Genomic DNA, 141,549 nt, shown 5'->3' with positions numbered 1-141,549 from the left:
TTGTCTGCACCATTAGCCACGTGTTTCTGGATACCAGGAGGAACGTTCCAGAGACCCCCACAAAAGGCCTCTTCTTGCTGAGACTGGCTCTTTATTGCCTTTAATCTGGCAAACCTCAGGACAAACCTTTCCCCAAGGCCTTGTGGGATGGAAACGGGGAAGACAAAGCCCTGGGTTTACAGCCCTGGCCTCCTGGGATGGACTAGATTTGGGAGGCCCAGGGAGAGAAGAGAAGACATGGTGGTGAGCACAGAGGGCGGCGTCCGGGGAGCATGCAGGGCAGGTCTGCAGTCAGGCATGGGGTGATGATGCAGCTTGAGCAGCAGTGGGGACAGAGGTAGGGAATCTGAGGACAGGTTGGGTCTGATCTGAGGGCGGTGGGAAGCCACCTGAAGTTCTTGAGCGAGGAAGTTACCTGGAACTTGAGATCCAGAAACGACCTTAGTCCCCTTGGGCCCATCAGAGTTCTTCACTTACAAGTAACGGAAGTTAAGACCAGGCGCGGTGGCTCAAGCCTGTAATCCCAGCACTTTGGGAGGCCGAGACGGGTGGATCACGAGGTCAGGAGATCGAGACCATCCTGGCTAACACGGTGAAACCCCGTCTCTACTAAAAAATATAAAAAACTAGACGGGCGAGTTGGCGGCGCCTGTGGTCCCAGCTACTCGGGAGGCTGAGGCAGGAGAATGGTGTGAACCCGGGAGGCGGAGCTTGCAGTGAGCCAAGATGGTGCCGCTGCTCTCCAGCCTGGGCGACAGAGCGCGACTCCGTCTCAAAAAAAAAAAAGTAACGGAAGTTGACCCTGGCCGACTCGAGCCAACAAAGAAGGTACTGAGAGCACTTGGAGCCCTTGCAGGGGTGAGGGAGATGCTGCAGGACCAGGGTCTGAAGAGAGCAGAGCGAGAGCAGGGCCCCCGGGAGGCATGAGGGCCGGAGTGTGACTTCTGCTTTCTGTGTTCTCTGCCTCCAGATTGTGCTCCGGGGAGCGAGCACCGAGGGACCAAGGGGAGTTTTGTGTGCCCCTCCCAGCCAGGCCAGGGAAGGCTCACTGATATTTCATCAAGACTGTGGGTGATTATAAGGGATGAGTCCCCAAGGAGATGTCTGTGGTCCCAGCAAATGTGGTTAGGATGTGGGGCAGGCAGAATGGGGAGTGCTCACTCCAGTCCTCATCCTCACCCCAGAGAGGGAAGTGGTTTGCTCAAGGACACAGGTGAGTCAGTGGCCAAACGGTGCCAAGTGGCCAGCTCACCAGTGACTCAGGCCTCTGTCTTCCTCTGCCAGTGGGTTGTGGGATGAGTTGAGGACAGTTTGATGAAAACAAAACTTTTGGGGATGTATAAGGTACTGAGAGCAGGTGGGACCGGACAGAAGGAAGAATGGCTCCGGGGCATGACCGTGGGCTCTGCAGTGGTGTAGACGGGTTCCAACCCCAGCATGGCCACTTGCTCTGGTGGTGTGGGACTTCACACAGGTTGCAGAACCTCTTTGATCCTCTCTCTAACAACCCTGAGGGGCATGGTAACTGTAAACGGCCATCGTGAGCATCAGAAAGGATGACGTATGTCGTGCCTGGCACGCAGTCAGGCCCGATAGGTGTGAGCTCCTTTTGGGTCCCCGCCACAGGAAGCCGGAGGAGCTGGAAGTAGCTCCAGAGTGAAGTCATGAGCACTGGATTCAATTCCTGGCAGCTTCGCTGAAATTCGGCTCCAACCTGTCCTGGCTCCCAGACCACCAGCAGCTGTGCCACACAGTGTCTATGACCTGACACACACTCATCTGCCATCGCCAGCATCACGTCAGCACCATGGTGTCCTTGCTATCTTGAGGGGCCTCCCATCTGTCCCTCCTACTCAATGGGAGCCCCTCGAGCTCAGAGATCACCTGTGGTCACTTTGTGCCACCAGCACCCAGCAAGGGACCCAGCATCACCAATGCCGGGTGGATGACGGATGAAGATGATGCAGTGAATGTCCCACTGCAGAAGAGCCCTGGCAAGCTCCAGTGCCAACCTCCTCTGTGCCCACAGAGGGGAGTGACTGAGCTGCCTTAAGCCTGATGTGGGATTCCCTAGTGCCTGGGGTTTCCAGCTGCCCCCAGTCCTGTTTGCACCAAAGGAGTGAGCATAGGATTGCACAGGAGCCAACACCTGCTCGGCACCTCGGTCTTTCTCTCACAAGAGGAAAAGGGAGTAAGGAGAAGGCTTTGGAGTCCCATGAGTCTGGGTTCTCGGGGCACCACCTGCCCTTGAGGGTTCTGCAGAACAGGCTCACTAGCCCAGTGCACATCACTCTGCCACTCTCAAGAGTGTCCAGGGCTTACCACATCCGCCTTGAGATGCTGGGGATTTCCCAGTGAGATTTGCTGCCACACGGAAAATTCCCTCTGCTCTTACAAGAACAGGCTCACTGATAATGTTTGATTGAGGGGGCTTTTCCTGTTTTCAAAAAAATGCCCGTTTACTGTTAGATATTTGGAAACTACAGAAAAACACCATGAGGAGAGTACGAATTGCCTTTCAAAGAGAAAGAAATTTCCTGCCCTGTCTCTGGGTGTGCAGACGCGTGCAGATACACAGGCTCCCACGAGCTCAGCTCGTGCACACACAGGCCCAGGAAGCCGGGGTGGCCTGGGTGGCTGTCTCGCTTCTTGCTTCCCTTTAACTCAACGTTGGATCCTGAACACGCCCTCACACTCCTCGCCTGCGGTGAAGGCCTCTGCCTCCGTGTTTTTATTGGTTTCAGAGTCAGCACATCCATGTGCTGCCCCCAGACAAGAAAAACAACAGAGTAACAGCCGGTTACAGAGTGCCGGAAGTTCTCAGAGTCCTGCGCCTTCTCGTGCAATCCCCTCAGCAGCCCTGGGAGAGATGGTGGCTATTATCCCTGCCTTACAGGGGAGGAAACTGAGGCACAGAGAGGTTCCGGTGGCGCAGGGGCGGGGCCTGGGCCTGTGGGCACCATGTGTGTCACCTCCCCGTGTGACCCGTCTGTCCCTTTCTAAGGTACAGAAGCCCAGAAGTTCAGACTTGATAGCACCTGTGCCATGTTTCTAGGCTGCCGAACAAAACAGCACCAGAGCGGCTTCAAACAGCAGACACGTGTTCTGGGGGCCGGAAGTCTGGGATCCGCTGCCAGGTGGGTTGGTTCATTGCGGAGGCCTTCGAGAAAATCCATTTCATGCCTCTCCCAGCCTCTGGCGGCCCCAGGCGTTGCCCGGCTTGTGGCCGCATCCCTGCACTCCACCTGTGGGTTCCCTGGGCCTCCCCCGTGCGGGCCTGCTCCTCTTCTCTGAGCATCTTCCCCAGGTGGGCCCTGGACTCAGGGACACTGGCCACTGGATTTAGGGCTCACTTGGACAATTCAGCACGATCTCATCTCAAGATCCTTAAATTAATTGTGCTAAGAGCTTTTTCCAAAGGTGGTGACATTTGGGCCCCCATTCATTCAAAGTCCCCTGGCGTTTAGAGTGGTGTCTGTATAGCTGAGCTTCTCAGAGCACCAGGAGGTCTAACCCAGGCACTTCCTTGGGCTCTGAGGTCATGAGTTCCTTCATGCATTTAGCACTGAGCCAAGTTGATGGTGTGCAAGGCTGTGGGGACAAAGGGACAAAACATGGACCCTGCCTGCATGGGTTGACAGCCCTAGACATGGAGTGGCCAGTGTGGTGAGTCCCAGCCCAGAAGAGTGAGTCTGTGATGGACACTACACTGGGGTTCACCCCCAGGCCCCTAGAGCTGATACGGGCAGGGCACATAGGCCATGAACCACAGGAGGCGTGGGGAAGTGCCTCCACATCCAAACCACCCACTTCCCTGCCCCTGCCCTGCCAAGGCACCAGGAGAGCCACTTTCCTCCCCTCCTGGGCTGTGGGTCCCTTGGGGAAGTGTCACTGATTAAAGCATGAGGCAACGGGCTTCTGCGACCTCATGGCTGTCCCTACTGCCCTGACCCCGGCCTGCGGAGAAGCCCAGGGCAGAAGCACCGGCATTCCTGTCTAGCACCCGGCTCCTGTTAACATGGATGTCCACCTGTCATTCCGATTCTTCCCCTCGATGACCCTGTTCACACCCTAGGGTGCAACCCCTTTCTCTGGAAGGCTTTGGGTTTCTTATGCGCATTGCTCCCCTTTCGCAAGCCCCCAGCCTGGCAAGGGATAGTATCAGGGTCCACCTTGGGGGACTGATAGGGTTAGGCTTTTTGTTCCCACCCAAATCTCATCTTGAATTGTAATCCCCATAATTTGTATAATCCCCACATGTCACGGGAGAGACCAGGTGGAAGAGGTTGGATCATGGGGGTGGTTCCCCCCATGCTGTTCTCGTGATATTGAGTGAGTTCTCGTGAGATCTGATGGTTTTATAAGGGGCTCTTCCCCCCTTTGCTCAGCACCTCCTCCTGCTGCCTTATGAAGAAGTTGCCTTTATTCTCCTTCACCTTCTGCCATTACTGTAAGTTTCCTGAGGCCCTCCCAACCCATGCTGAACTGTGAGTCAATTAAACCTCTTTCTTTATAAATTACGCAGTCTCGGACAGTTCTTTATAGCAGCATGAAAACGTACTAATACGGGGACCTAAAATGTTCTGTTGTACCCTTCCCATAGGGCAGGAGCTAAATGCCACCCACCTCTGCATGACCCAGGAAGCCTGCTCAGGTGACTTGAGAGGGCAAAGCTTCAAGGTGACTTTCTGTCCCTTTCTGCACAGAAGCAGCTGCTGCTTGCACAGTTTAAAATAGACAGTCTCTGCCTTAACATATCTCAGGCTCCATTCCTGACCTGGGAGAGCAGGTGTGGTCCCTGCCCTCCTGGAGTCTGGCAGTGAAGAGGCGAGTTAACCCGCCGTTGTGAATTGTCCTGCTGACAGCCCACACCACACAGGCCATGTGCTGGAGTGGGGGAAGGAGAATGTCTCTGGAGAGCCTGTGCTGGGGCTCCAACAGACCTGGAGGGTCAGGAAGTGAGGTGTCACCTGAGGCCTGGAAGGAGACCCAGCATAGCCAGTCAGGGAGCAGTTAGTAGGCTCATGATGGGGACAGCAAGTGCAAAGGTCCTGTGGTTGGGGGGCTGTGGCAGATTCTAGGAATGGGGGTGGAGGCAGAGAGGAGAACAGGGCCTGGTCAGACGGAGCCTCATAAGCCCTGTGGTGGAGTTTCGAGCTTATAGAAGTCACAGAGAATCCTTGATGGGATTTAAGAGTAAAAGGAGTGGGGCCAGGTGCATATCCAAAGAAATTCCTGGGAGGCGTGGGGGGAATGGGACCTGAGGCATTTAACAAAGGAAAGGCCTGGTGCTGCTTGGAGGCACTGGGGAGGGAGCGTTCAGGGCTATTCTCCAGGTTGGACTCTGGGTGCCTAGGCGGGTGGAGGTGCGCAGTCATGGTGGGGGCCGGGGGACTCCTCGCTCCCAGATCCTGGTCAGCACCGCCTTGGCCTGGCTGCCTGGTGATGACGCTGCTCTGCATGACTGTCCCCAATGTTGTTTTCCCCAGGGCAGTTGGCTTGCACTTCCTGTCCTATTTACTTGGGGGTGGAGCTGAGCGTGTCCCCGGCAGTGGGGGCACCAGGGTCTGCAGGACGCGGGGCTGGAGTTGGTCCTTGCAACCCCAGGTCGGCAGCAAAGAGCAATAACGACTTCCAGAAGGGCTGCTGGAGATTCCTCGAACGTCTAGAGAGCAAACCGTGGCCCAGCGGTTTCCTGTGATCGCTGCTCCCTTAGGACTTTTCCCAGCTGCTTGCAGGATTGGCCACATCCGGACTCCACCAGGGCCTTGACCGCACCCACGTCTCCTGTGTCTCCCAGGACTAAGGCAACAGCCTCGCTGAGGTCCTCTGACCCTCCCCTGCTCTGTTAAAGCCCCTCGAGGCTTCGCATCTCTAGAGGAAGAACTTAAACTCCATGACCTCGCTTCCTGGGGCACCCCCTCCCTGGCCTGCCCGCCATGGCCACTTGCTGTTCCTCACCCTAGCCGGGCACACGACCACCCCAGGGTGTCCCCATCGAGGGTCCTTCTTCTCCCCGGACAGCCCTGTGCTGTCTCTCTATTCTCTGTTCAACGTCACCTTCTCAGCAAAGCCGTCCCAGACCTCCCTTTTAGAACACCCCCCTACTCACTCTACTTGCTTCCTTGAGGACGGCAGCTGCCCCACCCTCCCCACGGGAACTCCGCCTTGTCCCCAGGCTGCCAGGACTTGCTGGGCATTCCTGACACAGACACAGCCACCCCTTCTGGAACGTATTCCGTCCTCCCCTTGTGTTCCCCACCTTCCTTTTGGCCTGCCCCTCATGCCTTTCCTTCCAGGAATATTTACTTTTCCAGCCTAATCTTCCCTTCCAGGGGTGGGGTAAGAGCAGGACTCTGTGGCTAATGGGATAATACACCTGTGTGGACTCCTCCCACCCCCTCCACATCCAAACCACCCACTTCCCTGCCCCCGCCCTGCCAAGGCACCAGGAGAGCCACTTTCCTCCCCTCCCCATGTGTTGAAGCGGAGTCTTCTTTAGCCAAAAAGTGGTGGGGGCAGGTGTCTCAATCAGCAGAGGCTCACAAGCCAAAGTGTGAGGACATGCCCAGGGAAAACACAAACACATGTCCCAGGGGCATCTGTGACCTGCACTTTCCAAAGGTTTGGGAACTCAGTATTTAAGGGGAAGGGAGCACTTAAGGAGAGGGAAGGCAGGAGGGGTAGACAGTGAGGCAGATGCTGACACTCTTGTGAGACTGAGTAAATGTACATTTGATGTAAGATAAGGTGAACGAGTAAAGAGAAGGGGGAGAGGGGACAGTCAGCCGTGCATCTGGCTGGGGACAGGCGGGGAGGTGACTTCTGATCTTGTCCTTCTTCTGTACGGGGGAAGATATGCTTGCAATCGATAGGCTGAACGGCGGCCTCCTCAAGATACGTCCACATCCCAGGACCTGTGGGCGTGACCTCATTTGGAAAAGGATCTTTGCAGATGTGATTGTGTATCTTGAGATGAGACTGTGATTTCGGGCCCCAACATTACTAAGTTAAAGGGAGAAGTCCAGCTGGGAACTGCTTGGGGCCAACCTGCCTCCCATTCTGTTCAAAGTCACCTCTCTGCTGACTGAGATAAATGCAGATCTGATTCCTCCTTTGGAGAGGCTGATCAGAAACTCAAAAGAATGCAGTCATTTGTCTCCTAGCCACCTACAACCTGGAAGCCTCCTCCCCATTTGGAGTCTTCCCGCCTTTCCAGACTGAGCCAATATTCATCTTGCAGATGTTCATCGATGTCTTGTGTTTCCCTAAAATATATAAAACCAAACTGCGCTCTGACCACCTTGGGCACATGTCGTCAGGACCTCCTGAAGCTGTGTCATGGGTGTGCATCCTTAACCTTGGCAAAGTAAACTTTCTAAAGTAACTGAGACCTGCCTCAGATTTTCGGGATGATCTGGTGAACTCTAAATCCTATGGCAAGTGTTCTCATGAGAGACAGAAGAGAAGGCACCAACACAGGGGGAGGAGGAGGCCACACACGGAGATGGATGCAGGGAGTGGAGCTGCATGGCCACAGCCAAGAGACGTCTGGGACTACCAGGAGCCGGGAGAGGCAGGAAGGAGCCAGCCCTGCCATACCTTGATTTCTGACTCCTGGCTTCCTGAGCTGTGAGAGGATGGTGTTTTTAACTATCTCTCACACCCCCTCTTGGGGTGAGCTGCTTGGGAACCCAGGGTGTGGAAGGGGAGGCCAGGTGAAGAGCCCGGAAAGGGCCCAGAGAGGGGACCTCAGAGCTTCCACGACGACATGGAGGTTGCGACTCCATAGACAGGTCCTTCGACCTCAGGTTCACCGCATCGCACTTTCCTTACCTGTAAAATGGGTGAATGGCGCCCTCTTTGGCTGTTTTGAGGATTTGGTAGCCTGCTGTAAACCAAACTAAAATTCAAAGGTTCCCCCAACAATCTGAATGGACTTCCTCCTCGGCCAGGGTGATCTAAAGTTTAACCTGAAAGACTGCTTCAGGCCATGACAGGAAGTGGGGGTCGAATGCGCCTCATTGTACCCTCCCTGAACTGCTCCTGAGATCAGCGCTTGAGAGATTTTGCAGACCCTGCACTTGATGGATCAGCCGGCACCACCCAGATCAATAAACTGGATCCTCTGATCTTGTGGTCCCCACCCAGGAACTGACTCAGCACAACAAGACAGCTTCCGCTCCCGATGATTTCACCCCTGAGCAGTCAGCGCTCCTGGTTCACTGGCTTCCCCCTCACCGAGTTATCCTTAAAAACTGCTCCCTGAATGCTCAGGGAGACTGATCTGAGTCACACAACTCCGGTCTCCCGCACAGCCGGCCCTGCATGAAATACACTTTCTCTTGTGATTCCCGTCTTGATGAATCAGCTCTGTCTAGGCAGCAGGCAAGGTGAACCCCTTGGGCGGTTACACTGAAAGCCTCTACCTTCCTCACCTGTGAAATGGGCTTGTGCCTTTTCTTGGGCTGAGACGGCCAATGAGGTGGCATTGAGGCCAGTGTCTGGCTCAGGGCCTAGCAGAGCCTGCAGGCTCTCAGAGCAGGAAAGTCTCATTCCCACGAGATCAGGAGGAGGACAAGGAAAAGCAGGGACTGCCTCTGGGAGCAGCGGGACCTGCTGTGTGAGCTCTCTTGTCCTCTGGCTGCATGGCCCCTGGAGGTGTCTGGACATGCCATGGTTTAGACAGGCTCCCTGGAGGCAGCTGCATGCCTGGTGCTGCAGACAGGGTAAGCCCCACACATGGAAATGAGGGTGGAGGGCGCATCTGGACACGTACCCTGGGGCTGTCTGGGGTGGGCCCAACAAGGCTTGGTGTTTATCTTCTGTCTCCCACAGGCAGTGGTTGCTGGGGTCGGCTGCTGCCTCCTCCAGAGCAGATTGTTCCACACTCGGGAACGTCTTGTGCGGAGTGATGCTATGCGTCAACTCACGGGGGCTCGGGGGGGTCCAGGTAGCTGCTGGTGCGACATTATTTCTGGGTGCCTGAGAGGTGTTTCTGGAAGGGATTAGCCTTAGAATGAGGAAACTGAGGAAAGAAGACGGCCCTCCCCAGTGTGGGTGGCATCATCCCATCTACTCTGGGTCCAGATGGAGCAAGGCAGCGGAGGAGGGAGGCGCTGGTTCTCTGCCTCCCGGAGTTGAGACGTGCACACCTCCTGCCCGTGGTCCTTGGCACCTGGTGCTCCCAGTTCTCAGGTTGCGGGATTGATTGAGTCATACAACCCGCTTTCCTGGGTCTCCAGGGTGCAGACGGCAGATTTCGGGCCTTCTTGGTCTCTATAACTGCGGGAACCAATTCCCGTAAAAATCTCTCTCCATCCTCTCTCCCCTCTCCCCTCTCTCTCTGTCGTATTGGTTCCGTTTCTCTGGAGAACCCTGACTCAGACCTCTGGGGAGGCAGCTGTGTCCTGGTTGGAAGCTTGGAGTCGACCAAGATGAGAGTGTTTACACCATGAAAATTGGCAGGAGTTATAGCAGGGCCTTTCACAGTTCCTTTCCTTACCGGCCCCCCGGCACAGGAGGAAAGGCAGGTGACTCACCTGTGCCCAGCACCTTCTTTTCCTCCCAAGAGAAACTGCTCTTTTCACATAGGGCCCCAGGCTTCCCCTCTCAGAACCCCACATTACACCTGCTCTTTTCTGACGCGTGCCATCCAGCGGACACATCTTGCGCACTGCTGACTGGCGGGCCCAGGGAGTGGTCGCATCTCCTGAGTCTCTGTGTGTTGGGGGGGAGACTTGGCAGCTTCTGCTAATACATGAGCAGCTTGTACCTCCTTTTTCCCATGACCATGCCAAAGGGTGGCTGCCTGAACCCCACAGCTGGCAGGCATCAGGGCTGGACAGAGAAGGCAGAACCCATGACCTACTGGCTCTCTGTCCTGCCCCCAGAGCCCAAACACAGTGTTTGTTGATTGGGAAAACACGCAGGGCTGAATGAAAGCACCTTGCAGGCCCTCCCTGCCTAAGCTTCTTTGCTTCTGGGCCTGCTGCCTTCCAGGAAGTGTCCCCAGACACTGTTTCCTGGAACCTGGAGGACACGGCCTCTCACTGAAGAGCTCCTGGTTCTGGAATCGGCACCACCCAGAAGGTGGCAGGATTCTGGGCCCGTCGGCAGCAGCGGTCTTGCTCTGGGATGGTTTGCCTTGTGAGGCAGAAAGCCCTCGGCCACCTCTGTGTGTGGGGGTGGGAGGCCGGGGTCAGGGGGGTGCATGGAGTTTTCAGATCACAGCCCAGCCCTTGTCAGTGGCTGCCCCGGAACCTGACAGTGACCTTAGCTTCCGTGAGCAGTGAGCCAGGGGCTCTGCAGCCTCCCTGCTGTGGCCTCCTCCTTGGCCTCGCTTGTCCCTGCCCCACCTGCTGCCAACACTTTGCTGTGACAGTGATAAAGGCTGCCAAGTTGGGACAACCTGCACGGAGGCTGAGGCCAGAAGTTGAGGCCCAGGGTCTAGGAGTGGGTTCTATCTGCCCTGTTCCTGGGGCTGAGCCTGGCTGGACACCCCCTCCCACCCCGCTGCACGTTTCTCTGCCAGCTGTCTTCACTGGGGACCCTGGTTGGCGGTTTCAGCCTTTTGGCCTGAGCTTTCTGGGAGGTAGCATGAGTTTGGCCCCATTTTCTGCTCTGTCTCTTGCATTCCCTTCCCCCTTCTGCCTTCCGCCATGGGATGACCATTCACCAGACGCCAGTGCCATGCTCTTAGACTTCGCAACCTCTGGAACCAAATAAACTTCTGCTCTTTATAAGTCATTCAGGCTGCAGTATTTATTCTGCTATAGCTGCAGAAAGTGGATGAAGACAGCAAGCCTGTTTGAAGAAATTAACTTCCCCATTATTGCCCGATTTATTTGGAGGAATGACATGTTCCCAAGTCTAATGTCACCTTCCCTGTTGACTAGCATGGGAAAAACATTTCTTTTTCTATTCCTGTTTTTCATGGCAAGGGGAAGAACCCTGACATTCTGTGAAGGCACGTTCCAGAGATTTCTACAGTAGGGAAATTTCATGCCTTAAGTTTTGTCCGTAAATTGGGTTAACCTCCTTTCAAGGTACAGCCTCTCATTCCTAATAAGCAAGGGAATCGGTGAGAACTGTGGGCTGTGGGCCTGGATCTTCCATTTTCATAGAGCGAGATGTATTTTGAGCTGGACTGGCAGAGACTGGGAGCTGCTCCTTCGTTGCCTGGCCCTTCTTCTTTCTTTCTGACAGAATCCTGATTTTATGCTGCCCCACTGTCAACCTGGAAAGCAGAAACCCATTCAGGGATTTCAAGCAGGTGGGATTTAGTCCAGTGCAGTGGTCAGAGCATTTGGAAGGGCTGCAGGAGCGAGAGGAAACACAAGGAATGCTCCAACATCAGAGGCTGCTGAGGCAGCGGGGCTGACCCCGAGTCTGGGGTTGCTGGTGGAGATGATGTCAAGCCCAGTTCAGGGGTTACTGAAAAGCTGCTGCCTTGGCCAGCTGCAGCCACTATCAGGGACATTGCTGCTGCCATTGCAGGCATCTAGAGACATCGTGAAGAACTGGAAACAGCAGGAGAGTTCCCCTGTCTCCTCCTTCCCCGCCCACATCTCCTACTGCAGGACCCTAACTGGAGGCAGCTGGCCTGGGAGGCTGAGGAGTGCAGATTCTGATCATTTATGGCAGGAATGAGGCTGAGAGCAAAACAGCAAGTGACCAGCCCAGTGGTGATGCACTCGCTTAAGAGACAGCGTCCTCATCTTCCCTTGTCACCCAGAATGGTCAAAGAGATGTAATGGGAGTCACTGAATATGGCTACTGGGAAATCTTCAAAGGATCACAGGCTGTTTGTTTTTGTTTGTTTGTTTGAGACTGAGTCTCACTCTGTTGCCCAGGCTAGAGTGCAGTGGCAGGATCTCAGCTCACTGCAACCTCCACCTCCTGGGTTCAAGTGATTCTCATGCCTCTGCCTCCCAAGTAGCTGGGATTACAGGCATGCACCACCACGCCCAGTTAATTTTTATATTTTTAGTAGAGACGGGGTTTGGCTGTGTTGGCTAGGCTGGTCCCAAACTCCCGGCCTCAGTTGGTCTGCCTGCCTTGGCCTCCCAAAGCGCTGGGATTAGAGGCCACTGGGATTATGAGCTACTGTGCCCAGCCATTGACAGGCTATTTGTATATATCCTTTCCTTCTGCCTTCCCTTTCCTTCTGCTTTCTGCCTGGAACTTGGAATGTGATGGCTGGAGGTCTAGCAGCTGTATTGTGGCAGGAGGTGATCTTGAAGATGTAAGCTATTCTTTAAGTACAGTGGAACAGAAGGATGGAGCCTGAGTCTCTGATGATCATGGAGCTGCCAACTAGTCCTGGATTTCTTCCCTCTGGACTCCCATATGCAAGAGACAAAACTCTCTATCTTATTTGGGTTTTCTCTTCATATGCAGCAGAGCCAAATCCTGATTGGTGTGTTGATTTTAGCTGTTACCTTACAGGACTGACATGCAAGTACCCCCTGCATAAGATGGGGGTAAGAAATGTCTATTCAGTCTGTTTGTTGGAAGGATTGCACCATGGGTGGCCAACCATGGCCTAGGACCTGACTTAAGAATGCCAGTTGCCCTTGGAAGGGAGTGGGAGTGTGCATCCTGGGAAGCTATCTCCTGATTGGGAATGAAGAATGAGACTTTTGGTGTGGCTTCTGGGCTCACGTTAATTATTGTGAATTAATGTTGGGGTTTCCAAGGAAGCAGCTCAGGCCTGGAATGGGGCATGGTGGTGCTAAGACAGCCCCTGGTCCCGAGTTCAGTGTGGTGGCCCACATGAGTGGGTGATTGCAATGCAGTAGGAGAAGGGACAGTGAAGGCTGTGGGTTTACTCCTACTCACACCCTCAGCTGGCTGGACCGCAGGGCCCGTTTCCTGGGGGTGTGGCTCTAATCGGCTGCACTTCTTTCCAGATGCTTCCCAGCCTGCCCTCCGCGTCTTCACTGCTTTATCTCAGCTGCCCATGACTTAAGTCCCACTCATGCCCACAACTCTCCTGGAGTTTTCTCCCTGCCAAGGACATCCCCATCCTCCCGACTATCCAACTCAAACCCTCAGAGGCATCTGTGGCTTCTCTTGCTCCGTCCTCTTGCTTCTCAGTCCAGCTGCAGGTCCTGTCCCTCTTCTTGGACATCAGCCTTTGCTTAGATACCTCCAGGAATGGGAAACTCACTTACTGGTAAAGTAATTCATTCCTTCATTCTAATAGCCTTAAATTTCTTCCTCTTAACCTCAGGTCTTTGCGCATGCCATTCCCTCAGCTGGAGCGCTCTCCCAACTCCACCCCAGCCTCTGCTCTCCACTGCCTCTGACTCTCCGCCAGGCCTCACCTCTAGGGAACCATTGCAGACCCTTCCTCAATCTGGGGCACGTGCTCCCCCTGGGTCCTGACAGCCTCAGGCCTGTGGGCAGTAAGGTCTCTCTGGGCATGGTGCCTTTAAATGACCCAAGGAGGGGACTTCTCACCCTCCTGCCTGGTGCCAGGTATGCAGGGACCCCAGATGATAGTTGGAGTTTTGGCAGGTGCTTCTAGGCTGCTGGTTGAGGAGCTTGCCCAGCCTCTATTGCCTCACACATGCCAGCATCGCTGCTGTGGGTAACCTGAGGCTGGCGACTGCACTGCATCTGCTTCTATGTCCCCAGGCCCAGCAGGTGCCAGCCCAGAGCTGATGCTGAGTACACATCTGTTGAGTGAATGCAAGGGTGACCCCGGTCCTTGTCCTAATAACTCATCTGTGGCCTCCATAGTTCTCTTCCAGCATGGGCTCTGCTTCCCACATGTAAAAGGGGCATGTGCCATCTCCCAGGGTGGTTGTGAGTCCTAAATGAGAAAATAGTCTGGGGGGCCTCAGTTTCCCCATTGGTAAAATGAGCGACGGCATCTGCCATCTCCAAGTGCACATGAGCTATAGCATCAAGAATTGTAGGGCTGGGCCTGACCTAGATTCTGGAGCTGCAGGGCCAGGGATGAGCCCCAAAGGCCAGAGCCCCACGCCAGGCTGCCCCTGCAGCCAGAGCTGCCACCTCAGCATTGGTGCCCAGCACAGACCAGCTGTTTCCTGCATCAGCCACCCCGCCTGGGAGGTCTCCAGCTCTTGAAAGGTGGGAAGAGAGCTCTGGGGACCTTGCCAGGCAGCCAGCGTGGTCTTGGGGCTGCAGGTGCCTGGAAGGGAGGGTGCAGGATAGCATCTTCATCAGCAGATCCCAGGGGCCAGGTTCCCTGGAACTGCATCCCCTCTGATCCTGGCTCCTGGCCCTGGAGCTCTGGCAGGCTGGCTAGGCCAACGGCGTCAGCGGCAGCTTTTCCTGTTCCTGATGTGGCTGTGAAGGGGAGGGGCAGCCGGAGAGAAATACTGAGAGTTCTTTTTTTTTTTTTTGATGGAATCTCACTCGGTTGCCCAGGCTGGACTGTAGTGGTGCCATCTCAGCTCACTAACCTTCGCCTCCCGGGTTCAAGCGATTACCCTGCCTCAGCCTCCTGAGTAGCCAAGATTATAGGTGACCACCACCATGCCTGGCTAATTTTTCTATTTTTAGTAGAGACGGGGTTTCCCCATGTTTGCCAGGCTGGTCTCAAACTCCTGATCTCAGGTGATCCACCTGCCTCAGCCTCCATAAGTACTGCGATTACAGGTATGAACCACTGGGCCCGGCTGGCAGTTCTGACTAGTTCTACAAATAATGACTAGAGGACTAAAAGCTTGGGCAAGTGCTCAAAGTACCATTAGGATGGCAATGCTCAGGACGCCACCTGGCAGGGAGCGAGGGCTGCAAGAGTGAGCGAGGGCTGCAAGAGTGAGCCATGACTGTGGCAGGAGGAATTCCAAGGTGGCCCCAAGATCCTGCGCCCTAGTGTACCATCCAGTATAATCCAGGGGATGTGGGCCCACCGTGAATCTGCGGGGATTTTGCGGCTGTGACTAGGTTATCTCCTGGTACTGTGGACTTTAAGAAAGGGGGATTATCCTGGGTGGGCCTGGCTAATCTTCGGAGGCTTCAAACCAACCGGGCTCCTCCAGGAGGGAGGGACTTTACAGGAGGGACCGGTCTTGCTGCTCTGAAGATGGGGCTCCACCTGGCAGGGACCTGGGCGGGAATTCTAGCTGCCGAGAGCAAGCCCTGTCAGCAGCCCTGGGAGACCAAATTCCACCGAACCTGAGAGCTTGGAGGAAGCCCCCGCGTTTCGGATAAGATCACAACCCAGCGGACACCATCACTGCAGCCTTGTGAGTTGCTGAGTACCTAGCTGAGCCCTGCCCGGACTTTTGCCCTGCAGAAATGAATACATGGATGTGGGCTGAAGCGGATCATTCCTTACACAGCATAGGAAACTAACACCTAAGGAAAAGGGGTGGCCTCTGACTCCTTCCTCTGGCCTTCCACGTCCTCGCTGGCGCCCCATCCCTTCTGTCTGGTGCTATCTGCTCTTGTGCGAGGCCTTCTCCTGCTCCTGGTGCCCACCCATAAAGCCCCATGCATCCTGCCAGGCTGTGTTCAACCAGGCCTGGAGGAGCCTTCCCTGACCCCAGCGACCCCCAGGGCACTGCCGATTCCTGGGCCAGCCTGACTCCAGCATGGGTTCTGCCTTGAAGGGTCCTCCTCCTCCACAGTGTGTGTTGAATGAATGGATTTTAAACTACAATTGACCCTTGAACAACATGGGTTTGAACAGTGTGGGTCCACTTATACATGGATTTTCACCCACCTCCGCCACCCCTGAGCCAGCAAGATCAGCCCTCTTCCTCTTCTTCCTCAGCCCGCTCACGGTGAAGACGATAAAGATGAAGACCTTCATGGCGGCCGGTGTCCACGGTGAGTACATCTCTTCTTCCTTATGATTTTCTTCATGTTTTCGCTAAAGGTAGATTGTCAGATTCTTCCTTCATTGTTAGAACACAGCATATATTTGTGTTCAGTGACTGTTGATGTTATCAGTAAGGCTTCTGGCCTACAGTAGGCTCTTAGTGAAGTTTTGGGGGTGCCAGCCGGGCACGGTGGCTCACACCTGTAATCCCATCACTTTGGGAGGCCAAGGCGGATGGATCACTTAAGGTCAGGAGTTCAAGACCAGCCTGACCAACATGGCAAAATCCTGTCTCTACTAAAAAATCCAAAAATTCACTGGGAGTGGTTGTGCGCACCTGTACTCCCAGCTACTTGGGAGGCTGAGGCAGGAGAATCACTTGAACCCGGGAGGCTGAGGTTGCAGTGAGCCGAGATCGGGCCACTGCACTCCAACCTGGGCAACAGAGTGAGACTCTGTCTCAAAAACAAAAACAAAAACAAAGGCCGGGCGCGGTGGCTCAAGCCTGTAATCCCAGCACTTTGGGAGGCCGAGGCGGGTGGATCACGAGGTCAGGAGATCGAGACTATCCTGGCTAACATGGTGAAACCCCGTCTCTACTAAAAATACAAAAAACTAGCCGGGCGTGGTGGCGGGCGCCTGTAGTCTCAGCTACTTGGGAGGCTGAGGCGGGAGAATGGCGTGAACCCGGGAGGCGGAGCTTGCAGTGAGCCGAGATCACGCCACTGCACTTCAGCCTGGGAGACACAGCGAGACTCCGTCTCAAAAAAAAAAACACAAAAAAACAAAACAAAACAAAAAACAACAAAAACAAAACAAAAACAAAAACAAAAAAACAAAAACAAAAACAAAAACAAAAACAAAACAAAAACACACACATACAAAGTTTTGAGGGAGTCAAAAGTCATACACAGATTTTTGGCTGCCCAGGAGGTTGGTGCTCCTAACCCCACATTATTCAAGGGCCAACTATAATTCCTAAGGATTGCTCTGGTGCTTGGAGGCCCTGGGTTCCCCTGGGGCAGGCCTGCACCCAGGAGGGAGGCTGCTGGGACTGGCCACCTGGGACTGTCTCCCTCCTCTCCAGTGTCTCTTGGCAAGGGGGGACTGGCAGGGCCTGCCTTGGGCGCTCCAGCCGTGCCACCAGCCTGCACAGGAAATCATTTCAAGCTGTTCTTTAAGACTGAAAATACCTAAGAGGGCTGATACGTATTTTTCCACGAGTTCTCCGGGGGTAACTAAACAGAAAATTGTTTTGAAAACAGCATTTTTAAAACATGGCATAGGGATGTCATAAAGAAGGGATATCAAAGAAGTAAAAATAAATATACACAAAATTAGAGGAAAAAAAAAGATCAATGGGGGCCCATGACCAGAGAGATGGACGCTGATCTTTTGATGAACATCATTTCAGGGTCTTCTCTGGGCACATGAAGGTCACCCCCCTCCACACACACACATATCTCCACACTACAAACCCTCCTGTGCCCAGATGTGGACGCATAGCGAGATCATATGATATGTCATGTATAATCTCCTGTGTTATTTTTTAAATCACCTCCATAAGCCTAGGCAGATTCTTGTGCCCATGAATGTGGAGGTGGCTTGTGGATCTCACAGCTCCTGGTGTTTCCTTGTGCAGGGAATCCACTCTCCAGGTGTGTGTTATATAAACACTGCCAACCTCTGCGCATGCAAAGCATTGGACTCCTATGCTAGGCTCCTCGGCGTTAAATGTCTGGATGAACAGCTGTCAGACTTTATAGGCACTCAATAAATGATTGTGGAACGGATTTAGAATTGTCTGTGCCTAAGGATAAGCCTGTTTTTAACATCGATGCCCAGACGGCCCCTCCCTGCCAGCAAGGTGAGTGAAAATCCTGTGTCCATTTTTCCCATCACCGTTGGGAGACAATTTTACCGACCTCATGGTGAAGGGCTCTGTCTCTTCTTTCCCTATCTTTAAGGACTAGGACATGGGGACCCCCCCCTTTTTGTTTTTTTTTTTGAGACAGTTTTACTTTTGTTGCCCAGGCTGGAGTGCAGTGGTGTGATCTCATCTCACTGCAACCTCTGCCTCCTGGGTTCAAGCTATTCTCCTGCCTCAGCCTCCTGAGGAGCTGGGATTACAGGCACCCACCACCACGCCTGGCTAATTCTGTGTTTTTAGTAGAGATGGGGTTTCACCACGGTGGTCAGGCTGGTCTCAAACTCCTGACCTCAGGTGATCCGCCCGCCTCGGCCTCCCAAAGTGCTGGGATGACAGATGTGAGCCACTGCACCTGTCCGGGACCACCTTTCACACAGTTTTGCTGTGGCCCATCTATGTACAGTATTTACGTGTTTTTGTTTTTGTTTTGTTGTTGCTGGTGAATTTCCTGTTCATTTACTTTGTCAGTTTTCTGTTGGGTATTTTTTTCCTCTTATAAAAACAAACAAACAAACCTGGAGAGTTCTTCTTGTGTGACTGGTCCCGAGGCCTGGAGGGGAGGAGGGGCGTGAGCATTTTGTGCAGAAAGTCCGAGGGCAGTGTGACCTGAGCATCCAATGAGGGCGTCCTCGGGTTCCTCACTGTGGCGGGAGGCCTGGCCAGCAGGTCCTGTGAAGAAGTGGAAAGTGGGTTCTGGGAGGGAATTTTTAGTGAAAGGAAGAAGGTTCTCAGACTGCCAACCCTTCATGGCATGTGGAAAGAGAGGTTACTTACCCGAAAGCCAACACCATCACAAGGCAGCCAAAATGGGCAGGGGCCATTGGCAGCCTCAATTTTCTCATCTGTGAAGTGGGTGCTGTGAGCCTGCTTCCCTGCCACATTCGGGCTCAGGTCCTTGGCATCCTCTCCTCGGGACAAGTGGGGCAGCCCTTCCTCAGCTCTGGGCCCCCTGTGCTCCTCCCACCCAGCTTCCGCTCAGCAGAGGACCCTTTAAAGCATCTGCCCCCGCCGGCCCGCTGCTTTGGGAATCCAGCTCCAACAAGAGACTTCGAGCCGCCCCCAGCCCACCAGGGCAATGTTTGGCACCCATGCCGCTCCCTCTGCCAGGGTCACTCCTCCGGCCTGCTCCCAGCTCCCACCCCAGCCCAGAGCTCTTGGCACAGGCCCCTCCCACTGAGAGCTCGCCCTGATGCTCAAAGCTGGGCTGGGGGCCTCCCATCTGCCCCTCCTGAACCCTCACCTCCCTGTGCCCGGGTCTGTCTCTCTGTGCGCCCCGGAGGCCACTCTTCCTTGATCACTGCTGTGACCCACCACCTGCCTGAGACCCTGGGAGCTGGCTCAAGTGTGATTGGGGGGCACTGATTAAGCAGGTTATGGGCAGTGCCACCTGGCCATCAGCTCGCCCACCCTGTCGCCGGGACTGGCTTCCTGGCTTGGCACAGAGTTTGGCTGGCTTTCCCACCGAGAGGCGGCAGTGATGAAGAATGGCCCAGGGACAGTGCTGGGGCTCATGGAAGGGCAATGAGGGTCAGCTGGGCCCTCTGCTTCCTGGCCTTCCACAGAGCCACGGGTCACCTTCTCTGCCTCAGCCTCAGCTGTGCTCCAAGGAAGGGGGTGAAGTTTCCCAATGTCCCACGTTTCCAGGGTGGGAGTTGGGATCTGGGGGCAGTAGAGAGGCAGGGGCGCCATGCTGGGGATGCACTGTTAGAATGGCCATAGTGGCAGCTGCCGTACACTCTTGCCCTCCCTCCCCCAGCCCCACCCAGGCCTGCCTTGTCCCTGACTCACCCAGGCCTGTCTGGGAAGTCCGACCAGAGCCACCATGCAGAATTCAATCATCCTGAGTGTGGAGCCAGGCCCAGCCCTCACTGGCCACAGCTCGGCCCCCATTTCCCTGGCCAGCGCCCAGCCACAGGGCGGGTGAGAATCCTTGGCATCTTGGCATAGGTTTGTTGGTTCCAGAGTCGGGCTGTGCCGGGGGGTTGTGCTGCTTCCCCCATTTTGCAGACAGGGATGCTGAGGCTCAGTGAGGGTGAGGACTCCCCCGGGTTGCAGAGCCTGCCCAAAGCTGGGTCTTCTGGCTCCAAGTCGGGAGCACACTGCACACCTTCATGCCGTGGGACAGGCCTTGAAGCTCTCCATGAAGGTGTACATTGCACCCCTCGTCGACCAGCAGAGAACCAAGCCTCAGGGATGAGCTCCCGGACAGGTGAGTTTGGGTGGAAAGAGAGGAAGGAGAGACTGATGTAGTTCAGGGATATCTCTGGTGCCGTGGATGGCAGGGCCCCCAGAAATGCCGGTTCAGCCTCAGCAGGAAGGGGTGCCAGCCAACCACGGGATCACCCAAATTGGAGACCCGCACTGCTCTGTCTCTCCCCAGCTGTAGGTTCCCGCAGCAGGGCCCTGGGTGAAGCGGTCACCATCCTGCATGTTTCGGGGCAGCAACATTCCCAGGCACCTGCTCACTTCCTGGGATCGAGGGAAGACCGAGGCACAGACCCCGGCCTCAAGAAGCGCGCGGGGAGATAGGCAGGCAAACAGGCACCCAGTGAGGGGCAGTGGTGATCCTGACGAGCTGTGCGTCCAGCTGACTCTAATGGGCATTGGGAGGGTCGGTCTTAGCTGTCAGCTTGGTTAGGTGACGAGCCCAGGTATCCAGTCGAACATGAATCCAGGTGTTGCTCTGAAGGTATTTGTGATTGTGATTAAAGTCCATAATCAGCTGCCTTTAAAGGAAGTTGTCCTAGATCACCCGGGTGGGCCTGATCCAGCCAGCTGAAAGGCCTAAGAGTGGAATCAATCCTGGGGGTAGCAGCTGCAGCCCATCTGAATTTCCAGCCAGCCCTGCTGATGACACGCCCCCACAGACTTTGGACTCACCTAACTGGCTCCATGATCCGCTAAGCCAATTCCTTGCGATAAATCCCTTATGATAAACCTCCTACTGGCTCTGCTCCTCTGGTTGAACCCTGACTGATACTATTGTCTTAATCCAGCCAGGAGAACTAGGCTTCTTCAACGATTCTTTCATTCCACGATTATTTGTTGAGCACCTACTATGTGCAGTCTCTGGAAGGGCTCAGAGTCTAGCAGAGACCACACAGTTAAAATCTTTATCCTTGCCTCCAAACGGGGAGGCTCATGATCAAACAAGCCCAGAGGTCAAGGGTGGATCAGGTGCCATTGCACTGTATTTGAAGAGGTGAGGTCGTCTCTAGCCTTATCTAGGGAGTCTCTCTGAGGGCACAGGTGTCAGACAGGCTGGAGTTATTCAGGCAGGCCCTCCGCAAACCCTTTCACCCTTTCGCTGTCTCTGAGCCTCAGCACCCCTCCCCACCATCTGAATAGATGGCACCTGAGCCGTGCTTGTAGCTGCTTAGTTTCTGTCTGTGCCAGGGGCTGAGAGGCAGCCTCCCTCCCTCGCTCCCATGGACAAGCGTCCATCCTGGCCTGGGTTTGACTTTGTGGCATCAGATGGAGGACAATACACGGCAAAGGATTACCTCTGGAAACGGATCTGATTTAGGGTCTCGTCTTTCCTACTGGCCTACTGGCTGCAGGGCCGTGTGGGGCCTCAACACCGTCAGCAGCTTAAGACAGGCCATTTGTATACCCCTCCTCCATGCCTCAGGGTCCCCAGACTTGGCCTTGCAGAGGCCACAGCTGTGGGGAGGGTTGGGGCCTGGACAGTGTTGTGCTGGTAAATGTGGAACAACCAGCCCTGCAGGACAGAAGCCTTGGTTTAAAATGTTTGTCACTTCCACAATGTGAATACTTCCACCGCAGCCCATGTCCAGTTACCAACGCGGGGTACTGCGTGTGGAGCTGGAGAGAGGTAAGTCAATAGCTTCTCCACCAGGCCGGGCTTCTCTCAGGCTCGAGGCTGGAGGTGAGTGAGCTCCCCCTGGGAAGGGGCTGGGCTGCCGCGGGAGGAGCTGTCTGGGGCAAAGAGGGGCCCACTGAGCCCAGGACCGTGCAGCCAGCCTGGCTCGCTGGCTCAGCCGGGAAGATTTCCCTAAGAGTCACCACTCTGTGCAGAACTCTTAGCAAATGTTTGTTGAGTGATGCATGATGGATGTGAAGACATTGACTTACATCTTGCTCTGACCTCTGAGTCGGTCTGTTTGGTGTGAAAGAACCAGCTTTTCTGCTCTGTTTGCTGGAAGCATCTGAACACCTCCTGGGGCCTCCTGCTCTCACCCTCCTCCCCTTCTCTGGGAATGTCCTCAGGGAAGGCCTCTGGGCTTGGCGTTTCACACAGCCTCTTGCCCACCTAACCTCAGGCGTTCTTGCAACAGCCCGTGGAGGTAAACAGCCGTGTGTCTCAGCTCCACCACTGACCACAGGCAGGGCCTTGGGTTAGGTGTTCATCCTCCCTCACCATTAGTCTCCTCTTTTTAAAAATAGAGGCAGTAACAATATCTGCTGCATAGGCTTGGTGAGATGACTTCATGGGGTAACATATGAAAGCTCCTAGGCTGGATGCGGTGGCTCACGCCTGTAATCCCAACACTTTGGGAGGCCAAAGCGGGCGGATCATAAGGTCAGGAGTTCGAGACCAGCCTGACCAACATGACAAAACCCTGTCTCTCCTAAAAATAGAAAAATTAGCCAGGCATGGGGGCAGGCACCTGTAATCCCAGCTACTTGGGAGGCCGAGGCAGGAGAATTTCTTGAACCCGGGAGGCGGAGCTTGCAGTGAGCTGAGATTGCACCACTGCACTCCAGCCTAGGCAACAGAGCGAGACTCCGTCTGAAAACAAAACAAAACAACAAAACAAAAAAACACCTAGCATGGGGCTGGGACACGGTGAGGACGATTAAATGTGCGTATCACCCTCGTTATTATTGCATATCATCATCACCAGCAGCACCAGCAGCACCGTCATGACCACCATCAGCACTACCACCACCACCACCATGTCAGCACTGCCACCCGCATCATCGTTGCTACTGTCCTTGTAAGCCAAGAAGTATCTGAGACAAGTCTCGATCAATTTAGAAGTTTATTTTGCCAGGGTTAAGGACATGCTCAGAAGAAAAGAACACAGATTCACAACAACAGACTGTGGCCTGCGCCATTCTCCAAAAATGATTTTGAGGGCTTCAGTATTTAAGGGCTTCAGCAGGCTGGAGGGGAAAAGGGGAGGGTGTGGTTGCATTAGTGAATCCTTGTGTTGCAAGAGAAAAGCAGCAGGTATGGAAATAGCCAATTAGGTATTTGTCTTGTGCTCATAGAGTTGCTATCTGTGTAAATAACTTTTTATCTGTAGCTCTCTGTCTGCTTAGGAACAAAAGGAAAGGCAACTTCTTGCATGGCTTTCAGCCTAATGTTCTTCCTGTTGACATAGTGAATTATGCTCCCAAGATTTTATTTTCCTTTCACTTTTCTCCTCCCACTCCCATTGAAAACAAACCTTTCAAAGAAAGCATCTTAGAAGAAAAGTGAGTCTCTGGTCTTGGGTTTTGTCTGATCTCTCTCGTGGCTAGAATGGTTTATTCTGAGATGGCTTAGGTCCCGGTGGTTAAGGAAGCTCACTTTTAGTAGGTTGTGTAGTCTCGAGTCTCACAAAGAAAAATAGGGGAGGAAAAGAGAAAAAAAAAATGGGAGGAATAACCAAAAAAAAAAAAAAAAAAAAAAAAGGAAAACGATTCTGGAAAACTGACATAGGCCCTATCCCTCTGAAGTCCATACATCAGTCAGTGTGCAGGGATGAAAGTAGCTTATGTATTGATATATAAATATGTCGCTGTTATTTTCTTCCAAAGTTTGTCTAGCTTCAGTTCGCAGGGCTTAAAGAAAGGCACAGCTTTAATTTTTTTGTGATTCTAAATCAGGAGAAAATGGAAAAGAAAACAATGAAAAGAAATAAAAAAATTGAAAATATTATTTTGGAGACTTGTAGTCAGGAAAAATTTTAGGATTCAGACCAAATTGTAGAAAAATAATAAAAATTGAAAAATCCTGGACAAGGCTACAATCTAATAACAAGTCTACTATAGTTTTTCTTGAAACATAATTTTTCTCTTTCCAATTCCCCAATGTTGTTGAAGACAAAATCATAGTAGGACCAATTTATTTGTAAAATTACATTTTAGTTTTATTATAGTTAGCTTGATTATTTGCATAAAGTGCAGCAAGAATTATCTGCCATATAGGCTTTAAAAAATTTTTGCTTGGCTGGAAGGTTTTTCCTAAGGAATCTAAGATTAGACCTTTCCAAAAGGCTCGAGCCCAGCCAAGGATTTATCTGTGCCTGCAGATACCTGTATGAATTGGGTGACTTCTCTTTTCAAGGTCCCAAGAAAATCTGGGGATCCTGGGCCTGTCAGAAAGTGACATTCTTACTCTCCACAGGTCAGGACCTTGTAAAGGCCAAGGTATGAGGTCAATTTTTCCAAGGGGCTTTTATTGGCTCTACAGGTCAGCTTCATTTTCTCAAGGCAATCTGAAGATGTCATTCTAAGCAAAGCCTTGGTAAAATAACCAGTGTCTCCAATTATGTCCTGCGATAAGATAAAACAAATTCTGATTGAACCTTATGCAAATAACTATATTGCCATAGATTAAGAATACTGACAGATAGTTTTCAAATTTTGGAGAAATTAAGTAGAGAGAAAGGAATTATGTTTTAAATTTTGCTCATAAAAGTTTACCTTACTCAATTGTTGAAAGGTGTCAATAGCTTAAAAGAAGAAAAACAAAGTAAAAATAATCAACGAATGTTTTAAACAAAGAGTCATGAAAGATTATTTCAGGCCAGGCACAGTGGCTCACATCTGTAATCCAAGCACTTTGAGAGGCTGAAGCAGGCGGATCACCTGAGGTTGAGAGTTCCAGAACAGCCTGACCAACATGGTGAAACCCCATCTCTACAAAGAATACAAAAAAAATAAAAAAAAAATTAGCTGGGTGTGGTGGTGGGTGCTTTAATCCCAGCTACTTGGGAGACTGAGGCAGAAGAATCACTTGAACCCAGGAGGTTGCAGTGAGCTATTGTGCCACTGAACTCTTGCCTGGGTGACAGAGCGAGACGCCGTGTAAAAAATAAGTAAATAAAAAATTATTTCAGGCCAGGCATGGTGGCTCATGCCAGTAATTCCAGCACTTTGAGAGGCTGAGGTGGGCAGATCATGAGGTCAGGAGTTCAAGACCAGCCTGGCCAACATAGTGAAACCCTGCCTCTACTAAAAATACAAAAATTAGATGGGCGTGGTGGCACATGCCTGTAATCCCAGCTCCTTGGGAGGCTGAGGCAGGAGAACTACTTGAACCTGGGAGGTGGAGGTTGCAGTGAGGCAAGACTGCACCATTGCACTCCAGCCTGGGCAACAGAGGGAGACTCCATCTCAAAAAGAAAAAAAGATTATTTCAATCTGCTGTTAGTTCAGTCCATGGAATTAACTCCTGTTCTGCTCGATACTGGGTCAGCAAACTTTATGAATACATCAGCTGTCCATGAGAACCCTGGAAGTTTTTATCTCTATTCCAATGGCACAATCTTTAAAGTTATCAGAGTACTTCTTGGAATTCTATAGCTGATTATAAACCATGCTATGAAAGGATTAAAGTAAAATAATTGGATGTCAGAAGTCTTAGAACAGCCATAGTTAAAGACACAATTGACAAGGAAATTTGGTTATTTCTATGGCATACAACAATTTAACATAATCATAATTGCTACTGATAACATATATTAAGATATACCAGAGGCCGGGCGCAGTGGCTCACGCCTGTAATCCCAGCACTTTGGGAGGCCAAGGCAGGCGGATCACGAGGTCAGGAGATCCAGACCATCCTGGCTAACACGGTGAAACCCCGTCTCTACTAAAAATACAAAAAACTAGCCAGGCGCGGTGGTGGGCGCCTGTAGTCCCAGCTACTCGGAAGGCTGAGGCAGGAGAATGGCGTGAACCCGGGAGGCGGAGCTTGCAGTGAGCCGAGATCGCGCCACTGCACTCCAGCCTGGGTGACTGAGTGAAACTTTGTCTCAAAAAAAAAAAAAAAAAAAGATATACCAGAATCACAGGAATCTGGTACAATTTTGGAACACATACTAATAGCACATATATATATATATATATATATATATATATATATATATATATATATAAAATCCAAAGAAAGTTAAATACCGTTTCATATTCAACAATGCTTCCTGTATGATTTTAACATACCAAATAAGCTGTATATGTCTCGTTTGAACTTCAGGGACCTAATATCAAAATAATGAATGAGGTCCAAAAGACTGAATTAATCATTTAATTCTGGAAAGCTTGTCAAACAGCAAAGGTTTAAAACTCTTGATGTCACAAAACAGGGTCACAGGTCATTGTATCATTCATTTATTTAGACAAAGTGCTGACTCAAGTGTTTATTTTATTTTATTTATTTATTTATTTTTTTGAGACAGAGTCTCGCTCTGTCGCCCAGGCTGGAGTGCAGTGGCCGGATCTCAGCTCACTGCAAGCTCCGCCTCCCGGGTTCACGCCATTCTCCTGCCTCAGCCTCCTGGGTAGCTGGGACTACAGGCGCCCGCCACCTCGCCCGGCTAGTTTTTTTTTTGTGTTTTTCAGTAGAGACGGGGTTTCACCGTGTTAGCCAGGATGGTCTCAATCTCGTGACCTCGTGATCCACCCGTCTCGGCCTCCCAAAGTGCTGGGATTACAGGCTTGAGGCACCACGCCCGGCCCTCAAATATTTTTTTTTAAAGGCAAAAACTTTTACTCTTTGAGAGGAGGCTTACTTTCCCAAACAATACGACCTAATGAAGACAGCATGAGGTCAATAAAATTTGTCTCTCTCTTTCTCTCCTGGACCCCCCTCCTTTTTTTTTTTTTTTTTTTTTTTTTTTTTTTTTTTTTTTTTTTCTTTTTTGGTGTTGCTGTTGTTTTCTCAAAGGACAGTTACACACAAATCTGGTTCAGAAGACAGAAAAACAAATTTCACCTCTACATGAATATGTCATTTATCCTGCCAAATTTAATCAAATAAACAAATCTTTTCTTTATCTTGACCATTAAGATATACTTTCTATAAGCCTTTTTATAATCTTTTATAATTTTTTTTTACTTTTACAATTTATTTAAAAAATGAATCCCCAGTATTTATACAATTATTATTATTATTGAAGAGTGGGCTAATGCTCCCAGAAACCTTGCTAATCTGACACGGAGGCCCAGATACTGGTCTTATATCAGTGTGCTTTTGATGTTCATGTTTAATTTGTAGAGAAACTGAACTAAATTTTGTCTCTCAAAATTTGTCTTTACAATCTCATGCACCCACCTCTTCCATGATAGTCCCTTGGCCTTGAGAGGTTGAACGGTTTTAATTTCTGGCCCTGTGTCTCAAAAATGCAGCTTATTTTGATTATCATCTTCTCCTGGGTCTGAAGACGAGACTTTAACTGCTGTCAGTGTTTAAGATTTAGCAGGTCTTGGTGTCCTTTTGGACCCAGCCATCAAATCCTTATAACTTAACAGCACAAGGACTTGAGAAGCAATACAAGGCCGGGCGCAGTGGCTCACGCCTGTAATCCCAGCATTTTGGGAAGCTCACGCTGTAATCCCAGCATTTGGGTGGATCACCTGAGGTCAGCAGTTCGAGACCAGCCTGACCAGCATAGTGAAACCCCATCTCTACTAAAAATACAAAATTAGCCAGGCGTGGTGGCACACGCCTGTAATCCCAGTTACTTGGGAGGCTGAGGCAGCAGAATTGCTTGAACCTGGAAGGTGGAAGTTGCAGTGAGCTGAGATTGTGCCATTGCACTCCAGTCTGGGCAACAAGAGCAAAACTCTGTCTCAAAATAAATAAGCAATACAGAAAGTTACATGGATATAATAATTTTTTAAAATCTCAGTAAGCAAATAAAAAACTTAATAATGATGACATAGGAATTATTTCAACAAAACATAAAATATGGCCAGGAGCAGTGGCTCATGCCTATAATCCCAGCGCTTTGGGAAGCCAAGGCTGGCAGACCACTTGAGCCCAGGAGTTTGAGGCCAGCCTGGCCAACATGTCAAAACTCCATTATCTACAAAGAGTACAAAAATTAGCTGGGTATTGTGGCATGTGCCTGTCATGCCATCTACTTGGGAGGCTGAGGTGGGAGGATCATTTGAACCAAGGAGGTGGAGGTTGCAGTGAGTCATGATTGCAGCACTGTACTCCAGCCTAGGTAACAGAGAAACAAACCCCAAAACATAAAATATGTTTGTTATGCTAGTTACCAGAAACCAAAACAAAAACAAAAACCCCGCCTTCTGCAGTGTGATTTTTTTCCCCTACGGGAAATCCAGTTAGATGACCTTGCAAGTCAAAACTAACGAAAATGGTACTTGAACTAATTAGACAAAGGAAGAGGGTGTCCTGGGTCGTAAGTGAAGGTGTTGGGTTTCATAGAACAATTTAGACATATTAGGAACAGCAAAGAGTACAGAATATTAGAAGAAAATACCCTTTAGGGCCGGGCGCTGTGGCTCACACCTGTAATCCCAGCACTTTGGGAGGCTGAGGTGGGCCGATTGTATCACAAGGTCAGGATATCAAGACCATCCTGGCCAACATGGTGAAACCCTGTCTCTATTAAAAATACAAAAATTAGCTGGGCATGATAGCCCACGCCTATAATCCCAGCTACTTGGGAGGCTAAGGCGGGAGAATCGCTTGAACCAGGGAGTCGGAGGTTGCAGTGAGCCAAGATCGCCCCACTGCACTCCAGCCTGGCAACAGAGTGAGACTTTGTCTCAAAAAAAAAAAAAAAAAAAAAAAGAAAGAAAGAAAGAAAGACAATTACCTTTAGACCTTTAAGATAAAAATCTTTAGCATCAGATCACAACAATAGTTAGAATCTGAGGAAAAAAGTGAGAGGAGTTGAGAAAAAAGTTGAAGGGGAGAGATTATCTCAGACCTTCTCAAATGGGAGAGAAAGCTGAAAATAGCATGTCAATGAAGAGTCAAACTCTGTAAAATATTTAAAGAGGTGTATTGTGAGCCAGATGTGAGGATCATGACCCTTCACACAGCCCCAGCAGGCACTGAGAACACCTGCCTGAAGTGGCTGGCTTACAGTCTGATTTTATGCATTTTAGGGTGTCAGTCGAAGAAAATGACGAGACAAGTCTCAATCATTTTAGGAGATTTATTTGCTGACCTTAAGGATGTGCCTGGGAGACACGTCTATGCCTTTCTCTGAAGATGATTTTGAGGGCTCCAAATTTAAAGGAGAAAGGGTGGGATATTGAGAAGCACACAGTTTTCACATTTAAAAAAGGGGCAAAGGGAAAACACGGGAAATGTGCATTTTACATAAGAGAACACTGACAAAAGCAGTAGGGGAGCAATCAGATATGCATTTGGTCTGGCAGTGGCAGGGGGTTGGGCAGGATGACTACACCTGTAAAGATAAGCTATCAATTTGCATTGCCATGATGAAGTTTTAACAGCTCACCAGGAATTTACTTCTGGGCCAAATATAGGGGAGGCAGGTAGCTTTTCATCTTGTAGCCATCTTATTCAGAAACCAAATGATGGAGGCAGGTTTGCATGACCCACTTCCCAGCTTGACTCTACCCTTTGGCTAAATGAGCTTGGGGATCCCAAAATTTAATTTCCTTTCACAGGGGGAACTGAAGTTACAGGCAGATGTCAGTCAATACATAGAAGGTATACATTGGCTCAGTCTGGAAAGGCAGGAGCTCTGCAAGTGGGGGCTTCCAGACCCTAGGTGGATTCAGAGATTTTCTGATTGGCAATTGGTTTAAACAGTTGGGATTATGATTTAAAGACCAAGAATCAATAGAAAGGATTGTCTGGGTTACGCTAAGGGATTGTGGAGACCAAGGTATTTTTATGGTGCAGATGAAGCCTCCAGGTAACAGGCTTCAGAGCTCTGATCAGACATAAAAAGGTGCCAGACTCTTAGCTAATTCTCTCCTGGATCAGGGAAAAGATCTGGGAAGGGAGGGGATTCTCTGCAGGTTGCAGATTTTCTCCACCAGAGACAGCTTTGTAGGGCCATTTCAAAATATGTCAAAGGAATGTATTTTGTGGCAAAATACTCCAGTTTCTTCCAGGGCCTGCTATTTCTCATGTGATGCTAGGCTGGCGTCAGGTTGGAATTTGGTGTCTTATTGCTACAAAGAGTCCGTTCTGTCCTTCTTAAGTCTCTGTTTTACTGTTAATGCTGGTTAGCAGTGCTTGAATTCCAAAGGGAGGAGAGTATAATGAAGCATGTCCAACACGCTTTTCATCATGGCCTATGCTAGTTTTTCAGGTTTCGCTGGAATGCCCTTCACTGACTAGGGGTCGGGGGTCCATCAGCTGGAGGATTAGAATTTTATTTTTGGTTTATGAGCAACATGCAATAAAAGTTGAACTTTTGGGTTAAAAATTAAAATCTCTTGCAATTTTATTAATAATAAGTAAATACTTTAGGAAAAATTTGTTCTAACCAATTCTTTAGTGTATTAGTGCATTCTTTTACTTTTTGAGACAGAGTTTTGCTCTTGGCATCCAGGCTGGAGTGCAGTGGTGTGATCTCAGCTCACTGTAACCTCTGCCTCCCAGGTTCAAGCAGTTCTCCTGCCTCAGCCTCCTGAGTAGCTGGGATTACAGGTGCCTGCCACCACACTCGGCTAATTTTTGTATTTTCAGTAGAGATGAGGTTTCACCACATTGGCCAGGCTGCATTAGTGCATTTTTAATATCAAGGCCCAATCTTTAGAAAGACTATTATACATAATCTCCTTTTAATTATAGGCAATTTAATCACATAAAGTTTATGTATATATGTACATACACACACACACATATATAAATTCTCTTTTTATAAACCTTATTAGGACTTGCACAAACCATTTATGATATGCTTGAACTTCCTGCTTTGTCCTAAACATTCTTTTTCTTAAAAAAACAATCATTTTATTTCAGGACAAAAATGTATCATACAAGAGTTTTTTCTCACATAAAATTATTTTTCTTTTAATCTTTCTTGCCAAAAATGCCTCCTTATATGTATAACTGTCTTTACATCTCTCTTATTTACTGGTTCTTTTTACTTCATTTCATAAATAACCTTTGAATTAGACAAAAATTATTTTCCTTTTAATAACACATTTTTTCAAAAAATGTTTTTGTAATATATTTTTTAAACTAATGAATATTTAATATGACTTTAGACTCTTAATTATATGTAAATTTATTTATAAGTTTTTTTTTTTTGAGACCCAGTCTCACCCTGTTGCCCAGGCTGGAGTGCAGTGGCACATTCTTGGCTCACTGCAACCTCTTCCTCCCTGGTTCAAGTGATTCTCCTGCCTCAGTCTCCCAAGTAGCTGGATTACAGGCATGCACCACCATGCCTAATTTTTTGCATTTTTAGTAAACATGGGGTTTCACCATGTTGGTCAGGCTGGTCTTGAACTCCTGCTCTCAGGTGATCCACCCACCTTGGCCTCCCAAAGTGCTGGGATTATAGGCGTGAGCCACCGCACCCAGCTTATTTATAGTTATTTATTCTATTACATTTACCTAATTAGTTATTATTTTTATTTATATTTTGTATTTTAATTTTATTATTTTTTATTTTTTAATTTTTTTTCAAGATGGAATTTCGCTCTGTCACCCAGGCTGGAGTGCAGTGGCATGATCTCAGCTCACTGCAAGCTCCGCCTCCTGGGTTCATGCCATTCTCCTGCCTCAGTCTCCTGAGTAGCTAGGACTGCAGGCACCCGCCACCACGCCTGGCTAATTTTTTTGTAGTTTTTCAGTAGAGACGGAGTTTCACCATGTTAACCAGGATGGTCTCGATCTCCTGACCTTGTGATATGCCTGCCTCGGCCTCCCAAAGTGCTGGGATTACAGGCGTGAGCCACCGTATTTTTATTTTTAATAGTTTACTTAGATTTCTTATGAAAACTGGGATAGTCATTATTTAAAGTTATTCTCCTGTTTTAACCATTTTTATAGCCTGTGAATATCAGGCATTTACTTAAGTGAGAACCTTAAGGTTAAATAAATGGGATTTTTGCCAATAACTCAGGATTTAGCTGTTTTCATTTAATAAACAATATTAAATACTCCACTTATCAACAAGTATTCAAGGGTCATTTGACTTCAGGCTGGATTTATAATTTTATAACCTTCATGCTAAACCTTGACACCTTATAATATCTAGCAGAGATAAATATAAAATTGTTTGATCAATAAATTTAAACATTAAGGTATGCTGATAATTATGAAGACATCTCTAATTTTATTTTACTAATAATTTTAAAGCCAGCTTATTTATAAAAGGTTTACTTAAGTCACATTAACTTGAAAAGCATTAGGGCTTATTACTTAATTTATGAGTACTTTTATTTTTAAGCCAATTTGGTAACTTGTGATCATAGCACACGTACACACATGTAAACACATTTAAGCATATGCATACATATATACAAAGATCGTGCAGCTTTTACTTCAGAACTCTAGCCATGAGATATCAATACAAACTCACGAGTATGCAAAAAAACAAAACAAAACAAAACAAACCAGATGCCAACTGGTTTTTATCTCAACACCAGTAGAAAGTTAATAGCAGACTTAAAGCAGGTAGAAAATAAAATAGAGAAATAGGCAGAGAACTTAGGCACCCTATAGTTGCAGGTCCAACTTTGAGCTCTGAATTTTTCTTGATGAAATTTGCCTATCAGTTTAAAATCTGCACAAGAACAGACCATCATATGTAACCAGCTGGAGTACTAGAAAACCTGGCATGTTTTTGGCTTTCCCATTTTTTTTTTAAACTTAATTATCCTCATGCTTTCTTAGGATATGAAAGAAAGCTGCAACAAATTAAAAAAATTATCTTTTGTGGAGACAGGGTTTCACCATGTTGTCCAGGCTGGTCTTGAACTCTTGACCTCAAATGATCCAACTGCCTTGGCCTCCCAAAGTGCTGGGATAACAGGTGTGATCCACCATGCCCAGCCCTACAACAACAAATTTGAGAGAATTTCTTAAATTGTTGTTTGATTCTGTAGGAGTAATGTCACCTGGGGTGCCCACATAGGAGGGACCCCTTTAACCACAGCATTTACCATGACCTGGGTAATAGGCATATTCTATGGGTGCATATCCTGGTCATCATAAAGCCAGTCGTAAATGGCTTGCAGCTTGCATACGAAGCATATCAGTTGCTTCATCTGGGGTGCTCCAGTTGGCATTTATAGCAAGAGTTGGGCAGTCCCCTTCTCAGGGTAATCAGACTCTATGGTGGTTTTCATCCAGTCTTCCAGGCCGGCCGTTCCCTCAGGCATAACCTCCTGTGCAGCTGGATCACATATACTGATCAGGGAGTGTTCAGGAGTGAGCTGTGGGTCCTGCATCAACCCAAACGTGCCCTTTCATTCTGTAGCATTTAAAATTAAAGATACTGTCCATGAAGTAGTTACTCTCACAACCATTTTAGTAAAAGTTGTGCAGGAAGCTGATGACACCAATCTGTAAAATGGAACAGTTCCTTGACACCACACCCTCTGGGTTTCAGAGTTAGTTGGTTTTTCCCTTTCTCCACACGGACTGTCTTCTTGGTGCCCACAGGTCTCAGAGGTACTTTCTGCTGCCCTGGCTTAATTTTTCCTTTTGTGGATAGCTTTGAGGCTGGTGATCTGAGTCCAGACAGACCACATCTGAGTTTGGTCCAGCCTCAAGGCTCCCCACCCCAGGCCCAACATTTCATTTGACCTCCAGTTTAGCTGTTACAGATAACAGTAACCAAGGGGCTGAGTATGTTGCTTTATGCATCCAGTGAACCAACTCAACAGTGTGACCCATCTCCAAATTCCACTGGTGACTTTGGCCTTCAGTGACTGAGGCAGCCCAGCTGCAGCTCCATAACCATGGGACTCTTAGTAAGCACCTGCTGTATGCTTAGCTGCAGCTCCATAACATGGGACACTTAGTAAGTACCTCCTGTATGCTTAGCTGCAGCTCCATACCATAGGGCACTTAGTAAGCACCTGCTGTATGCTTAGCTGCAGCTCCATAGCATGGGACACTTAGTAAACACTTGCTGTATGCTTAGCCTGGGCTGCTTCCAACTTGTTTTATCTCCTCCTGCCACCCCCGACAATCTAAGCAGATGGCTCCTGTTGTCGTGAAGAAGAGGAAACTGAGATGCAGAGAGATGAAGTGACTTGTCCAAGGTCATGCAGTGACCCAGTGTCTGAGCCAGGATTGGGACCACTTTGCCAGATGCTGGCTAGAGAAGATGGTGCTCTGCCTCCCATAGGCACCCCTGAGTCACCAGCCACAGTGCAGAGTGTAATTAGGCCTGACTCACAGTCATTATACGGGTTTTAATTATCCACCACCTCGTCCTGGTGTCCTCTTTGGGCCAGTTATGGAGGTCATGGGACAGGCCTTCTGGCTGGGGTGTCTCCTTGTATCTGTCTGGCAAAGAATTGAAAAAATGTGGGGGACACGCCCAACAGTGGCTGAAGCAGAAATAATGGGTGCTGTGCACAGTGACACGGAGACCTTGAGTTCTCTCCAAGAAACTTAACTGCAATTCAGCAACTGGAATTCCCAGTTTGGCCACCAGCATGGAGGGTGGGCAGGGCCCACCTAATGACTGCCTGGATTTCAGCTGGCGCCAGAGGGCAGGGTCCAGGGCTTGGAGTCCAACAGTGGGGGTGGTTCAGGCTCCTTTCAGCTCTGTGGCCCCAGACCAGCCCTCTGGTCTCTCTGTGGGCAAGTTTCTCCAGTTGAGAGGGAAAATACCTGCCTCATTGTTTGGGTGCTTATCAGATGGGCTTAAGCAGGTGAAATGTCCAGTGCTCTCTAAGAGCTGTTTACAATGTTTGCCTTGCATCTTCATCTGGTCATTGCATGTAAGCTGTGGTGAGTAGATGCGGCTCACAGGAACTGGGCAGGTGGAGTCCACACCTCACAGGGTTGCTGGGAAGATGGAGGAGGTGACGCATGGGAAGACCTCCCCATAAGTGTTGGCTGCTCCCAATATAATGAGAATGATTCCTGGTGGAGGTCATAACTGTGTTACCATTACCTGCGATGTCTGGAAACATTTTTGCCAAAGGTGGCACTGCCTGTGCCCGGGTTGTGTGTCCTGTCCAGACCAGGTGTGTGATGGGCTCCTTCCAGACTCCTCAGAGGTGCATTTCACAGGTTCATATCACAAGGCCCATTTGGACCCTACCTTGTAGGACAAGCCCTGGTTTTATCCGTCTTGTCTTCAGACCTACAACCAACATTTCCTGAATGAACAAATGAACAACTGGACTGTTTATTTAAAATTTTATTCCCGTGAAGACTAAACTCAGGTTGAAGTTTTCCTGGGAAGCTTCACACATCCTCCCCCCAACCTCTTTCTTCACATTTTCAACCGATTTTCTTTTCTTTTCTTTCTTTTTTTCTTCATTTTTGAGCCACAGTCTCGCTCTGTCTCCCAGGCTGGAGTGCAGAGGTGCAATCATAGCTCACTGCAACCTTGAACTCTTGGGCTCAAGTGATCCTCCCGCCTTCCAGAGTAGCTGGGACCACAGGTGTGTGCCACCTAGGTCCACTGTCCAGCTTCTTCCCTGGAACCACAATGCAGGCGGTTTCTGCTCTGACAGGGCCTGCCATGTCCTTGGTGGAGGAGGCACACCTTGCGGGGACCCACAGCCTCAGCCCCAAGCAAGCAGTCGGCCGTTGTGGCCATGGAGGGCCCCTCTGTCTCTTGATACCTACTTAAAGACACACCGTGGGTTCCCTTACCTTCCACCGAGTGAGAATCCTAACTGTTCTCATGGTAAATGTCACACCTACTGTGCCTAGGGGTCCATAACAGACAGGAGAAGGTTCTTCCCACACTAAAGATAAGAAGATGGCAGAAAGATGGTCACCTTCCCTGCCCGAGGCCACTCACATCCAGGAGGCAGCGGAGGAGGGGAAGAGGGGAGGGATTTGAACCCAGGGGAGAGCCTATCTCTTAGGCTGTTCTGACCACCCAGTGAGAGCTAAAGGCCTCTCCTCTGTGGCCTGCTCCACCTTACCTGCACCCCTCTCTCCAGGCCCCTGCTGCACCCTGGGTGTGGAGGCAGCCACCAACCTCCCAGTTCCTGGCTCAGCCCTGGCACATAAGAGGAGAAAGCGCTGGCGGAATAAGTGGGTGAAGTGATGCCCACGGGTCTCCTTTGTCCTGGCTGCAGCCCCTCTGTGAGGGCACCGCAGGTGGCACCGTCTGAGCATCGGCGTTTCCGGGTGACCACCGTGGGGGTGGTTGTGACACTCATGCCTCTTTTATGTATTAAAAAATGTTTTTTGGGGGCCAGGTGCAGTGGCTCACGCCTGTAATCCCAGCACTTTGGGAGGACAAGGCGGGTGGATCACCTGAGATCAGGAGTTCAAGACCAGCCTGACCAACATGGCAAAACCCCATCTCTACTAAAAATACAAAAATTGGCCAGGCGTGGTGGTGCATGTGTATAAGCCCAGCTACTCAGGAGGCTGAGGCAGGAGAATTGCTTGAACCCAGGAGGCGGAGGTTGCAGTGAGCCAAGATCATGCCACTGCACTCCAGCCTGGGTGAAAGAGACAGGGTCTAGCTCAGTCGCACAGGCTGGAGTGCAGTGGTGTGATCTCGGCTCACTGCGGCCTCTACCTCCTGGGCTCAAGTGATCCTCCCACCTCACTCCCCTGAGTAGCTGGGACCACAGCTGTGCACCACCATGCCTGGCTAAGTTCTATATTTTTTTCTGGAGATGGAGTTTCATCATGTTGCCCAGGCTGGTCTCAAATTGCTGGGCCCAAGTGATCCACCCGCCTCAGCCTCCCAAAGTGCTGGGATTGCAGGCGTGAGCCACTGTGCCCAGCAACTCATGCCCCTTTTAATCCTCATACCAACCCTGTGGGGAAGCTCCTGAGTTCCCATGCTGTAGATGAGGAAACTGAGGCTCAGGGAGGATGAGGCCATACTGCTCAGAAGAGAAAGTATAGAATCTGAACCCAGGCCCGAATGTCTCCTCAGCCGGAACCCTTTTCCTTCCTAGTGCCGGAGCTTTCTTCCAAGTATCGGGAGACGCTCTCACCTTGGCTGCGGATTCTTTCCATCCCGATGTCTTCCATCTGACTGAGGCTGGGGCCTCCCTCCTCAGCCTCCTGTTGCAGGAGGCTTGCCAGGGTGGCCCACCCCTGGGTCAGAGCAGCCCGAGGGGCCTGGCTGGCTCCCTGTACTGGGGCTGCCTCCGGGAACAAGTTTCCAGAGTTGCAGGTGCTTCAGGAGGAGAGGAGGCCAGGTGAGTGGCCCAGCATGATGCCCGGGCTGCGGGGTTGTCTCTGAGGATAAAGGGACCCCGTGCAGGTGGTCAGGCAGGCAGGGTTCCAGGCTGTTTGGTGATCTTCAGTTGAGACTCGAGGACCATCCCCCACCAACCCCTTCCTCCTCTGGAGGTTCTTCACACAGGGCGGGGCCAGTGCAGAGCTGGTCCTTCCCAGCTAAGAGCTTCTTAACAGCAGGAGTTCAGGCTGTACTAACCAAGACCCCAAAGGCCTCCAGGGCTGCCAGACTGAAAGATTGGGACACAGCCCCTGCCAGGAGCCTTTGCTGACATCCCACAACCTCTGGGACGAATCCCAACTCACTTCACCTGACATTCCAGGTTTTTTAGGAGTTGCCCTGGCCATAGTCCATAACCTTGAACTTTGCTTCCCACCGACCCCTTCCTCCTCCTTACCATCTGATTGTCTCTTACTCATCCCTTCTTGTCGAACTCTGCTGTCCTTCAAAATTCTCTTGCTCAGGCTGGGTCAGGTGCCACCCGAGGGTCCCCCAGAGTCCGGAGCCTCCCCCTGCTCCAGCCTCAGTCATACCTGGGGGAGTCATGCCCAGTTTCTGACCTGCCCTCGGCCCCCGGCCCATGAACTTCCAGAAGACAGGGACAGATCTGCCTTGCCCTGGAGTCACAGGTCCCGGCTCCAAGGCACTGAGGGACTCTTCCGTGTTTCATTGAGGAATGAGCGGGAATGTGTTGCTGCTGAGGGCGTGTGTGATTTCTATGTGTGTGGATAATATTGCCAGCTATAATACTTTCCTACCTCTCTGCTATTCTAAGGAATTCCATGCTCGTGATCTCTCTCTCTCTCTCCCTCCCTCCCTCCCTCCCTCCCTCCCTCCTTTTCTCTCTCTCACTCTTCCCCCCTCCACTGTCCCTCCCTTCTCCTGGGAAGATAATTTCTACTGGGATTTTACAAAACTAAGATGCTCCAAGGCAGGAAAACAAAAATTAAATCCAGTAATGATGGTGAGGCCTCCAAATGGAGCGCTTGACCTAGGCTCTTCTTCCTGAGTGATTTTCTGCTTTTCGAAATGCTCTCACAGAAAATGTAAAAGTGACAGGAAAGTGTAAAGACACAGAGAAACAACCAACCACTCCTAGCTCCATCAGCCGTTGTCGACTGTGACTGGCAGCCTGGCATCAGCTTCCGGTGCTTCCGCGCCTTGTTTAGAGAGTCAAGGTCCCAGAGTTCTCAGTGGTTTCCACTAAACAGTCCACAGTGGGATTTGTCCTTGGGACATCTGCTTTTCTCTCTTTCTTTCTCATTCCTTCCTTCCTCCCTTCCTTCCTCCCTTCCTCCCTTCCTCCCTCCCTCCCTCCCTCCCTTCCTTCCTTCCTTCCTTCCTTCTTTCTTTCCCTCCTTCCCTCCCTCTCTCTCCCTCCCTCCCTCCCTCTCTCTTTCTCCTTCTCTCCCTCCCCCCTCCCTCCTCCCTTCCCTTCCTTTCCCTCCCTCCTTCCTCCCCTCTCCTCCCCTCCCCTCTCCTCCCCTCCCCTCTCCTCTCCTCTCCTCTCCTCTCCTCTCCTCTCCTCTCCTCTCCTCTCCTCTCCTTTCCTTTCCTTTCGTTTTCTTTCTTAGATGGAATCTTGCTCTGTCACCCAGGCTGGAATACAGTGGCACAATCTCAGCTCACTGCAACTTCCGCCTCCCCGGTTCAAGCGATTCTCCTGTCTCAGCCTCCTGAGTAACTGAGACTACAGGTGCACACCACCATGCCCGGCTAATTTTTGTACTTTTTTTTTTTTTTTTTTTTTAGTAGTAGAGACAGGGTTTCACCATGTTGGTGAGGCTGGTCTCAAACTCCTGATCCACCTGCCTTGGCCTCCCAAAGTGCTGGGATTACAGGCACGAGCCACTGTGCCCGGCCGGCACCTGCTTTTTAATGGTGGTGCAGTGCTATGCTCTAAGGGAATAGAATCACGCACTTGCCGCCTTCCTGTTGTTGGGAGTTTCATTCATTTCCCTGTCTTTCCGTCTTCCTCCTTTCCCTTTTCTGCCTGTCTATGAGCAATCATTTTTGTTAATATGCCAGATTGTTCCTTCCAGATGCTTTCCTGCAGTCGGGGCTTGATAGCAGTGGGCTCCCCCAGTCCCTCCAAGACTTCTAAGTGACCATGTGTGTGCAGGTCTGGGGAGTGGTGGAGGTGTCAGGTGGCTTCAGAAGGAGACTTTGGTGTAGCCACTCACAGCAGCTCTGTCACCTCTCAATGACTCCACGGGGAGACGATTCCACTTGCAGGGGAGCAGAGAGCATCTCTTCTGAGACATGAGCACAGGGAAGCTTTGCCAGCCTGTATTATGGAAAGGCAGGCCATTCACTCATCTGCAAGGATGTACTGGGTACCCAGCATGTACAAGAGAACGTGCTGGACACAGCAGACTATACGGATCACACAAGGCTTGATTCCTTCACTTTGTTGAGCAGAGAGAAGATGTGGACAAAGTCAGATCTGATCAACACAACCACCCTGGCCCCCCAAGAGAAATAACAAGCTTATTTTGTGAGACAAGTGAATTGTATCGATTACATCATGTTGGAGTGCTGTCACTAATGACGACTTCATTTCCACAGATATACACCGACAGCTTGTTACATGCAACTGGGGAGGAAAAATGAGAAAGAAGGGAAAAGAATAATGGCTAACTGAGCTCATTTGATTTTATTTGAACTTATTTTAGTACTAAGCTTATTTCTTTTATTGAATGTAACCTTATTTAATTCTTACTGCACCCCTCGAAGATGGGTCTTCCTGCCCCTGTTTTTCAGATGAGGTAACAATTAAGCCATTTGCGTTAATTAAGCAGCAGAGGCATCTCAGCCTCTGCACTTCATCTCAGCCCAGCACTTCTACTGGGGCTGAGATGAAAATCTCGGCAGGTGTTCTGAGGAGGTGTGGCTCTCCCTGGCTGACAGGGGAAGGCTTAGCAGAGCTTTGTCTTAGAGGAGGAGTAGATGAGAAGGAAAGTGCAGAAAGGGCATTCAGGCCAAGTCAGCGACACAGACAAAGTCAGGTCGTGTGGGTTAAGTGCATGGGTGATGAGTAATGGAGATGTGGCTAAATGCTGTGTGCGTGTGTGTGCGCGCATGCGTGTGCCTGCCTGTGTGTGTGTGTGTGTGTGTCTTTGTGTGTGTGAGTGACAGCAACAGCAAAGGGCCCAGCATGAGTGGTGGAGACCAGATTTAGGTAGACTTGGAGGGGTCACTAAGGAATTTCATAGGCAATGGGGAACCATTAACTATCACTAGGCAGGGGAGGAGCCTTTGGGAACCAATCCTGAACTTCATCGTTGCAATGCGTATCTCAGCAAGAATGGGCAGGATGGCATAGTCAGGAGTACTGCCTTATGTTTTAAAGAAGTGGTGAAAATATTTAATATTTTAATATACTTTTTCTTTTTGGAAGATAAATGGATTAGGTCCAGCATTTCACCCTACAGAGGATTTAAATTTTTCATCAGGAATGAGATTTGAGTGTAAGAAGATTAAATGATAGTATACTGAGAAGACCACAGGGTTCAAAACCACCCCCTACAACCCAGGGAAGGGGGGCAGCCAGGCTGGCAAGATCTGAGGCCAGGAGTGCTGGGGCTTTGGGGAGAGCGGCAAACAGAACAGACCTAGACCTATCAAGGTGCTCCCACCAGAGTCCAGAGATCTCACCGCACACATTTTCTCATTCATGCTGGTGCCCAGTACATCCTTGCAGATGAGCGAATGGCCTGCCTTTCATAATACAGGCTGGTGGCGCTTCCCCACACTCATGTCTCAGAAGAGATGCTCTCTGCTCCCCTGCAAGTGGAATTGTCTCCCTTTGGAGTAGCTGAGGGATAACAGAGGCTTCGGTGAGTGGCTAGACCAGTCTCCCCATGAAGTCACCTGGCACCTCCACTGCTCCCCAGAGCTGCACACGGTCACTCAGAAGCCTTGGAGGGGTTGGGGGAGGCCCCTGCTGTCAAGCCGCCACCATCACAGTCACTTTGTCCAAGCTATTCCCCTGCAACCTTGCCTGACCTGCAGAAGCTTCAGAGTGGCCCACTCTTCCTGGGCATGTCAGGAAAACTTTGACATGGCTGCTCTGGCTTCAGGCAAGGTCTAATTTGGTGAAAATTGAAAGCAGTTTGGTGGGGGTGCCAGGGAGAAATGGGGAGAGAGAAAGCCACTGCATTTGATGGATGGCAATGGCTTGGAGCTGGTGTGATGGCCTCTGGATGACAAGGACATTGGAGTTAGAGCCAGAAGGACTGAGGTATGAATCTCGGCACTCCTGGTTTGCAGTTATGGGGACTTGGCACAGACACTTGAATGAAACTTCTTTTGCACAGCTATAAGATGGGCCCCTTAATAAAGGCTGACTTTGTTCTGATCCTTCACTGCCTGTTGGGATGTTCTCAGCATTTTGTGCATGTTGGCCAATTTAACCCTAACAGCAACCACCACAGGCAGATGCTATTGCTAGCTATTAATATCCCCACCTGACAGATGAGAATCTGACAGTGAGGCCCAAGGGGTTTGAGTAATGTGCCCAAGGCACACAGCCGGGGGTGCTGCAGGAGGCCAGTTGTGTACTTGTGGCTTTTCCCCTGGCCACTTTGCAGCACTGGTACAAGAGAGGCCCACGGGTGAACCCCCACCCCACAGCCACCCTTTGTCCCTCAGAAAGGGCTGGCAGAGCCTGCAGGTGAGGGTGGGTGTGGGGAGGGGTGGGCAATGGTCTGCCCTTCATTTCTGTCATGTTGTGGCTGCCACTGGGGAGAAAATGTCAAAAAGCTTCCTGGAAGAAGCAGCTTCCAGGAGCCTTCACCATATCCTTGTCCTGCCAACTGGCCACGAATGGACTGGAAGACTCCCACCGGGTGAGAAGGCTCAGAAGCCATCACAGGGGATGGCAGAGGTGGGAGGGGTACGCACCTCGCACCGCGGGGCTCCAGGAGCCAGACGAAGGACAGGCATTTCTGTACGGCACCCCGTTCTGGGTGGGTCCTCTCAAGGGGCCCCCTTCTTTGTCTCTCCCTCTGTTGCTTTTCTCTGCTCTTCCCTCTTCCCCCCACTTCCTCTTCTCCTCTTTGCTTTTTCTCCTTCCTCTCTCTCCTTCCCCCATGCCTCTCTCAACCTTGTTTCCACTTCTTGTCGCCCTTCTTGCTTCAACAAACGTCAATGCAGTCACAATTCCTGGGCTGAGGCTGGGGGATGGGAGGGAAGTCCTGAGGGCAACTCCCGCCCCCGCCCCGCCCCCGCCCCGTCACTCCCTCTGCCCCGCCTGCACAGCTTCTCACCACTTCATTCCTGCCCCCACCGCCCCTACCGCCCCTATAAGCCACCAGGTCGCTCCAGTTTGGTGCCAGAGCCTGGGGGCAGAGGCGTGGTGAGGGCTGTGCAGCCTAGGATCCACCTAGTGGCTCTCGCTGGCGTCTCAACTGCGCATGAACCAGCGCTGGAAGGCTCGGCTGGAGGTGTGACCAGGGCAGGGACAGACCTGGCCCAGAGCAGAAGAGCCCAGAGTCCCATCCTGCCACGCTACAAGGAGGGAAGAAGGAAAGATACAGTGTCAGCAAAGAGACCTCCCTCGCTCCTACGCCCCGCGCCCCCAAGCCTCGCTTCAGCCTCAGGACAGTCCTGCCGGGACGGTGAGCGCATTCAGCACCCTGGACAGCACCGCGGTTGCGCTGCCTCCAGGGCGGCCCCGGGCTGCTCCCGCTCGGAAGAGCAACGCCCTCCGCCCGGGTATCCCGGACAGCGCACTTGCCGCAGCTTTCCTCGCGCCGCTCTGGGCCTTGCTGGCCGGGTCTGCACCTCCCAGAAGCTGTGGGCGTGCCGCTCAGCCACTCCATCGCCGCACTTTCTCAGGCCCGCGCCAGAAGAAGAGCCATGAGAACCTCAGGGTGCCTGCAGAGACGCTAGCGCCATGGGCCTCGGCGAGACCCTGCTGGCGGGGCTGCTGGTGATGGTGCTGGCTGTGGCGCTGCTATCCAACGCACTGGTGCTGCTTTGTTGCGCCTACAGCTCTAAGCTCCGCACTCGCGCCTCGGGCGTCCTCCTGGTGAATCTGTCGCTGGGCCACCTGCTGCTGGCCGCGCTGGACATGCCCTTCACGCTGCTTGGTGTGATGCGCGGGCGGCCACCGTCGGCGCCCGGCGCGTGCCAAGCCATCGGCTTCCTGGACACCTTCCTGGCGTCCAACGCGGCGCTGAGCGTGGCGGCGCTCAGCGCAGACCAGTGGCTGGCCGTTGGCTTCCCGCTGCGCTACGCTGGACGCCTGCGACCGCGCGATGCCGGCCTGCTGCTGGGCTGTGCCTGGGGACAGTCGCTGGTCTTCTCGGTCGCTGCTCTTGGTTGCTCGTGGCTCGGCTACAGCAGCGCCTTCGCGTCCTGCTCGCTGCGCCTGCCACCCGAGCCTGAGCGCCCGCGCTTCGCAGCCTTCACCGCCACACTCCATGCCATGGGCTTCGCGCTGCCGCTGGCGGTGCTCTGCCTCACCTCGCTCCGGGTGCACCGGGTGGCGCGCAGCCACTGCCAGCGCATGGATATCGTTACCATGAAGGCGCTCATGCTGCTTGCCGACCTGCACCCCAGGTATTGGCCCAGTGCATGCCGACCGGCTCAGGCCAGGGACTCAGGTGCTCCCTGGGAAGTTGGCTCGAGTAGCCTGTGGGCATCATCACCTTTACTCCGCCCAGAGTTCACCAGCCATAGCACTGCCCCTGCATGCTGCTCGCGGGGGTTTCCAGTTGGTTCATTGGTGCAGACACCGTGGGGGCCTCTGCCTCCTGGGATATGTGCTCACAGAGCACAGGGAACTTTGCGCAGAGCGGTGGGGTGTGCATCTCCGGGAGGGGTTCCGCGGGCTCTGCTGTGGACGGCCAGACACACCCCTTCTATGGAGTAGCTGTGGGTCTGAGGCATCTGCTTGTTTCTGCCTGCTGCTGACCCAGTACCCTTGCATGGCCCTGGGCTTCACGTCTTGAGCACGGTCCATCCCCCATCCTTTCTGCTCACTAGTTGGCAGGATTTGTCTCCTGAATCTCTAGCTAGTGTTGCCATTGTTCCAAATTACCTCCCGTAGGGTGTTCCCCTTTTGCCCTCGGCCCCCCACAGAACCCCCAAGAGGCTCTCCTCCCAGGGTGGGCAGACCAGGTAACTTCTCCCTCCCTGAGGGCCCCAGCCTTGCCCCTCCATCAGCAGGCCTGCCTCAGTTCCCTCTGTGTGGAGAAGGATGAGCCGGAGGGAAAGGAGGAGGAGCTGGCCCTTCTTTCCAGTCTTCCTTTATTTCACCTACAAAAAAGCAAGCCTACCTCATTTCATTGTTCTTTCTCTCTCCCCCATCCCTCTGTCCTCTTGAGGTTCCAGGCTAAACATCCTGAAACCCTCCTGTCTGCCCTCACTTCGGCCCCTGGGCTCTGGGCCTGGGCTCTGTCCCCACCCTGCCATCATCCCGACCACTGTCCTTTGTCCCCACAGTGTGCGGCAGCGCTGCCTCATCCAGCAGAAGCGGCGCCGCCACCGGGCCACCAGGAAGATTGGCATCTCTATTGCGAGCTTCCTCATCTGCTTTGCCCCGTATGTCGTGACCAGGTGGGTCCCGAGTCCGGCTCCTGTCGTGGGAACAGCTGGGAGGGCTTGGCCTCAGTTGAGTAGGACTCTGAGGTCTCCCAGCCAGGTATTGGGAGGGTGGCCATCACCACAGGACCCTCCTCCACACCTGACAGGCTGGGGGCTGTGCTGGCAGCTCCTGGGAAAGACCCTTGGAGAGAGCTGGCACTGGCCCCCATCCTGTCCTAGAAATGAGGAGACTCGCCTTGTCCAGGCACAGGCAGATATGGGGTCTGTGAATCAGCACCTGGCTCTTTAAACCGAGGAAGCTTTCAAAATCAGGCAACCTGGGACTAACCCAGACCTTAGACTCCACATCTCCTGGGTGTGGAGTCGGGAATCTGGGTAGAAGCTCCCGCTGGAGCCTCAGGGCGATAACGCTGCCAGGTGAGTGTTCTTTTTGCTCCTCTCTTTCCTGGAGACCTTGGCCTGAGTGCTTGTCAGGTCAGAATTACCTGGAGTCACAGGTAATTTGGGAAAGATTGTGGGTAAAGGTTCTGCTGGTACCATTGTCCCAGTGCGGTGCTGAGGGGCAGGGGAGTCTGCAGTCTCTGCCTCCGGGGTTCCTGGGTCACCCACTTGGCCACTTGGTCACTACCTTAGCTCCACTCAAGCAAATGTGTGCACCCTGCCTTGCTGGAAGGCAACATGGTTAGAGGGAGGCACGTTGTTCGTTAGAGAGGGTGACTGCTTGCTATCATGTTTTGCCTTTCTTGGAAGCTCCATGGAATTTTTGGCCAGGCCTCTGCAGCACTCAGGCTGGCTGGGAGGTCTCCACCCTACGTGTTGAGCCACCGCAGGAGGCTGCCCTGAAGGAAGAAGCTCCTGGGAGGGGTCCGTGGCCCTCATCCTCAAGGGGCCCAGGTCCCCACCCCAGGGGAGGGAGCCAGCAGAGAGTATGGTACCAGGATTCTGGCTCTGTTTGTGTAGGGTCCTCCCGGGGTTGCTATCTAATGCCTCACAAGGTCTGCCGGTCTGTCCAGGATGCCCGCCTGTCTTTCCAGGTCACTGGGGTGCTTAGGTATGTTGTGTGTGTGGGGGGCAACAATTGTGTCCCAGGAACCTGGGAGGTCCCAGAGTGCCCATGATGAGTGGCACCAGCTCTGTCCTGCCTACTAGGCTCCCTCTGAGCTCTTTGGAATCAGCACTTGGGACAGGAGCTCTTGGCCACCGATCCCATCTGGCTTAGGGACAGACAGCCAGGTTTCTTGTGGATCACAGGCACCCTCCTTGCTCACATAAAACCTGGCAAAGGCCTCCGGTTCTTAGGAAACTTCATGGGCACAAGTGTGGATGGAGAAACTGTGGCGTCCTTCTCTTGGGAACTAGCTATTTATCTGATTATTGTGCTTGTGTGTATGTGTGCCCATGTGCCTGCTCATGCATGCAGGTGTATGTTGGGAGGTTTCATGTGTGTATTCATACATGCACATGTATGCACATACATGTAGAAGGTGAGTGCTAACATTTCCGGAGCTCCAGCATTTCGTTTTGAAATTTTAAGTGAATGATGAGTGAGACCGGCTCACTCAGCCATGATATTATGTTGATTAATGGGTGTAACCATTATTTTCCCGCATGTGTACAAGGCCCTGACCGTGTGTGTAAGCATGCATAGCGATGAGCGTGCACGCAAGTGTTAAAAGGAAGAATCCCAAACAAAGTCATGAAGCCTGCCTTTGCAGCATTGTTTCCACAATGCTGTTACCAACTCTGGGATCTGGGCAGCTCAGGCTTTCTTCTCCGTGAAAAACGTGGGTACAATATAGCATTAATGAGGATACATATTTCTTCACGCACTCGCTAAACATTTAATGAGCACCTACTCTGTGCTGGGCTTTGTGCCTGGTCCTGCAGTTACAAAATCAAATGGAACACAGGCTCCTCTTGGTTCTGATGGCGGAAGATGCAGGTCAGCAAGACCAGGCAGGTGTTTCAGTGGGGGAGGGGCCTTGGGGGATGGAGCCTGGGAGCAGCACAGCTGGATCAGAGTTTGGAGGGTTTGCCTGACAGGCGCCTCTCACATCATAGGAATGAACCGAATCAGAACCTCACTCCGTTATTGCCCTGAGGCTCCAGCCGGAGCTTCCACCCAGTGTGTGGACGAGGTTCTAATGCAGTTGGCTTAACCCACAGGGAGTCAGAGATCCAGGAGCATGTTGTCCCTGCTGCCCCTTAGAAGGTAGTGCACTCGTTCCAATTGTTCTGCAATTGCTAAAAATATTTCAGAGCTCTTCTCCTGGGAATTGTTTTCAGAACTGGGATGCATTGTTAGACTCTTCTGTGGACATCTTGAAGGTGAATTTAATCTGCTTAGAAATAACTCAAAGTCACCTTGAGCCAGTTCATGTGGATAAAGTAGGTAAAGGAGATGCAGAATATAGGATTTTTCTTTTGTTTCTTGGTTGTCACTCTTGAGTTTTACTGACTTAATCCATGGTGCAGATGAAGTCCCTGGGGTGTGCATGAGACCAGGAGGCTGGGGATACAGAGCCTCCCTTGTGGAGTCTGTGGTCTACTGTGGGGGTCCGGGGAGGGCAGATGGATACGGTCACCAGGTGCTGAGCATCAGTGGACATGTGAGCGAGCCCCCTTCTCCGCAGGGTTGTGGCTGGTTGGAATGCTGGTGGTTGACACACGACTTCTGGTCCCAGTGTGACTCCAGACACAGCCTCAGCTGGGTGTTTCTATGACTTCCACCTGCACCGTGGCTTAACTAGGGGATAGACACTCTGCCATGTGTGGCTTTCTTACTCACCTGCAGCTCAGTCCCCTAGTGACTGAAAGAAATGCCATGCTTCTCAGATCCTTCGATAGGACCCTCCTTCCCACTTGCCTGATGGTTGGCTGTGAGCAGTCTCCAGTCCATGCCTGATGGTGGGCTTCGTGGACGTGGGGGTGACAGTGTACCTGATGTGCATATGCTGGCCGGTGGCAAAGTCCTTTGCGGACTGTCGCTTACTGTAACTGGATTCTCACCTCAGCCTGGGGTAGGTGATTAGGGCCATGACTGCCTTGGATCTGTGTCCCTGCTCTGATTTTTGGATTCTGGATGCCTCTCCTCTGGCCACACCCCTCAGTTCTCCCTGTCCTCACATTGTGGCCCTGCTTCTCAGCTTGAGGTGGCTGCCTGCCTGCTTGCCCGCCTCCTCATCCCCACCCCGCTGGACTGGGTGCCCTGGAGGGAGGGAGTCAGTCTGATCCTTGCTGCACCCCAGCAGCTGCTGTGTTTGTGGGTGGTTAGCAGGTGGTCTCCAAACTAATGAGTGACCCAACCAAACTTGTAAATCACAGGGCTGCAGTCCTTCTGAGTGGGGGGTGGGACATTCTGGGACAGAAATTCACCGCCTGGGGGGTCATCAGGCTGATGGGGAAAGCCCTGGCTTTTGGGGGCCTTGGTTCAAAGCCAGGACCTGGGAAGCGGAACGGCTGCCACTGGTCAGCACATGCACTTGTGACAGCTGTCAGAAGCCTTGTCCTGACTCTGTGGCCCCTAGCCCAGGCTGTACTGAGAGCGAAGGGGTCCATCCAAGTCCCCAGAGGCCCAGCCCCCTGCTGCTTTCCCCCACGCAGAGCCCAGTCCCTTCCACTCTGAATTGTAGTCTGATTTCAGAAAAGCACTGGGCTCAGACTCAGAATGTGGGACTGAGCCTTTCCTCTGGGAGTTGTATGCCTGATGGTCCTAGAGACGCCATCAAGCCTCTCTGAGTGATGCTTCGAGAGGGTGGGTAGGGAAGCACCCTGCGTGGTGCATGGTGCCCGAGGACATCCCGTGAGTGACTGCGATTCATGTGGGTGAGGTGGTCACGCTTGCTCAGGGTCTGTTCTGCAGCCCAGGTTGACACCTGTTACTCCAGCCTGGTTATTAGTGTTGTTCCGATTTGTTCTCAACATTGCCCAGGTTTGGGAGATGAATGCCAGTCTGGTTGGGGGCTCCCAGTGCTCACATTTGGGGTGTCTCGGTCTGCAGCATGGTAGTGGTAATGGCTCCCTCGGTGGCTGGTTCTGTGTGCAGGCGTCCGTGGCAGGTGTGCACGCAGGTGGGTGGACTGAGCTGAGAGTGAGGATGGTGGGAGAAGGCCTGGGTGACGGTGGCGGTGCTGCCAACTACTGAGTACCTGCTGTATGCAGGCTGATGTCGGCTTGCTCCGCAGCCCCAGGACCCGGCCTTGTAATCCCGTTTTAGGAAGAGGAGACCGAGGCTCAGGGTGCTGGCGCAGAGCCCCCTGGCTAGTGAGCGTCAGGGCTGCGGTGTGACTTGTCCTGACTCTGTGGCCCCCACCTCAGGCTGTGCTGCCGCTGGCCAGAAGCCTCGTCCTGGAGCATGAGTGTGTGGTGGGTGCTGTCACTGTGGCTGAGTCAGCTGCTCCACTTCCCCAACAGGCTGGCGGAGCTCGCGCCCTTCGTCACCGTGAACGCCCACTGGGGCATCCTCAGCAAGTGCCTGGCCTACAGCAAGGCGGCGGCCGACCCGTTCACGTACTCTCTGCTCCGCCGGTCGTTCCGCCAAGTCCTGGCCCGCATGGCGCGCCGGCTGCTGAAGAGAACCCCGCGCCCGGCGTCCACCCACAACAGCTCCCTGGACCTGGCCAGCATGGTGCAGCAGGTGCTGAAGAGAACCCCGCACCCGGCGTCCACCCACAACAGCTCCCTGGACGCAGAGAATGATTCCTGCCTGCAGCAGACACACTGAGGGCCTGGCAGGGCTCCTCCGCCCCACCTTCTAAGAAACCCTGTGGAAAGGGCACTGGCCCTGCCACAGAAACGCCACTGGGGAACCCCCAGACACCGGCGGCTTGACTTTGAGCTGAGGCTGAAGTACAGGAGGAAGAGAAGAGGGCCAGATGTGGGTGTGGACAGCAGGAGCAGGGGAGGAGAGCTCCAGGCTCGGCCACCTGGCTGCTGGTCGGCCCGGGACAGCGGTTCTTACTTTCTGAGCCGCAGCTTCCTCGCCCTTGTTCTGGGGTCGTGGCGATGCTTGCAGATGGTGGGTAGGGAAGCGTCTTGTGTGGCACGTGGTACCCGTGGGCGTCCTATGAGTGACTGCTGTTCATGTGGGTGAGGTGGTCACGCTTGCTCAGAGTCTCTTCTGCAGCCCCGGTGGACACCTGTTACTCCCACCTGGTTATTAGCATTGTTCTGATTTGTTCTCAGCATTGCCCAGGTTTGGGAGATAAATGCGGGGACAGAGTCTGGTTGGGGGTTCCCAGAGCTCACATCTGATAGTCTGTGGTCAGGGCCCGGCAGGCACAGGCGGTCCCTGGGACGTGCCCATCTCTGGAAGCCTAGAGGTCCCCAGCTCCAGGCCTGTCCTCTGTGACTGCCTGTGTGGGCAAGCAGATGGAGCCTGTCTCCTGCCTCCTTTTCCGTGGTTTGCCAGGGCTTTGGCATCTTGACTGGGGAGGATGTGGAGTCTGTGTGCTCAGAGCCTTTTCTGGTGACGATATCATCAGAGCACATGACCTCTGCTTCCTGCCCCTGAAGGCTACCTCTGGGCCTCTGGATCCTAGACTTGAGATGGTCAAGAGATTGAAGTAGTAGCCAGGGCCCAGGTGTCCAGAGAGGGTGGCCCAGGATGGGGAGGGCCCTTGTTCCCCAGCAGCAGTGCTGGGGGAGCCAAGAGAAGGTGGAGTGTCCCTGAGTAGCCGTGTGTATTACCCCCAGTTTAGTAATCACAGGGTGCCATTCCTCGGTGGGGGCACCCACCATCAATGACATTGAATGTCCCCATGGGACAGTGTTGAGGACTTTTGTGCACATCTGTCCTATTTCACAGCTCAGGGAAAGAATAGTACACAGTGCACATGGGCCCCCAGTGGAGAGGTGTGTGTATAAATGAGTGAGCGAGTGAATGAATGGACACGATTCTCTCTTCAGCTTCTGTCATTGCTGTTTTCTTCAAGGCCCAGAGCCATCCCCTGCAGAGGTAGGGTGGACTGCAAGACCTCAGGCCCCTGCCTCATGGGACTCTCTGATGGGCTTCACCCGTGGGCTCTTGCAGGCGTGGAGCCTGTATCATGACACCCTACACCCAAGGCCAGCAATGCAGGGAGAGCGTGGACATCAAATTATTTCCTTCCAGAGGCCGAATTCTTCAAAGACACATGCGGCTGTCACTTGCTCTTGGCATTAACAGTGCAGAACCCAGCTGAGGTGGCTTCACAGAGTCTTTTCCAAAAAACAGGTGTTATTATTGTACTTTAAAACAACTTTTTGAGACAGGGTCTGACTCTGTTGCCTAGGCTAGAGTGCAGTGGTGCAGTCTCAGCTCACTGCAACCTCCGCCTCCCATGCTCAAGCCATCCTCCCACCTCAGCCTCCTGAGTAGCTGGGACCACAGGCATGGGCCACTATTCCTGGATAATTTTTGTATTTTTTTTTTTGTAGAGATGGAGGTCTCACTTTGTTGCCCAGGCTGGTCTTGAATTCCTGAGCTTAAGTGATCCGCCCACCTCAGCCTCCCAAAGTGCTGGGCTTACAGGCATGAGCCACTGCGCCCAGCCAAAACCAGGTGTTATTTGCTGACTTGCCAATGCCTTCCTCAAAAGGATAAATTTAAAAATGTTTGTAAATCATGAAGTGTAATTCAAATAAAACAAATTATTGTTTGGAATAATAGCAACTAACCATTAAACAGTTAAAAACATTAAAACACAGACCTGGCCAGTTCAATTGAACCCAGGGGTTCCAGGCAGGAGGTGGGGCAGGTGGGCGTCAGGCCCTGGTTCGCAGAGGGCACGTGAACTCGAGACCCTGCTGCACCCCGGTGCCCCTGTGCTTACAAGGGAGGGCACTCGCACAACAGAAGCAGGTTGGTCCCTGCTGTCTAAAGCTCCAGAGCCCAGGCTGTGAGCTCCTTGGCTGAGCCCTCTCCTGTCCCTGGGAGCTCCCCAGGTGCAAGGAGCCTGGCAGCCGGCGGGGCCTACCCTCCGTGTTATTGCGTCTCCGCCAGGCTAAAATGCTTTGTCACTGCTTTAGTGCCACTCAAGGAAACGCGTGCACCCTGCCCTGCTGGAAGGCACCACGGTTAGAGGGAGGCACGCTGTTTATTAGAGACGGGGACTGCTTGCTGTCATGTTTCGCCTTCCTCGGAAGCTCCATGGGATGTTCTGGAACAGGCATCTTAAGGCATTTCCTCCGCCCTTCTCCGTCAGCCCATGTGGCTCCCACGCTGGGCTGTCCCTTGCTTTAGGCATGGGGCCTTTTTTTTTTTTTTTTTGTAATTTGAAAGATACTTTTCATGTGCACTTAAATGTGTTGCAGAATGATGCTGGGTCTCACGAATGCTATGAATCAATAAACATCTTATTCAGAGGGTGTCTCATTTCCATGGAAAGGGGGGAATTCTGCCTCGCATTAGCCACCATTCAATTACCAGGAGAGCAGAGCTTTCTAGATGCCTGGGCTTGCATGCAATCCCTTGCTGGGCTTCCAAGACCTCCAGGCTAGGCCCTGCGCCCTGTGTGCGGCCGAGTGAGGGAGGCTTCTCCTGTTGTTTTCACGGTGGAGCTACAAGCTTGGGAGGCTTTCCCATGGGTGGGCGGGAAGCAGAGAGCCATGGAGGCTGTGAGGCTGGCAGGCAACTTGAAGGACATAACTGCTCATTTATTTTATTTGGGGGACCAGGAGTTTTTTATTGATTCCATCTGTCAGAGGGCTGCAGCATTCCATGACGGGTGAGGCAGAGGGAGGCCCTATGGGAGCCCAGAGTGACAGTCCTCTCACTCAGCTTGCCTTCTTGTCCTTTTGAGACCATGATCTCGTTCACCCCAGCCTGCCTCCTGCTCACACGGGGTGCAAACCTGGGCCAGAAGGGGTTCTTAGCCAGGAGCCCTCTCTCCATCCCCTCTGCGCTTGCTGACCCTCACCCTCCTCCTGCCTCACCTGGACACCCATCCATGGCCAAGCCTCCAGAGCCCTTCCTGGTCCCTGGCGAAGCAGCCCCTCCTCTCACCCACCCTCCACCAAGCAGAGCGAGCTCCTGGAAATGCAGCCAAGAGCAGGTTGTGCTCCTGCCAGAGCCTGTGGTCTCTGCTCCTGAGCCTGGCATTGCTGGCCCTTTCTGTTCTCTGTCCCCACTGCTCCTCACTCCTATCCACACGGTCTTGGGCTAAAGTGCTGGGTGCTCTAGTCTACTGGCCCCTCCCTGGGGAGCCTGCATCCTTTCTGGGCCTTCTCTTAGTACTTCCTCCTCCTCTGCTTAGCCAAGTCCTTCCACCTGACCGAGGCTGACACAACCCTCCCTCTTCAGGCTCTCACAGCCCCAGCACCCCTCTCAAGGGTCCAGCCGTGGGGTGGGTAGGAGAGGCGTCAGATCCACTTTTATCGCCCGCACCCGCTGCGCAGCAAGTGCTGAGGATGCCGGCACGCACGCATCATGTCCAGCTGTGGAGCTGGCTTCCAACCACTGATGGACTCCTCCCGGCTGCCATGCTGCCCCCACCCCATCCTCATGAGCCCCAAGGTGAGCACGTCGCTGTTTCTCAGTGGAGAGCTCCCAGCCTGGAGGAGGCCAGGCCACCGGCTCAAGATCCTGTGAACAGTGAGTCCGTGCTCTTTTGACGACACGAACTGGCTTCTCTCCTAGAAGCTTGTCCTGCAGGGCAGCCCCATGGGCCGGCCAGGGCAGTCAGAGGTGCTTCCGGAAGGACCCAGCCAAGTCCAGGCAGACAGGGCGGCGTTGAGCACCAGACGCCCCAGATCCCCGGGGGTGTTGAAATGGGCATCTTCAAGCAGATGACCCGCAGGAAGCAGCACCTGCTGGGTGCCAGCGATGATTTGGGCCACTGTGAGTACTGTCTCCATTACACCAGCCTCTGGGCAAAGGGGCTTGTCCTAAGTCTCAGGGCTGAGTGGCAGCTGGCTCCGGGGCCTGGTACTGGTGCACTGGCATAGCTGGTAAAGGATCCATGAAGTACATGGCTCCTAAAGGTCCAGCCGCCCAGCAAAGCCCCCTCCCCGGCATCCACACCGGGGACAAGGGTTAGCAGGTGGGGACATGCCTTCACTTTCCTCACCTGACAGGCCCTGGTCAGCTGGGGTCAGGGCTACAGCCAGAGCCCCTCCACCTGCAGATGCAGACTGTGCCCGGGACCAGGGGTTTTAGGCAGGATCAGCAGGGAATCTGCGGATCAGCTCCACAGTGCGCTCAGGTGGTAGATGGGGAAACTGAGTCCCAAGGAGGGGCAGGGAGACCTTTGGAGGGGGCGGAGCACCCCACCCAGGGCAGGCATGGCCTTTATCTGCTGTCCTGCCCCTCCTCCTCCCCCAGCGGCATCCTCCCTCTGGCTTCTGGCGCTGCCCACTGTAACCCGACTCCGGCATTTGCGTTTGGGGCGCCCTCCCTGCGCCGGGGGCGGGAGCCTAGCAAGCGCAGATCCCCGGCCCGCGCGGCCCGAGTGCCACATCACTGCGCCGGCCGTCCAAGGCCCGCCGCCCCACCATGCCGCCCCCGCCGCCGCTGCTGCTCCTCACAGTCCTGGTCTTCGCCGCTGCCCGGCCGGGGTGCGAGTTTGAGCGGAACCCCGCCGGTAAGGCCGTCCCCTGCCCCCACCCTCCACCCTCCACCCTGCAACCTCCGGGGAGTGTGACCCGTCGCTTCCCAGGGGCCCGGGAACTTTCTTCCAGTAGGTTAGGCGCCTATGGCCCCCGCGAGAACGTCTCCAAAGTGGGCAGCATGTGACCTGGGACTGGTAGGGTAACCTCTCCCCTGGACGGGGACACCAGGGAGCCTCTCTACGGCCTCCAGGCCGGGACCCCAGGCAGCAGAGGGTCACCATGCCTGGGCCAGGGGCGAGATCTTTCTCCTGTCGGTACAGCAGCAGGGGCGCCCTGCTGGTGGGTCCGAGGGAGCAGGTGCCAGGACTTTGCAGAGTGAGAGGCCATCCAAGGTCCCCGGGTCCTTCCAGGAAGGGGGCGGTCTCTCTGGGCTATGGCAAACTCTCGACCCCTCCCTCCCAGCTAGAGCTGTGATGTGGACAGCAAGTCTCCGGAAGTGGCCCTGAGGGCTGGGAGGGGGCGTGGGCCCCCTGGAGGGATCTGGGGCCGGGAGAAGGGAGGGATGCAGGGACCCTCTGGGAGGTGTGTGCCTGCACGACCTCACCCAAGGGATGTGCAGCGGGGGTGAGGAGCAGGTAGGTAGAGGCTGGGGGCTGGATCCTGGGCTCCCACCTGGCCTCACAGCCTCTCCAGGTATGGGGGTGCATCTAGCAAACCGTGCTCAGGACTCTCATCAGGAACAGACATCTGGGCTCCTCAGGAGTGGGGCCCTGTGTGGGTTCAAGGGTGCAGGGTGTCATATTCTCAATCGCTTGTTGTGTGGGGTTTGTGGATACCTGAGAACTGCCTGAGCCCTGCGAGTGGATGTGCCAGGACCACCATACCCCACCCTGGGGCATGATGTCGATGCTTTTCCTTTCCGTCCTGTTATGCCTGGATTTGCCCCCCACCTCTACTCCTCGCCTTACCTCAGCTCTTTTCTACCCCCTGGGTGTGTGCTCATGCACGTGTGCGGGTGGGGTGCTCTGGAGCTTGTGCCGTGTCGTGGGTGGGCCTCCCCTCAGCCCCTGAGAGCCCAGACAGTATCTAGAATCATAGGCTTGTTGGAGACCACAGCCCCCTCCTCCAGGAAGCTCTCCTGACCTGCCCTTTCCCAGGAAGAAGCGTAGCCTCCTCCTCTGCAGGCAGGCAGCACAGACCACCCTGACCTCACCCAGCAGGATGCACAGATCGCCCTGTCCTCACCCAGCAGGATGCACGGGCTGATCTCTGTCCCTGGCAGGTGCTGAGCACAGCCATGGCATCGGCAAGTGTTTCTAGGAGGAATCACATCCTCTAGTCCAGTCTCCCGTCTTACAGATAAGCGTGGAAGTCAAGGACCTTTCCAGCCCACAGGCAGAAGTGGGCAGAGCCGGTCAGCTGCAGTGCAGGCCCCCACACCCCAGGCTGCCATGTCCCTGTCTCGCCATCTGGGTCTTGCTCCGAGCAAGCCTGGTGCTCTCTCCCCTCTGCCTCACCCTTTCCTGGTGGAGGATTCCCTGTCCTTACCAGAGCCTGGGGGCGGAAGGGATTTTCGTGTCCTAGGGTCTGGGATTCAGATTCTGACCCCTTGACTCTGCTGTGTGACCTGGGCAGATGGCCTGACCTCTCTGACCTCATTCAGGTCTCATCCCTGACCCAGGCACAGCCACTGGTCAGTTCAGGATGGGAAAGCCAGCCGGGATCTCACTCCCCTGCTGAAGAAATGCTGCCACCTCGTGGTTAAAAGGCTTAGAACCATTTCAAAAGCAGCTTTCAGACCAGCGCCGTCCAACAGAAACACAAAGCCATTCACACACAGAATTTTATATTTTCTAGTAGCCACACTAAAGAGGTAACAGAAACAGGTGAAATTGATTTTAGTAACAAATTCTATTTGATCCAATATGTCCAAAAAATTCCAGTATATTGGCGTTCATATAAAAATTATTAATGAAACATTTACACTGTTTTTAGTACTACGTCTGAAATTTGGTGTGCATTTTACACATCGCACACATTGGTTTGAACTTGCCACATGTGAAGGGCTCAGTGGCCACGTGTGGCTCGTGGCTGCTGTACTGGAGAGTATGGCTTGAGAGCCTTCTAGGGGCACAGGCTTTCACCCCGCTGTGCATTTGCAAGTCTGCAGGGGGATCCAGGGGTGTCAGTGCCCCACAGTGGTTGGGGTGGGGAAGCAATGGTGAATAGTCTAACCACCCACAGTCTCGCTGGCTTTGCTCTGTGGCTGCCAGGGCAGGCGGGGCCTAGGAAGGCAGAGAGTGGGCTTTGGGTCAGCAGGCCTGCCCCCATGCAATAAGTGGCAAAACTAGAGGTCTATGGAGGCCAAGCCAGCTGGCAAAGGCCCAGCCACATCATGGGACTAGCTGTGTGGTCTTGGGACAGTTGCAGCCCCTGAGGGCTCCTCCCAGACCATCCTGACTCTCTTGTGGCCACAGCAGCACCCACTGGGGCTTGGTGATTGTTGGGGGAAGAATTGTATCTTCCAGAAGAGACATACTGATGATGTAATCCCTGGCACCTGTGAATGGGAGCTTACTTGGAAACAGGGCCTTTGTGGATGAAATCTGATTCAGATGAGGCCACGAGGGATTAGGGCAGGCCCTAAGCCAATAACTGGTATCCCTAGAAGAAGAGGGAGAATTTGGGCAGAGACAGAAACAGGGACAAATTTCACACATGACAACAGAGGCAGGGACCGGAGTGCTGTGGCCACGAACCAAGGAGCACCTGGGGCCACAAGGAGCCAGGGGGGCGGGAGGGTTCTTCCCTTAGAGCCTTCAGAGGGAGTGCGGCCCTGCAGACCCCTGACTGCAGACTTCCAGCCTCCAGCACTCTGAACTGTTGTTGCTTCTTCCTTTTTTTGAGACAGAGTCTGTCACCCAGGCTGGAGTGCAGTAGTGCAATCTCTGCTCACTGTAACCTCCCTCTCCCAGGTCCAAGTGAGATGGAGCTCATCTCACTTAGCCTGCCTCAGCCTCCTGAGTAGCTGGGACTACAGGTGTGCGCCACCGTGCCCAACTAATTTTTGTATTTTTAGTAGAGACAGGGTTGCTGTGTTGGCCAGGCTGGTCTTGAACTCCTGACCTCGTGATCCGCCTGCCTCAGCCTCCCAAAGTGCTGGGATTACGGGTGTGAGCAACCACACCCAGCTGTTGTTGCTTTAACTCAAGCATGGTGGGCACTTTGCTGGGGCAGCCCTGGCAAACAAACCCACCCCTCTCTGTGCCTTGCACATGGCGAGCAGTGGAAGCCAGGGCAACCCAGCTGGCAGATGCTCTTCCTGCCCCTTGGGAAACCCCAATGGGGCTGCATGGCTGGTTGGGGGGTCACAGCAGACAGTCCTGCTCCTGCCCACCGTGCGCCCCGAGCCTCTGTGTGTTGAGCATTCACTGGGCACCTCACCCTGCTGTCGTAATAATCTTGATGGATCCTCCAACAGCCCTATGAGGTAGGCGTGATCATTATCCCAATTTACACATGAGGAAACTGAGGCACGGGCAGTGGTTCATCCTGGAGCCTTAGTGCCGTCATCTGTGAACAAGGGAGACTCGAAGCCACAGGAAGCCAGAGGGATTGCCTGTCCAGTCCCTGTGTGATGGTCCAGTCACTCGTGTGGGCTCTTGGTGGCTTTAGAGGAGCAGGTGCAGGGATGGACACCTCACCTTGCAGCTCCCTGAGGCCAGCAGAAGCCCCAGGGTCAAGTCAAAGTTAGTTCTTCCACTCGCTCACGCCTGCTGAGTGAATAGACAAAGTTCCAGGTTCACCCAGGCTCGCCAGCTCAGGGCCAGGCCAAGCTCAGTGCCAGCCGGGCACCATCAGAGCCCTGTGATGGGTACCCAGGGAGTGGGGACAAGGGCACTGGGCTGAGATCACCTTGATCCTTGAGCTCACTGTGCTGCAGCATCTGCCTCGGTTCAAACTCAGTGCAGGATGAGACCGTGGGTCAGCTGAGTGCAAACCCTGCTGCCAGAGTGGCCCTGTCAGCGGCCGGCTTTGCATACCAGTGCTCACTCAGGGCCCTGCACGGGATGGGTGCTCACACGGGGCCCTGTGTGGATGCAAGCCTTTCATCTGTTCTTCCCAATATCACCCAGTTGTCTTTAGCCACACAGACAGGCGGGTGAGAGCACAGTGTTCCAAGCGGAATCCCGGACCAGCTTTTTTTTCGTTCCTTTTTTCCTAAAGTTCAAGCTGTCATGCCTCCTTTATGCTGCAGATTGGTGGAGTCTGGGGATGCTCTGGACCATGAAGGCCTGGGAGTCACGTGAGGGTGCCAGGGAGGGTGCCCGGAGAGCCTCATGCCCACAGGCCCATGACAGCCGTCCAGGGGGACTCAAGCTCCTCTGTGCTCATCCCAGTGCACGTTGTGGGCATCCGTGGGCATGGATGGGCGGGCACAGGCGGGTGGTCACACTGCAGCCCCCTCTCTCCAGTTAGGGCCGCTTCAGTCCCAGATGCTTTAGGAAACCAGTGCTCTTGCCTGTTGCTCTCCCATACTTAGCAAAGCACGGGCTCCTGCAGCTCGTCTCCGGGTTGTTCTGAAACCGTTGCAGGAATGATGCACACTGTGGCTGACGGAGACTGTTCCCCCCGGCAGATCTTGTGCTGGGCTCGGACCATGGGTCATCTCATCTCACGGCATCCCTGCAAAGTGATTATAATGAACCCATGTGAAATGGGGGACATTGAGACACAAAAGAGCCACTTGCCTGGGGCCCCCTGCTGTGATGTGGTGGGGCGGGGGGGGGGTGCGGGCTGGGCATATTCCCTGTCCTCCACAACCCTTGTGGTTCATGGTCCATGTTCCCTGCCAGCTTGGACAGGGAGGAAGGGCGAACCCAAGGACAGCCGCATCTTCCCCAGGGCCTCCTGCACATGCCTGTTCCATACCCCGAGGCAGCCGCGTCTTCCCCAGGGCCTCCTGCACACGCCTGTTCCACACCCGGAGAGCACCGCGTGGACCTCTCTTGTCGTCTGTTGTGAGGATGGACACGGAAACTCCCCTAGGAGTGCCTGGAGGCGGACGGGTGCCCTAAACGTTACCATCCCACAAGAGCTTTGTGAGCTGAATGGTGTAGGGATCCGGGACTATGGTTGCCCAGTCCTCAGTGGGGAAACCGAGTCCCAAGTGGTTCCCTAGAGTGGGAGCTGCCTGGCCACAGAGCAGCCCAGGTCTCTCTGACCATTTGGAGAGTTGCCATGTGCTCAGCCAAGCTTTCACAGCCCCCAGATCCTAGGGTGAGCTCCAAAAAGCGGCCTGCACCCTCCCAGCCTCCAGGTTCTGTCCCCGGTTTTGACTGGAGGTGCAGAGTCACAGCCAGGCCTTTTCCTCTGCTCCAGCCTGCTTGCCCCCTCTCCTTGGCCCCCTGCACCCACTCTACATGTCCTGCCTGTGAGTCACGTCCCCTTCTCCAGGGTCCTGCTGCTCCCACCGCCCAGCCTGCCCCCACTCTGGCCAGGTGGTCTCCGACATGGGCCCGTCCCAGCACTAGCCAGGATTCCCCTCCTCGAATGCGTTCTCCCCGCTTGAAGCGCACAGAGCCTTGGGTCCCGCTTCATACAGGGCACTTAGCGGCCGGCATTACTTAGGGTTGGCTATGTTTGGCCTTCCCAGAGGCCTTACTGTTGGGTTCATGTGTCTGGGCTTCGGAAAGGGCCCTTGAAACCCCACGACTGCCAGGATAGTTTTGTATGTTGGTCCTTTTTTCTTGAAAGAGGGCCCTTGACGCAGGAAACGGGGAGAGGCCACACCCTGGCGGTGTCCTTGGGGGCACGGAGCCTGCATGGCTGACTCTGGGAGGGGCCTGGGTCTGAGTACGGCAGTACCTGCTGGTGAGGGGTCCAGAGGCTAACTATTAAAACTTCTGGAATCTTCTGAGGACTCAGCGGCTTATGGTGGGAAGCTTGAGGTTGGCTACGGTGGAGGTGCTTGTGCCACGGCACTCACAGATGCCACCTCAGGGCTCTTCTGTCCTGGACATCAGGCTTGCAGGCACTGTGGCCTGGGCTTCGAGCCAGATGGATGCCACTGACCCCCACTGCTGTCCAACTGTCTGTCCTTAGGCAGGTCATGTGACCTCTCAGACGCAGCCTTCGCACCTGGGAAATGGGGGAGACTGCAGCATCTGCCTCAGGGGCTGCTGTGAAGACTCCATGAGAAGGAGCTGGCGGAGGGTGGCCCAGGCTGGTCCCCGCCTGCACTCAGGGCCCTGGGCGTGTGTTGCCCGGTGAGTGACGGACGGCGAGGCAGGTCCCTAACAGTGCCATGTCTCTCTTTCCAGGTGAATGCCACAGGCCGCCGGCTGCAGAGAGCGGTACAGTACCGGGACCTCCCTGGCTTCTGTTCTGTAGGAGGGCTGCGGCCCCCACACTGTCAGAGCACTTTAGGCAGCTGAGCCTGTGATTTCAGAAGTGGGTAATGGATAACACAGCCCATCAATCAAACCAGAACCCCCTCGTAAACAGCCAGAGAAAAATTAGACACAACAAAAAAAGACCAGCCAGGAAAAGGTGCACCGGCTTCCCACTGGGCTTTGCCCACCACAGCCCCTGCAGAGATGTTCTCTCCATCCCTCCCCATGCCTGCCTGCCCCCGTCCCCACTCCAGTCCCCGCTGCAGTCACACATCCTGAATTTGGATCTTGTCCACATGCATTTCATGGTCACTGGCTCTGTGCCGGGCCCCTGCTGAGCCTGGGGTTCGGTGAGTCACCTCCCCCGCCGGGCCCCGATTTCCTCCTTGTGATAGGAGAAATGCCAAATGAATCTTGTGAGATGGCTTCAAAAGTGGCATGGGATCCAACCAATGTGGAGTGCTCAGGTCAGGGCTGAGGACCGGGCTCGTTCCCTGAAAGGGGCGAACATTTCATCGTCGCCTCCTGACAGATTTGGGCATCTGGTGTATTCTAAGTGGAGGCTTTTAAAAAATCAGAAAAAAAAAAATTCTGGGTACAAAGTCAATGACATATGTAACATGTCTATTTTATATTTTATTTATTTTATTTGTTTTTATTTTTAGAGATGGAGGTCTTGCTATGTTACCCAGGCTGGTCTCAAACTCCTGGCTTCAAGCGATCCTCCCATCTTGGCCTCCCAAAGTGCTGGGATTACAGGTGTGAGCTACCTTGCCCGGCTGTAAAATGTGGTGAGCAGGGCAATGTGAGGCAGAAATCCTGTCCTTTCTAGACTTTGACATGAGAAGTGGCAAAATGTCACGACTTGTCCCATGCAATGCCACATCTGGAAAGTCCAGCTGAGGAAAAGAGGAGAAGGCCGTCTGGGGCTGTGAGCCTGGAGCCAGCGGCTGCAGGGACACAGTCTGCTCCCGAGGGGCTGGAGGGCCCTGCTAGGCCAAGGAGGGCCTTAGAGATGGGGCATTTGGAGCTAAACAAACAGCTGTGATGAGGAAGCAGGAAGGTGCCCAGCGACAGTGAGGACCCTACCCCCCGCCTGGGCTTAAGGCATCCCTGCGAGCTGCAGAGCAGAGATGAGCCCGGCTGAGCCGCGTCTGTCATTATCCGCTTCTCATCCAAGTCCTGAGGCCCACCTGACCCATTAGGGTCCCCAAAGACACAAGACGCCTAAAGCAGGGTGCGTCTTTTGGGTCGTCTTTGTGCTGCGGCTGTGCCTCCCGGGTGGTTTGTGCCCGTCCCTGCCTAACGCAGCATCGGCTGGCTGCCTTCACGGGCCCTTGTGTGGCACAGCTGCTTTGCAGATGGAGATGCTGAGGCTCAGGGCAGCCTCTGCTGCAGCTCGCTTGCTAGTGGCTAGTTGAATCTGGTTGGTCTTGGGCGCCTTCTCTGGTCTCTCACAGTCTCTGATTCCTGCACAGTAACTGTTGTCCTGGTCCTCCCCTACCAGACTATGGGTGCCCCTTCCCTGCAGGCCCTGGCCCTGCGTGGGGTCCCCTTCGTAAATGTCTGACGTGTGACGGTCAGGGCCATTGCAGGAGGGACTGACATGCCGACCCTGCCTCCCCAGTCACCTGCGTGGACCTGCAGCTCAGGACCTGCAGCGATGCCGCCTACAACCATACCACCTTCCCCACCCTGCTACAGCACCGGTCGTGGGAGGTGGTGGAGGCCAGCTCCGAGTACATCCTGCTGAGCGTTCTACACCAGCTCCTGGAGGGCCAGTGCAACCCAGACCTGCGGCTGCTGGGCTGTGCTGTGCTGGCCCCCCGGTGTGAGGGCGGCCGGGTGCGCAGACCCTGCCGGCACATCTGCGAGGGCCTGCGGGAGGCCTGCCAGCCCGCCTTCGACGCCATCGACATGGCCTGGCCCTACTTTCTCGACTGCCACCTCTACTTCACGAGTGAGGATGAGGGCTGCTACGACCCACTGGAGAAGCTTCGGGGTAAGGGAAGGCGGCGGGGGCTATCCATGTGTTCACAGGGTCCAGGTGGTCATGGAGGACCAAGAGCCACACTGGAAGGAACTTGAAGTCTTTTCCATCAATGGCGACAGTGCAGGCATTGGTAGAGGGCGGGGCTGCTCCCCAGGGCAGCACGTTCCCCACAAAGGGATGCCAGGCAGGGTTGGGGACTCAGTGCAGATGGAGGATCCTCTCGCCACCTAGGGCCCCCCAGCAGAAGCCTCCAGCCCTTAGGGGCAGGCTGGGGTGGAAGGGTGCTGAGTCCAAGTGGTGGCAGTGCCCCTGCCCAGGGTGCAATCAGGAGGCCTCATGTCAGGGAGCCTGGGCTCAGAGTGCAGGGCTGGCCCCGGGGGTCCAGTTCTTGGCCACAGACCCTCCAGAACAGCAGTACTTACCCCTGGTCGAGGGTGGGCAGGACATTTACTTCCCCCGGGAGACCTGGCGGGCAAAGCTTCATGATTGCCCATTGCTGGGCCTGGAAGATCACACAGAGGGTTTGGCCTGGAGTGACTCCTCCAGCAGGTCTGTGCTCAAGGACGGAGAGGAGCTGTGGAGAAAGGCTTTGGTGTCTCTTGCAGATAAAACAGTGGAGGGGGAGTGGGCAAGCCTGGGCCACCATGGGCCACTTGTCTCTGAGGTGTGCAAGGCTGTCCCAGAGGGCCACTTGGCGGTGGGGCTGGTGGGGGCCCTGCATGGAGCCCCCTATGTCTGTTGTCTCACGAGTCGGTGTCCACCAGAGACCTTGCATGGTCCGCAGCAGCCTTGGCCCGTTAGACCTTCCTGTGTGAAAGAAATGTTCTATTCTGTGCTGTCCAAGACGGTCACCACTGGCCGCATGTGGTCCCCAAGGCTTGGGATGTGGCTCTTGCCACTGAGGCCTGGACATGGGCATCTCATCACATTTGAATGAGTCTGAACATGCCTTTGAAGAGCCCAGGGCCAGTGTGTGCCACTTTCAGCTGCGCAGGGCAGCGTCCGCTCGTGGTTGGATTCACAGGATCTGACTGCGGGCGCCACACATGTGCTGGCTCATGCGAGTCTCACGGCAGCCTTGCTCCATGGAAGAGGAAGCAGAGCCTCGGAAAGGGTGACAGCGGTGGGGTCCTTAGCTGGAGTGGCCCAAGCCCATTGCAGATGGAGGGATGGATTTGGCCATTCATCAAACAGCTACTGAGCACCCACTGTACATATGGCTGTGTGCTGGGACATTGAGGAGTGCAGGAGAAGGAAAGCAGACACACACCTGGGCCAGGCTGCAGCAAGCCCTGGGTTGTGGGCTGTGTCAGGCGCTCAGGGCTGATCCTGGCATGTCTTGCATCCTCTGGTTCCCAGTCTGAGAAGGGCGGACTCTGTCCACCCTGGGCTTCCATGCAGATGTGGTGGCAGGGTGCCCTTTGCCAGCAGGTGGGAGCCGTCTGTCTGCAGAGCTCAGTCCCTGCAGAGGCGGTGGAGGTGCCTGTGGGAGGCCAGGGAGGCGAGGAAGGAAGCCAAGCCCACAGCCCTGGGAAAGCCCAAGGAGTCAGTTTGGGATTATTTTGGGCATCTCTGCCGCCAAATTGCCGGCTTCCTCTGCTAGTCTCTCCCCTGGAGAACCGTTTTGAGCAGAAGCAAAACCACAGGGTGAGGAGAAACTTAGAGAAGCACATTAACTCTTTGTGGACCCAGGAACAGCCTGCGGCACCTGCGTCCTGCTCCTGTGGGCCTGGCTGCTGCAAAGCCCCTGGCGGGATGCAGGGAGTTGAGGGTCACCAGGGTGGTCTTCGGGATGCCTCTATTCTAGTGGATGACAGGATGGTGGGGAAGCTCGTGCATATGTGACATAGAGACATTCGTATTCTGGATCCAGAACCACTCCCTCTTCCCCCCACCCCCTTTTTTCTTCCTCCCCGACGTCCTTCCCAGAACCTCCCTTTCTGTTTCCTTCCCGGGCTGGTGCTCACTGCTGTGCTGGTGAGGCTGTAACAGAAACACTGGGAAGCCTTACAGCAGCCGGAGGGGGCACCACAAGGCGGCTTCCTGTTTCCACCATTGGCCAAGCAAATGGAGCAGAATACTGAGCTGCCCGAGTGCCGCTGTCCTGGAAAACACACCCAGGAGAAGCCCCTCTGCACACCCAGCAGGGGTTTGCCCTGGGGGGTCCAGGACCCCATAGATCTCTTTTCCTTTCTGTTGTCCCGCTCTGTATTTTAGGAACTTCCCACAGTGGCCCCACAGTACGTGTATTCAGTCACATTATTCGGTCAGGAACCATGACGCTGTGCTGTGTACCTACCTCGGGTGCCATTTGGCTTGGATATCGCTGTAGGCACTGCAGAGGGAACTCGAATTAAAGACAGAGGTGTCCAAGCATGGCTGTCATGCAGAGGGGGCTAAGGGTGCCGTGCGTGGTCAGTGTTCCCAGGCAGCGGTAGGAAGCCTCGGGGCCTGACACTGACCGAGCCCCCCCACTGCTCCCCCAGGAGGCCTGGAGGCTGACGAGGCGCTGCCCTCGGGGCTGCCGCCCACCTTCATCCGCTTCAGCCACCACTCCTACGCCCAGATGGTACGTGTGCTGAGGCGGACGGCCTTCCGCTGCGCCCACGTGGCCAGGACCTACAGCATCGGGCGCAGCTTCGACGGCAGGGAGCTGCTGGTCATCGAGTTCTCCAGCCGCCCTGGCCAGCACGAGCTGAGTGAGTGCCCTTGGGAGGGCCTGGCCTGGCCCCGCTTCGGGAAAGGGCTCGGGCTGCTCCACTTTGGGGCGCACAAGTTGGCTGGGTGTTTGGGGTCTGGGCACAGCTGGGGGCCTCAGGGAGCTGCTTGGTGCAGGCCACGTCCCACTGGGCATGTGCAACCACTGTATGTATAAAGGAGAATTTCTCCAGATATCCACCTTACTTCAAAATTTAGGGTGGCAGACTAGGTTATTTGATAATAATGGAGACACTGATCCAGTGGCCGAAAAGACATAAAACAAACAAGAAATTTTATTTTATTTTTTAGAGACAGAGTTTCGCTCTTGTTGCCCAGGCTGGAGTGCAGTGGCGCGATCTCGGCTCACTGCAACCTCTGCCTTCTGGGTTCAAGTAATTCTCCTGCCTCAGCCTCCTGAGTAGCTGGGACTCCAGGTACGGGCCACCACACCAGGCCAATTTTTGTATTTTTAGTAGAGATGGGATTTCACCATGTTGGCCAGGCTGGTCTTGAACTCCTGACCTCAAGTGATCCACCCACCTCGGCCTCCCAAAGTGCTGGGATTATAGACGTGAGCCACTGTGCCTGGCCAAACAATAACTTTTAGACAGAAAAGATGATGTTGGGATGTGGGCTTGCAGGGAGATAGTAAGGTTGTCTGGGAGTCACCTGGGAGGCTGGAGGGAGGAGGGCACCATTCTGGCATGTCACAGGCATAAGTCAGGGAGGAGCAAAACAAAGGCTATAGGAGTGCCGGGCCCTTCTGCACTTAGGCGTCTGTGGCCATGCGCTGCATTTTTGCCATTTGAAGACCTTGTCCTGGCACACTGGACCCCAGGCAGGTCTGTACAACCCTTGTCCCTGGGCACCGGCCTCTCCTTTTCCAAACCGCTCCAGGAGTGTGACACCACAGAATGCTACGAATAAAGAGATTTTTCTATTTTAAAAATCCAAGTCCGTTTTCATTCCATCAGGCTTTGGATCCTGTTCTGAAGCGGGAGCGGGCAGCATGGAAAATGCTAGGCATTTCTGTTCCTTCAGGGGGTCTTCCTGCAGGGCAAATTAGGAAATCAAATTTTATTGCTGTTGTGATTTGCTACCCTAAGTTGCAAAGAGTCACTCAGGCTGGTGGTGTCTAAGAATCTAGGATGTTCTAGCAAACACCCAGACCTTCTGGATGGGTGGCCTCTCTTTCCTGCATGTGGAGGTCCCCCTCTCCCAGAGCACTGAGGACATTCAGGGTTGGAGTCCAGGGCTTCCTAGGGGTCAGTGAGTCTGAGTCCTGCCTGGGCCTCAGCCCCCAGCCACACCTGTCTCACGAGCACATTACTCAAACAGAATCGATTATTTTAGAAGCAGCCTCCATTTGACCCTTCGTCCCCAGCAGTTACTGAAAAATGTACCTGCTCTTTGTTTGTGGACTCAGGGGCCTTTTCAGGGCTGGCAGCCTCAGCCAGTCTTCATCCTACTGGCCTGGGCAGCATGGACACCATGAACCCAAGGGCTCTATCTCTTACCAGGGACCAGTGGCCACCTGGCCACACCCTGGCCCCCAAGGCTCACTATGTTCCCCCTTCAACTGTAACATGCTCTGGGCAGGAGGCAGAGGCTCTCCCTACAGCACTGGAATTTGAGGGCAAGAGGTGCCCCTGTGCAGAAGGCCAAGGGAGGTGACCAGCGCAGAAAGCTCCCAGGTCATTTACACCCCGACATGTGGCATCTGAGGAATGTGGGTGTTTCCTCTCATCCCTGGACATCCCTGGGCCACACACAGCTGGGGAGGGAGACGTCCTTTTCCAGGGGAGCAATGCGAGGCTTAGAGAGAAGTGACTTGCCTGTAGTCACACAACTAGTAAGGCCATGGGACCTGGTCCACTCTTCTTCCTATAGTCCATTCATCCATCCATCCATCCATCCATCCATCCATCCATCCATCCATCCATTTATGCATCCGTCCCTGAATCCATCCACCCATCCATCCATTTATTCATTCAGCCATTACACATCCATCCATCATCCACCCATTCACTCATACATCCATGCATCCATCCACTCATCATCCATCCATCCATCCATGTATTTATTCAGCCATTTCACATCCATCTATTCATCTATTCATTCATGCATCAATTTATCCATTATTTCATCCAGCCATTATTCACTCATCCATCCATCACTGATTTATCCATCTATCCATTCATCCATCATCGATATATCTATCCATCCAGCCATCCATCCATCATCTATTCATCCATTCATCCATCCATTTATGCATCTGTCCATTCATCCATCCATCCATTTATTCATTCAGCTATTACACATCCATCCATCATCCACCCATTCATTCATACATCCATGCATCTATCCACTCATCATCCATCCATCCATTTATTTATTCAGCCATTTCACATACATCCATTCATCTATTCATTCATGCATCAACTTAGCCATTATTTCATCCAGCCATTACTCATCCATCCATCCATCATTGATCTATCCATCTATCCATTCATCCATCATTGATCTATCCATCTATCCATCCATCCATCATTGATATATCTATCCATCCACCCATCCATCCATCATCTATTCATCCATCCATCCATCCAGTCATTATTAATCTATCCATCCATCCATCATTGATATATCTATCCATCCATCCATCCATCCATCCATCCATCATTGATTCATCCATTCATCCATCCATCCATCCATCCATCCATCCATCCATCACCCATCCATCCATTCACCCATCCATTCATCCACTCAAGGGCCAACCACCTTCCCAGCTAAGCACCAATGTATACCTTGATTTATTACACAAACATGAAGAGAGACCATCAATGAAATTTGCATGGATCAATGATAACATATATTATTCATATTCGTGAGTTATGCTAACTAATAATTATGGCTAGGTGTAAAAAACGAGCTTAACAAAAGTGATGACCTTGATGAGACCTCATTATATACAGAGATTCCTGAGTTAAAACAAGTGTGAATTGGTCCCAGCCCATCTGGTCATCCTTGCTGAGTGGGGGGCCTCATGCCTTTGGGGACCCCAGGCTTTGAGATGATGCCCCAAGTCTCTGTATTTGTCCCCAGTGGAGCCCGAGGTGAAGCTCATTGGCAACATTCACGGCAACGAGGTGGCAGGCCGGGAGATGCTCATCTACCTAGCCCAGTACCTGTGCTCTGAGTACCTGCTGGGCAACCCCCGCATCCAGCGCCTGCTCAACACCACCCGCATCCACCTGCTGCCCTCCATGAACCCCGACGGCTACGAGGTGGCAGCCGCCGAGGTGAGCGCCCAGATGCCTGGATCCTGTGGGCCACCACCCGAACCACCCCCTCGTTCATTCATGTACAAGTAGTTTATCTTAGCAGTGCTTAGCTCCCGCCTCTCTAGGACAGGAGCATTCAGTAGATATGGACACTGGAAAACCCCTGCTTCAGGGGCTGGTGAGAGGGAAGCCACTGAGAATTCTAGGTGTATTAAAAAGGTGATGCGTGTGATAGAGGAAAATGGTGGATAGGGAGTGGATGGTGCCTGTGTGCGTCAGCGGTGGCCAGGGGAGCTCTCGGGGAGGTGGGTAACAAGCAGAGCAGGTCACTGGGGGGGGTGTCCCACTCAGGGGGAGCAGCCAGGAAGGGCCCCAAGACTATGGCATCAGCAAGGAACCCCAGGGAGGGAGCCCCAGGGTAGAGAGGAGGTCAAGGGTCAGGCGCACCCCCCAGCTCATCACATAAAGCCGCGAAAAACGAAGCCCCTGGCCTTGACCCTCAGCCCAGTGTGAGACCCATCTGGAAGGAGGAGGGTGGGGTGTGCTGACCCCACCCAGTCGGGGGTTGGCCGTGTTTTCAGGGTGCCGGCTACAATGGGTGGACGAGCGGGAGGCAGAACGCGCAGAACCTGGATCTGAACCGAAATTTCCCGGACCTGACCTCGGAGTACTACCGGCTGGCGGAGACCCGCGGCGCACGCAGCGACCACATCCCCATCCCCCAGCACTACTGGTGGGGTAAGGTAGGAGCCGCCGCTGCCCATGCCTGTCACCACCAAAGGCATCCAAGGGTCCCTGGTTATTCCAGGCTCTCCGGAGTTGTCCTTCCCCGGGGAAAAGGAGAGCCTGGTGCTCCCTCCCTGCCTCAGTTACCTGTCAGTGAAATGGGAACACCTCCTTGCTGGGGTGTTGGTGAGATTGCAGAGATTCATGTTGGAAATGCCGAGATCCCCGCAGGGGCCCAGTGATGGGGGCCAAGTCCAGCTGGAGCATCGGTGTAGAGACCGGTCGTTAATGGTCTGCACCATTGGAGCCCAGAGGGCTGCAGAAGCCCGGGGCATGGCTAGGGGCCGGCAGGGAAACCCAGACCTGAGGGCGGCCTCCTCTGTCCTGGGCAGGTGGCCCCGGAGACGAAGGCAATCATGAAGTGGATGCAGACCATACCCTTCGTGCTCTCCGCCAGCCTTCATGGGGGCGACCTGGTGGTGTCCTACCCCTTCGACTTCTCCAAGCACCCCCAGGAGGAGAAGATGTTTTCTCCCACGCCCGATGAGAAGGTGAGAGGGCTGCGGGGTGTGTGAAGGGGAGGGAGACGGTGTGCGCGGTCCCCTTGGAGCTGGTGCCCCTCCAGTCCTGAGCTCAGTGAGGACAAAGCTCCTAGGAAACTCCGCTCAGAGCCCGTCAGCACCACCCGCTCTAGGCCCAGCTCTGCAGAGAAGCCCCCTCCTCCTGGAAATCTGCGATCTCAGGAGCCGTCGCTCCCCTGGTCTCCCCAAGGCTGGCTGCACTGCCTTTCACATGTCCCTATCTGGGAGCCCCTGGGGTGGGGGCCCTGGCTCAGTGCCGCTGTTGCTCTGAGCTGCGCCCTGCACCTGGAGGGGTCCCCAGTGCGTTCCACCGCAGGGGGTGCGTTTCCGGGAAGCGCCGGCAGAGGGCAGTGCTGCAGCGCGCATGGTGCCCGCCCGTCCTGCTTCCGGGGGTCCTGCTTGCTTCTCTCGCGCTGGGCTCCTCCGGATGGGGAAGGAGTTCTGGTCCCACCGTCCACTGGGCCCTTAGGTGAGGCCCTCCCTTTTCTGGGCCTCGGTTTCTCCTACTGTTCGTAGAGCAGCCAGCGATGAGACCCGTGATGATGCTGGGACCCTCCCCACCCACCCTAACCTTGGGACGACTTGCAGGGGGAGGGCGTGGACTTGGTCCCTTCCCACGCTGTGGATGAAAAAACGGAGGCTGAGGGAGGGGTTGTGATCTGAGGTGGGCCCCAGTCTCCAGCTTCCAGCCCCCAGCTGCGGATCCTGGAGCTTAGCTGCCTGCACTGCCCCTCACTAGGGGGCACTGCCCACTCCACCGGAGGCCGGGCCTGCCCTCCACCTGGTCCCTTGATGGCCCAGAGTCACTCCCCAGGCCTCCCGTGGAGAGCCAGGCCTGCCCTCCACCTCCTTCGGGCACTTTCCCTTGGTGTTTGGGGGAAGGGACAGGGAGAGAGGGACTGGCCCTGGGTGGGCAAGTGCCAGGTGCCAGGCCCCGATAGTGGCATTCACATGTCGTTTGTTCTCCTTTCTGAGGCCACCTGGCTGGGCACATAGCTGGGCCCGCGGTTGGCACTCAGATATCAACCCTGCCTCACCCGGCCCCTCCCTGTCCTGGGGCCATCATTGGAAATGCAATGGTACTGGTCCCTGCGCTGGGGGTCCTCAGCCTAGGGTGGGAGATGGAGCCTGAAACTGGCAAGGAGAAGATTGCCAGGGCTGCAGGAGGGCTGTGAGTGCGCATGTGTGCATGGATGCCTGTGTGTGCGTGTGCGTGCATGTGCACACCTGCATGTGTCACAGGGGGAACCCCCAGCCTAGTCTGGGACTTCAGGAGGGCTTCCCTGAGGCGGTGGTTTCCCAAAAGGACCCCACAGATGAGGTGGAGATTTCCAGCTGCGGGGCAGGGAGGGGAACTGGAGGCACAGGCCTGGTGCAGAGACCCAGGGGAGCCCCAGGGAGCCGGGTGCAGGGAATGCTGTGGCCCAGCGGGAATGGGGAGAGCAAGCTGAGCACCCTGCGGACCAGGGGCAGTGACAGCAACACCTGGGCTACTGGCACATTTGTCCTGCATTCTCCCACCCATTCACGCCTTCACTGGTTTATCATTCACTAACTCACTCCCTCACTCACCCATTCACTCACTCCCTCACTCGCTCATTCACTCACCCATTCAGTCACTCACCCATTCACTCACTGACTCACCCATTCATTCATGCACTCACTCCCTCCCTCACTCCCTCACTCATTCATTCACCCATTCAATCACTCACTCACCACCCATTCACTCACTCACTCATTCATTCACCCATTCACTCACTCATTCATTCACCCATTCACTCACTCATTCACTCACCCATTCACTCACTCACTCCCTCACTCGCTCATTCACTCACCCATTCACTCACATTCACTCACCCATTCACTCACTCATTCACTCACCCATTCACTCACTTGCTCACACTCATTCACTCACTCACACTCACTCATTCACTCACTCACTCACTCACTCACTCATTCACTCAACCACTCATTCATTCACTCATTCACTCACTCAACCACTCATTCAACCACTCACTCAACCACTCACTCACTCATTCACCCATTCGCTCACTCATTCCCTCACTCATTCACTCATCCATTCACTCATTCATTTACTCACCCACTCACTCATTCACTCCCTCATTCACTCACTCATTCACTCACTCACTCACCCATTCACTCACTCATTTTCTCATTAACTCACCCATTCACTCACTCATCCATTCTCTCACTCCGTCACTCACTCATTCACTCACCCATTCACTCACGCATTCACTCACTCCCTCACTCATTCACTTACTTATTCACTCACTCATTCACTCATTAACCCACTCATTCACTCACTCCCTCACTCACTCCCTCACTCATTCCCTCACTCATTTACTCATTCACTCATTCATTCATTCACTCATTCACTCATTCACTTACTCATTCACTCATTCATTCATTCATTCAGTCACTCACCTATTCACTTATTAACTCACTCATTTACTCATCACTCACTCATTCTCTTATTCATTCACTCATTCACACACTCATTTTCTCATTCATTCATTCACTCATTCTGTCACTCATTCACTCATTCATTCAGTCATTCACTCATGCACTCATTTACTCACTTATTTACTCACTCATTCACTCACTCATTTACTCATCACTCATTCACTCATTTACTCATCGCTCACTCATTTGCTCATCGCTCACTCATTCTCTCATTCATTCACTCACACAGTCATTCACTCACTCTTATTCTTTCACTCATTTGTTTATTCCCACACTCCCTCCCTCACTCATTCATTCATTGACGCTTGCAGGCAGTGCACACCAAGGGTGCAAGGGGTGAGGTGTCTGGTTCTCTGCTTGGACCTCTGCAAGTGCCCCCAGGGGTGACTGGGTGGCCTCCACTTCTGGCCTGGCCTTGCGCCCCTATGCTCTTGGGGGCAATGGCTGGGTAGGGCAGGTATCCCCCTCTGCACAGGCCCAGTGTCTCTCAGCCTTAGAACCAGATGTGAGAAGATGTCCCCAGGGGGAATGTTCACCCCAAAGAGTCCCATCAGAGCCAGAGAAAATGAGACTGTTCCCAAGCCATCAGTCATCGGGCAGTGATCATACAGTCCTGCAGCCAGCAGTGATCTCTGGAAACCAGGGTCCCAGGAGGGGCCTGGGGTTGGCTGAGGAGCATGAGATGGGCTGGCTGGGGTATGCCAAGGTACGCTTTCGCCAAACTTCCATGGTGCCCTACAGACGAGAGCCAGCGCCTGGGGGCAGTGTTCAAGGCCCTGCAGGCTGGCCATGGCTGCTTCTCACCGCTCCACACCTGCCCCTCTGCCCAAATCCTGCTCACACTCTATCCTGCCTGCCAAGCCCTTTTTGGCTCTGCCTATGATCACTGTGGGAATCAGCATAGCCAGTTTCCCAAGGGCTTCCTAGGGGCAGGAGCTGGGTGGGCTGGGTTTCCCATGGTCCTCAGCCTGTGTTCCTGTGTCCCCATTCAGTCGAGGCTTCCCCGCTCCTACCTGGTTTCATTTATCTGTGTGTCTTCCTTGCCCATGTGTGCCCAGCCTCTGGACCGACAGCTCTTCTGATGTCCTTGTCCTGCACCTGCCCTCCCAGGTCAGGCCTGTCTTAGCCAGACCTCAGCTCCGGCACCCCAGGGTTTTGGGGACTGGTGGTCGGCAGCCACCCTCCATGCCTTAGCCCTAGAGACTGACTAGTGATGGGAGGGAGGCCCCAGGCAAGGGTGGGGAGGAGGGACTGTAGGGCAGGAGGCCTTGTGGGGAGAAAGGGTGACATGGTGGGCAGATAGAATGTAGCAGGCGTGTCCTGGGCAGATGGACCCTTTGTTGGGCGTGATTCGTTCTTGATGGGAAAGTCCAGTGAGGCTTCCCGCTATAAGGCGGGGCAGGCAACTCCCGAGCTGATGCTGGTCCCACCCACAGGTGCAGGGGCTGCTGGTAGGATAGTGGTCCATGGTCCGCTACCCTGGAACCATAGGGCCTGAGTGGGGTTGTGTTTGGGCCCTTGGTTTGTATCTGTGGGACTGAGTCCAGATGGCACAGCCTCACTTCTGAGGAGCTGAACCCATTCCCTGCCTCCCCCAAATCCCATGTCTGGGAGTCCGAGTCGCATGACTCCCACCAGGGAGAGATCTTCACTCTGACCTGGAGCACTCACTCATTCACTCATTCGCTCACTCACTCAGTCAGTCACTCACTCACTTATTCACTCATTCACTCAGTCACTCACTCCTTCACTCACTTATTCAGTCACTCACTCATTCACTCATTCATTCACTCATTCACTCACTCACTCATTCACTTATTCACTCAGTCATTCACTCACTGTTTCACCTGCTCATTCACTCACTCATTCACTCATTTACTCATTTATTCACTCATTCACTTACTCACTCATTCACTCACTCATTCACTCACTCATTCACTCACTCATTCACTCAACCACTCACTCATTCACTCATTCACTCACTCATTCACTCAACCACTCATTCACTCAACCACTCACTCATTCACTCATTCACTCACTCATTCAATCATTCGCTCAGTCACTCATGCATTCACTCACTTATTCACTCACTGTTCACTCACTTATTCACTCATTCACTTACTCAGTCACTCATTCACTCACTCATTCACTCACTCACTCACTCATTCACTCATTCACTCAACCACTCACTCATTCACTCATTCACTCATTCACTCACTCACTCACTCAACCACTCATTCACTCAACCACTCATTCACTCATTCACTCACTCATTCAATCATTCGCTCAGTCACTCATTCATTCACTCACTTATTCACTCACTCTTCACTCACTTATTCACTCACCCATTCACTCACTCATTCACTCACTCATTCACTCACTCGTTCATTCATTCACTTACCCATTCATTCACTCACTCTCTCATTCACTCACTTATTTACTCACTCAGTCACTCATTCCTTCACCCACTCACTCATTCACTCATTCACTCACTCACTCACTCACTCACTCACTCACTCACTCTCTCACTGGGCCCGGCCCGTCCACCCTCCAGTGTCCTCCACTCCTCCTCAGCACAGACTTGTCCTCCATGGTGGGGCCCTGATGAGCCCATGCAGGGGGAGCCCTTCGCCTGCCTGACCCACCAAGAGCCTCTGCCCAGGGTCAGCTTGGGACTTACAGATGGCCGAGAACCCCCACAAAGGAGGACCTGTGGATTCTGCCTGGGGGATGAGCACAATGTGGGGAAGCTCTGGGCCGGGAAGGGAGGCCTGTGGGGAGGGACCCAGGATCCCAGCCACACATCCAAACATGTCAGGGGTGGCAGGTCCTATGAGCTGCGTTCTATCCTTCTACCGACTGCAGTAGAAGCTGGAGGGTGGGGTGATCAGGGAGGGGCTTCCCACAGGCTGAGTCCCAGCCTCTGATGGTGCTGGTCAGCCTGGAGTTGGAGCGGGATGGGGAATGAATCTATTATTATTCTTAGAAGAAGTTCGCTTTGGAGATGAAGTGGGGGAAATACAGCCCACCCCAGCCTTCATTGCGCCAACAGCCCAGGCTTTATAAACTGTCAGGCCAACCTACACATACCCTGTGGACACCATGCTTGTGTGTAACCTCAGGAGAGAAAGGCCTCACTACCCGGCCAGGTGGGCAGAGGCTCAGCGATTACCCCAGATACCCAGGGGACCTGGCCCTGAAGTCCAGCAGTGCCAGACTGCCTGTGACCCACCTCCAGGCCTTCACATACACTGTGTCCTCTGCGGGACACCGTTCCCCTCTCCTATCTCCGATCCCCTCCCTGACCCCAGCTCGCAGGACGTCCTGCAGGGGACCCTTTCCTCATCGGAGCCAGGTCTCTTTTCCAGATGTTCAAGCTGCTGTCCAGAGCCTATGCTGACGTCCACCCCATGATGATGGACAGGTCGGAGAACAGGTGTGGAGGCAACTTCCTGAAGAGGGGGAGCATCATCAATGGGGCGGACTGGTACAGCTTCACAGGAGGTGCGACTTCTGCGGGGAGGGGCTGGGGTGGGAGTCGGGGAGTGCAGAGGCTGGATGGGGCGGGGCTGGGGAGGGTGGGGGTGTGGAGGCTGGGTGGGGTGGGGGCAGGGCCTAACTCCAAGGTCTGCTGCTGGGATCCAGTTGGAGACCCTGGAAAACAGGGCGGTGCCTCGCCTGATGGAGAGGAGGCTGGCTTGAGTTTTGGTTTCTGTCTTGATGAAAAGCTGTTGTGTGACTGCTGTGGAGGCCCCAGGCCCGCGGCTTCCGTAGTTTATTTATGAACACTTACATTTGACGGTTCTACCCATGACCAAGCCTTTTGTGACTTTTAGGGAAGTGGAGCTGCCAGATGAAACGCTGGACTTCCAGTTAAACTGGAATTCCCGAGACAGTGAGGAATTGTTTTTAGGACAATATAAGGACGTTCCAATGCATGGGATACGCTTACGAGAACCCGCATGGGGTGGACTCATACTACAATTGTATCTGTGGTTCCTCTGGAGCCTGACTTTCAGCGTGTGCATTTTTATCTGCTAAATTTGCCCTGGGGGAGGCTGCACGAGAGCAATATAATGGGCACATGCCACTGTGTGTCCTGAGGGGCACCCGCCAGACTAGGCACACACGCTCTGGGCCCTGCCTGCACCCCTCCTTGCCAGCACAACACAGATGAGAGCACTGGGCTCAGCTGAGAGAAGGACTTGCTGGAGGCCCAGGGCCACAGGTGGCAGAGCTGGGACCCATGTGGCATCCCTTCTGCCCCTTCCTCCCATGCAGGCGGGCAGAGAAGGTGGCACTTCTTGCACACTCTGAAGCCACCTTCACAGCCTGGTCTGAAAACCTTTCTCTCCTGCTCAATGATTGGCACCTGTGATCTTTCCCTGGTGCGGAGCAGCCTCTTTCCCTTCCAGAACCCAGACAGAGGGCCCTGAACCCCGGTCATAGCCCTGTGACTGGGGTCTGCAACAGACACCCAGGAGCTGAGCTGGGAGAGGCCCCTCTCTGTCCCCCTTTTTTTTTTTTTGAGATGAAGTCTCACTCTATCACCCAGGCTGGAGTGCAGTGGCGCGATCTCGGCTCACTGCAATCTCTGCCTCCTGGGTTCAAGCGATTCTCCTGCCTCAGCCTCCCGAGTAGCTGGGATTATAGGTGTGCACCACCACACCCAGCTAATTTTTGTATTTTTAGCAGAGACGGGGTTTCACCATGTTGGCCAGGATGGTCTCGATCTCCTGACCTCCTGATCATCCCGCCTCGGCCTCCCAGAGTGCTGGGATTATAAGCGTGAGCCACTGTGCGTGGCCTCTGTCCCCTCTTGCACCTGACACGGCCCTGGGAAAGCATGAGGCCAGGGACCAGAGCTAGCTGGACCACAGGGACAGTGACTGTGGCTACACTGGGATCTGGGCAGGGACTGTCAACAGCAGCTGCAGGGTCTGCGGCTCAGGAGCCTTGAACTTCGGAAGGGCTCCCTGCGACTCCCTGTGGGTGCCATCGCCCTAGGCCTGCCTTGGAGATGGTCATGGCTTCTGCTGAACAAGAAACTCCAAAAGCAGGTGGCACAGAGGGCAGAAGCGGGTGCAACCGGGGTAGGCCCAACTTGCTCTGAGGCCTTCTCGGCTGGCCAGGTGGCTAGTTGTCCACCCTAGCCCGGGCCTGTGGTCTCTCTGGGAGATGGAGCTAATAGGATCGCCCTCCTAGACTCTTGTCAGGACAGCGTCTGGGTCAATGGACATTGTCACCATGGGGCCTCCAGGCCAGCAGCTGGGATGGCAGGGGCCTGTGTGGCTGCCTCGTGCTGTGGGCTTCTCTGTTAGAAACCGATTCATCCCCGACCTCACCAGAGACAGCACGGGGGTGGGGAAGCCTGTGAACTTTGCCGCCAAGCTGCCTGGGCTCAAGATGCCTCTCTGCCCCTTCCTGTAATATCCCAGGCCTCCATCTGCACATCTGCGAAGTGGGGATCATATGGCCCACCTCACAGTTGTTCAGCCCCTCAGCCGTAGGAGGGGCATCTGTTGCCAAGCACCTGCTGCACTCACCTGCCTGCTGGGTGCTCGGCCAATGCCCCCGACCTCCCGGCTGTCTCTGTGCCACAGGCATGTCCGACTTCAACTATCTGCACACCAACTGCTTTGAGATCACAGTGGAGCTGGGCTGTGTGAAGTTCCCCCCCGAGGAGGCCCTGTACACGCTCTGGCAGCACAACAAGGAGTCACTCCTGAATTTCGTGGAGATGGTGAGTTCTGACGGTCTCCAGGCTCTGGCCCAGCTGGGGCCTGGGTGGGGTGGGTCAGATTCGGGCCCCCAGGGCGGCCCCAGCAGCTCACTGCCCCTGCATGCTCACTGCATGCTCCTCTCGCCGCCACTTGTTTGGGGTTCACTGTCCACCATGTGCAACTTGAGATGCAGCAGCCGGCGCTCCTCTGCGTGCCCTGTGGGTGCTGGGGCGGCAGTGCCATGTGTTGGAGTCCCTGTAGCAAGGGTGTCACGATCTAAAGCAGCACAGTTAAACAAGGGAGCACGGGCCTGGGCAGCCCGGTGAGGCGTCTGACCCAGCCTCGGAGGCCGGGGGGCTTCCTGGAGGCGGCCGCACGGCTTCATCTTGAAGAAGGGTAGGAGACATCAAACCACAGGACAGGGAGAGCTGGCAGCAGAGGGGAGCATACTAGAACCCCATGGGGCCTTTGAAACCCTCGAGGGCCGCTGGGGCTGTGGTAAGGACTGGAGCCGTGGGATGGGGCTGTGGTGAGGACTCGAGTGGTGGGATGGGGCTGTGGTGAGGACTGGGGCTGTGGTGAGGACTGGAGCCGTGGGATGGGGCTGTGGTGAGGACTGGAGCCGTGGGATGGGGCTGTGGTGAGGACTGGAGCCGTGGGATGGGGCTGTGGTGAGGACTGGAGCCGTGGGATGGGGCTGTGGTGAGGACTGGAGCCGTGGGATGGGGCTGTGGTGAGGACTGGAGCCGTGGGATGGGGCTGTGGTGAGGACTGGAGCCGTGGGATGGGGCTGTGGTGAGGACTGGAGCCGTGGGATGGGGCTGTGGTGAGGACTGGAGCCGTGGGATGGGGCTGTGGTGAGGACTGGAGCCGTGGGATGGGGCTGTGGTGGGGACTGGAGCCGTGGGATGGGGCTGTGGTGGGGACTGGAGTCGTGGGATGGGGCTGTGGTGAGGACTGGAGCCATGGGATGGGGCGGGCACTGCGCTCCAGGAGGCGCGGGAGTGAGGGCTCTGGGCAGTAGGGTAGCTGTGTGGCTCAGGCAGGGCTTTGGGGCCTCAGAGGGGAGGGTACAGGCAGGGAGTGGCTGGCAGAGGCTGGGGGCAGGGCACGGCGGCCTAAGGGGTGACTACTATCGTGAGGCTGAGGTCACCCAGAAGCAGGCAGGTGGGAGGTGAGTAGGGATGGCTGAGAACGTGTCTAAATGCCCCCCTCGCTGCCCCAGAGAGCCAAGGTCTCCCTAGCACTCAGTGTCAGAGCGGGGACCCTGTGCCCGTGTCTGCTCCCCTTGCAGCACAGCTCACACCGAGGGTGCTGGGGACCCCAAGAAGGACCCGGGATGTCACACGGAAGAGAGCCTGGGTTCTGAAGACACTTCTGCTATTTTTTTCCCAAGCATTTTCAAGAATCACATGAATTGCATATGAGCACAGATGCCCAGTGAGAAGCAGACCTCAGAAGGAGGGTTGAGCTGCAGCAGCAAGGAGGGGTGAGGGCACAGCACCATACAGTTGGCGCCCACCCACACAGGGCGGCCGGTTTTGACACCAGGCCGGGCGGCAGATGGGGCCATCCCATTTTGTAGATGGAGTTGAGGTTCTGGCCTGGAGTCTCTGGGCCACACACAGGCTCACGCTCCAGGCTCCCAGTGTCTGTGAGACAGCTAGAGGAGGAGACAGAGGGTCAGAGAGTCACATGGCCTGTCTGGTGTCACCCAGATCTGCTTGTTCCCAAGCCTTCTGTCCATGAGCCCCCTCCTTTCTAGAAAAATCAGGAACCTGCCTCCAAGTAAGAATTGAGCGAACTCCTTAGGGCAGCAGCCGCCGAGGAAGGAAATGAACAAAGACCCAAACAAAGTCATAATGGAACATTCTTCCATTTGAGTTTCTTTCTGATGGCTGTGCCACAGCGTTGTGCCACCTGCAGTGAGTCTCACTCTTCTATAAGCTCTCGTGCCAGGCCTGTGCACACTGCATTTTGCAGCTGTCTGGTGAACATGAGGTTGAAGGAGCCTCGAATATGGCTGGCATTGCTCCTGGATATTACACGTGAAGTCTTGGGATATGAAGATTTACAGCAAGCCTGGACCTTGGAAGGCCGGGCGGTTTGCTGGCTGGCGGAGAGCTGGGTGCGGCCTCTTGATAAGGATCAAGTCTGTCATGGCCAATTGAGGCTTTTTTCATAGTGATCCTGGCCAGGCCTCGGGTGGGAGTCTACATAACCCAGGGCTCGGGGAGGGGCGGCATGGCAGCTCTGCTTCCCCGCCAGAGAACTGCATGTGCCCCGTGTTTCGTGAAGGTGACCCTTGGGCCCAAGAGCAGGGACAGAAAAAAATCCATCCAGTGCAGGCCGATGTTGAGTGAGGGCCTCCTGTAGGACACCCTCCTGGGAGAGCTCCTGCTCTCAGGTGGGGCTGGGGGAGGCAGAAGTGAGGGCTGGCAGAGAGGAAGCCTGGGGCTGTGGGACCCTGGGGTAGGCCCCCAGTGTGGCTGGTCATCAGGGAGGGCTTCCTGGAGGAGGAGGAGTGTGATCTATGTTTTGAAGGGAGGGAAGGAATTGTCCCGGTGAGGGGCTGGTGAGGATATTCTAAGCAGAGAGGGCTCAGATGCTGTCTGGGGGTGAGGAGGATCCACGGGGCGGGGTGGCTGAGGGGCACAGTGGCTTCTCAAGCCATCCAGTTTCTCCCCATCACCTCTCACGCAGGAAAGCCTTACTTTTTATGCTCTCCCTCCGGCTAAATGCGAGTCCACGAGACATCGTTTCAGGAGTGCAATGCGATTAAGCAGTGAAGTGTGGACAAGAGCATCCAGGGTGGGGGTCACAAGCCCCAGAGGGCAGCGGGCAGTGGCCGTCACTCCCTCTCCACCGTGTCAGGAGGGCTGGGACCCCGTGATGTGCTCATCAGGATTCCATGTGCTCTGGCTTCCCCAAATTCCTGCGGCCCAGAGACAAGTGATAGCATGTGCTTGGTGGAGCTGGACTGGGTGCCCACCCCCTGTTTAAGTCACCCGCGCCACTGAGGGCTGGGCGCGAGCCTGGAACGGCAGTTAGGAGCCGCGGGGTCTGAGCTCGCCGGCGGCGTGTCAGGCGAGTTGGTTTCCTCGTGGGTCACTGTGGGGGTCAGCCACAGTGGGATTAGAGTTCACGCGCTGGTTGCTAAAATCTTAGGTCCTGCAGAAGCCAGAGCTGCTTTGGCCTCAGGAACATTTTACAGCTGAGGAAACTGAGGCACCCAGAAGCAAAGGTTTGTCTGAAGTGAGGAGTCACTGGGGCGGAGCTGGTTCTCTGGCCCAGAGAAAAACCGGCCCCTCTCAGGCTCATGTCCCTGGGCCAGGGAAGGAGGACGCTCCTGTTGCCAGGGCTGGGTCCTGACCCTGTGGGCCCAGGCCCTTTGCTTCTGTGGACTCCTCCCTCCATAGGAAGTATTTAAAATTGCACTTTTATGACTGTCGATGTAAAGATGAATATATAGGAAAACAGTCTCTCCAAACTGAAAAGTTTTGCTTTTATCCTGATTTTAAGAGGAGCAAGCTCATTTTCACAGTTTCCGGAAGCACAGCAGGGCCTGGCTGGGAGCCCTTTCCCTGGGGAACCTGTTGCTGCTGAGCCCCGCACAGGGCGTGGGCACGGGGCAGCCTTGCTGGACTGACTCCTCTCCCCACGGGCATCCTGGTCCCGCTCAGCATGACCTTCAGCATCCTTGGACCCCAAGCTGTTTTCTGCTGACTACAGCAGGGGCCCTGTGGTGTCCTGTCATTGATTGTTCTAGAAGAAATGCGGACGGGATCAGGCAGCTCTGGGAGGGGCTTCCCACGGTGAAAACGTTGGCGCTGTGGGCATGCAGGGAGCTTGTGTGCTGAGGATCAGTTCGTGCCAAGGCCAGGCGAGCGGTACCAAGGCAGGGCGTGTTATCCTCATGTATGATGAAGAAACCGCGCTGCTCTAGCCAGGGTCCAGGCACTCAGCCCTCGTCCTCTCCGACGCCCACGCTGCCTTCAGGAGCCTCAGCTCAGAGGGAACCAGTGAGTCCCGTTGTGGCTGGGAAGGCAGGGAAGGAAGGCCGATCCGTCGGAAGAGTGGCAGGAAAGGGCTCTCTGCTCAATGCCCGTTGAGATGGAGTCAGCCTGGCCTCGGGCAAGATGCAGGGTCATCCAAAAGCCCGGAACATGCTCAGGTCAATTGCCAGGGAGGAAACTGAGGCTCAGAGAGGGGAGTGACTGACTGATTAAAGATGGCAGAGCGAGGGCTGGCGGAGTGGGGCTCTGTGGGGTGGTTCCCCCGAGATACTGAGCTCTGAGGAGCATGTGGGGAAGCAGCTGACGGCCTCCATGCTCACTGGGAGAGCTCACGCCATCTCTGTGGTCTCTCCTTGGTCTCTTTAGGTGCACCGGGGCATCAAAGGTGTGGTGATGGACAAATTCGGCAAGCCCGTCAAAAACGCCCGGATCTTAGTCAAAGGCATTCGCCACGACATCACCACAGGTGAGCACGTCCCTGGCGGTTCCCTGGGGCCCACGTCTGCCAAGGGAATGCCACACAGTGGCAGCCGGCATCCTCACGCACTCACAGTGTGCCCAGCCCTTGGCAGGATGCTCCATTCCTTCCCAGGCTGGCTGGGTCGGGGAGGGTGGGCAGGAAGCAGGGTCTGCGCCTGCTGCAGGCTGCGTCTCCTTGCAGCCTTTGGTGAGGGAAGAGCTTGTCCGGCCATGGCTACTGAATGACGGGTGGATGCGTGCTCTGTATTCCTACGAAAATGCCTCCTTCTCCAAGAGTGCTGGGGAGAGCTGACTCCACCCATAAACCTATTGGTTTCGATCCCAAAGCTCATACCCCATTGACAAGCCGGGGTGTCCAGCCCCGTGCAGGCTCTGGCTGCCCTTAAAGGGATTTCACAGCTGATGAAAAATGACAGTATGCTGTGATGTGTGTTACCTGCCAGAGATGTGGTCCAGAGAAGAGCAGGACTTTTGCTAACTGTGGTTGGGTATGGGGGATGGGAGTGGTCATCGAAGGTTTCAGAGAAGAGGGGGTGCCTAAGCAGGGTTTTGAGGACAGAGAAAAGAGGTGGGAAGGACATTCCAGGCTCACACAGAGGCAAGTGCACATTTGGCGTCTGCCAACCTCTCCCTACTCACACCCATCACCCATCACCCTGCGGCTGGGTCTGCAGTCCTCCTGAGAATCATTTGTAATCTATTTGTCCATAGCCCCTGATGGCGACTACTGGAGATTGCTGCCCCCAGGTACCCACATTGTCATTGCCCAAGCCCCTGGCTACACCAAGGTCATCAAGAAAGTCATCCTCCCCGCCCGGATGAAGAGGGCTGGCCGTGTCGACTTCATTCTGCAGCCTCTGGGGGTGGGACCCAGGAACTTTCTTCACGGGCTGCGGAGGACTGGGCCCCACGACCCGCTGGGAGGTGCCAGCTCTTTGGGGGAGGCCACGGAGCCCGACCCACTCCGGGCACGCAGGCAGCCCTCGGCCGACGGGAGCAAGCCCTGGTGGTGGTCCTACTTCACGTCGCTGAGCACGCACAGGCCACGCTGGCTGCTCAAGTACTAGCCGCAGCCCCAGCACCTGCCCGGATGTGGAGACCCAGGCCCATCTCCGCGTCCCGGGCTCCTGGCTCTTGATTTTGTCTGCCACGGACATCCCACAAAGCCGCTGCCGTTTTATTAAATTGTTTATATCCACTTTCCACTGGAATGAGAGGCTGTGTGTAAGGCGCTTTCCAGGGAAGGCTGGGGACTGACCCTTGTTGCCTGAGGACAGCTGTGGCCTGGGCCCCGTGGGGCAACCCCAGGCACCTATCCTGCTGCCCACAGGTCCCGATTGCAGGCCTGAGACTCCAGCCCATCTGTGCTGGGCCAGGTGGACTAGCTGGCTTTTCTCAGACCACCAGGCCTTGAACTGACTTCAAATGGGAAACTGAGGTGGGCCAAGGGCGTGAGCCTCTGTAGGAGCTGAGCTCTGGATCCTGCAGCTGAAGCTCATGTGTCCTGGAGTGCAGAGGAGAAGCGGGGGCGCTGAATGGGAGGATGGGGGTGGGCAGCAGGTGACCCCAAGGTAGGGTCAAGACCTCGAGGGCAGGAGAGCTGACCAGAGCCTGGGGCCTCATGGCATGGTGGAGGGGACCACACTCAGGCTCACAGGCTTCCAGGGGGGCCTGGCTCCATGGGGGTGGATATTCCTGGGTCCTCCCTCATCCCGATCATGCTACTTGGGTCCAGGGACCCTCTCCTGTCCCCTCTCTCACCATCCAGAAAGTCTGTCAGCCCCAGGATCTTCCAGGAAGGGGTCCCATAGCCTGAACAGAGAATGCGGCAGAGAAGGTGCCTGAGCCGGTCAGGGCTGCGTCAAAAAGCAGCAGAGACCTGGCGCTTCAACAGCACAAGTGTGTCCTCCCGCAGCCCTGGGGGCTGACGTCAGAGCCCTGTCGGCAGGGCAGGCTCCTGGCGCCACTCCCCGGCTCGTTGGCGGTCATCCTTCACCCCTCTTCCCATCATCGTCCCACTACGTGTGTCTCTGTCCACATTTCCTCTTCTTATACTGGGCTAGGGCCTAATATAAGACCCTAGTGACCCTCATTTTAATTTAGTTACCTTTACAAAGATGCTACCTCCAAATAAGATCACACTGAGGACGTGGGGTTAGGACTTCAGCAGATGAATTTTGTGGGAGGGACATGGTTCAGCCCCTAGGAGAGGGTAACATCTGCCACGCAATGGCTCCTCACGTGCTCCCGGCTGTGCCCATCAGCTATCCTAGTTCCAGAGCTCCAGGCCCGGGCAGGCCCCTCCGTGGAAATGGGCATCTACTCTGAGCAGTGCCTCGACCTCAACTGAATGACAGCATGGTCCCCGCCAGCACCCTCAGCCTCATTCCATTGCCTCCTGGCAGCTATGCCCTGACACGAAGGCCTCAGGGTTCCCAGCTGAAGCCTGGAGGAGCAGGCACACCCCTGGCGCTGGGCGGTGTGCTCTGAGGGGAAGGCACGGGGAGGGCTCAGGCAGCCTACAGCCCTCAAGTCTTGCACTGGCACAGCAGAGCTTGGTTTGCTGAGCAAGGCACGGGTAATGATCTGGAGTGTTTGGGGAACATCTCACAGCCTCCCGAGCCCCTGCACCCTACATTCACCCATGCGCCTAGTGACTTGAAGGTCTACATTTATTTGGTTCCACTGCATACAGGGCACCATGCAGGGGTCCTCTGAAACCCCAGGAGGCCTATGGAGCAGACCTCTGCTTCCTGCTTTGCTGACATGGGTGTGGAGACAGCGGGCACGAGTTGCCCAGGACTCAGGGTGTGCAGGTGGCCGTTCAGTCTCAGTGCCCCCGTGGGGCACCGGCACGAGGCCTTCCCTGCACTTCATTCTGTCCCACCCATTCACATTGTCTAGGGAAAAGCCTAATCAGTGGGTGTGTGGGGTGGGAGGACTCATTCCAGAGCCCAGTTCATGTCAGGGGCCAAGGACCAGGTCCCCATCATAGAAACTGGGATGAGGAGTTGGTCAGGGAGCCTTGGGGAAGGCTGTGCAGGAGGGCCGTGGCAAGAGTGGGAGCTGGGGAGGGGGAGACGAGGAGATGGCGTTCTCTCCACACACCACCCCAGATCCAGCCAGTGGGGACCGTTCGGCACTTCCATGTCCTTTTTTGTTTGTTTTGAGACAGAGTCTCACTCTATCGCCCAGGCTGGAGTGCAGTGGCACGATCTAGGTTCACTGCAACCTCCACCTCCTGAGTTCAAGTGATTCTCGTGCCTCAGCCTCCCAAGTAGCTGGGATTACCGGTGCCTGCCACTACGCCGGCTGATTTTTGTATTTTTTTAAGTACAAATGGGGTTTCAACATGTTGGCTAGGCTGGTCTTGAACCCCTGACCTCAGGCGATCCACCCACCTCGGCCTCCCAAAATGCTGGGATTACAGGAGTGAGCCACCACGCCTGGCTCTGTGTCCTGTTGCTAGAATCTGCGCAGTCCGTAGTGACATCCTTGCCTCTGGCAGGACGCCCTGGCAGGGCCCTGCTGCCCCCTCTCACTTTCCGCAGTCCCCTGGTTTCCAGTGTGAAAGCTGTCAGAATCAAAATGGAGACACTGTGTTAAAAAACAAAGCAAACCAGAACCCCAACCAATAAAGCTGGGAACAACCCTGATGGTATTCCCCATGAATCGATCACAGAAGACGGCAAACAGCACACTCGTGAGCAAAGTCCATGACAACCTCACACCAAAAACACTTCTGCGAGGACACCTGCCCAGCCTCAGACTGTTACCACCCGTGTTATCGATTCCTGTGGCAAGGATAATTATCCCAAAACAATGATGTGATTCTCCCCACTTTCCCATGAAAGCCTCTGTGCTTGTACCTCCCTGAATACGCACAGCAGACTCCAGCATACGTATTTCCACTGCAGTGCCCGACTCCTGAGCGAACCTCATTTTCATTTGGAGAGCCTCTCTGGCAGTGGTTCGGGTGGACGCTAGTGTGGATGCGGCATCGGGAAAACGGAGCCGTACACCAGGGCTGCCTATTGCTCTAGGCGTGCTCACCGCTTCCAGGCCTGTCCGTGGACAGAGCTAGATATCCAATTGTTTTTAAAGGGAAAACACATAAGGCCGGGAGTGGTGGCTCATGCCTGTAATCCCAGCACTTTGGGAGGCTGAGGCCGGTGGATCACCTGAGGTCAGGAGTTCAAGACCAGCCCGGCCAACATGGTGAAACCCCGTCTCTACTAAAAATGCAAAAAAAAAAAAAAAAAAAAAAAGAAAAAAGAAAAAAAGAAAAAAAAATTAGCTAGGCATGGTGGCAGGCTAATTTGGAGGCTGAGGCAGAAGAATTGCTTGAACCCGGGAGGCAGGGGTTGCAGTGAGCTGAGATTGTGCCATTGGACCACAGCCTGGGCAACAGAGCAAGACTCCATCTCAAAAACAGAAACAAAAATAAAAAACACAGAGGGTTCATGTTGCTACTTCCAATTCCAAACCAGAATGACCTTCTCCTGTGTAGAGAATTCCAGATTCAGGGCAAAGCAGGGGAGGGACAGAGTAGAAAGTCACACAACTGTGCCTGCTTTATCCGAAGCACACAGGATAGTCACACAGCCCAGGGCCAGCCCGTACCCACAGTGCAATCACTGCAAACAGCTCCAGTTGTTTCTTCAAGTTCCTTTCGTTCTGGGATATAACCCACTAGGGCTACATATAAGCTCTGATGATTGACTTTTAATATTCCTAGCAGCTGAGAAGACCAAGGTGCCATGGAGAGCCACAGCCCCTCCAGAAACCACGCCTGGCCAGGAGGCCATGTGTCTAGAGCTGAGACCCCGAGGAGTGGGTCCCCAGGGGACTGGTCTCAGGGAGAGGTGCTGCCTCTTAAAACACAACAATGGACAGACAGGTGATACGTTCAACAGTAGCATGAACAATTTCTGGAACTAGAAATCATTATTTGTAAAAGAAAAACCCATTTATGAGTTGAATCAGAGGAGCGACTCCTGTCTCTGAGTTCTAAATTCATGTTGGGGAGGAACAAATGGAGGAATTACCTGACTGAAATATAAAGCAAAAATACCGCCTTGAGGAAGTTATGAGGGAAAAGAGATTTTGAGAACAGATCCAGTAGCCCCATATGCAAATAACAGGGAAATAAAATCTAATAGAAAAAAGACCTGGCACGATGGCTCACGCCTGTAATCCCTACACTTTGGGAGGCCGAGGCAGGCAGATCACTTGAGGTCAGGAGTTCGAGACCAGCCTGGCTAATATGGAGAAACTCCATCTCTACTAAAAAAATACAAAAAATTAGCTGGGTGTGGTGGCAGGCACCTGTAATCCCAGCTATACTCAGGATGCTGAGGCAGGAGAATTGCTTGAACCCAGTAGGCAGAGGTTGCAGTGAGCCGAGATTGTGCCACTGCACTCCACCCTGGGTGACAGAGCGAGACCCTGTCTCCAAAATAAATAAACAAACAAATAAAAGAAGACCGATGGATGTTTACAAAGCGTTCAGAGGAAAGGGCTCTGCCCTGACACTCTATACCCCAGCATGAATACCACTACTAACAATAAATGATATAATAATAGCTGATACCCTTGGACTGTTTTCCCTATCCAGGCACAACTTAAATGTTGTCTGAACTTGTTCAACTTGTTTCCTCTCCTTAAGGAGAGACACATTAGAATTATCCCCATCTCACAGGCACGGACAGGTCAAGTGACTTGTGCACCATCACACAGCCAGGGTTAGAAACCAGAAAACCTGCCTTTGGGCTGGGACTGTGTTCTCTGTCACTCTCTCACTGCCTCTTCAGATAGAATTCGTGGGTCACAGAGAAAGAAAGCCATGTCCAGATTGGCAAGGATAAAGGCAAGGCGACCCCCGGACCCTCCTCTGAGCAGACAAGCATGGACTTAGCACAGGGCCAGCAGGAGGAAGAGGAAGCAGGGGCTGCCCAGCTCCCTGAGAGATTCAAGGCCACGTGAGAGCCCCGGGAAAGTGAGGTTTGAATGTGGAATGAGGAGCATGCGATCGAGAGGCATCCCACGGCCGACCTCCCGGGCCTGGGGGTGTAAGTGGCCGGAAGCCCCCGGGGGGCTCTGGCATGATGGGGGAGAAGGGACTCCCAGTTGCTGGTGGAGGTGGTGTTTGGGTTCCTGTCCTGCAGGACTGGGAGTCTGACGCTGAGGATGGAAGGGAACAGCGCCGCCTGGTGGCACGGGAGCGCCGGGACCACGCCGGGACCCTGAGCAGGGGAGAGCCCTCGGGGTAAACCAGGAGAGAAGCCTGAGCCCGCTGCAAACCCAGGGAACTGCAAAAAGACCATCCCACTGGGCTGAAAACACGTTGCACGCGTTTTAAAGAAGCGTGATTATGGGCCAGTGATAAACAAGGCTTCAAATAAAGTGGTGCCGGCCGGGTGCGGTGGTTCACGCCTGTAATCCCAGCACTCTGGGAGGCCGAGGCTGGTGGATCACGAGGTCAGGAGTTCGAGACCAGCCTGGTCAGCTTGGAGAACCCATGTCTCTACCAAAAATACAAAAATTAGCTGGGCGTGGTGGTGCCTGTAATCCCAACTACTTGGGAGGCTGAGGCAGGAGAATTGCTTGAACCCGGGAGGCAGAGGTTGCAGTGAGCCGAGATCATGCCACTGCACTCCACCTTGGCAACAGAGCGAGACTCTGTCAAAAAAAAAAAAAAAAAAAAAAAGTGCCAAGCAGCCACAGGCCGGACAGCAAGGCACGCTTTAGTACAGAGGAGGCGAGGTGAAGAGCAAAGCATGAAGTGGGAAAGACATTGTGAATAAGTAGTGAGTAAGATAAAAAATAAATCTGTATTATACATGAATCAATTCAGCAGCTAACTCTATAAAAGCCAAGTTATTTAGAAATATAAGAACTTAATAAAAGCAGGATCCCAGATGGTCCCATGCTAGGTACCATCTTCAGAATCAGACCAATTTAATAGATGACAAATAAATAAATTATATTTTAGAGAATTGAGCCACATAACCAGTAAACTTGATTTAATAAATGTGTAAAACATCCCCTGCTTCACATAGAGATTATACAGTTTGTCAAAGACCCATTGATCATTTATAAACATTGATGATGTTTGTAGTTGCACAGAAAACCATAAGAAAGTTGAAAAGGTCGATTTTTTTTTTCTAGTTGTATTCTAGAAAAATTAGAAATAATAAATTTTTGCTCCTCTCCCCCCAGAAACTCTCAGTATATGGAAAGTAAGTGCTCTCCGAGTACCTAGGCTTCATCATGCTGCTGGTCCACAATCTCAGGGGGTGCCCTCCTCCACATGGTCCCAACTGGCTTACTGTCACACCTGTATCCCAGCAGACAGACATGGAGGGCGCCATCACTTCTGCTCATACCCTATTGGCCAGACATAGTCACATGGCCACAGCTGACTCAGGGGATGCTGGGAGATGCACCTTTTATCCTGGGTGAATGTGGACCCAGTAAACACCAAGGGTGTTGTCACTACAGGGAGAGGGGAGAGGAGATTTGGGAAAGGAATCACTCTGTATGACATTCTTGGAATTAAAAGAGAATGAAAGCTGGAATTAGAAACTATTCTGACAGCCACGAAAAGGGAAGCTCCTCAGTGAGAAACAAGAAAGCCTTAAATACATTCGGTATTGAAGAAGAAAGACTGTAAGAAAGGAATCGATCTATCACTTTAAGAAAGTATTAGAGGCAGGGAGCGGTGGCTCACGCCTGTAATCTTAGCACTTGGAGAGGCTGAGGTAGGCGGATCACTTGAGGTCAGGAGTTTGAGACCAGCCTGGCCAACATGGTGAAACCCCATCTCTACCAAAAATACAAAAATTAGCTGGGCGTGATGGCGGGTGCCTGTAATCCCAGCTACTTGGGAGGCTGGGACACGAGAATCTCTTGAACCCCGGAGGTGGAGGTTGCAGTGAGCCAAGATCATGCCACTGTACTCCAGCCTGGGCAACAAAGCGAGACTCAGTCTCAAAAAAAAAAAAAAAAAGAGAAAGTATTAGAAAAAGAGATGAAAATGACAAAACAAATAGAAAGCAAACGGCAAACGAAAATGGTAGAAAATACTCAGAAGCCCCTGAATTGGTTCTTTAAAGACACAACAAAACAGACACATCTGTCATGAACCTGATTAAGAAATAAAGAAAGCAAAAGAGACACAATGAAAACCAAGAAAAGAGTTGTGACTAAAACATGGGAAGAGATTTAAAATATATTTTTTAAAAAACTTCATAGAACTCTTTATATAACTCTTCACTAAAGTTGAACACCAAGAAAAAAAGAGACGACTTCCTAGAAAAATATGAATTAAATATGTAACATATACTAAAATATAAATAGAAGTGGGTAAAATTGACCTAAGATGAAGTAGATGATGTGAACAGCTCGTGTACCATAGAAGAGGTGAGAATGTGGCCGCCCGGGCTGGGGTGTGTGTGACTGTGATGGGGACGCAGTTTTTAGGGGGATGACGAAAAAGTTCTGAAGTTAGAGAGTGGTGAAGGTTGTACAAATGTAAAATACAAAAACCCAAAGAATAGCACTTTAAAATGGTGAATACTAAGTTACGTGAATTTTATCTCAATTTATAAAAAGGAGTCAGGGAGAAGGCTCTGTGAAGAGACCAGGACAGAGTCTCCAGAGAGGAGGAAGTGAAACCAGGCAACAGTGTTGGTGGGAGTGTTTAGGGCGAGGGGATTTGAGAGAGCACGCGTGTGGGGTCTGGTGTGCACCCAGGGCTTCCCATCGTCCCCATCACCGGGTGCTCGGCTTGGCTCACGGGTGCTTGGCTTGCCTTGTCTGAGGTCCCTGCTGACCTGTAAGGCTGTGCGGGAGGGAGCAGCGAGCCGTGTCCTTCTGACCCCCTCTGCATCCAGGTCCGAGCAGAGAGCTGGCCACCCTGATGCTCACTGGGCAGAGAAGAGACGACGAATGAAATGAATGAATAAATGAACAAGCAACAGGATGAAAACTGGAAATGGGCCGTTGACGTTGCTGGTGTGGATGTCACAGAGACTTGTCAAAGGCGTCTCTGGGGCATGGTGGAGGGTGGACTGAGCCATCTGCGAGGGAAACAGGGTACCGGCCCTCACTGGGGTGTGGGGGAGGCCAAGGGAGGGTGCTTATCTTCTGGAAGGGGGGTCAAAACGATTCTAAATCACGCGTGCTGTCAGCCCGAAGTCTGAGTTGGGAAAGGGAGGTGGGGGGTGGGGGTAAGGGGGTGGGAAGGGGTGGGCCTCAGCGCCTGCAGGGGCTCCGGGCCATGGGGGCTGGAGCAGCAGAAAGGAAGGTGAAATGGGTGTGGTGACTGGAGGCTGGAAGTGGAGACCCTGGCCACCTCCTGGCCTCTGTTTTCTCTGAGCAGCAAGAAAATAGCTGTTCTCAGAGAGTGAGGGGAGATGGGAGAGTGAGGGAGGTGGTGGGAGAGTGAGGGAGGTGGTGGGAGAGTGAGGGAGGTGGTGGGAGAGTGAGGGAGGTGGTGGGCGAGTGAGGGAGGTGGTGGGAGAGTGAGGGAGGTGGTGGGCGAGTGAGGGGAGATGGGAGAGTGAGGGAGGTGGTGGGAGAGTGAGGGAGGTGGTGGGAGAGTGAGGGAGGTGGGAGAGTGAGGGAGGTGGGAGAGTGAGGGGAGGTGGGAGAGTGAGGGAGGTGGTGGGAGAGTGAGGGGAGGTGGGAGAGTGAGGGAGGTGGTGGGAGAGTGAGGGAGGTGGTGGGAGAGTGAGGGGAGATGGGAGAGTGAGGGAGGTGGTGGGAGAGTGAGGGAGGTGGTGGGAGAGTGAGGGAGGTGGGAGAGTGAGGGAGGTGGGAGAGTGAGGGGAGGTGGGAGAGTGAGGGAGGTGGTGGGAGAGTGAGGGGAGGTGGGAGAGTGAGGGAGGTGGTGGGAGAGTGAGGGAGGTGGTGGGAGAGTGAGGGAGGTGGGAGAGTGAGGGAGGTGGTGGGAGAGTGAGGGAGGTGGTGGGAGAGTGAGGGGAGGTGGTGGGAGAGTGAGGGAGGTGGTGGGAGAGTGAGGGAGGTGGTGGGAGAGTGAGGGAGGTGGTGGGAGAGTGAGGGAGGTGGTGGGAGAGTGAGGGAGGTGGTGGGAGAGTGAGGGAGGTGGTGGGAGAGTGAGGGAGGTGGTGGGAGAGTGAGGGAGGTGGTGGGAGAGTGAGGGAGGTGGGAGAGTGAGGGGAGGTGGTGGGAGAGTGAGGGAGGTGGTGGGAGAGTGAGGGAGGTGGTGGGAGAGTGAGGGAGGTGGTGGGAGAGTGAGGGAGGTGGTGGGAGAGTGAGGGAGGTGGTGGGAGAGTGAGGGAGGTGGTGGGAGAGTGAGGGGAGGTGGTGGGGGAGTGAGGGGAGATGGGAGAGTGAGGGAGGTGGTGGGAGAGTGAGGGAGGTGGTGGGTGAGTGAGGGAGGTGGTGGGAGAGTGAGGGAGGTGGTGGGAGAGTGAGGGAGGTGGTGGGAGAGTGAGGGAGGTGGTGGGAGAGTGAGGGAGGTGGTGGGCGAGTGAGGGAGGTGGTGGGCGAGTGAGGGGAGATGGGAGAGTGAGGGAGGTGGTGGGAGAGTGAGGGAGGTGGTGGGAGAGTGAGGGAGGTGGTGGGAGAGTGAGGGAGGTGGTGGGCGAGTGAGGGAGGTGGTGGGCGAGTGAGGGGAGATGGGAGAGTGAGGGAGGTGGTGGGAGAGTGAGGGAGGTGGTGGGTGAGTGAGGGAGGTGGTGGGAGAGTGAGGGAGGTGGTGGGAGAGTGAGGGAGGTGGTGGGAGAGTGAGGGAGGTGGTGGGAGAGTGAGGGAGGTGGTGGGAGAGTGAGGGGAGGTGGTGGGCGAGTAAGGGAGGTGGTGGGCGAGTGAGGGGAGATGGGAGAGTGAGGGAGGTGGTGGGAGAGTGAGGGAGGTGGTGGGAGAGTGAGGGAGGTGGTGGGAGAGTGAGGGAGGTGGTGGGAGAGTGAGGGAGGTGGTGGGAGAGTGAGGGAGGTGGTGGGAGAGTGAGGGGAGATGGGAGAGTGAGGGAGGTGGTGGGCGAGTGAGGGAGGTGGTGGGAGAGTGAGGGAGTTGATGGGAGAGTGAGTGGAGGTGGGAGAATGAGAGGAGGTGGGAGAGTGAGGGGAGGTGGGAGAGTGGGGGTCGGGGGAACTACCCCTGGATATGGGCAGCAGCTGAACAAGACCTGGGGGCCTTGCAGGGCCAGAGGCTTCACTGAGTGCCATCTCAGGCCCCTCCAGCCCCCCGCCCCAGCGCGGGCTTGGCACTCTCGAGACGCCTGGAGTCTTGATTTTGAAGCGGTCTTGAAGGGCACCTAGAGAAACCTTCACCCAGCTTGATATCCTCTCTGGCGTCTCAGGCAGGGAGCCTCTCTAACCACCCTTGCCAGCTGCCTTCACCTAGACGCACCTCCACCCAGCTGGATGTCCTCTCCAGAGTCCCGGGGGCCGCTCTCACCACCCTTCCCAATTGCCTTCACCTAGATGCACCTGCACCCAGTTGAATGCCCTCTCCAGAGACCCGGGGGCCGCTCTCACCACCCTTCCCAGCTGTCTTCACCTAGACGCACCTGCACCCAGTTGGATGTCCTCTCCAGAGTCCCGGGGGGTGGGAGGGAGCTCTCTAACCACCTTTGCCAGCTGCCTTCACCCAGATGCACCTGCACACAGCCCGATGCCCTCTCCAGCGTCCCTGGGGGCCACTCTCACCACCCTTGCCGGCTGCCTTCAGGGATGGGGTGAAATGGGGTGATCAGCCCCTTGGGAAGCTGTTGCTACTGGATTTTTCTCGTTGTGAAAAAGCACTTCCTTACATGGAACCCATTTCTTCTTTGAACCGTCCACGGAATGTGGCCCTCGGCAGCTGCACTGGCCACATCCTCTCTCTTCCCTGTGACAATGTTTTGACCTCTGGGCATATCCTGTGGCCTTACAACTTTCCTCTCTGCTAAATGTCCCGTTCTCTTCTCCCAGGTGGACAGGGCACAGGGAGCAGACAGAAGCCATGTAGGGCCGGGTCCCGTGTTCCACCAAGCATGACACCATAAAACACTCACGAATGATCGGGGCCAGGCCCCGTGTTCCGCCAGGCATGACACCAAAAAGCACTCGCAAATGATTTTATGAGAGTCGTTTTTTCTCTTCCATTTTCGTATACAAATCTAATCTTTGGAGAACCCTCTCCCTTCTAACTCACATATTATGGGCTTTCATCAATAATAATATACGATCAATTACCCAAATGTAATTGATTAGTCGAGGGAACTGTATTTCCCCTCTTAGTTTGTGTCTGACTGGTTATAAAGCACAGCCATTGCTGTGGGTGGTGGCCCTGCCCTTTGGCCGTGGGCTATCTTTACCTTTTAGCTGAGATTCAATTTATATGCAATTTACTAACGTTAGCTTAAGAAAAATCCAAAAGGGCATTTTGCAGCCCAGCCCCGCAGAGGACACCAGCCCGGCTTTGCTAAGTGGCCTGCGAGGCGGGCCCGCGGCTGAAATGGCCTTTTGCACTGGCTCTCAGCTTCGTTCATCTTTATTTGACCACGCAGATAATTTTTTTGTCATCAGAAAGTTGAGTTCCACAAATCCAATATCCCCCAATTCAATAAAGAGAATCAGAGCCTGTTTTGACCAGTCTGAAACAAACCCGTGGTGTTTTACCAGCATGGCAGCGATGCCCAGATGGTGCCCAGCACAGCAACACAGGGAACTGCAGGCCCCAGCCCAGGACACCGTGGCCTCCCACGTGCAGGGGAGAGTGGGGGATCCCAGCACCTGGGCTTGTGCCTCTCTCCACCGCTGACCTGCCTGCAGCTGTGAAGTTCCGAGTTCCCGCCTGGTGACATGGTTGGCTCAGGACGGGCGGGATCGTGGGAGTGCTGGGCCTGTGCCGGGAAGCTGGAGCTCAGCCTGTGCGGTGACACTACCCGCACCTCTTTGGCTTCGTGGGAGAAAGGTGGGTGGCAGGCCCGACACTGGGGGTCAGGAGGTGTCTGCAGGTTGGCCATGTCTGCAACCGGGTTGAGACTCCTGAAGAAACAGAGTAGAAAGAGGGGCTCCTTTGAAGCCCCGTGTCCCTCAAGGCCCTGTGCAGACGCTCCCCGTCCACGTTAGCTTCACCATGGCCCTGGCAAGGATTAATTTCTCCTTCCCACCAATCCCACAGAATGAAGCTGATACCTCTCGTTAAGTCCACTTATGTGCTGGGGGCGCAGGGTACCCCCAACACTGGCCTACTCCTCTCCTCTCTCCCTGGAGGGGAACATCCACTTCCAGGGCTAAAATCACCGTCGAGTTCTCCTGCTGCAAAGGCTTCTTCACCCGCACGCCGCTGTCAGCTGGACCCGCGGTCTCCCAGGCCGTTGCTGTGGGTTTGCTACCTTCTCCTGGGCCACCCACCGCTGCCCGCCCAGACCAGGAGCTCTCTGAAGGCCTTTCTGGAACAAAGAGAGAAATAACATACACTCATGTGTGTGCACTTGTACACACACACACCCTCCAAGCTCCCTGAGTAAGGACTGCTTCTTGTTGTCCCCGAGGCACCCTCAGCATTTAGTACTGGGCACTCAGTGGCCCAATCATTTCCAAATTACTGAATCAACTCTTGAGTACTTACCATAGCCAGTTACCGTAAGATGAGGTAAGATAACCCATGTGAAGTGCTTAGCGGGAGGACTGGCTCTGTGGAGTCCCCCACCCAGCAGTTTCTGAAAATGTTCTCAGGAGGTGAGTTGTACAGGTGACCCTCCTCCATAAGCCTTCCCTCCACGGGCTTCCTGCAGAGTCCCCTCCGAGAAGCTGGTTCCCCACCCTCCCTGGAGACAGAATCAGAAAAACCACACCTACGTTGCAAAGCACACTTCTAAGCACTTGCCTCAAGAAAGCCCCCCTCAACCCTGTAGACAGAAAGAGGGGGAATGGTGAGCTCCTATTTGCAGACGCTGAGATGGTGTCACAGCTACCACATTGCTTCAGCTAGAGGCGGCGGTGCACCCAGGGCGAGGGCCCCGCCTGGGCTGCAGACGCCTCCACCACAGCCCTCTGCAGTCTCTGGTGTGATGGACTTAACATCTGTATCTCTCCCAAGCCCCAGCGTGACGGAGACCAGGCCTCCGCAGGTGAGCAGGTTTAGATGAGGTCGTGAGGGTGGGGTCCTCCTGACGGGAGATCTGCCTGTCTAGAAGACATGAGCGCTCTCGCGCTCTCTCTCTCTCTCTCTCTCTCTCTCTCTCTCTCTCTCTCTCTCTCCCCCCACAGGTACGAAGAAAGGCCACCCAAGGCCTTAGGGAGAAGGCAGCTATCTGTGCTCCAGGAGGAGGCCTCACCAGGAACAGAACGCGGCCGGAACCTTGATGTTGGACTTTGCGGTTTCCAGAACCGAGAGGAATAACTGTCTGTCGCTTAACCTTCCAGTCTGTGGCATTTTGCAGTGGCAGCCCTGAGCTAAGAGACCTGGATTCCTGAGGGTGACAGAGCAAGGTGACCCCCGGGGGGTGGCCTCGCACCACCGGCCACACGGAAGGTACCTGCGCTGGAGTTTTCTGCGCTGAACCTGGCCCGTAAGGCGCAGGCAGGGCCGAGGGCATCTGATATCCCACTGCAGGTGCCACCTGGAGGACCTGGGACGGGCGGTGGTAAATCCCAGCCTGACCGAGTGCTGACCCCGATGAATGGCAGCGGCGTCCACCCTGGCTCTGCAGGGGCAGCCTCCGTGCAGCTGAAGGCGTCCTGAGCGGCCGCCTGACCCCTGGCCTCACCCCCAACAGGGCGGCAGCCGGCTTGTGAACAGGAGTGTTTTGGTCCTAGCTCCCGAAGCCTGCCGCGGAAGCCCTGTGCCCTGCCCGGCCCTCGTTCCTCAGGGCCTCAGGCTGGAGTGGCAGGGAGGGTGGGCGAGGCTCCTGCCTGGCTGGGTGCTGGCACTGTCAGAATCATGGAGTTTTCCAAGCTGGAAAATGGAGACTTAGCAACAAGGCCTTGCAAAGCGGTTTTCCAAGCCTCAGGCCTGTATCGGATTCTTGTGGCCACTGTCACAAAGCCCCACTCACCAGGGCCTAAAACAGCAGAGACGGCGCCATCCCAGGTCAGGGGGCTGGCAGCGCCACATCAGGCAGGGCCAGGCTCCCTCCCATGACTCCAGGGGAGGCTCCTGGTGGCCCCCTGGCCTCCTCCTCCTGAGTCAGTCTGTGTGTCCCCATCTCCTCTCCCAGTTCCACTGGATCAGGGCCCACCTTGTTCCAGCAGGACCTGCTCTGAACTGATGACACCTGCAATGACCCTACTTCCAGAGAAGGCCGCATTCCCGGGCACTGTGGCTTAGGACTTTAACATCTTTTGCAGGGGACATAAATCAGGAGCCTCTCTGGGACAGCACCCCCGGAGCTCCCGGAACAGGCGCTGCTGGGCCTCTCCCCTCGTGCCTGCTTTTGTCCCCAGGGTTACTGGTGCTTCCTCCTAGTTCTCGCTGGGACATGGCTGAGGAAAATATCCCTAGCAGGGAATGGCGCAGATGATGGCTTCCCACCCCTGACCCTGATCCATGCTGACTCTGCACCAAGGGCTGGGCGTTCCTTGTCAGCCACCTGAACTCCAAGAAAGAGGTGGGTTTCTGAGGACCCCAGCACACCGGAGCGGACGCTCCCGGAGAAGCAGCCGTGTGCATCATGGGCAAGGCCGCGTGCAGTGCCAGCGTGGCACTGCGGCTCATGGAGTTCTGTTGAGTGGGAGATTGGAGGATAGAAGAGGAAGAGGCTCTGGGCTTCGGGCTCCCAGGTTCTCCTCAGACTCTGGGGTGTGAATTCAGCTCCACTGTCTCCTGGGGCAGGTACTCAAATACTCTGCCTCTGCGTACTCATCCAGAACGTGGGACGATGATGTGACCATCCTTCCGGGCTGCTATGCGGACTGAGAGGTAAGGCTGGTGCAGCCCCCCTGCCTTCAACCATGGTGGGGAGGATGAGGGGCAGCTCCCCTCTGTGTGTGTGGGTGTGGGGACATGGGGACAATCAGCCACTGTGCAGCACGAATCACCATCAACAGGATACCTCTGGATATCCCGGTGCTGGAGAGAGGCAGAGGGGAGTGCCTTCATCGTGCTGGGATGGGAGCTGCCCGGGTGGAGATGGTGGGAGGCCTTGGAGATCCCCGGTCCTTCCTGCCCCTCATGTCACGGGAGGGGAATCTGAAGCCTAGGCTTGGAGACGCACCACAGTGGCACAGCCTGTTGGTGACTGGTTGGGTACTGTGCCCAGTGCATCTTCTGGGATCAACACCAGCCTCCAGGCAGGCCCCTGAGACGGTGGCTCCCACTGTGATGTGGTGTGTTGGGGAGGGGTGTGGTGTGGCTGGCAGGGTGGTGCTGTGTGCCCGGGGCAGCTCCTGGGCTGCAGTGTCCCCCTTCCACACTGGTGACAGCCATCCTCGGGCAGGGTGCCAGCGAGAGCCGTTGGGCGCAGACGTCGGAGTGGAATTTTGTGGTACGAGCCCTGACTCTGCCTGGCCGCGTGGCGTGGCCGGTGCTCCTCTGCACGGCAGCACCTTGTCTGCAGCGAAAGAGGCAAAATCGCACGTCCCCTCCTGGCAGAGACCACGGGAGGCAGGGCCGGCGCTCACTGAGCCTCAGAAAAGGCAGTCCACGTCGTTGATGAGGATGGTTGGACCCTGCTGTGGGTTGGGTTGTGGTGTCCTCAAAAAGATATACTGAAGTCCAGCCCCAGGTACTGTGACTTTATTTGGAACAGGGGGCCACGGCAGATGTAATGAAGTTACAATGAGGTCACCTGGGATTTAGGGTGGGCCCTAACCAGTGACTGGTGTCATTATGGGAAGAGGATAGGAGACGCACAGATGCCGGGACAAGGTGGCAGCTGAGGCCGAGGCTGGAGGGAAGGCGACAAGCTGAGGGGCGTTAAGGCTGACCAGCAATGCCGGGACCTGTGAGATGCCGGGGAGGACCCGGAGTGTGGTCCTGCCAGCACTTTGATTTCGGACTCTGGCCTCCAGGCAGGACTGTGTGAAAATAAATGTCTGCCATTGAGGGCACCCCATTGGTGGGGCTTCCTCCAGCAGCCGTGAGAGACACACACAGGCCCTACCAGGCCACGGCTGGGTCTCTGCGTTTTTGCCGAGGTGGCCGTTTGAGGAGAGATGAACTTGGGAGTGGTTCTCCAGGAGCTACACGGCATTCTGTCTCTTCCCCCCGGGGGGTGGTCATTTTATGAGAGAAGTGGAGGAAAAAAAATCCCTTCCGACGCTCTAAGCCCGGGCCAGAGTGCCTGGGGCTCAATGGGGCAGGCATAATTTGTTTGCTTTGCAATTCTCTCCCCTCAGTGGAGACAAATTGATTTATACGTGGAAATGGGCCGTGGCTGGGAGGCGGGGGGGGGGGCTTGTGAGAGGACAAGGTTTGCCAGGTTTCAGGAAGGGCTGGTCCTTGCCGGCGGGCCACGGCCCACCCACTGCTGGTGAGAATGTGCCTGGGTGAGCCCCCTCCAGGACCCAGAACCCTAAAACTGCTCAGAGAGTTTGCTGTGGGCCCACGTTGTGCCGAGCCTCTCCCCACGAGTCTGTGGATGCGGCTGCTGGCCCTGTGTTTACGGAACATCTCCCTCACACAGAGGGACCCTGGCGGCGCCAACGAGGCAGGGAAAACATGGGAACGGCGGGCCTGCCCTGGGCTGTGGCCTCCTGAGACATCAGACGCTGAGGGAAGTGTTCAAAGGCTGTATGACGACAGCCGCCATACAGGAAGGCCGGGGCATTGTTTAGCAAATAACAATTTAAAATTCATCTTCTTCTTCTTATTATTATGTCACCCAGACTGCAGTTCAGTGGCGCGATCTCCGCTCACTGCAACCTCCACCTCCCAGGCTCAAGCAGTTCTCCCCACTCAGCCTCCCGAGTTGCTGGGACCATAGGTGCACGCCGCCACACCTGACTTTTTAACATTTTTGTAGAGATGGGGTCTCCCTAGGTTGCCCAGGCTGGTCTTGAACTCCCGGTCTCAAGTGACCCTCCCACCTTGGCTTCCCAAATTGCCATAATTATAGGTAGAGCCACCATGCCCAGCCTAAATAATTATTTTTTTTAAAAGCCCAGTAACTTATTCCACAAGAAGAGACGACAATCCTAGCCGCTATACCGAAGAATGAAGCTGATGTCTGTGAAATGCTCACCTCCGCCAGGCTGGGGTCTTCCTGGGTCCCAGCCGGCCTCACCTCTGCACCATCCCCAAGTGGCGAGTCCCAGTCACTCCCCGCAAGGGAGCCTCTAGGATGCCGTGAGACGCAGCTGTGAGCAGGTGTGCATGGGAAGAAGGTGAGTGCCGGAGAAGTGCCTTTTCGTGGGTTCTGTGGCAGCAAAGCACAGCGCCAATGACTCACAGCAAACACCCACCAGGAGAGGCGCTCAGGAGAGCCACCCCAGAGGGCTGCTGGCAATTGTCCCTGGGCTGTCATCACACGGACAGTGTTCATTTCATTTCTCTAAACGTTTAGTCTTTTTCAAATTTTCTATGGTGAGCATTGGTTATAGTTTGCATCTGGAGAAAGACAGTTGAGTGGACTCAGCGTTGATTTGGAGAAAGTCAGCTTATTTCTGAGTGGGGAACCTGAGCTGGGGACCCTCGGGGGTCTTGAGGGAGCTGCCTGTCCTCGGCTGGCCCAGGTGTCCCACATGGAAAAGTCAGAACTTGTCTGGACGTCGGCAGTCTCTGGTTCAGATGGGGGCAAAACCTGACTTAGGTACCTGAGTTCACAGCCCGACCCCTCCCTCCTTTTTGGGCAACTCAGAGAAGGATCTTGATTTCTCTGAACTTCAGTGTCTTCATCTACGAAATCAGCATTGTGTCCGATTCATGTGGAGCATCCGCGCCAACGCTAGGCAGGTTCCGCCATAAGCGGAAGGCACCGCGACGCAGTGAGACGCACAGCTGAGATGAGGAGGAGCAGGCCGCCCTCCAGAGGCCCTGGCTTAAATTCGTTTTTCATTTAATTCACGTTGACAATTGAGATCTGCTTGCCCATGGAGAATTTACACATGAGCTTTTGAAAATATCTGATCCCATAACCCAAAAGGTCACACACAGCTTATAGAGACACTGCCATAAAGCAGGATGTAATTAGTAAGTGATGGAATTCAGGCAAGGGCAAAACGTGAAGGGAAAAATAAGAGGAAGTCAGAGGTAAGAACCAGATAGAGGCCAGAGCCCTACACAGGCACGTGGGCTTCAGACCAAAGGTGGAGAAAGGAGCCTTGTATGAGTCTCAGAGTCCACCCCTCTGCAGCATCAGTTACGCACAGGAACGGTGGCGTCCTCCTTCTGGCCGAGTGCAACTGGTAAGAGAGAGTGGGTGATGACCAACTGCATTCGGCAGATGTGGATGGGGGACCTTCCTAGGTGTCCTGTGCTGGGGATTCGGGGATGAGCAGCCTGTAAGACCCACAGGGGATCCATGTTCCCTGCACAGCTCACCTATGCACTGTCCTCAACCTGACCACAGCCCACGTGGCAGGCATCGCCAGTCTCACCTTACTGGTAAGAAATCCGGTCGGATTCTCTGATCCGGCCCCGTTCAAGACTAAAATGTGAGTGGAGGAACACGTGGGTTTCAAAGCCTTTGATCCACCCTACCTCTTTGCACAGAATTTCTTACCAGCAAGCTCCTCGCGCGAGGCCCGCCTGGAGCAGGCAGCCTTGAATACGCGATGAGAACAGGCAGGAAGGTGGAAGGATGGAGCTGCCGGTTACAGCCTCGCGTCGGGCTTGGCCCATGAGGCTGTCCCGAGTGAGTGACGGCAGAGAAGTTTGAACAGAAAGAGCGGTGGCCCCCATCGGCCCAGAATCCGGGGTCAGGCAGTCTCCGGGCCAAGCCTACGATGCCGGAATTAATACGTAAGATAAACAGACCCCTGGGGGCACTGATCGCATTCTCCAAGCCCAGGTCAGAGGTCTGCTCTTTAGGTGTGAGAAAAGGTTTAGGGAGGACCAGGGTCAAATATTTGCAGCCCGGACAGGCTGACAATGGGCTGGCTACTGGCCTCCCCCAGGCCAGCGGGGCTCCCTGGCTGTGCCTGGGGGAAGGGGAGCGGGCAGAGTGGACTCATTACTCGGAAAGCCCGAGAAAGTTGTCTGCAGCTGCTCTCGGCTGCCAGAGCACATCAGCATCAGCCTCTACCGGGGCCCCCGGGGCCCCGCTGCCTGCCTGCCCCACAGCTCCAGCCCCTCACCTGCCACAGCTCCAGGGAGGGGAGGGCTGACCGCTGAGGGCTGAGGCCATGGGGTGGAGGACTCAGTCCACAGTGCCTCGCCCCGCACACGCACCCCTCAGCCCCAGGACGAGGAGCTCACTGCTTCCCAGGGCACTTCAGAGAATCTGACCATTGGTGACAACGCTGAGGTTTTACCAACTTTCATCAGGTTTTCCTGAATGTGGTCAGAGTCTCAGGCCCCTGCTGTGACCGGGGAGCAGGCCCGGGTGGGGTGTCTATCCCTGTTTTACGGTTGAGGGCCTTGGTCAAGCCATGCAGCCTTGGGGTTCCGTTCTTCATCCAGGAAGCCAGCGAGGCCCGCTGCAGGCAGGTCCACCGGTCCGCACATGCCGGGAGGTGGCGGGAGGGGTGTGGCTTTGCTATTTGGTCAATGGCTGCAGCTGGGCTTGCCAGGCCTCTTCTCTTAACCCTCGACTGGTATAAAAATCTCATCAGGCGTTTCCTCTTCACGTCCTAGCCTTAGGTAAAATACTAGCTGCTGATAGTACTCACTGCTGCCGCTGGGCTTTGCTCAAATCACTCTTTGTATGTTTCAGAGTCTCTTCCTCAAGAGAGCGAGGCAGAAGCCACCCCTCCATCTGTGTGCCCAGCGTAAAGTTGGGACTGATTTAAAATAGAAATGAGCAAAACAAGGCAAGTCGTTGAAATCATACATTCATTCCAATATTTTTACAAGGAAGTGTACAACCAGGTCTCATGCCAGTAACACCCTGTGAGCTGGGGGACGTCTGAGCCACAGTCATCACTAAACACTCTCCCCACTGTGGGGGATGTCCTCCTTCCCCCAGATGTCCGTCTGTCCTTCCACTCCTGTGCTTATTCATCAAACACACCCACTGAGCACTCAGAGTGGTCCCAGGGACCGCACTGGCAACTAAGGACACAGTGACAACTAAGCTGGGGGTCAGGGCAGTTTCAGGCGGGAGAGGATGAAGAGCAAGTACCGTGGTGGACGGGGTCAAATGCAGTCACTGGACAGCAGGGGGGTGAACTCCTCTGCCTCAGGTGGAGTGGGGCATTCAAGGAGGGCTTCTGGGAAGAGGAGGTACAGAGTGGACCTTGAAGGCACATTCGAAGCTCCCCAGGGCACTAGCAGGGGAGAGCATTCATGGACAAGGTGCCTGGGTGTGTACCTCATTCGGCCTTCCCTGGATCTGCTCTTTCCTCGCAGGCCAGGAGGAAAAGGCGGAGGAAGGAGAGTGTCTTTAAGATGAACAAAGATCAACTGGCCTGACGGGTCTGGGCTGTATCCCTTTTTAAAAATATTTATGTTTTGAAACAGGGTCTTGCTCTGTTGCCCAGGCTGGAGTACAGTGGTGATCATCGCTCACTGCCGCCTCCTGGGCTCAACTGATCCTCCTGTCTCAGCCTCCCAAGTAGCTTGGGACCACAGGTACATGGCACTGTGGGAATTGTGGGAGTATAATTCAAGATGAGATTTGGGTGGGGACACAGCCAAACCATATTAGGTATATGCCCAGTAATGGGATTGCTGGATCAATCGCTGGTTCTAGGTCTTTGAGGAGTGGCCACACTGTCTTCCACAGTGGGTTTTCTACAGAAGGAGGCCTGGCCAGAGGGTCCCAGCTGGGAGGGGGTGAGGGAAGAGGAGGAGAGAGCCTCAGGGCCCCTTCACCTTACCCCACACCGCTGAGGTGAGGTTTTCTGCTAATTATTGCTCCCCGAGGCCTCCTTAGCCACGTGGTCCCTGAAGGCATGTGTTCTGGGGGCTGTCTCCGCCTGGGAGGTCACTGGGGGGATGTTGGAAGCGGAAGGCTCATTCGACCCCAAAGCCCCCAGCCTTGCCACCCACAGGGCGGACGAGAGAGAATGCAGAGCACTGGAGGGGCTTATGGCCCCGTCCCCAGGTTGTGTCTCAGCACTCATTCTCAAGGGCCATCCCAAATGACCACTGCAGTTGGCATGAGCACCCTGATCTCCAGTGTCCCCCTTGCTCCCAGCCTAAAGCCTAACCTGCTGCTCGGGCACTGCCCAGGGGGCGGACACTGATAGCTGCTTCTCCTGCTCGGCCTGAGGCTGCTCCCTACTCACTGGCTTCAGCCCACACCATGCAGCCCTTCCCGCTGGCCCTTGCTCTCCCGGCCCTTGGTCAGTGGAGACAGTGCAGGTACCAGGGCACCTCCTGCGCCCCCTCCCTCCCTCCTCCAGCTTCCCTGCCCAGTGTGCCTCCTCTGAGTTGGGACTGGAGGCGGCCAGCTTGAGGGCATAACAACCAGAACTCAGATCCCAGTTTCTCCATTTACTCACCAGCCTTGTTCAGTCATTTATTCATGCATTCGTGCAACAAATATTTACCCAGAGTCTACTGCGGAACCAGACACTGCACTCTGCCTTGGGCCTGGTGAACATGCCCACCATGGACCTGGCCTCTGGATCAGGCTGCGGTCTGTTTGCCTGATTCTGCACCAAGAGGACTCATTCCCCAGAAGTGGAGAAACACCACAAAATTCACCCATTTAAAGTGTGTAATTCCGTGGCTCTTAGTATGCTCACAGAGGAATCCAACCATCACCACAATCAATTTTAGAACATTTTAATCACCCCAACAAGAAACACCATACAGTTACTCCCTGTCCGTCCTCCCCCAAGCCCCCCGGCAACCCTAATCTACTTTCTGACTCTGTGGATTCGCCTATTGGGTATTTTCTATGAGTGGAATCACCTAAGATGTGGTCACTTAGTGCAAGGTTTTCAAGACGCATCCATCCTGTATCCTGTGTTCATGCACCATTTCTTTTTGTGGTCAAAGAGTACTCCATTGTCTGGATAGACCACATTCTGTGTATCTGCTCATCAACGGATGGACATCTGGGCTGTGTCCACTCTTTGGCTATTGTAAACAGAGCTGCTTTGAAGATCTGTGTGCGCGTTTGTGTGTGGGTGTGGATTTACCATTCGCTGGGGTAGATGCCTGGGAGTGGGACTACTGAAGCAGGGTTTGATTTGCTGAAATTTTATAAGTCATGCTGATATCTAATAGGGCAGTCCCCCACGATGGTGTTTTTCAGGAGTGTGTGGGCAATTCTTGGGTCTTTGCTTTCCCATAAATGTTTTAGAATCAGATTATTAAGACACACACACACACACACACACACACACACATACACACAGCCATAGTTGGAATTTTATTGAGTCTATAGATTGGGTTGAAGAGTACTGACATCTTTAAAATCATGGGTCTCTGTTTTCAGGAGTATGGTCTATTTCTGCATTTATTTAGGTCTTCTAAAATTTCTGGCAGGAACATTTAATAGCTTTCTCCACAGAGATCTTTCTGATCCTATTTTAGATTTATTGCCAGGTGTTTTATATTTCTTGTTGCTATTATAAACATTTGATTTTATGTTTGTTGCTGGCTTTTAAAGTAATGCATTTAAAAAAACGTATTGATCTAGTGTTTAGAAACCTTTCTAATCTCTTTGCCTGGCATGGTGGCTCACACCTGTAATAACAGCACTTTGGGAGGCCCAAGCAGTGGGATTGCTTGAGCTCAGGAGTTCAAGACCAGCCTGGGCAACATGGCAAAACCCTTTCTCTACAAAAAATACAAAAATTAGCTGGGTGTGGTGGTGTGTACAGGTGGTTCCAGCTACTTGTGAGGCTGAGGTGGGAGGATTGCTGGATCCCAGGAAGTCGAGGCTGCAGTGAGCCATGATCATGCCACTGCACTCCAGCCCGGGTGACAGAGCAAGACCCTGTCTCAAAAAGAAAAAGAAAAAGAAAGAAAAACCTTGCTGCTCTCTTATTAATCCTAATAGTTTATAGATTATTTCAGGTTTTCTACAGAGAACAATCCTATCATATGAAAATAATGACAAATTAGATTCTTCTGCCCTAATCATTGTCTCTCTCCTTCCTTCTTTTTTGCCCCTTCCCTTCCCTTCCCTTCCCTTCCTCTCTTTCATTCTCTCTTGTTTGTTTTCTGAGATGGAGTCTCACTCTGTTGCCCAAGCTAGAGAGCCGTGGCGTGATCTTGGTTCATTGCAGCCTCTGCCTCCCGGGTTCAAGTGATTCTCCTGCCTCAGCCTCCTGAGTAGCTGGGATTCAGGTGCCTGCCACCACACCTGGCTAATTTTTGTATTTTTAGTAGAGATGGGGTTTCGCCATGTTGGCCACCTGGTCTCGAACTCCTGGCCTCAAGTGATCCACCCATCTTGGCCTCCCAAAGTGCTGGGATTACAGGCGTGACCCACCAAATCCAAACTGTCTCCTTCATTTTTTTTTTCTTGTCTTGCTAAGCTGGCTGGGACCTCTTCTTACTCATGTAAACTTGAGATAAATACCCTTGCCTCATTTCTAATTTTAAAAATAGTTTTATTTATTTATTTTTTGAGACAGGGTTTTGCTCTGTCACCCAGGCTGGAGTACAGTGGTGCAATCTCAGCTCACTGCAACCTCCACCTCCTGGACTCAGGTGATCCTCCCACCTTAGCTTCCCAAGCAGCTGGGACTACAGGTGCGCACCACCATGCCTGGCTAATGTTTGTATTTTTTTGTAAAGATGGGGTTTCACTATGTTTCCCAGGCTGGTCTCGAACTTCTGGGCTCAAGCGACTTGCCCACCTCGGCCTCCCAAAGCCCTGGGATTACAGGCATGAGCCACTGCACCTGGCAAAACAATGTTTTTGATAGCTCACCTTCAAGCCCATTATTTGCATAGATTTGGTAAATATTAAGGAAATTCTCTTCCAGCCTTATGACATGGTTTGGTTCTGTGTCCCCACCCCAATCTCATGTTGGATTGGAGGAGGGACCTGGTGGCAGGCGACTGGATCATGGGGTGGATTTCCCTCTTGCTCTTCTCATGGTAGATGAGTCCTCAGGAGATCTGATGGTTTAACAGTGTGTGGGACTTCCCCCTTCGCACTCTCTCTCTCCTGCTTTGCCCTGGTAAGACGCGCCTGCTTCCCCTTCCCTTCCACCATGATTGTAAGTTTCCTGAGGCCTCCCAGTCGTGTTTCCTGTCAAGGCTGTGGAACTGTGAGTCAATTAACCTCTTTTCTTCATAAATTACCCAGTCTCAGGTAGTTCTTCATAGCAGTGTGAGAACAGACTACTACACCTTAGTTTGCTAAGTTGTTTTTTAAATGGTGAAAGAATACTTACAATGTTTGTGCTCACTACTTTATTGTTTCACAGTAACCCATGAAATGAGTGCAATTATCCTCACTTTATAGAAGAGGCATAGAGAGGTCACACCAGGGGGGTGGCGAAGCCGGGGGTATTAACCACTGCACTGTGCTGTCTCTCTACAGAAAGAATAAAACGAACACAAAAGTAGGAGAAATGGCAACAAAATTCAAAATCTAGATCTCTGAAAATATTAATTAAAGAAGCTTTCACCAAGGCTTCTTTTTCTGAGATAGAGTCTCGCTCTTGTCGCCCAGGCTGGAGTGCAGTGGCACGACCTCGGTTCACTGCAACCTTCACCTCCCGGGTTCAAGCGATTCTCCTGCCTCAGCCTCCTGAGTAGCTGGGATTACAGGAGCCCACCACTAAGCCTGGCTAATTTTTGTATTTTTAGTAGAGATGGGGTTTCACCATGTTGGTCAGGCTGGTCTTGAACTCCTGACCTCAGGTGATCTGCTTGCCTTGGCCTCCCAAAGTGCTGGGATTATAGGCGTAAGCCACCGCGCCCGACCAGGCTTGTTAAGCAAAAACCAAAGGGACACCAAGAAGTAATGCTGGAAGGGAGGAGGGCAAGACCAAAAATACAATTGAGGCAGTGGCATTGTGAGAAGCTGTTATATTCCTGCTAGTGAAAGAGAAATTTAATAAAGAAAAAAAATTAAGAAAGAGAGTATAGTAGAGGAGAAAGAAAGAAGAAACATAAAAGAAACTGCTATGAACAACTTCATATGACTGTACCTGGAAAATCAGAAGAAATAGATTTTTAAAGGAAAAATATGTTTTCAAAGTTTTATTTAAGGAGAAGCAGAATATCTACAGCCATAAAAAAATAGCACGAGGCATTTTAGAGGTGAGTTTTAATGCATCTTTAAGTAGCAGAAAATCTCCACCTCACTTAAACTTTCAGAGGACAGAAAACAAAGCTGCCGCCTCATTTGAGGAGGCCTATATACCCTGACATCAGACCTGCATTTCGTGCAAGAAAAGACAAATTAGGACCAGATACACACACACACGTATCAACTCTTAAGTGAAGAATCAGCAAATTAAATCCAGTAGAATATACGAAAATACATTATGTAAAATCAAGATTTACCCTAGGAATACAAAGTTGTTTTAGCAGCTGGGCGCGGTGGCTCACACCTGTAATCCTAGCACTTTGGGAGGCTGAGGTGAGCAGATCACGAGGTCAGGAGATCGAGAACATCCTGGCTAACGTGGTGAAACCCCATCTCTACTAAAAATACAAAACTTAGCCAGGCGTGGTGGCGGGCGCCTGTAGTCCCAACTACTTGGGAGGCTGAGGCAGGAGAATGGCGTGAACCCAGGAGGCGGAGTTTGCAGTGAGCCGAGATCGTGCCACTGCACTCCAGTCAAAAAAAAACAAAAAAACAAAAAAAAACAAAAAAACAAGGTTGATTTAGCAAAAATTACATCCATGCTGTACATGAAACTTCTAGATAGATCGAAAAAAAATTTTTTAATGTGGAAAACAAAACGATTAGAAGAAAATATGTGAAGCCCGGTCTGGAACCTCAGGGTAGGAAAATTCTGTGTTGGGGTACAGACAGAATAACTCATACAAGACAGAGTAATGGATTCGATTACACCAAGCTTTAATTCGTGGAACAAAAGACACAATTGAAGATAAACATCAAGCCACAGACAGAAGAAGACATTTATAGCATATAGAACAGACAGAAGATTAATGTCCAGAACACAGCTTATAAATTACTGCTACAGTTCAGTGAGGAAAAGAGGCCAATGACCCAAGAAGAAACAGACAGAGGGTCCAGAGAGAAGAGTCTGAAGAGCCAGTGGACCTATAAATGTACAGAAAGATGTTCAGGCATCTTTTACATTGGCTCAGCCGCCCTGGAGGGCAATGTGGCCTTCCCCAGTGATGTGGCAGGGTGCAGCGTCCCAGCTCTTCTCTCCCAGGGATCCACGCAGAGGGATCAGGGGACTTGTGCCAGCTCTGCTTCTTATGGTAAAACACTAGGGCCGGGTGCAGGGGCTGTGTTTGCCATGACGTAACTCCTTGGGAGGCCCAGGAGTGTGCATTGCTTGAGCTCAGGAGTTTAAGACCAGCCTGGGCAACATGGTGAAACCCCATCTCTACCAAAAATACCAAAAATTATCTGGGTGTGGTGGTGTGCACCTGTGGTCCCAGCTACTTGGGAGGCTGAGGTGGGAGGATCACTTGAGCCTGGGAGGTAGGCTCAACATCAAGCCACAGACAGAAGAAGACTGAGATGGCACCACTGCACTCCAGCCTGGGCAACAGAGTGAGACCTCATCTTAAAAAAAAAAGATTAAAACAAAACTATTTCTCTAAAAAAAAATAATAAAACCATTGGGAACAGCCCATGTGCCTATCAGATGGAATGGATAAATTAAAGGGGGTTGTTTTTACAGGAAGAAATGCTACAGTGAAGTTAAAATGTTCATTTTACATAAATTTTTACACCTACAATGCACTACTGTTGATTATTTACAAATGCCTACATATGTAGAATAGAAAAGCAAACTGCAATGAGAAAGAGCATTTAGAATACACAGCAGAGGCCTTGGGGGTGGACAGAGGAGAATGGGCAAGGGCCATTTTAACTTTACCTGTGACTTTTATTTCCTTCATTTCAAAACATGCAAATATAGCCAGGTGCAGTGGCTCGCTCCAGTAATCCCAGCACTTTGGGAGGCGAAGTGGGAGGATCATTTGAATTCAGCAGTTTGAGGCCAGCCTGGGCAACATAGCAAGACCCCATCTCTACAAAAAATAAACAAAAATTAGCTGGGTGTTTTGGTATGTGCCTGTAGTTCCAGCTACTTGGGAGGCTCAGGTTGGAGGATCACTTGAGATCAGGAGGTAGAGGCTTCAGTGAGTCATGATTGTGCCACTGCACTGCAGCCTGGGTGGCAGAGTGAGGCCTGTCTCAAGAAGAAGAAGAAAAAAACCCAAACAAACAAAAACCCATGAAAATAAAAATGATAAAATGTGAACATTTGTTGAACCTGGAAGTTGGGAACCTGGGTGGAATTTTTTCTCCACACTCTTTTGTGTTTTTAAAATTAAAAATATGTATACTGAAAGAAAAAGGGCGGCAGGGATGAGAACAGAGGTGGGGAGGAGAGGCGGGGGAGAGGGGCCGGCCTGCAAGGGCACCTGGGCTTCCCGCGCCCTCCTGGAGCCGTGACTCACCAGGCTGCCCAGCCGGTGGCTCCGTGCGGTTCTCAGGTATTGATTGGAGATTTCACTCTCTGGCCGCAAGCTCCCTGGGTGATATCTGCAGCAGTAGCTTGGATCATGAGAATTACCACAGCCTAGAGTAAGCCAGGCAGGCTGTGCAGAGATCAGGAGCCGTAAGCCTGCTCCCGGGCCCAGCTGCACCTCAGACTTGTCCCGTGGCCTTTGTCACCCATGTACTGGCAAGGAGGGTCTGGCTGACTCTCAGGACAATTCTGAGGCCCCTGGGTGACGTCATCACTGCATGCATCATTAGGAAGCTGAAGAAGACCTCCTGGGAAAGGGGGGAATCCGCTTGGGGTATTTAGGGATGAATAGGAGTTTGCAAGACAAAGCGAAGAAGGTCGCTCCAATCTGAGGGAAAAGCATAGACAAGGAACATAGGCAAGAAAGGCCCAGCAAGTTCAGGAGGTTGCGAACACACCTCATTGGCTTCCCCACCCCCGTGGGTGCTCATTACCTCCCACCTGTGATGCTGGCATCTGTTACCTCTGGAGAGAACCCGCTTGGTAACTGTCAGGAAACCTCACCCAAGACGGCATCTACAACCTCTATTTTTAACCATCTCCCCAGCCCCAAAGAGGTGGGGGGCATTTGGGATGGTGTAGCCCGTTCTGAATCCTGCATGGTTTTCTCTCTGGGCTCCAGTATGAGAGAATAACAAAGCCATCCACTTCCCAGAGATATACGGCTGCTGCCAATGACAGCCAAACCAATGCTGCCTCCTCCATTATCGTTCTGGGCCAAATCAATATCAAAACAACCGAAGTCTAGACGCATAAATGTCAAACTATTTAACAAGAAGCAGTTAGTGCAGAAAAAACACTTAAATGGCAATTGAGGGGGTCTGATGAGCCTTAAAGTAACTTAGGAGGATTTATGGAAGATAAAAACAGTTTAACTAAGCCTGGAGCCGAGCCCCTGGTGGCCTAGCGCGGGAGGCCACGCTTTATCCTCCCCGCGAGGCTGCCGAACCGGCTGCTTGGTTGGAGGAAAGGGGCCCTTGTTCTTCCGGTCATTTCTGCCCCAGTCTGGGCTTCAGGTTGTGTTTTTGTTAGTGATAGCATGACGCGATGTGTGGACCACACAGTGCCAGGCTGCAGAGAGGGAACCGCAGCCCTGTGTTTCAGTTACCGAGCACCCTCCCATCCATTCTGTTTAAATGTCGCAATAGCTGTGATGTGTTGAGTGGCCACCATGTTCCAGGCACACACAAGACCGCATGCGATCTCCCCCGCCTGCCCGCGAGTTGGGGTTTTCATTTCTGAGTTGATGGAGAGGAAGTGGGCGCCCCGAGTTGTTGCTGAAGGTCACTGTCGGGTTCGTGTCCGGATCCCTCTGCCCTGGAACCTCTGCTCTGCCTGCCCGGCTGTGCCTCTGTGCCCAGATGAGACCCTGCGCTGACCTGCTCCTTCGGCTCCGCTGATCCAGTCGGTCCCCAGGGATGGGGGTGGGCTTTGACTGTCCCCAGAGAGGGAGGGAGGTGGGCTCCCATGAGGACCCATCTCAAGTGCCCTAAACTGCCCACTTGCTGTTTAGTGGGATCAATGGCGGCTTCTTAATTGTTGGTAATGACTTTGGGCCCATCCAATTATTACCGCACTTAACAAGAGTCTGTAAATCACCTTCAGTCTAATAAGATCGGAATTTGAAAGTGACTCAGGTTTCCATGGACTGCATGCCGCCCCTCCTCCCACCTGCTCCCATGGTAAATCAATGCTATCCTTCAGAAAGACCTCCTGCAAGCAATGCCACAATCTCCAGGATGCATCGGTGCCTTCCACGGTCACGACCGAAGTCCTTGCTAATGGAGCTAAGGCCAAGCATGGCAGCTCTCCATGCAGTTCAGCCGCAGCCTCCAACTGCGACCTGCTTGCTGCATCTTTTTTGGAGCCACCGCAACCTCAGGTCCCTTCTGCCTGCTGCCGAAGCCTCAGACTGAAATCCAGGCTGCGGCCTCCATGGCTCACGGCCGCCCTGTGAATGGGTTGTGGCTCTGCCTGCTCCCCACTGGACTGGGGAGCCCTCTGGGGTAGGCACAACACCCCATATACAGTAGGTGCTCAATGAAGACATTCTGATGAATAAAGGGATTTTTCTTTCTTTGAAATTAAAGGACCTCCTTCTGGCAATATAACAATCTAGATGTCTGGAGAAAATAGCCCATTTCAGAACAACTCAAAAAGTTGGATGAAATAAATTTGCATTATACACATATTTTATGTTTCATGTAAAATTTTTAAGATATGCATCTGACTAGCAGAAAAGAAAGAGAAACCCTCGGTGGCCAGAAATGATGAGAAATGGAATTCTGAGGCTTGGACAGACACCAGAAGACGGGGCTCATGGGGAGCTCTCCTCTGTCTCTGGCGACCTAGAGCAGGGCTTCAAGAGGCCCATGCAATCTGGGTCAGGAAACAGACTCAGGGCCAAGCCACTCATAGGTTGGGACAGAGACCCCTACATGAGCCAAGACTTCTGAAATGGCTTGAGGAAGACATCCACCCCGCAGAGGGAGACAGTGAGCCTTGGGAGAACAGAAAAAACCCTCCACTGGGAATTCCTCCCCACCCGGCTCAACCCCCATGAGGACCCCAAATCACACCGCTCAAGTGCCCATTCCTCAGCCCCCTCCACTCCAAAAAAAAGGAAAGGTGAAAAGCTGGAAGTGGTCCTAGGATACTGGTGGCTCCAGGTGAAGTAAAAGCACATCTATCTAGGAGACATGTAGACAGAGTCTCGCTCTGCCTCCAGGCTGGAGTGCAGTGGCGCGATCTCGGCTCACTGTAGCCTCTGCCTCCCGGGTTTGCGTGATTCCCCTCCCTCAGCCTCCCGAGTAGGTGGGACTACAGGCATGCACCACCATGCCTGGCTAAGTTTTGTATTTTTCTTTTCTTTTTCTTTTTCTTTTTTTTTTTGAGACAGAGTCTCGCTCTCTCAGGCTGGAGTGCGGTGGCGCAATCTCAGCTCACTGCAACCTCTGCCTCCCAGGTTCAAGCAATTCTCATGCCTCAACCTCCCTGGTAGCTGGAATTACAGGCACCCGCCACCATACCCAACTGATTTTTGTATTTTTAATAGAGACAGGGTTTCACCATGTTGGCCAGGCTGGTCTCGAACTCCCGGCCTCGGGCAATCCACCCACCTTGGCCTCCCAAAGTGCTGGGATTACAGGTGTGAGCTACCGTGCCTGATGGGAAAAACATTTAAACCCAGGCCTTAAACAATTTCTGCAGAGTGACTTACAATTAAGGTAAAATTACAATTAAAAATTAACATCTGTGGAGAAGTCACAAAATTTAAAATCTATAGAATTAGGTCCATGAAGAATGTGACAATAGAATTACCAGATAATGAATAAACATGTTTTATATATTTAAACAATTAAAAGGTGATGTTGACAGTTTAGCCAAGCAGAAGAACTATCAAAGTTGACTAATGTTACTATCATACTGGTCTTCAAGAAAAGAAGAAAATAAAAAGGTTGACTATACTGATTTATTATTTTTTGGAGACATGGTTTCACGTGGTTGCCAAGGCTGGAGTGCGGTGGTGTAATCATGGCTCACTGCAACCTCAAAGTCCTGAGTTCAAGCAATCCTCACACCTCAGCCTCCTGAGTAGCTAGAACTCCAAGAAACATCACTATGACTGGCTATTTGTTTTAAGAGATTGAGTCTCACTATGTTGTACAGGCTGGTCTCAAACTCTTGGACTCAAGCCATTCTTCTGCCTTAGCCTCCCAAAGTGCTGAGATTACATGCATGAGCTACCATGCTCAGTTATCTAATTTGATTTGAAAGAACAAATATGAAATTCTAGCAGTAAAAAATATAAAATTTGAACTTAGACAATTAACCAACAGAGTTGACATAGCTAAAGAGAAAGTTAGTGAAAGGCAAAAGAGACATGTAGAAATCATCCAGGCTGTGACACAGAAGAGAGTGACATAGAAAATATGAAAGAGAAGTCAAAAGCACAGAGAAAAGTGTGAGAGGCTCTATAGACGTCAGAGATTGGAGCCTCAAAAGAAGAGAATGGAAGGAGTGGGGAAGAGAACATCATTGAAATAATCAGACAAAGGTAAAATGCCCGATTAAAAGATAAAGATCAGATGGGATAAAAAAAATCTGTGTTAATGAAAGACACATTTACAACATAAAGACAGAGAAGATTGAAAGAAACATGATGAAAAAAGTCCCTAAGGAGATATTAGTTAAAAAAACCCTAGAATATCTATAATAATACCAACTGAATAGACTTAAAGTAAAAGCATGACTACAGATAGAATTATTGAATTTACATAAAGGTTTCAATTTGACTGTAATTCTAAACTTGTTTACACCTAATAACTTCAAAATATATAAAGTAAACTTTGTCAGGTTACAAGAAGAACTACAAAAAAATTGAACAAATGCTGTCATAGAGGGATATTTTAAAATACATTTTGTAGTGACTGAAGTAAGGAGACAATTATCATGATGGTGTAGAGTAGCTTTCCAACACAATTAACAAGCTTCATATAATAAGCGTGTAGTGAAAACTGTGCCCAGCAACGGGAGGGTTCACGTACTTCTCAAATGCCCATGAAAACATATTAAAAAATAATACTAGGTCATAAATCGAGCAAGCAACAATAGATTTCAAAGAATGGTTATCAAAGAGACCACATTCTCTGACCACAATGCAAGTAAATTAACATCAATAAAACATCATACATGGGGAAACTTTAAAGCACACTTATAATTAGCTCATAAGTCAAAAAAGAGATTATGAAAATTCAGCATACTAGAAAAGAATGACAACAAAAATAATAAACATCAAAATTTGTAGGGAGCATCTATAGCAGTACTTAAGAAAAAAATGTATAACCTGAAGCTCTTCTGTCGGGAAAAAAATGTTTAAAATTAATTATCTAACTAAACCCAAAGAAAAGAAATCATGAAGATAAGAATAAAAATAATAAAAGAATAGAATGAGTAAATTTATAGCACAAAATAAGAAAATGTAGATGAGATGCCTAGATTTCTAGAAAAATATAAGTGCCAAACCTGAGTTAAGAAGAAATAGGACAATCAAATGATCTCATAAGCATCAAGGAGATTGAATCAATAATGTAAAGTCTTTCCAGAAAGAAAGCATAAGTCCCAGTGTTTACAGATAAGTATAATCTAACATTCAAAGAACAAATAACCCCAATCTTTCACAAATTCTTTGAGATAATAGAAAAATAAACATATTCCAGCTCATTTTTGACCTACAAATTAGACCCATTAAGGCAACCTCATTATTAGCATAGATGCAAAAATCCAACATAAAATACAAACAAACCAAGTTCTGTAGTACATAAAAGATAAGAAGTCATGATTACTTCGTGTTTATTCTAAGAATGTAATATTCTTGACTTTTTAAAAATTTTGAGACTGAGTCTTACTCTGTCATCCAGGCTGGAGTGTAGTGGTGCAATCTCGGCCCACCGCAACCGTTACCTCCTGGTTTCAAGCGATTCTTGTGCCTCAGCCACCTGAGTAGCTGGAATTACATGGTGCACACCACCAGGCCCAGCTCATTTTTTTTTGTATGTTTTAGTAGACATGGGGTTTTGCCATATTGGCCAGGCTGGTCTCAATCTTGTGGCCTCAGGCGATCCACCCACCTTGGCTTCCCAAAGTTCAGGTGTGAGCCACTGCACCTGACCAACAACATTCTTAACATTAGAAATGTTAACATAATTCATTATATAGATAAAAAGAGAAAGTATTTGGTCATCTCAATAGATATGGCAAAAATTCCATAAAAATTTATGATGAAAATCCATTAAGAAAACTTGCTGTATTAGTAACTAGGGTTAGAATGAAACTCCTATAACCTGATAAAGAGTATCTATACAACAAAAACAAAGAAATTCTACTTCAAACATTATACTTAATGATGAAGTAATAAAATAAATCTCTTTAAAATCAGATTCAAAACAGATTCCTAAATGCTATTCACCTTGTACTGGAGCTATTAACCAATGCAATAAGACAAAGAAATAAGCAGTGTAACAATTTCAAAGGAAAAAGTAGAACTGTCATTATTGTCCTGATTTTTTTTACACAGAAAAACCTAAACTAATCTATGAGAATCTTCCAGAATTGATGACAGAATCTAGCTGTTTTTAGATATAACGTCAGTAAACTAAAGTGAATCGCATTTATATTTCAGTAGTAGTTAGAATATGTAATTAAGATATTATTTATAATGGCAATGAAAACAAAGTATACAGGAATACATCTAACAAAAAATGTATGGACTCATCAGGTGCAAAATTATAAAAATAAAGTCTACCAGAAAATAACTGCAAAGACCTAATGGAGAGCTGTATCATGTGTATGGATAAGAAGATTCAGTATCATAAAGAGGTCAATTAGTACCCAATTAATCTATAGCTTAAGCACAACTCCAAATTCCTGACAGATTAAAAAAAAATAAAACCTAGTAAGCTCATTCTAGAATTTAAGTAGAATAACAAAAGGCCACGATTACTCAAGACACTGATATGGTTTTGCTGTGTCCCCACCCAAATCTCATCTGGAATTCCCACGTGTTGTGGGACGGATCTAGCAGGAGGTAATTGAATCATGGGGGCAGGTCTTTCTCGTGCTGTTCTTGTGACAGTGAATAAGTCTCACAAGATCTGATGGTTTTAAAAAGAAGAGTTTTCCTGCACAAGCTCTTCTTTTGTCTACCACCATGTGACACATGCCTTTTGCCTTCCACCATGCTTGTGAGGCCTCCCCAGTCAGGTGGCACTGTAAATCCATGAAACTTTCGTGTTTTGCAAATTGTCTAGTCTTGAGTATGTCTTTATCAGCAGCATGAAAATGGACTAATACAGACACTTATGAAGAAGAAGGTGAGGGTGGAAGGAATTCGCCCTACTAGATATCAAGAACTGTGAAAAATCTAGACTAATAATGGTGGTGTGATATTTGTGCATAGGTAGATGGTAGTTAAATGCAGTGTTAAGATACAGATCACACAACATAAGTTGTGTGGTAACAACTTATGATACTGTACTGGTGGGATGTAAATGGACAGAACTACTTCTCAGCCTACCCCAGATCTGTGGACTCAGAAACTCCAGAAGTAGGGTCCGGCAGCCTGTTGCTGCCCTTTCCAGAGCAGTCTCTTGGGCAACGGTAAAGCCAGGAGACCGGGGAAGAGGCTTTGGAATGGTCTCGCTGAGCGACTGTGGTGGATCAGCTGGGGAAGAGCAGAGGGGAAGGTGGAAGGGGAAGGCTTTTGAAGGCTGAGCTCCAGGACTTACTGGCAGCTTGGATGTGGGATGGGAGGACAAGATAGACTTTGCGGTGACTCTGGGATTTGTTCTGTACATCTGGAAGGATGGCAGAGGGCTGCAGGTTGAACAGGACTAGGGAGGCAAGGAGCTCAGTTTTGGACCCACGGGTGATAATGTCTGTTGGGAACATGGACAGCTGCCCTGTGGATTGGGAATCTGGCTAAAAATCAATGAGACCACCCAGAAATGCTCCTCCAGATAAGACCAAGGACAGAGGTCAGGAGAAGAGGCAGAGCCAGCAAGGAGCTGAGGCAGGAGGACTAGAGAGCTGGAGCCCTGCACCAGGGCAGACGAGAGGCCACGTCACATGGATGCGATGGGGGCTTGTCCAGGGCAGTTTCTGGGAGTGGCTGAGGGGAGCCCACCTGGGCAGGAGAGAAATCAGAGGCAGAGACCTCAGGTGTCGCTGTAAAGAGAAGTGGAGAAATGAAGTCAGAGTTAGGGCAGCAGGTGGGAGGAGGGGCTGCCCAGTGGGGAGAGGGGATAAAAGGAGGATGGTGCCATGATGCTGTGCTATTTGATGCTGGGGACCAGGCTGGGTCTCACCATTCACCAACAACTCCCAGCAACATTTCCAGCAGCAGGGGATGGGAGTGGGGGGAATGGGGGAGGGTGAAAGGGGTGACTGCCACCAGGTGAGGAGATCTAGGGAACAGCCTGGTGGGGTCTCTGAAGCAGCAGAGCCAAGATCACCCAGGCACTTGTTGAAAATTCTCAGGCTTGGCCCCAGACCTGATGACTTGGAAACTCCAGAGTTGGGGCCCAGCAGTTGGTGTTTTACGCACCTTCCCAGTGAGGCTCCCCAGGTTTGAGAACCTCAGCACTGCAGGATTGATTGCCCAGGACCCCCTGTCACACCTCAGCCTCGGTCACTTCACAGGTGGGTGTCAGAGGCCAGGGAGTCTCAGGCGGCCCTGCAAGCTGCTCGCCTGCCAGAAACTGCCTGCTCCGCTGGCTCCTAGCCCGGGTGCGTTAGTGTCCTCAGCTCCTGTAACTAGGGACCATATTCTGGAGGCTTAAATCCAGATCGAGTCTCTCATGATTCTAGAGGTCAGATGTTCAAAGTCAGGGTGTCGTCAGGACCTCATCCCCTCCAAAGGCTCTAGGGGAGGCTCCCTCCTGCCTCTTCCAGCTTCTGGTGGCCCCAGGTGTTCCCTGGCCTGTGGCCACATCGCTCCAGCCTCCTCTTCTCTGTGTCTGTCTCTTCTCCTCTTCTTATGAGGACACTAGTCATTGGATTTAGGGTTCACCTGCTTAGTCCAGGACAATCTCATCCCTTGACTCTGACCTTAATTATATCTGCAAAGACCCTATTTGCAAATAAGGTCAGATTCTGAGGTTCTGGGGGACATGAATTTGGGGGCCACTATTCAGTCCACCACCCCAGCTCTCCTCTTACCACGGCATTGATCTCATGAACATCCATCAGAGGCATTCCCTCCCACTGTGCCATGAGCCCTCGGAGGCAGGGGTGGCCTCTGACTCCTGACTGCACCCCTGGCCCTGTGAGGGGCTTTTTCCCACCGCCCGGGGTGGGTTACCTGGCAGGCACTCGCTAAACAGGGCGCAGGAGGGTTGGGTGTGGTGGCTCACACCTGTGATCCCAGCACTTTGGGAGGCTGAGGCAGGCAGGTTGCCTGAGGTCAGGAGTTTGAGACCAGCCTGGCTAGCATGGTGAAACCCCATCTCCACTAAAAATACAAAAAAATTAGCCAGGCATGGTGGCATGCGCCTATAATATCAGCTACTCGGGAGACTGAGGCAGGGGAGTTGCTTGAACCAGGGAGGTGGAGGTTGCAGTGAGTGGAGATCACGCCACTGTGCTCCAGACTGGGCAACAGAGCGAGACTCCATCTCAAAAAAAAAAAAAAAAAAAAAAAAGGAGGGAGCAGAGAAGCACAGGCTTTGTATTCAAAGGGGCCTGGGTCTGACCCCAGCTCTGCCGTGTCCAGCCATGTCCCAGGGAAGCTGTGTCACCCTCTGGGCCTCCATCGGCCCATCTCCAAACTGGCAACAGCATTTTAGGGTTTGTCTTGAATGCAAAGACAGAGCCGACCCCTCATATCTGTGAGTTCTGCATTGCAGATTCAAGCAACTGTGGATCCAAAATACTTGACAAAATAATTAGGAGTTATGATACAGTACAATATATAGATAAAAATCTAACAGCTGTCTACATAGCATTTACATTATATTAGGTAGTATAAGTCATCCAGAGATGTTTTAAAGATGTGTGCATTCCATGCAAATACTATGCCATTTTACATCAGGAATTTGAGCGTCCTTGGATTTGGGGGTCCTTGTGAGTCCTGGAGTCCATCACCAGGCATTCAATGCATATCCACATAAATGCCAACTATCCCTCAAAACGCTCATGTTTCTTGATTGATTCCAGCAGATAAGTGGGGAATCTCGGAGCCTGGGAGGCTAGAGCTGGAAGGGACATCAGACACCACAGGGTCCATACCCTGATGGGTGGGTGGGCACCGAGGTCTTCCCACCAAATCCCTGTGATGAAGGGAGATGCTTTTTGCAAGGAGAGGGGGCAGAGGCAGAGAGCAAGCTTGTTTCAGAGCACACTTTGCCCACCCATTCCAGGAACAACCTGTCAGAGATTGATTGTGGGGATGATGCTGAGGAACTGGCTGCTCCCCGTCCTGCTCAGTTGCTACCTGGGCCACCCGTCCCACCCCTGCTCTGAGCTATTCTGGTCACCAGCATCACCTTTCTCGTCAGAAAGAAAAGACGCTCGCCTACATTTAGAAGCCTTTCTGGGAAGAGAGGGCACAGTGTGACAGTCAGGGGAGGATGACGGGAACGTCCCCAGACCCACCACCTCCCCGGCCACACCGCAGACACTCACACAGCTCATGCTGGAGAGATGGGTGGGCGGAGGCACAGTCTCCTCTGCCAGCTTCTTCTGGGAAAGGGGCGAGAACCCGTGGGGTGGGGCCCTGTGGAGGTGAAGCAGTGAGCCCAGCCTGAAGGAGGCCAGCACAGGCCCCCTGATGAGATGAAGTGGATGTGATTATGCCTGTTCTGTAACTGAATATCCCCAGCTCAGAGAGGGTGGGGACGCACCTACAGTCACACAATGGATGCGAGGAGGAGCCTGGATGGCAACCAGGTCCCTGCTCAAGCCTCCATTTGCAGCCCCTCTTCTCTCTGCAGAAGAGGGAGGTTATTTCTCCTGTTGACTGCCTCAGGGTCCATGGCCAAGGCCTCTGCTCCACAGCCAGCCTGGGGTCCTGTCTCTACCTCTGGAGGAGGATGGTCAGAGGAGGAGAGGAGAGAAACTTGCCAGGCCATAGCTGGGCCTCAGCTTCCAGATTCACCAAAGGAGCTTCCAGATTTGCCAAGGGAGCTTCAGCTGCAACAGGCATGATGGAGCTGTCTTCGGGTCAGGTCTAAAGCTGAGCCCCTGTCCCCGGACCTGTGTTCTTCTCACGGTGCAGGGGCTCTTGCCTGGGATGGGGTCTGGTCTTGCAGTCCCTATGCAGTTACCTCTTCAATCAAACAACCTCAAGGTCCCTCTCTGCACTGCTGTTTTCAGATTCATCAAATGCATCCCATTCCATTTCCCTCCCACTGAGGGAGTCAGAACTTACTGCCTGAACCCCATATCCTCTGAGAAAAGAGAATGTCACTGTCTGATGGATCCTGGGACTGCCAGAGTACATCATGACACAGCAAGAACCAGGAAGGATCTTCCCCTCCCTGATGAGGGCTGTTGAGGGCGCCTGGCTGGAGCGGGGGCTGCCGGGCTGAAGTCACTGGGAGCTGTCCCCGGTGCTGACCTCAGTCTGCTTCTCAGCCAACCAGGCAACACGGGCCCAAAGGCTGACCCAGTCTCCGTCCCAACCAGGCACGGCCCATCCCTAAGGCTGACCCAATCTCCATCCTAACCAGACACTGCCCACCCCTAAGGCTGACTCAATCTCTGTCCTAACCAGGCACCGTTCCTCCCTAAGGCTGACCCAGTCCTAACCAGGCAGTCCTCGCCCCTAAGGCAGACCCATTCTCTGTCCTAACCAGACACTGCTCGCCCCTAAGACTGACCCAATCTCTGTCCTAGTCAGTCTTTCAGGCTTTCCCATGTCTCTCACCAGATCGGATTCCCATTTATAACTTCTCACTTCTCTTGTCCAACATGCATTCACCAACAAGTACTGTCACCAGCCACAGTGTTAGCTTGTGTAAAACATAGAGAAATTGGATTTGGCCCTGCCCTCAGAGAGCCTACAGTCAGTGGGGGAGACAGAGAGGTGTGGGAATCGCTGTCCTGGGCCGCCAAGGGTTTGGAGCTTTGAGGGAGTAGGAGGAGTAACTTACGCAGGTGCCCTGGCCCTGGCCACTCAACAGTAGTTGCCGTGCACTTGCTGCACCAGGCTTGGTCCATCTGTGGAAGCTGTTGAAGAACCATAGGCTGGCTTTCCTCGATGCTACTTGTGAGTTTTTAAAAATTTGAATTTCAGTGTTTGGTCTCAGGTCAAATGTCCATTTCCACCCCCAGATGTGCAGCTGATCTTGGGCCGACTCCTCAAGCCTTGGCCTCCTTCTCCGTGGAGCAATAGACCCTGCTCTGGCTACTTCGGAGGACTGTAGGAAGATCAAATATGATCATACACAAGGAGTACTTGGAAAATAGTGGAGTCCTGTATACGGGTTAATATTAGTTTTGAGTCAAGAAGTAAAACCTTGTGTACCAAATAATTCCAACAAAATCTATTGAACATGTGTGTAGCATACTGGTTCTTCCACTCCTTCATCCAGGTTCTCGGATCTGGTCCCATCAATGACCTCTCTGCCAATCATATCCCTCATAAGCCTTAGACTCCCATCTCTGGCCCTGGAAAAACAGCATATTCCCCACAGAGGTGCTGGAAGGATACATGGTAGAAATCATTGTCTGTTCCTGGGAACCCCTGCCTCACCTCTTAGGTGATTCCCACAGCCTCTGAACTCATCACCTGGCCTCTGTCCTCCCTCCCCTGTGACCTACTCTGCACAGAATGGCCAAGGATGCCTCCTCCAACATAAGTCAGACCCTGTCCCCACCACTGAGCATCCAGCAGCTCCCGTGGGACTCAGGACAGGATTCACAGTCCTCGCCGCACCCACCTGCCAGGCCCCTGAGCTCCGAAGTGCCTCCTTCCAGACCCCGCCGCCTCTCATTCTCCTCCCCTCTCAGGGGGCTGCACACACAGTCAAACCTGCTGGCAAGGAAGGTGTCACGGGCATGAAGGCCACATCAGAAAGACTCAGGCCCTACCCCACACCCACGAGGATGGCTGCTATAAAAAACAGTAACAACAATAGATGTTGGCAAGGATGTGGAGAAACTGGAATTCCTGTGCACTGCTGGTGGGAAGGTCAAACGGTGTGGCTGCTGCAGAAGACAGACTGGTAGTTCCTCAAAAAATTAAAAATAGAATCAACATATGATCTAGCAATTCTGCTTCTGTGTATACACTCAAAAGAATGGAAAGCGGGGACTCAAATAAACTTATGTACGTTTGTGTTCATAGCAGTGTTATTCCGAGTGGCCATAAAGTAAAAACAACCCCACATTCATTCATGAATGAATGGATAAACCAAATGTGGTCCATCTAGACCTTGGAATATTATTCAGCCATAAAAAAGAAAGAAGTCCTGACCCAGGCTACAACTTGGATGGACCTTGAAGACGTCATAGTAAATGAATAACACACAAGGGGACAAATGTGGTCAGATTCCATTTGTAGGAGGTCCCAAGAGTATTCAGATTCGTAGAGACAGAAGACGGGTCTCAGGGGCTGGGGATGGGTAAATGGGGAGGGAGCGTTTAATGGGGACAGAGCCTCAGTTTGGGAAGATGAGAATATTCTAGAGACAGATGGTGGCTGTACAACAATGTAAATGTACTTAATGCTACTACACTGTACACTTAAAAATTGTTACAAGGATAAATTTCATGTCATGTGTATTTTATGACACACACAAAAAAGACATTGGAGAAAAAGAAAAAGACCCGGAAGCCAATATTGATGAGGCCCCTACTGGCCAAAGGTGGAGAATTTGGCTTCCCTAAGGATAACGCAGGTAATAACTGCCGTCCGCTGAGATGCACTGGAGATGGTCACGTTCACGAGTCTGTAAAGATGAAAACAGAAACCTAACTGACCTCGTCTGGGGGACACTGCTGTGAGCATTTGTGTGGACATATAATTTCATTTCTCGTATGTAGACAAACAGGAGTGGACAGTCACTGGCAAGGACCTGTTTAACTGTATAAGAAACTGCTAAACTGGTCTCCAGAGAGGCCAGCCTCCCTGCAAGGCCTCCAGCAGGACATAAGCATTCCTGCTTGGTCCACACCTTTGACAACATTTAGTATTGTCAGTCTTTTTAACTTTACCCATTCTCGAGGGAGTGCAGTGGTATCCCACTGTGGTTTTAATTTGCACTTTCCTAAAGACTAATGGTGTTGAGCTTATTTTCAGGTACTCGTTAGCTATTAATAATCTTCTTTAATTAAGTATCTGTTCAAATCTCCTGCCCATTTATTATTTTTTAACGTTTTTAAATTTTTAATGTATTATTATTATTTGAGACGGGTCTTGCTCTGTCACCCAGGCTGGAGTGCAGTGGCACAATCATAGCTCACTGCAGCCTCAATCTTTGGGCTCAAGTGATCCTCCCATCTTAGCCTCCTGAGTAGCTGGGACCACAGGTGTGCGCCACCGCAACAAGCTAATTTTTGTATTTTTTGTAGAGATATGGTCTCACTATGTTGCCCAGGCTGGTCTAAAACTCCTGGGCTCAAAAGATCCTCCCACCTCGGCCTCCCAAAGTGCTGGGATTACAGGTGTGAGCTGCTGTGACCTGCCTGCCCCCCATTTTTAAATTTCGTTATCTTATTATTGACTTGTCAGAAATTTTTTAAAAAATGTATATTCTGGACAATTTTTTTTTTTTAAACCAGATACACATTTTTACAAATACCTTCTCTCAGGCTGTGATTTGTCTTTTCATTTTCTTTAAATGCTTGTTTTGCAAAAGCATTTTGGTGGAGTCTGAGTGATCAATTCTTTTCTTTCGTGGTTTGTGCTCGTGCTTTTGTATCCTGTGGAGAATTTGCCTACCCCAAGTTTATCTGCACTTTCTCCATTGTTCCTTCCAGAGGGTTTATGGTCTTAGCTCTGTCATTGAGCTTTATGGTCCACTATGAGTGATTGATGGGTCCCAGGCTGAGAAGGGCCTGTGTGAATCCCATGAGCTCCTAATGGCATTTGGGGAGATTAGAAAGAGCCAGCATTCCAGGTCGGCCATGGACAATCATGAATCACGATGTCACTAATTCTCCCTTGCAGGATTTTACCATCCAGAAATCATTTTCTCATCTGACCTGCACAACATCCTGACACGGAAAGAAGATTGGACAGGACTTCTCCATTCTGTTGTGCAGGTAAAGAGGCTAAAACACAGAGACATTCAGACACCTGCCCAAGGTTACACAGCTGAGCTAGGATTTCTGTCCTGGTCTCTGCTTTTCTGCCCCAGGGCAGACCCCTCACCCCTCATTCACCACAGGTTTCTCACCTGCTTGGAGATTACTTGGTACCTGGGTCAACCCTTCTCTCTCAGTCTGCTGGGTAACCTGGCAAAGCTTGGACATTGTCCCACTTTTTTCGCCCGTGTATTTGGTCATGTGATAAACACAGGGACCAATGGATTGGCTGTTGGGGGATGGGTGCAGACCACCTGGCTGAGTCTGGCTCACAGCAGGTCCTCGCCAAGGCCTGGCTAGCCTGCATCTAACGTGGTACTTGGTCTCCATCAGGGTAGCAAGCCAAGCCAGGACCCTGCTGTCGGCCACACCAGGACTTTAGGCTCACCCCCCTAACATGGCATTATCAAGGGACTTCCGGTTGTCAAGATACCAACAGGATCAGATGGCACACTTAACACAGGGTGGCAAGAGGAAGGTCTAGTCAGGATGGTGCAGTGTAAGGGGCACAAGGAAGGGTCTAGTGTCTGCGTTTGCTGCAGCTGAGCTCTTACCACCTCTAGTCCTTATGGGACAAGGTGGGCAGGCAATTATGACAGACAGAGAGATTCAGAGAGACAGATAGAGGAGAAAGGGAGATGGCGAGACAGAGACAGAGAGACAAAGAGAAAGAGGAGGGAGGGAGGGAGAAGGAGGGAGGGAGAGACAGGGAGACACAGAGATAGGGGAGAGAGAGAGAGAGAGAGACAGCAGAGGGAGGGACCCTCAGCTGGAGGACACTCCAGCTCCTGGCAACCTCATGGGGAACAGCCAGGGCACAAGACCTGACCTTGCTCTTCTCCCTCCCGCTGCTCTCCACTGGGTTCCCTACTGGCCAAACCTGGCTGGAAGGCACAGGTTGCGGAAGTCCAGAGACGCACCTATGCAGGTCAGCACAGTGGAGCCAGGGGAGGCAGAGGGAGGATGTGGAGAAACAGAAGTGGAAGTGGAGAACTCAAGCTCCCCTTGGGTTAAATGAGCTACGAGTCACCCCATGATCACTAGACCTATAAGTAAGCATATAGGGGAATCCCCCATTTCCTCCCCAAATGGAGGGGAATATAAGTAAATTCCCACTTTGAGTGTGTGTGTGTTGAGGGGTGGAATGGGAGGATATCTGCACTGGGAAGCAGGCTGCTTCCACAGGCTTGCAGGCAGAAGCTAGAGGGAACTTTGGGGCTGGGAGAGACTGGACGCAAGGTGTGGGCTTTCCAGGGAGGCTGTATGGGACGGTGGAAGGTGCCCAGCTTTGGACCAGAGAGATCTGGGTTGAAACAACAGATCCCCAGTAGTGGGATCCAGAGCAAAGATGCACCCCCCCACCTGCATTGAGGCTTCCCTGCCACCTCTACGGAAGGGTAAAGCCCCCTGTCTTCAGGGGTAATTGGAGGGATTATGCTAAGTTGAATGAATGAAGTGCCTGAGAGTTGCTAGTCAGTGCTGTCAACTTGCAGATTCCTGAGAGGCATCGGAAAGCAGGGAGCCCCAGCAGAGGCATGTGGCTGGAGCCGCCCAGGATTGGAGAGGCGACAGAGCCCCCAGCCTCGGTGGGGAGGTGTTCCTTAGCAACAGAGTTTCGGGGGCCCAGACATTTGAAAAACATTTCAAGGCATCTAAAGAGCTATGAAGACACGTGGCTTTGTTTAGGCCCTGACCGGAGCCGCCTTTCTTGTGGGATTCGGCTCCATTCGCTCTCGGAGCCCAAGGAGCCAGGAGGAGAAAATGAAAAACGTTTTAAGGAACTATCGCAGCTTCGCTCCTTCCTTGCTGCCTCTCCTTCCCTTTCAAGTTGACAGAAGAGAGCTTCTCCCCCTCCCAGCTTTTGTGCAAATGTGAAATGGAGCATTTTCACCGTCTCGGGTACCACATTTGATTCCGATTTGCTCCTGGAGAGTGATGACAAGCGCCCTTGGCCGGTAATGGACGAGGCCAGGCTTGGGGCAGGGGAAGCCCCAGGCACCGGTGTTATTAGTCTTGCTGCTGTAGCTATCACCAAGTGGGCCAGCGGGTACTGGCAGAGCCCCAGCCCCGTGGGGGGTGGGGAAGCAGGAAGCCACATGGCCACTCCACCCTAGAGGATCAGGGGTCATTGTGGGGGAGCAAGTGACCATGCCGGGCCAGGTATGGACACCCCTGTGAGTGGACACTGTGGGCATTTAGATGGACCAACAAGGGGGAGGTAAGGCAGCTGCTGGAGTGTCTCTAGCCAAGGTAGTTTGGGCAGTGGTGGGGCTGGGAGTCTGGTGATGGTTGGTGCATTTGCCTCTGTCCTAGGGAACAAAGTTACCCCATTGTGTTGTAGACCCTGAATCCAATGCCATTCTTCTCCCCAGGTCTTCGCCCTGTAACCTAGAGGTGCCTTTCCACTCTGGCTCTTCTCAGCCTGTGACTTTCTTTTGCCAATAGAACAAGGCAGACATGAACAATGCCAGTCCTGAGTCCTGGCCTCTGGGAGCCTTGTGTATTCCTGTGAGCTCTCTGGTTCCTCTGCCCTCCCCAGGAGCCTGTGCCCAAGCCAGTGGACTGGAGGATGAGAGCCCCCCAGCACAGAACCCCGTGCTTCCATTGTTTCAGCTAAGACTTGCCAAATCTGCAGAGCCCCCATGGCCCCTGGTTGGTCCCCCAGCTGACCATAGACACCTGAGCCATGAATGGTCATGGTCATACCCTACTGAGTGTGGGCTGGTTTTGTTACACAGCAAAAGCTACCTGACACAGAGGCCTGCTGCAGGTGAGTACCCTGGCGATCGCCTGCTACTCCTTTGTTACCTGTTCACCTTTTCCATCAGGCTGAGGATGCTGATTACCTCCAGGGCCCTTCTACCCCAGGACACCCAGACTTTCCTCACCCCAACTTGAGCCCACCCCAACCACAACAGGACAAGAAGCCACATTGAGAAGCAGCACTAGGGACCTGCAAGCATGCTACCTTTGGAGGTCCATATCTCAGCTCTGCCATGTGCCAGCCATGGGACTTGGGCAAGGGACTTAGGCTCCTGATGGATGACCTGTGGTGTTAACTAGCACCTGCTCGCCAAAGTTGCTGTGCAGGCTACACTTGCCACATATAAAGTGCTGGACCTACAGTTGGCACTCAGCAAGTGAGGGCCCCTGGCAGCAGCCCATTCAAGAGTCAGGAACAGCAGCAGGACCTCAGGCCGGGCTCTCGTCCAGCCTGTGCAGTGTGCTACCTGGCTGGGCCAGATCTTTCTTCCCTCCAGGAGAGTGAGCAGGAGACACGTTGCCAAGTGCAAATTTGATAACCAGACACTGGGCTGGGGCTTGCGGACAGCCCCGCCTGCCTTTGATCCCAGGCTGTCTGGGCTGGCTGCTCTCTAGCCGCCAAGGGTCTGTTTTCCATTTTGAGTTCGACTGGGCCTGCCTGTATGGAAGATCGGTTTTCAGGCCCCAGCAGACACAGTCACGGGCAGGAAGGAAAGGCACACCCTTTTCCCTTTCTCTGTGGTGGTTCCCTCAGCTCCCTGGACCCCAGGAGCAAGAGGAGGGCTGCTGGAAAATTTTCCCATGGGATGGAAATGTTCCCAGATGCTGGAAAATTTGCGTTGGGATGGAGACAAGGGTGCTCTGGGATGCGAGGAGCTCCCAGAGGGGCTCTGCAGGGCCTCAGCACAGTTGAGGTCATCAGCTGCATGGTAATGTGCAGACCCCAGATGCCGGGTCTCCATTAGGTTTCTGAGAGGTTTGGCAGAGCAGAAAATGAGGATTCTGAGGGTGGGAATTAACTTGGTGGTTGCTCGGAGCATCTTTGTTGAATAAATCCATGGACAGGTAGAAAAATGGGTAGATGGGTGGATAGCTGAGTGGGTGGGTGGATGGATGGATGGGTAGGTGGATGGATTGGTTAATGGGTGAATAGATAAGTGAGTGGGTGGATAGATGAAAGAGTGGATGGGTTAATGGATGGATAAGTGTGTGGATGGATAAGTGGATGGATGGATGAGTGAGTGGGTGGATGGGTGGATGGATGCATGAATAGGTGGATGGATAGGTGATTGGGTGGGTGGATAGATGGATGGATGGATAGATAGATGAGTGGGTGGATAGATGGGTGGATGGATGGGTGAGCCGGTAGATGGATGGATGGATGAATGGGCAGAGAGATGAATGGATGGGCACATGGATAAGTGGGTGGGTAGATAGATGGATGAGTAGATGGGTTAATGAATGAATAGGTGAATGGATGGATGAGTGGGTGGATGGATGAGTGGATGGGGGGATGGATGGATCCATGAATGGATAGATGGATGGATGAATGGGTGGGTGGATGAATGGATGGGTGGATGAATGGATGGGTGGATAGATAAATGAATGGGTGGACAGATGGATGGATGAATGGGTAGGTAGATGGGTGGGTGGGTGAGTGAGTGGATGCATGCATAGATGGGTGGATGGATATGTAGATGGATGGATGAATGGGTGGGTGGATGAATGGATGGATGGATAGATAAATGAATGGGTGGACAGATGGGTGGATGGATGGGTGGGTAGATGGGTGGGTGTGTGAGTGAGTGGATGGATGCATGGATGGGTGGATGGATATGTAGGTGGATAGTTGAATAGACAGATGCTAGATGGATGAATTTCACCCTGCTTTGGCTCTAAAGAAGAGAAGATCATGATGTGCTCATCGACAGAAGTATAGTCATAAGCCTTGGCCTGTTCTCCTCTTGGGGTAAAACAAGGTAATGGTTTGAGAGTCATGTGGGATGACAATGTATGTCATAAGAAGAAACAGAAACTTGGAATCAGACTTGGAATCTTGGCCAAACTACTTTCTCTCACTGTAGACTTGGGCAAGTCCCCAGATGTCAGCTTGGAGAATGAGGGGCCTTGTCCCTTTGCTCGCCTTTGTCCCTTTGCTCGCCTTTGTCCCTTTGCTCGCCTTTGTCCATGCATCGCTGCCACAGACTTAATTATGTCCTCCTCCCTCATCACCCCAATTCATATGTCAATGCTCTAACCTCCCATGTAACTATATTTGGAGCTAGGGCTTTGGGGAGATAACTGAGTTTCGACGAGGTCCTGAGGGTGAGGTCCTTGTGGTGGGCTTAATGCCCTTATGGGAAGAAAAGAGACATCAGAGCATGCACTCTCTCTGCCACGTGCAGACATGGTGAGAAGGTGGCTTTCTACATGCCAGAAAGACTCCTCACCAGGAAATGAAGTGGTACCCTGACCTCAGACTCCCAGCCTCCAGTACTGTGAGGACATAAATGTCTGCTGTTTGTCTAAGCTGTCCAGTCTGTGGAATTTTCTTATGGCAGCCTGAACTGACTAATCTGGCACACAGTAGCAATAAAAAATGCATTCACTGACCAGCACAATCACTCTGAACCTCCATTTGTTCAAGCGAAAAATGGGGACAGTAGCAGCCACCCCTCTCCTGGAGGGTGTTGTGAAGTCAGCCACCGTGAGTGGAGCTGTAATGGCTGCACAAAACGACACTCTTTCATTTTATTTTTTTTTTTCATTAAAAAAATTTAGAGATAAAGTCTCACTATGTTGCCCACACTGGTCTCAAACTCCCGGTGTCAAGCAACCCTTTCACCTCGGCCTCCCAAAGTGCTGAGATTACAGGCATGAGCCAAAGCGCCCAGCCAAGATGACACTCTTTTCAGCGGGTTATCCTATCATAATCATTAACTAAAGGACCTTAAGCAGCGCAGAGTCAGTAACAACATGCCCGTCTCATAATGGGAGGTACGTTTCAGGACAGGTCTTGCTTCCTTCACAGGATGACTGTGGGTTAGCCAGGCGGGTGGTCTCCGGGTGGGCTAGACCACTCCATGCTGCATGGGGACCTAGTCTCTCTGATCCTAAGTGCAGCCACCATGTCTCTCCTCGTGGTTCCACGATGGCTACCCCTATGCCACTGATCTTGTCACGCCACAGCGACTGAACAGGAAGCAAGGGGGATGGCTGCTCTGGCCAAGGGGCTTCTCCCTTTCACTGATCAGGAGAGAAAACGTTCCCAGATGTCGCACATCTCATTGTCCTGCCTTGAATCACAAGCCCTTCTGGAAGGGATTGAATTGCCATGACCTGACATCAAGGATCGGTGAACTATTTCTGTGAAGGGCCTGATGGCTCACATGATCTCTGACTCAACTACGAGGCTGCAGCACAAAAGTAGCCACACACCGGTCACACCTGTGTCCACCTGTAGTCTCAGCTACTCCAGAGGCTGAGGTGGGAGGATTGCTTGAACCAAGAGTTCAAGATCAGCCTGGGCAACATAGCAAGACCCTGTCTCTTAAAAAAAAAAAAAAAAAAAAACCAGTCACAGATCATGCATAAATAAATGGATGTGGCCCTGTTTCAATAAAGCTTTATTTATAAAAATAAGCAATGAGTGGGATTTGGTCCACAGGCTATAGTTTGCTGACCTCTGCCTTAGACCAAATGATACTCACCCATTGGGGCTGGTCAAATTGCAGCCAATGAATCTGCCAGAAGCATTTAAGCCAACACTGCATCTCCTGGATGGGGAGGAGCCGTGGCCAGTGCTGCCTGACCCTCCAGCAGAGGCCTTCCCATGCCTCCATTCTGGGAAGCAGAGAGGGACTGGCAGCTGAGTGTGACCTGGGTGGACACAGAAGTTGCCGGGGTCAGTGGGGGGAGGCGGTTGCTGAGGCCGAGCCTGTCGCACATATTGGGAACAGCAGAAGGGACCTGTAGGGCATATCTATGGAGACCCAGGGGCACTGCGTGACTGTTAGAATCACCCTGACGCTTGCCAGTGGAGGGGTATCCCTGTCCCTCCTCTGGGGGCTGATGCCTGGGCCTACTGTGCATCTGACATCCACATTTTCACATGCTGCCTCACTGGCTTTGAAAATCAAGTAAATCTGGAAACCCCGGTATGCTCTCCTTTTATTCTCCAAGGAATTATTTGGGACAGGCGACAGTCTCTCTCTTAAAGTTGGGGAATCGGAGGCACAGGGTTGTGAAGGTGCATTCGATCTGAGAATTCACCCCATATGAGTCTGCAGATGGCAGTGTCCGCTACCAACCTGGGTGCAGAGTCGGCAGCCCAGAGAGTCAACCAGAGCCCTTCTAGAGCACAGTATGGTGTGGTCTTGAGCACCCAGGCATGTTTCAAAGTTCTGGTGCTTGGATCTAGCAATTCTCTTCCAAGGGGCCATTCAGGAAACAGGGATGTAGGGCCTGAGACATCTACATGTTGTTCATGTTTTTATCATGATGTATTTACCATGATTTAAAATCCTTTTTATTTTGAGATAATTGTTGACTCACATGCAGTGTTAACAAATGATTCAGAGAGACCTTATGTACGCTTCACCCAGCTCTCCCTATGGTAACATCTTGCATATCTAGGAGGAGGTCCATCAACATGCTAGGAGACAGTCCATCACCCTATTCCAATTCTCGGTTTTGCATGGCAATGTGTGTGTGTGTGGTGTGTGTGGTGTGTGTGTGTGGTGTGTGTGGGGAGGGTGTGTGTGGTGTGTGTGTGGTGTGTGGGGGGAGGTGTGTGTGGTGTGTGTGTGGTGTGTGTGTGTGGTGTGTGTGTGTGTGGTGTGTGGGGAGGTGTGTGTGGTGTGTGTGTGTGTGGTGTGTGTGTGTGTGGTGTGTGGGGAGGTGTGTGTGGTGTGTGTGTGGTGTGTGTAGTGTGTGTGTGATGTGTGTGGGGGGTGTGTGTGGTATATGTGTGGTATGTGTAGTGTATGTGTGTGGTATGTGTGTGTGGTTTGGTGTGTGTCGTGTGTGTGCTTAATCTTGTGCAATTTTTTTCACATGCGTAGCTTCAAATGGCCACTGCCACAGTCAAGATACAGGGCACTGCTTTTGAAAACAACCATTTGTAATAACTTGAGTATTTGTCACAAGGGAAATTAATTTAAAAGATTCTGGTGCTCGCTGCATGTGGTGGCTCACACCTGTAATACCAGCACTTTGAGAGGTTGAGGCAGGCTGATCACCTGAGGTCAGGAGTTCGAGACCAGCCTGACCAATATGGTGAAACCCCTGTCTCTACTAAAAATGCAAAAAAGCCGGGCGTGGTGGCGGGCGCCTGTAGTCCCAGCTACTTGGCAGGCTGAGGCAGGAGAATTGCTTGAACCCAGGAGACGGAGGTTGCAGTGAGCCAAGATCATGCCACTGCACTCCAGCCTGGGCAACGGAGCGAGACTCTGTCTCCAAACAAACAAACAAACAAACAAAAACCCAAAAAACCAGATTCTGGTGCTGTAATTCAGTTATGCCCAAGTTCCGTTTCTTCTGCTGCTTCTGTGGCTCCTGGCAGAGCAGAGACTCTTGCAACCATTATACTGAGAAGGAACAAGGCTCAGGGAGATGATGTTAGGGGCCCAGGGCCACATCCGCTGTTGTGGGGGAGGAGGAACCTGACTGGGGCGGGGGAAACGTCAGAGTGCACCTCCTCCCACGGTGCTGTCTTTCCCGGGATGTGTGGGGCAGGGAGGATGGCCCGCCAGCGGTGTGGGGAGACATAGGCCATCTCCAGCCGTCCCGCCCACCAGTGTGCTCCCGCCTCTGGATTGTCTCTCTGTACAACACGCTCCCACGGAGGCACAGGAAAGGGCAGCAGCGAGAAAGAATTGCAGAGGAAGAGGCAGGGGACTCTGCGGCAGCTGTTCTTAGCGTCGATCCTCTATCGCCCAGGTCCTCCCGGACACCGCTGTCTGCGGGTATTTGGTTCTTTCCCGTCCCTTCCCCGGAGGCCTGGCCTGCAGCTCCGAGCAAGGCCACTGCGTGGCGCCCTGTCCCCCGGGCGGACGCGAGCCCAGGATTCGTCCACGCCCTCGCGCAGCGGAGCTTATGGGAGACGCGCCACCGTCATCCTTCCCCTCTAGTGACATCTTCTCAGACCCTACTTTCAACACATTCTATAATTTCTCTAATTAAAAAAAGATCAACAATGGAAAATCCCCTTAGGAAGAGATTATTAATGAAGAAATTATGTTCACTTTCCCATTCCAGCAATTGCATGAATGCTCGTGTGCTGTGTGGCCTCACGGGGAGGTGCTGTTTATCTTTGAGGCACTGGGTCGGGGGTGCAACCCAGGGTCCATTCCTGCTCCATTTACCACCAGCTGGGTGGCGCCGGGCAAGTCCTTCTCCCAGCTGTGCCCCTGGAGTGCACAGGCCCTTGCTCCGGCTCTCTGCGGTGACTCCCGGAAGGCAGTTTGAGACTGGAAGGAGGATGCAGGCGCCCGGCTCATCCCCAGAAGAGTGGCAAGACCAAACCCAACCAATGACATTAGTAAGGAATAGAGCTACTGCTGCTTCCTTCCAAGGAAGGGCTTGCAATCAAAGGCGGGGCTTCCTGCGCACATATGTGCAGAGAATGGAGGAGGCCGCAGAGGGCTGGGTTCTCTGAGCTCATGAGTCCTTGAAAGAAATTTGATTTTTAAAGACTGGTTCATTCCAAAACATTTGCTGAGGACACCCTATGTGCTGGGCCAGGGGCTTGCACTGGAGGCAGGATGATGAGACAGGCTTCTGCTCCCAAGGAGGTGTTCATCACGTGTAGGGGACAGACAGAAGAATCTGGGGTGGCACCCCTGCTGGCAGCCTGAGGTGGGAGAAAGCACGGTGGGGGACATGAGAGGCCCCAACCCGTCCTCAGTAAGCCAGAGAGGCAACCTGGATACAAGATCCAAATCTTAAAGGATGGCTGAGGGTAGAGAACCAAGCAGACATGGAAGAAAGAAAGAGCATCCGCGAAGGCTCAACAAAGGCTTGCTGGATGCACAGAGCAAGTGCGTGCATTTGGGGTGGAGGGTGGGCCTGGCTGGAGAGATGGGGGCTGACCGCGGGATGCCCTGTCGACCCCTCAGCTCATGGACTCTGGCTCCATCTTGAACAGCTATGCAACCACAGATTTAATCCTTAATCACCTTGACCCTCAGTTTCCTTATCTGTAAAATGGGGATGATAATTGCTCCCTAAAGGGCTGGCATCTGGAGGGAATGTAAGCTATGGAGTGCTGGGCATGGGGTCAGAGGAGGCCCCAGCAGGGATGAGCCACCTCCTGCTCTCTCCCTGCCCCAAATAATTGTCTGATCTCACCTGAATGGGGAGCAAGATGGTACTATTCCTCTCACAGGCACGGCCCAGCCTACTTTCTCTCTGCCTGGTAGCTATAGCTTGCTTTGTGAGTCAGACCTTCCATGGGGGTCACTCCCCTGACCACTATCCTGCCCACCTGTGATCTCCCTGAGTCACCAGCAAAGGCCTCATAGCCACACAGGACCCTGGGGCCCACAGTCTCTGTCCCCATTTGGAACAGTGAAGCACGCGTCCTGACCAGCCCTTTGCACTGAGAGTGCCAGTGCTCTCCTGTCCTGGGCCCACTGGCTGCACAGGTTGAGTCTGGGCGTACGTTGGGTCACAGAACCAGAAGGCAGGACACCTGGGGACACCAGGCAAACAGTTTCCCTTCTTGAATTGGGCCGGGGTGCCCACATCTGCAAAATTAAGTGGTTGGAAGAGGCCAAGTCTACAGCCCCATGTTCTAGGTGTCAGTGTTTGTGTTCAGGGTCAGGTGACACAGACAGATAGACAGACATTGAGAGACCAAGAGAGAATGAGCCCAGATGTCAATCTTCTCAGGCCTGATTGAAAAAAAGAGTAGGAAGCAGGAAGACTTTGGGGTCAATACCCGCTGTGAGGGGAGGGGCTGCTGGCTCCTGTGTCTGGAGCTGGACAACTCCCAGTGCTCTTTCTGGTCTCGCCTTCCATGCATTCAGTAAGCGCTGTTGCACCCCTGCTGGGCACTGAGCGTGTGCCAGGAACAAGGACACCCTCGAGAACAGGACAGTAGGTTCTGCCTGTGCGGGGCTTGCCTCCTATCACAGGACAAGGGATTGATGAAAACTGCAGCCGCTGTAGATAGGACAGGAAGGGAGGGGATGACGGCAGGAGCCCAGCAGAGGAGTCGGAAGTTTGTGGGCCAGGCTGCAGGACTGAGGCAAGCAGGCAGGGTGCAAGCTGAGCAAGGACCTCTGGTTGCCCAGGGAGCCACCTGGGGCATGTGTTGCAGGCAGAAGCAGCAAAGGCCCTGGGGTAGGTGGTGCCGCGTGTTCTGGGACATGCCACAGTCTTGTGGCTGTGGGTGTTCTTGCGGGGGTTGAAGTTGGGTCACAGGAACCTGGGGTTGGATCGTGCAGGGCTTCAGGCCAACGTGACTTTTGGCTCTTTCTCCAAACTCAGGCATGGCAGGACCTTGAAGAGCAGGGATTGCTCACCTGGCATTTAGTGACTGTGTGACTGTATTGACAGGAGAGGCTTCCGATGCCCTGCTGCAGGGGCTGGAGCTCACAGCTCTGCCACAGCGTCCGGCTCAGGCAGGGAGGATGGCCCTGGAACTCAGGGCTGTCAGCTGAAAAGGAACAGGTGGGGGTGAATTTTGGAATGAGCCCTGCCTTGGCATAGAGGACAGATTGGAAGCTGCATTGGGTGCGGCGCTGCGCCCGCATCAATGTGAGGAGCACGAGGTCTGCTGCGTTGGGTGCGGCGCTGCGCCCGCATCAATGTGAGGAGCACGGGGTCTGCTGCGCTGGGTGTGGCGCTGCGCCCGCATCAGTGGGTCAGGTTTATGAAGCAGCTGCTCAGCCCCTTCCTGTCCTGGTGACGTGTGCTCTGCTCATTGCATCAGGTTTTGACAGAGCTGTGCCCAGACACCCCCTACGGTTGAGGCTGGGCTGTGGTTCCTCTCGGTTCTGTGAATTCTTGCTCTTTATTTTGAAGCCACGTTGTGAAGCGCACAAATGTCCCTGTATCCTGGGTGGAGCGGCCTGGCAATCGCTGTGCACTAGCTGTGCTACCAAATCTTAAAGCCATAAAGGTTTCTGTCTGATACTAGTATAACTGCACCAGCTTTGGGGGCTGGTGTTTGTGTGGTATATCTTTGTCTATACTCTAACCTTCTCTGGGTCCTTATATTTAAAGTGAGGCAGGAGAATAGGGAATTGGGGTAGCCAAAGGCTGGGGTACAAGCAAAGGAATAGCAGGTGTGGCCAGTTCACGCAAGCCAGAGAACTGCAGGGGCAGCCGGTTCTAGGCAGGACTGGGCGGCACTCAGGCCACGTCCTCACTCCTGCGATAACAAGACAGAAGTTTCCAGCAGCCTGTGATGGACCGCGGGCGAAGTCTCCACTTCTGTCTCTGATTGGTCACAAGCCAATCCTTCGTAGGGTATAACCAATTGGAGGCCTCTAAAGGGCACCTAGGGGTGTTGCCAGATTCTTTTGGCTTTATAAAAACCCTGGGGAGCATCACAATAGAAGAGCCCCTTGAGCTGCTTCTATGGAGCCCATTTCCACTCTGTGAATTGTACTTTCGCTTCTTTAATAAATCTGCACCTTCATTACTCGTTCTTTTGTTGCTTTGTCTTTTGTTGCTTCATTCTCTTGTTGCTTTATTTGTGCATTTTATTCAATTCTTTGTTCAACACACCCAGAACCTGGACAACTCATAGTCCAGAGCTTCCATTTGGTAACAAAAGTGTATCTCTCTCTCTTTTTTTTATTTTTTGAGATGAAATCTCACTCTATTACCCAGGCTGGAGTGCAGTGGCGTGGTCTCAGCTCATTGCAACCTTCGCCTCCTGAGTTCAAGCAATTCTCCTGCCTCAGCCTCCCAAGTAGCTGGGATTACAGGCTCCTGCCACCACGCCCAGCTAATTTTTGCATTTTTAGTAGATACGAGGTTTCACCATGTTGGCCAGGCTGGTCTCGAACTCCTGACCTCAGGTGATCCGCCCACCTCAGCCTCCTAAAGTGCTGGGATTATAGGCATGAACCACCACACCCAGCCCAAAAGTGTGTCTCTTCAGGTGGTGTCTGTGTTTGAATATGGTCTGCTGATCCCTGTCTTTTGAGTATTAATCTATTCACATTTAATGTAATTATTGAGCTACTTATGTCTACCACCTTCACATTTGTTTTCTGTTTGTCCAACCTGTTTTGTTCCTTTTCCCCCACTTGTTTATTGCCTTCTTTTAGAGTCATTATTTTAGGTCAATTTTCCCCCCTCCCACGTATTAGTTATTTAACTCACTGATTATCTTATGATTGGTATCGTTCTTGGTTTATCAAAGTCAAATACAAACAAGTGCTTTCACCCCTTTCCTGTCTGCTAGGATTTCAGAACGGGCAACTCCATTTAACCTTTTCCTCCCTTTTTGTTATTGTTATTCATCTGAATTCAGCATGTATTTTAAAAGTAACCATTGTCTGTGCAATCCATGTTAACTTAGATCCACCTATAGCTTTGCCCTCTCTGTTGCTTTCATTCATGGCTTTTTTTTTCTTTGTTTCTATCCGAGGTTATCTCCTTTCTGTCTGAAGCCTCTCTTTGGTAATTTCTTTTTTTTTTTTAACTGTGGGTTGACTCACAGCTGAGTCTCTCCCACCTGGTTTACTAGGAAATGTCTTTATCTTGCTTCATTTGTGACGATCTTTTGCTGGGTATAGAATTCCGAGCATGCAGGGGTTTTTTTCTTCATCTCTTTAAAGCAGACCTTGTTTTTGTTGAAGTCAACTGTCGCCTTTTGGTTGCCCCTTTTGTTGCCCATGTGATATGCCTTCTGTTTGTTTGTTTGCTTGTTTGTTTGTTTGAGACGAGTCTCACTCTGTTGCCCAGGCTGGAGTACAGTGGCATGATCTTGGCTCACGGCAACTTTCACCTCCTAGGTTCAAGCAATTCTCCTGCCTCAGCCTCCCGAATAGCTGGGATTACAGGTGCACGCCACCATGCCCAGCTAAACTTTGTATTTTTAGTAGAGACGGGGTTTTACCATGTTGGCCAGGCCAGTCTCGAACTCCTGACCTCATGATCCGCCCGCCTTGGCCTCCCAAAGGCGTGACATCGCGACCAGCTGATATGCCTTCCTTCTGGAATGGAATGTGTCTGTGTTTAACATTTTCCCTGTCTTTTGTTATCAGTAGCTCTACTGCTAATGTTTGGCTTTCTTCATATCCTTCTTAAGGTTTTTTATGGTTCTTGAATTGGTAGTTTGATATTTTTTCTTCCATTTTGGGTAACTCCCTGCCACGGTTTCTTCAAATCCTGCTTCTACGCCCTCTTCTCTTCTGAGACCACAGTCTGTGTGTGTTTGGCCCTCGCATCCTGACTTACTATTTTTTCCTCCGGTCTGTATTTTCCATTCTTTTTGCTCTCCTCATTTTAGCCTCAATATTTTCTTTTATTCTTAGTCCATTTATGCTGTTATTGCCTCAATATTTTCTACCCCCAGCGTCCACTCCATTATCGTTTCCTGCTGTGCCCACTGTGGGAACTGCTGAGTCCATCGATTGAGTCCTTCATTTCTGTTTTCAGACTTTTCAGTTCTGCCAATGCTGCTGACCAGCCTCTCTAGATTCCTGTTATCCCCCATCTTGTAGTGGGAACAGGAGCTACTGAAGGAGTAGGAGGACCCGGGGCCCAGATGGGAGTGTCAGGTGCTCTCGGGGGATGAGGAAGGGGACAGGCGGGGCTGGTGACACCGTGCAGGAAGTTTGGAGTGCCGGCGAAGGGGGGATGCAGGCTGTCTCAGCCTCGATGAATTCGAGGGGCCAGTGGACACGCGGGTAGAAGAGCCCTGGAGGCAGCTGGAGCTTGGCAGAATTCAGGAGGGAGGTGAAGTCTGGAGAGAGGGTGAGCTGGCCCCAGGTGAGCAGAAGAGTAGGAGAAGCAAGGAGAGCAGGTAGAGGAAGGGAGAATGGGGAGGAGCAGCCGGGGAGGGAGACCAGGGCAAGGTGGTGCTTTGGGAAAGGGAGGGAGGAGAGCATTTCCCAGCAGAGGTAGGAACCGACAGTGTGAACTGCCATAGAGGGCTCCCCTGAGATGAGGGCTCCCCTCCCCAGGACACGGAATGGGGTGGGCCAAACCAGGAGCCAGGTTTGAAGTTGGCAATGGTGTCACATGAGAAGGGAATGGCCAGGGGATGGGGGTGCCCCATAAACGAGAGAGCAGACCTGGGGCTGCCCGTGGGGTCCCTGAGCGGAGACTACCCAGACAGACTCGAGCACAGCCAGCAACATCACAGGGCACTTGCTGTCAGCTCCTATGGATGCTGGTCCTCCAGGGTCCCCTCCTGGCCCAGGAATCCGCCCTCTGAGCTGCAGGAGCAGCCCCAGGACCCTGGAAGGGAGATGGCAGTGGAGGCGGGTCACACCTGGTCAGGTTTCAAGGGCCAACTTCAAAAGGGCTGAGGCTGGGTGGAGGAGCCGCAGCCCAGGAATGCTGCAGGCAGGAAAGGGGTGAGAAACCCCTCCTTGAGAGTGGCTTTGGCCTCTGGTTTGAAGTGGTCCAGGGCCAAGGGAAGGTTTACCCTGGGTGGGGGCAGCCCAGGCATCTGTGGTCTCATGGCTCCCGCCCGCCTTTCAGCTGCCTCCGTGGGACACCGGGAAGGTGATTTGCTCTTGCCGGGCCGTGGTTTTCTCTTCTCCAAAAAATTGGTGAGGGTAAATAATATCCACTTAATCTGCCTCGTGAAATG

General features: G+C 52.9%; 2 protein-coding genes across 2 annotated transcripts; both read left to right on the top strand.

The window, feature by feature from the left end:
- The first annotated feature begins 42,968 nt into the window (after window positions 1-42,968).
- On the top strand, window positions 42,969-49,346 carry GPR78 (G protein-coupled receptor 78). Its single transcript, NM_001193900.2, has 3 exons — window positions 42,969-43,636; window positions 44,522-44,635; window positions 49,037-49,346. Exons 1-3 carry the CDS (start codon window positions 42,969-42,971, stop codon window positions 49,344-49,346), a joined length of 1,092 nt encoding a protein of 363 aa, NP_001180829.2.
- Window positions 49,347-53,966: 4,620 nt separating this feature from the next.
- CPZ (carboxypeptidase Z) lies at window positions 53,967-83,736 on the top strand. The gene is made up of 11 exons (XM_015137990.3): window positions 53,967-54,183; window positions 60,475-60,507; window positions 62,174-62,548; window positions 65,026-65,238; window positions 68,345-68,541; window positions 69,105-69,266; window positions 69,642-69,800; window positions 75,683-75,818; window positions 77,918-78,057; window positions 82,420-82,519; window positions 83,245-83,736. Exons 1-11 carry the CDS (start codon window positions 54,096-54,098, stop codon window positions 83,598-83,600), a joined length of 1,959 nt encoding a protein of 652 aa, XP_014993476.3. The 5' UTR covers window positions 53,967-54,095; the 3' UTR covers window positions 83,601-83,736.
- Window positions 83,737-141,549: the final 57,813 nt, after the last annotated feature.

This window comes from Macaca mulatta, chromosome 5 (genome assembly GCF_049350105.2).
Source record: "Macaca mulatta isolate MMU2019108-1 chromosome 5, T2T-MMU8v2.0, whole genome shotgun sequence".
Classification (NCBI taxonomy): Eukaryota; Metazoa; Chordata; class Mammalia; order Primates; family Cercopithecidae; genus Macaca; species Macaca mulatta.
The sequence above is the reverse complement of the archived record's forward strand: the minus strand, read 5'-3'. Positions and strand labels throughout refer to the sequence as shown.

What these genes read in the sequence shown, in the direction of transcription:
- GPR78 (NM_001193900.2), top strand. Translation starts at nt 42,969, where the DNA reads ATGGGCCTCGGCGAGACCCTGCTGGCGGGGCTGCTGGTGATGGTGCTG. An exon ending in CTTGCCGACCTGCACCCCAG is followed by an intron (nt 43,637 to 44,521) that starts GTATTGGCCCAG and finishes TTGTCCCCACAG; the next exon opens with TGTGCGGCAGCGCTGCCTCA. An exon ending in GCCCCGTATGTCGTGACCAG is followed by an intron (nt 44,636 to 49,036) that starts GTGGGTCCCGAG and finishes CTTCCCCAACAG; the next exon opens with GCTGGCGGAGCTCGCGCCCT.
- CPZ (XM_015137990.3), top strand. Translation starts at nt 54,096, where the DNA reads ATGCCGCCCCCGCCGCCGCTGCTGCTCCTCACAGTCCTGGTCTTCGCC. An exon ending in ACGAGGTGGCAGCCGCCGAG is followed by an intron (nt 68,542 to 69,104) that starts GTGAGCGCCCAG and finishes CCGTGTTTTCAG; the next exon opens with GGTGCCGGCTACAATGGGTG. An exon ending in CTGGTACAGCTTCACAGGAG is followed by an intron (nt 75,819 to 77,917) that starts GTGCGACTTCTG and finishes TCTGTGCCACAG; the next exon opens with GCATGTCCGACTTCAACTAT.